The sequence below is a fragment of the Coregonus lavaretus genome (genome assembly GCF_964263955.1).
Source record: "Coregonus lavaretus genome assembly, chromosome: 16".
Lineage (NCBI taxonomy): Eukaryota > Metazoa > Chordata > Actinopteri > Salmoniformes > Salmonidae > Coregonus > Coregonus lavaretus.
In genome coordinates, this window is record NC_140003.1 from 32,902,036 (window position 1) to 33,012,326 (window position 110,291).

The 110,291-nt window shown below is 43.3% G+C and overlaps 4 protein-coding genes across 6 annotated transcripts in view; 1 reads left to right on the forward strand and 3 right to left on the reverse strand.

The window, feature by feature from the left end:
- Positions 1-28,857: 28,857 nt before the first annotated feature.
- LOC311143652 (uncharacterized protein) lies at positions 28,858-39,194 on the reverse strand. 2 transcript variants are annotated; one of them, XR_014614429.1, is made up of 13 exons: positions 39,051-39,194; positions 36,847-36,954; positions 36,416-36,513; positions 34,886-35,017; positions 34,438-34,494; positions 33,953-34,147; positions 33,686-33,789; positions 31,255-31,319; positions 30,967-31,025; positions 30,709-30,836; positions 30,416-30,587; positions 29,460-29,553; positions 28,858-29,370 (listed from the first exon to the last, which is right to left on the reverse strand). XR_014614429.1 is itself a non-coding variant. In XM_084179521.1 (6 exons), exons 1-5 carry the CDS (start codon positions 39,069-39,071, stop codon positions 34,485-34,487), a joined length of 339 nt encoding a protein of 112 aa, XP_084035647.1. In that variant the 5' UTR covers positions 39,072-39,139; the 3' UTR covers positions 34,079-34,147; positions 34,438-34,484. The 2 variants fall into 2 exon arrangements, 1 of the variants encoding a protein (XP_084035647.1); XM_084179521.1 differs by lacking the exons at positions 28,858-29,370; positions 29,460-29,553; positions 30,416-30,587; ... (2 more) ...; positions 31,255-31,319; positions 33,686-33,789 and having other exon boundaries at positions 34,079-34,147; positions 34,886-34,987; positions 39,051-39,139.
- Positions 39,195-43,018: 3,824 nt separating this feature from the next.
- Positions 43,019-71,571, forward strand: gdap2 (ganglioside induced differentiation associated protein 2). Its single transcript, XM_084179520.1, has 14 exons — positions 43,019-43,468; positions 44,761-44,979; positions 47,779-47,918; positions 48,331-48,484; positions 48,844-48,932; positions 53,387-53,463; positions 53,904-54,063; positions 56,804-56,954; positions 57,740-57,816; positions 58,337-58,413; positions 58,542-58,681; positions 62,505-62,559; positions 64,368-64,511; positions 70,124-71,571. Exons 2-14 carry the CDS (start codon positions 44,798-44,800, stop codon positions 70,163-70,165), a joined length of 1,488 nt encoding a protein of 495 aa, XP_084035646.1. The 5' UTR covers positions 43,019-43,468; positions 44,761-44,797; the 3' UTR covers positions 70,166-71,571.
- Positions 71,572-86,349: 14,778 nt separating this feature from the next.
- tent5c (terminal nucleotidyltransferase 5C) lies at positions 86,350-92,625 on the reverse strand. 2 transcript variants are annotated; one of them, XM_084179610.1, is made up of 2 exons: positions 92,580-92,625; positions 86,350-91,294 (listed from the first exon to the last, which is right to left on the reverse strand). In XM_084179610.1, the coding sequence occupies exon 2, from the start codon at positions 91,270-91,272 to the stop codon at positions 90,100-90,102; it is 1,173 nt and encodes a 390-aa protein (XP_084035736.1). In that variant the 5' UTR covers positions 91,273-91,294; positions 92,580-92,625; the 3' UTR covers positions 86,350-90,099. The 2 variants fall into 2 exon arrangements, with proteins under 2 accessions (XP_084035736.1, XP_084035735.1); XM_084179609.1 differs by lacking the exon at positions 92,580-92,625 and adding an exon at positions 92,306-92,400.
- A 13,646-nt stretch (positions 92,626-106,271) lies between these two features.
- The window catches only part of LOC311143625 (mannosyl-oligosaccharide 1,2-alpha-mannosidase IB-like), a 108,646-nt gene continuing 104,626 nt past the window's right edge, over positions 106,272-110,291 (reverse strand). The window contains exons 13-14 of the mRNA XM_084179488.1: positions 108,713-108,828; positions 106,272-108,344 (exon numbers count right to left, since the gene is read on the reverse strand). Of these exons, the coding sequence (XP_084035614.1) occupies positions 108,212-108,344; positions 108,713-108,828 (249 nt within the window). The 3' untranslated portion in view covers positions 106,272-108,211. The remainder of the gene's footprint in view (positions 108,345-108,712; positions 108,829-110,291) is intronic.

Consider the following 110,291-nt stretch of genomic DNA (forward strand, 5'->3'; position numbering starts at 1 on the left):
TATACTGAAGTATAATTACAAGCATTCCATAAGTGTCAAAGGCTTTTATTGACAATTACATTAAAGTTTATGCAAAGAGTCAATATTTGCAGTGTTGACCCTTCTTTTTCAAGACCTCTGCAATCTGCCCTGGCATGCTGTCAATTAAATTCTGGGCCACATCCTGACTGATGGCAGCCCATTCTTGCATAATCAATGCTTGGAGTTTGTCAGAATTTGTGGGTTTTTGTTTGTCCACCCGCCTCTTGAGGATCAACCACAAGTTCTCAATGGGATTAAGGTCTGGGGAGTTTCCTGGCCATGGACCCAAAATGTCGATGTTTTGTTCCCCGAGCCACTTAGTTATCACTTTTGCCTTATGGTAAGGTGCTCCATCATGCTGGAAAAGGCATTGGTCATCACCAAACTGTTCTTGGATGGTTGGGAGAAGTTGCTCTCAGAGGATGTTTTGGTACCATTCTTTATTCATGGCTGTGTTCTTAGGCAAAATTGTGAGTGAGCCCACTCCCTTGGCTGAGAAGCAACCCCATACATGAATGGTCTCAGGATGCTTTACTGTTGGCATGACACAGGACTGATGGTAGCGCTCACCTTGTCTTCTCCGGACAAGGTGTTTTCCGGATGCCCCAAACAATCGGAAAGGGGATTCATCAGAGAAAATGACTTTACCCCAGTCCTCAGCAGTCCAATCCCTGTACCTTTTGCAGAATATCAGTCTGTCCCTGATGGTTTTCCTGGAGAGAAGTGGCTTCTTTGCCGCCCTTCTTGACACCAGGCCATCCTCCAAAAGTCTTCGCCTCACTGTGCGTGCAGATGCACTCACACCTGCCTGCTGCCATTCCTGAGCAAGCTCTGCACTGATGGTGCCCCGAACCCGCAGCTGAATCAACTTTAGGAGACGGTCCTGGCGCTTGCTGGACTTTCTTGGGCGCCATGACGCCTTCTTCACAACAGTTGAACCGCTCTCCTTGAAGTTCTTGATGATCCGATAAATGGTTGATTTAGGTGCAATCTTACTAGCAGCAATATCCTTGCCTGTGAAGCCCTTTTTGTCCAAAGCAATGATGACGGCACGTGTTTCCTTGCAGGTAACCATGGTTAACAGAGGAAGAACAATGATTTCAAGCACCACCCTCCTTTTAAAGCTTCCAGTCTGTTATTCTAACTCAATCAGCATGACAGAGTGATCTCCAGCCTTGTCCTCGTCAACACTCTCACCTGTGTTAACAAGAGAATCACTGACATGATGGCAGCTGGTCCTTTTGTAGCAGGGCTGAAATGCAGTGGAAATGTTTTTGGGGGATTAAGTTCATTTTCATGGCAAAGAGGGACTTTGCAATTAATTGCAATTCATCTGATCACTCTTCATGACATTCTGGAGTATATGCAAATTGCCATCATCAAAACTGAGGCAGCAGACTTTGTGAAAATTAGTATTTGTGTCATTCTCAACTTTTGACCACGACTGTACATTACCTACTGTAAGTCTGAATCGGCCCCTATGTGAGGACTCACTCAACTACGCCACTAAACACTATGTGGTCTGGAAAAACTTCTGACCTGAATCCGAACTTGAGCTGCACAGATAAGTCATGAGGCATTTGCCAAAAACATATTTGCATGTACATTTGGTTTGGATTCATCTCTATGTGAACTGAGGAACGTTTACCCTCTACAGATCATGTAGTATCTATGGTGCATAGTTTGGAGGCTGTGTGTCTTGCCTTGCCTGGGTGGTTGTGTGTATTGCCTTGCCTGGGTGGTTGTGTGTATTGCCTTGCCTGGGTGGTTGTGTGTCTTTCCTGGGTGGCTGCTGGGTTGAGAGGGATTGTTATCCCAGCTGTTTGGAGGGAAAGCCCGCTCCGATGTGACCCGTGTTTCTCCAGCTGTTTCTGGATCAGCACCCCTGGCGCCCCCTGCTCCACTCTGCCAGGAGGGCCCACTGGGCCTTGAGGTGTCAGGCTAGCCGAACCGAACGAGTATGCATACTCCCTCAAAAGACCTTCGCTTGAAAAACGAGAAAAAAATGACAATAGTACTGTTTATCCATTTTGAGACGCCATAGTCAGTATACACTTCCTCAAAATAGTTAGAATCAATCGAAGATAACTCAAGAAAAATCTGTCATTCATTTTGACGTTTTTGCCGGAGAGATCTTAGTCGCGCAATTTTACATCTAACTAATATGTTTGGTGCAGTATTTTTCAATGAAAAACTGTGCATGAAAATGAGTCGTCTCTCATTGAATGACAACAAAGACTTTATTGAAGAATCCCTACTGTTGATCAATCACCGACGAAGGGGCGTAGACTTTGACTTGCCTCCAGAAAAAGCCCTCACCATCACAAAATGTCTTTATAATATATGCACAAACTATGCCAAACTGTTTCGGCTGGGAAGCATGCGGACGCCTTTAAACTACACTACACTACTACAACCTGTTGCACTGATCCCACTGAGCCTGGAGCGTGGAGCACCAGGCCAGACTACACTACTACAGCCTGTTATACTGAGCTTGGAGCACCAGGCCAGACTACACTACTACAGCCTGTTATACCGAACCTGGTGGGCCTAAACCTCCAGGCCAGTCCAGACTACACTACTACAGCCTGTTATACCGAACCTGGTGGGCCTAAACCTCCAGGCCAGTCCAGACTACACTACTACAGCCTGTTATACCGAACCTGGCGGGCCTAAACCTCCAGGCCAGTCCAGACTACACTACTACAGCCTGTTATACCGAACCTGGTGGGCCTAAACCTCCAGGCCAGTCCAGACTACACTACTACAGCCTGATTCGCTGAGCTTGGAGCTCACAGCTCACACAGCCAGGTTACCCCTGAGGAGAGCCACGCCATGCCCAGGAAAGGGAAGAGGAACAGGAAGACGAGACAGACTCCAGATTTCAACAGAGAGCGAAATGTGTTTTGACTCCAACCACCAGACGTGGCGATGACACAGGTATTCTCCACACACACCACACATACTGCGGGACAAGCCCCTTACCACCCATGTCCTCTCACATAGACACATTAGTAATGAGGACATCATGTTACAGCACATTGTTACGTTAGATTAATTGATATACGTGCATCATGTGGGAGGGGTTCACTTTGATTTGCCGGAGGCGTGTCCAATTAAAATGGCAAGAGCTCTGAGTGTCAACAGCCAGGTGTCGTGAGTTAAGCGGAATTTAGCGCATGGGCGCGACCGAATTAGACACTCATCTTACAAGGTATGAGACACCAGTCAGACATTCAGCTAAATTCTGGACAAACTGTTTTGTCAGAGGAAATACCCTCCCATGAGTCTCTGTGTGTCCATATGCCAGTAGAAGAGCGTAATTTAAAACGTTATCGGACCAGACAGCCTTACCATATTCAACAATACCGATCCTTCTTTTCTTGCTTTATTTACTGGGGCCCAGGGTCTCTATTTACTTTGAGTGTGTGTTTATAAGGGTGTCTGTGTATGTATGTGAGGGTCCTGTTCTGCTGAGGGATTGAACTCTGTCCCAGCTGGTCCGACTTGTCTGTCAGCAGAGGTATTGCAATCCCCCCTGAAGGGGGAAGGAGGGGGAGAGACATGGGCCTGTGACTTTGAAACCAGCGCTGAACATTATCCTCAAACCCTATCAACCCCCCCCCCCCCCCCCCCCCCCCCCCCCCCCAAGTTTGTGTATGTCTATATAAATTGATTGTCTTATCGAAGACAGCCAGGAGAACATATTTTTCACACAGGTCGCCATTTCAGCCAAAGTAGCACCTTGGCCTGCAGTACATTTAAAAAATCAGTGTGTTGCCGTGGCGATCATTATTGGAGGACAACGTGCTAATGCAACAATGGGACTCTAACGAGCGAGAGTCAGTGTTAATTTCTCTATTTAACAAAGGGTCCCTGTGATCCGCCAGCGTGTCAGCGGTTAGCAGCTAGGGCCTGTGTGCTGTAGCAGGTGTGTTCTCCACACTTCCTCCGTGCTGAGACACATGGCATGTGTCAGTTCAAATACAGCATGGGGGTCCGCGGCTGTGGAGGGGGCCAGGGGGGGACGGGGGGTCAGGGGGCGGGAGGGGTCCTGCTGGGGGTTATTTGGATCGGGCACAGAGTTGACAGCCTGAACGACAGATAATTTACATCTCCCTGCATAACTCTGTGGTCCTGACATCAGAAGCTCCTTATTTTCCCACCAGGCCCCTCTCTGGGCTGAGGCCTGAGGATGATGGTGACCTGTCAAGGGTTTGGCTGAGAAATCCAGTGGAAAGAAGAAGAGAGAAGAGAGAGGGATAGTGAGAAAATAAATTAGAAAGTGAGAAACTGCGAAGGCTCGAAGAAGAGTGAGGAGAACAGGCTTAGAAAGGTGAGGAGTAAAGAAGAAGAGACAGTTGAGAAAAGAAGACGAGGAGAAGAAAGAGAAGACGAGACAGGTCTGACAGCCTCAGGCACTCACACTCCTCCAGTCCCAGGTTTACATTTAAACCCAGGGATTGGGTGTGCACTTGGAGATATGTCACTGGGGGCTCAGCCTGAGCTTGAGAAAGTGATGAGATCCCAGGACTGCTCTACCAGGCTACCGTGGGCTGGGTGGCTGGGTGACTGGGTGACTGGGAGGCTGGGTGGATTGGTAAATGGGAGGCTGGGTGGCTGGGTCCCTCTATCAACATTTTTACCCTGCCCCCACCCCAATGGACATTATCATGCTGAGTAGCCACCACTAGTCAGCTACAGTTCCTGCTCCCCTCCCCCACCCCAATGCTCCCCCTATGACCCCCCCCCCCCCCCCCCCCCCCCTCAACGGACATTTACCCTGCCCCCACCCCAATGGACATTTATTATTGCACAATTGTTAATATGTATATATTATTATTTATATTTTATTATCATAAAAAATATATATACAGTACCAGTCAAAGTTTGGACACACGTACTCATTCAAGGGTTTTTCTTAATTTTTACTATTTTCTACATTGTAGAATAATAGTGAAGATATCAAAACTATGAAATAACACATATGGAATCATGTAGTAACCAAAAAAGTGTTAAACAAATCAAAATAGATTTTAGATTTTAGATTATTCAAAGTAGCCACCCTTTGCCTTGATGACAGTTTTGCACACACTTGGCATTCTCTCAACCAGCTTCATGAGGTAGTCACCTAGAATGCTTTTCCAACAGTCTTGAAGGAGTTCCCACATATGCTGAGCACTTGTTGGCTGCTTTTCCTTCACTCTGCGGTCCAACTCATCCCAAACCATCTCAATTGGGTTGAGGTCGGGTGATTGTGGAGGCCAGGACATCTGATGCAGCACTCCATCACTCTCCTTCTTGGTCAAATAGCCGTTACACAGCCTGGAGGTGTGTTTTGGGTCATTGTCCTGTTGAAAAACAAATGATAGTCCCACTAAGCGCAAACCAGATGGGATGGCATATTGCTGCAGAATTCTGTGGTAGCCATGCTGGTTAAGTGTGCCTTAAATTCTAAATAAGTCACAGACGTTGTCACCAGCAAAGCACCCCATCACCATCACACCTCCTCCTCCATGCTTCACGGTGGGAACCACACATGTGGAGATCATCCGTTCACCTACTCTGCATCTCACAAAGACATGGCGGTTGGAACCAAAAATCTCAAATTTGGACTCATCAGACCAAAGGACAGATTTCCACCGGTCTAATGTCATTTGCTTGTGTTTCTTGGCCCAAGCAAGTCTCTTCTTTTTATTGGTGTCCTTTAGTAGTGGTTTCTTTGCAGCAATTCGACCATGAAGGCCTGATTCATGCAGTCTCCTCTAAACAGTTGATGTTGAGATGTGTCTGTTACAGTTGAAGTCGGAAGTTTACATACACTTAGGTTGGAGTCATTAAAACTAGTTTTTCAACCACTGCACACATTTCTTGTTAACAAACTATAGTTTTGGCAAGTCGGTTAGGACATCTACTTTGTGCATGACACAATTGTTCACAGACAGATTATTTCACTTATAATTCACTGTATCACAATTCCAGTGGGTCAGAAGTTTACATACACTAAGTTGACTGTGCCTTTAAACAGCTTGGAAAATTTCAGAAAATGATGTCATGGCTTTAGAAGCTTCTGATAGGCTAATTGACATAATTTGAGTCAATTGGAGGTGTACCTGTGGATGTATTTCAAGGCCTACCTTCAAACTCAGTGCCTCTTTGCTTGACATCATGGGAAAATCAAAAGAAATCAGCCAAAATTGTAGACCTCCACAAGGCTGGTTCATCCTTGGGAGCAATTTCCAAACGCCTGAAGGTACCACGTTCATCTGTACAAACAATAGTACGCCAGTATAAATACCATGGGACCACACAGCCGTCATACCACTCAGGAAGGAAATGTGTTCTGTCTCCTAGAGATGAATGTACTTTGGTGCGAAAAGTGCAAATCAATCCCAGAACAACAGCTAAGGACCTTGTGAAGATGCTGGAGGAAACAGGTACAAAAGTATCTATATCCACAGTAAAACAAGTCCTATATCGACATAACCTGAAAGGCTGCTCAGCAAAGAAGAAGCCACTGCTCCAAAATCGCCATAAAAAAGCCTGACTACGGTTTGCAACTGCACATGGGGACAAAGATCGTGCTTTTTTGAGAAATGTCCTATGGTCTGATGAAACAAAAATAGAACTGTTTGGCCATAATGACCATCGTTATGTTTGAAGGAAAAAGGGGGTTGCTTGCAAGCCGAGGGAAACACCATCCCAACCGTGAAGCACGGGGGTGGCAGCATCATGCTGTGGGGGTGCTATGCTGCAAGAGGGACTGGTGCACTTCACAAAATAGATGGCATCATGAGGAAGGAAAATTATGTGGATATATTGAAGCAACATCTCAAGACATCAGTCAGGAAGTTAAAGCTTGGTCGCAAATGGGTCTTCCAAATGGACAATGACCCCAAGCATACTTCCAAAGTTGTGGCAAAATGGCTTAAGGACAACAAAGTCAAGGTGTTGGAGTGGCCATCACAAAGCCCTGACCTCAATCCTATAGAAAATGTGTGGGCAGAACTGAAAAAGTGTGCGAGCAAGGAGGCCTACAAACCTGACTCAGTTACACCAGCTCTGTCAGGAGGAATGGGCCTAAATTGACCCAACTTATTGTGGGAAGCTTGTGGAAGGCTACCCGAGACATTTGACCCAAGTTAAACAATTTAAAGGCAATGCTACCAAATACTAATTGAGTGTATGTAAACTTCTGACCTACTGGGAATGTGATGAAATAAATAAAAGCTGAAATAAATCATTCTCTCTACAATTATTCTGGCATTTCACATTCTTAAAATATAGTGGTGATCCTAACTGACCTAAGACAGGGATTTTTTTACAAGGATTAATAATAATAATAATAATAATAATAATAATAATAATATTCCATTTAGCAGACGCTTTTATCCAAAGCGACTTACAGTCATGCGTGCATACATTTTTGTGTATGGGTGGTCCCGGGGATCGAACCCACTACCCTGGCGTTACAAGTGCCATGCTCTACCAGCTGAGCTACAGGAATTGTGAAAAACTGAGTTTAAATGTATTTGGCTAAGGTGTATGTAAACTTCCGACTTCAACTGTACTTGAACTCTGTGAAGCATTTATTTGGGCTGCAATCTGAGTTGCAGTTAATTGCAGATTTCTGAGGCTGGTAACTCTACTGAACTTATCCTCTGCAGCAGAGGTAACTCTGGGTCTTCCTTTCCTGTGGCGGTCCTCATGAGAGCCAGTTTCATCATAGCGCTTGATGGTTTTTGCGACTGCACTTGAAGAAACTTTCAAAGTTCTTGACATTTTCCGGATTGACTGTGTTATGTATGGTACGACGTGCTGTACGTCGTACTGTACGTTGTTATGGTTTACGACAGTGTGCTGCGTTACGGATGAATGGGTTGTCAGAATGTGTGGCACATGTCATTAAACGACAGAGTGATGTACAATGTGAAACTGTGCAGATGTCCGTTCTTCTACAACTAGGCTAGATATAACAGACTGACCTTCATGTCTTAAAGTAAGGATGGACTGTCATTTCTCTTTGCTTATTTGAGCTGTTCTTGCCATAATATGGACTTGGTCTTTTACCAAATAGGGCTATCTTCTGTATACCAACCCTACCTTGTCACAACACAACTGATTGGCTCAAACGCATTAAGAAGGAAAGAAATTCCACAAATTAACTTTTAACTAGGCTCACCTGTTAATTGAAATGCATTCCAGGTGACTACCTCATGAAGCTTGTTGAGAGAATGCCAAGAGTGTGCAAAGCTGTCATCAAGGCAAAGGGTGGCTACTCAAATATAAAACACTTTTTTGGTTACTACATGATTCCCTATGTGTTATTTCATAGTTTTGATGTCTTCATTTTATTCTACAATGTAGAAAATAGTACAAATAAAGAAAAACCCTTGAATGAGTAGGTGTGTCCAAACTTTTGACTGGTACTGTATATTTCACTTTGACCTGCATTATTGGAGCTCGGAGCTCAAGAATTTCACTGTAAGAGATTTAAACATGTGTTACATGTTAATAACCATTTGTTACATGTTATTAGCCATTTGTTGCACGTCATTCACCATCGGTTACATGTTATTTCAATTATGAATTCCAAGTAAGCCCATGCAGAGATACTAATAGCCAGGAGGGGAGGGTAAACCTTTCCAAAGTAGAGAACAGTATGAGCTGATGCAGCAGGCCACTCAAGGTCTCTGGAGGGAATATACTTTGCCAAGGTCAAGTTCTGCTACCTCTGTTTCTCCAATTAGAGCCCCCAGTTGGTTTGGAAGCCCCCTAAAATATCTAACTCAATCGACTTCCTGTAAAGGACAGGAACCATTTGTTACTTACAGTGTCTTCAGAACGTATTCATACCCCTTGACCTATTCCACATTTTGTTGTGTTACAGCCTGAATTCAACATTTATTAAATATATATTTTAGTAACACTTTGCTTGACACCCAGCGTCATAACACGTTATGACATGGTCATAACCATGTCATAATGTCATAACAACTGATATAACTTGTTATAACCTGTCATAATATGGTCATAACACTGTCATGACCCATATATTTACACCTGTTGTGACATATATTACGTTATTTTATGGCTGGTTATGACAACTACATAAGAGTGTCAAAACCCACATTTATTCAAATGTGTTTTTTCCCTGCCAAGAAGTTTCCTTTCAATTGAAAGTTTGTTTCTTAAGTCCTTTGTTGATTTAGGGTGAATGCACCAATTTGTAAGTCGCTCTGGATAAGAGCGTCTGCTAAATGACGTAAATGTGCCCTTGAGCAAGGCACTTAACCCTAATTGCTCCTGTAAGTCGCTCTGGATAAGAGCGTCTGCTAAATGACTAAAATGTAAATGTAAATGTAATATTGTAACGAATTCTTTACAGTCATGTTTTTTCCATCATATTTTAAATAACTTGTCATAAAGCATTTAAATAACTGTCATAAAGCATTAAGACCATCCTGTGTCACTTTTCTTGGACTAAGAAAATGCTCTTTATGACACTGTCAGGAAGCATTATGACCATCCTGTGTCACTTTACTTAGACAAAGAAAATACACTTTATGACACTGTTAAGAAGCATTATGACCATCATAATCATATAAGCCAGATAGGCCTATCACATACATGCCCTTATGTCAGTCATCAGTCAAAAAGAGGGTGTCTTGTCCTACACCTGAAATCTGCTCCTGCATGCATCCCAGTCATCAGAAACAGAGCATTGGGGTAGGTGCATGTCTGACATCAACGTGTGTGCAATTACAATGATAATTTAATATGGTACATTTTAGAAAACGTTATATAACATAAACATACTGTTGACAAGTAGGCTATGGTGTAATGGAATGTTTTGCCTTGTGTGGTAGGTTTTGTGGGTTTTGACACTATTTTGTAGGTGTCATAACCAGTCACAAAATAACACAATATATGTCTAAATATATATATATCATTCCATTGTTATGACCATAGTATGACAGGTTATGACAAGTTATGTCAGCTGCTATGACATATTATGACATGGTTATGACCGTGTCATAACTTGTTATGACGCTGGGTGTCAAGTAAAGTGTTACCAATATTTTTTTCTCACCCATCTACACACAATACCCCATAATGACAAAGTGAAAACACGTTTTTATACATTTCTGCCAATTTATTGAAAATGAAATACAGGAATATCTCATTTACATAAGTATTCACACCCCTGAGTCAATACTTTGTAGATGCACCTTTGGAGGTGAGCTTTGCACACCTGGATTGTCCCCATTATTCTGCCCATTATTCTTTTTTAAATTCTTCAAGCTCTGTGAAGTTGATTGTTGATCATTGCTAGACAGCCATTTTCAAGTCTTGTCATAGATTTTCATGTGGTTTTAAGTCAAAACTCTAACTAGGCCATTAAGGAACATTCAATGTCGCCTTGGTAGGCAACTCCAGTGTAGATTTGGCCTTGTGTTTTAGGTTATTGTCCTGCTGAAAGGTGAATTTGTCTCCCAGTGACTGTTGGAAAGCAGACTGAACCAGGTTTTCCTCTAGGAGTTTGCCTGTGCTTATAGCTGCATCCGTTTCTTTTTATCCTAAAAAACTCCCTAGTCCTTGCCGATGACAAGCATATCCATAACATGATGCAGCCACCACCATACTTGAAAATATGAAGGGTGGTACTCAGTGATATGTTTTGTGTTGGATTTGCCCCAAACAAAGTTCATTTCTTTGCCACATTTTTTGCAGTATTACTTAAGTGCCTTGTTGCAAACAGGATGCATGTTTTGGAATAATTTTATTCTGTACAGGCTTCCTTGTTTTCACTCTGTCATTTAGGTTAGTGTTGTGGAGTAACTACAATGTTGTTGATCCATCCTCAGTTTTCTCATATCACAACCATTAAACTCTGTAACTGTTTTAAAATCACCATTGGCCTCATGGTGAAATCCCATTGTGATGTCATCATTCCTTCCTGCCAAAGGATGGTTGATTTCACAGTGTGATCTGAGGCTAGTTCAGATGGCATACTGTCTTTGGGGCTCTGGCTGGTTGAGCTCTGGACGGTGGCTACCAGGTTGTAAAAGTGGCTCAGTTGGGGATCCAGAGAGGAACATGCCACACCCAGTCTGGTGGCATATGGGTAGTAGAAAACAGCTCTGGAATGATCCCATTTGTGACTCTTTATAGAGTCCAGCGGGCCCCAGTTAGCCAGCCTCTTGATCAAGTCAAAATAAAATACAATTGTATTGGTCGTATTTACATATTTTGCAGATGTTATCGCAGGTGCAGTGAAATGCTTATGTTTGTAGTTCCAACAGTGCAGTAATACTTAACAATACAAAACAATACACACAAATACAAAGAAAGACATTAAGAAGCCCAGCGATGACTACCACATCATATACAGTGGGGAGAACAAGTATTTGATACACTGCCGATTTTGCAGGTTTTCCTACTTAACAAAGCATGTAGAGGTCTGTAATTTTTATCATAGGTACACTTCAACTGTGAGAGACGGAATCTAAAACAAAAATCCAGAAAATCACATTGTATGATTTTTAAGTAATTAATTTGCATTTTATTGCATGACATAAGGTGGGGGAAAAAAGTATTTAGTCAGCCACCAATTGTGCAAGTTCTCCCACTTAAAAAGATGAGAGAGGCCTGTAATTTTCATCATAGGTACACGTCAACTATGACAGACAAAATGAGAAAAAAAATCCAGAAAATCACATTGTAGGATTTTTAATGAATTTATTTGCAAATTATGGTGGAAAATAAGTATTTGGTCAATAACAAAAGTTTCTCAATACTTTTGTTATATACCCTTTGTTGGCAATGACACAGGTCACACTGTTGCTGGTATTTTGGCCCATTCCTCCATGCAGATCTCCTCTAGAGCAGTGATGTTTTGGGGCTGTCGCTGGGCAACACAGACTTTCAACTCCCTCCAAAGATTTTATATGGGGTTGAGATCTGGAGACTGACTAGGCCACTCCAGGACCTTGAAATGCTTCTTACGAAGCCACTCCTTCGTTGCCCGGGCGGTGTGTTTGGGATCATTGTCATGCTGAAAGACCCAGCCACGTTTCATCTTCAATGCCCTTGCTGATGGAAGGAGGTTTTCACTCAAAATCTCACGATACATGGCCCCATTCATTCTTTCCTTTACATGGATCAGTCGTCCTGGTCCCTTTGCAGAAAAACAGCCCCAAAGCATGATGTTTCCACCCCCATGCTTCACAGTAGGTATGGTGTTCTTTGGATGCAACTCAGCATTCTTTGTCCTCCAAACACGACGAGTTGAGTTTTTACCAAAAAGTTCTATTTTGGTTTCATCTGACCATATGACATTCTCCCAATCCTCTTCTGGATCATCCAAATGCACTCTAGCAAACTTCAGACGGGCCTGGACATGTACTGGCTTAAGCAGGGGCACACGTCTGGCACTGCAGGATTTGAGTCCCTGGCGGCGTAGTGTGTTACTGATGGTAGGCTTTGTTACTTTGGTCCCAGCTCTCTGCAGGTCATTCACTAGGTCCCCCCGTGTGGTTCTGGGATTTTTGCTCACTGTTCTTGTGATCATTTTGACCCCACGGGGTGAGATCTTGCGTGGAGCCCCAGATCGAGGGAGATTATCAGTGGTCTTGTATGTCTTCCATTTCCTAATAATTGCTCCCACAGTTGATTTCTTCAAACCAAGCTGCTTACCTATTGCAGATTCAGTCTTCCCAACCTGGTGCAGGTCTACAATTTTGTTTCTGGTGTCCTTTGACAGCTCTTTGGTCTTGGCCATAGTGGAGTTTGGAGTGTGACTGTTTGAGGTTGTGGACAGGTGTCTTTTATACTGATAACAAGTTCAAACAGGTGCCATTAATACAGGTAACGAGTGGAGGACAGAGGAGCCTCTTAAAGAAGAAGTTACAGGTCTGTGAGAGCCAGAAATCTTGCTTGTTTGTAGGTGACAAAATACTTATTTTCCACCATAATTTGCAAATAAATTCATTAAAAATCCTACAATGTGATTTTCTGGATTTTTTTTTCTCAATTTGTCTGTCATAGTTGACGTGTACCTATGATGAAAATTACAGGCCTCTCTCATCTTTTTAAGTGGGAGAACTTGCACAATTGGTGGCTGACTAAATACTTTTTTTCCCCACTGTAAGTATTTGATACATCAGAAAAGCAGAACTTAATATTTGGTACAGAAACCTTTGTTTGCAATTAGAGATCATACGTTTCCTGTAGGTCTTGACCAGGTTTGCACACACTGCAGCAGGGATTTTGGCCCACTCCTCCATACAGACCTTCTCCAGATCCTTCATGTTTCGGGGCTGTCGCTGGGCAATACGGACTTTCAGCTCCCTCCAAAGATGTCCTATTGGGTTCAGGTCTGGAGACTGGCTAGGCCACTCCAGGACCTTGAGATGCTTCTTACGGAGCCACTCCTTAGTTGCCCTGGCTGTGTGTTTTGGGTCGTTGTCATGCTGGAAGACCCAGCCACGATCCATCTTCAATGCTCTTACTGAGGGAAGGAGGTTGTTGGCCAAGATCTCGCGATACATGGCCCCATCCATCCTCCCCTCAATACGGTGCAGTCGTCCTGTCCCCTTTGCAGAAAAGCATCCCCAAAGAATGATGTTTCCACCTCCATGCTTCATGGTTGGGATGGTGTTCTTGGGGTAGTCCTCATCCTTCTTCTTCCTCCAAACACGGCGAGTGGAGTTTAGACCAAAAAGCTCTATTTTTGTCTCATCAGATCACATGACCTTCTCCCATTCCTCCTCTGGATCATCCAGATGGTCATTGGCAAACTTCAGACGGGCCTGGACATGCGCTGGCTCGAGCAGGGGGACCTTGCATGCGCTGCAGGATTTTAATCCATGACGGCGTAGTGTGTTACTAATGGTTTTCTTTGAGACTGTGGTCCCAGCTCTCTTCAGGTCATTGACCAGGTCCTGCCGTGTAGTTCTGGGTTGATCCCTCACCTTCCTCATGATCATTGATGCCCCACGAGGTGAGATCTTGCATGGAGCCCCAGACCGAGGGTGATTGACCGTCATCTTGAACTTCTTCAATTTTCTAATAATTGCGCCAACAGTTGTTGCCTTCTCACCAAGCTGCTTGCCTATTGTCATGTAGCCCATCCCAGCCTTGTGCAGGGCTACAATTTTATCCCTGATGTCCTTACACAGCTCACTGGTCTTGGCCATTGTGGAGAGGTTGGAGTCTGTTTGATTGAGTGTGTGGACAGGTGTCTTTTATACAGGTAACGAGTTCAAACAGGTGCAGTTAATACAGGTAATAAGTGGAGAACAGGTCTGTGAGAGCCGGAATTCTTACTGGTTGGTAGGTGATTAAATACTTACGTCATGCAATAAAATGCAAATCAATTACTTAAAAATCATACAATGTGATTTTCTGGATTTTTGTTTTAGATTTCGTCTCTCACAGTTGAAGTGTACCTATGATAAAAATTACAGACCTCTACATGCTTTGTAAGTAGGAAAACCTGCAAAATCTGCAGTGTATCAAATACTTGTTCTCCCCACTGTAAGTGATAATGTGCTTTGTGCACATCCAAAACACAAACTGGAACAGGAACAGAAACACATCCGCAGTGAACCACCTGAGTTCTACACCACTTCACCCTCCTTTTATACATGCCACAACACCATCCTTTTTAGACCAAAGGTCATATCAAATAAAAGTTTACAGAAATGCACTTGTATCTATTCCAGCGTACTGGTTCTGGGTGTGAAAACGTTCTGTTGTTGTAACACACAAGTTGCGGGAAGGAAATTGATTGAAACGTATCTTAAATGAGTTGGTAAATTTTCACACTGCTATCGGATAGCCAAGTGTGATCTGTACCATGTTACGGCTGGTATGGATTAGAGATTAGTCCGCAGCTGTCCAGTGAACCTTATCGTGCCGAGATCTCCCGGTTTCTCAGAGAACGGGGTAACCTTTCCGTCCCTTGAGGGCAAATGTGACCAGCTGGGACCACCTGACACCGGATCGCCTCTTTGGAATTTGGGGAACGGCGGTGTCTGTTCACAGAACCCACCCCACGAGGGACGTGGCATCCCTGAATTGTGTTTATTTGTTGGCTGCCTGTCATGAAAACCTTCCCATCAACTGCATATTAATCTCTTCAAAACCACTCCACAACATCATAACCTCTTGATGAATTTATGACCCTCTCCTCAGTTCTCCACTCCTCCCTGTCCTCCTCCCTCTCTCAGCCTCCCCTCTTCTCTCCTCCATGCTCCTCTCTCCTGGCCCACTTACTCCTCAGTGTTCCTTTGCACTCGTTACTCACAAACACACACCTTACATACACACACATAAACACGTAGCCCTGTTCTTTGGTGACACGTCGGAAATGGCAGGCAGCGCAGGGCACTAAAAATCTCCAGTGATGAGAACCTCCCAGTCCTGCTGAGAACCCATCTTCTGTTTTTACACCAACGTGAATTTATGGGCTCAGCACTGAGCACTTAGAAGGCTGCCCTTTGTCCCTCAGAGGAATGAAGGGATGAAGAGAGGAAGGAGAGTAGAGAGGAAGGAGAGTAGAGCGGAAGGAGAGTAGATAGAGAGGAGAGTAGAGAGGAAGGAGAGTAGAGAGGGAGAGAGAGAGAGAGTAGAGAGGAAGGAGAGTAGAGAGGAAGGAGAGTAGAGAGGAATGAGAGTAGAGAGGAATGAGAGTAGAGAGGAAGGAGAGTAGAGAGGAAGGAGAGTAGAGAGGGAGAGAGAGAGAGTAGAGAGGAAGGAGAGTAGAGAGGAAGGAGAGTAGAGAGGAATGAGAGTAGAGAGGAAGGAGAGTAGAGAGGAAGGAGAGTAGAGAGGGAGAGAGAGAGTAGAGAGGAAGGAGAGTAGAGAGGAAGGAGAGTAGAGAGGAAGTAGAGTAGAGGGAGGAGAGTATAGAGAGGAAGGAGAGTAGAGAGGAAGGAGAGTAAAAAGGAAGGAGAGTAGAGAGGAAGGAGAGTAGAGAGGGAGGAGAGTAGAGAGGAAGGAGAGTAGAGAGGAAGGAGAGTAGAGAGGAGGGAGAGTCATGGCAGAATGCGGTCTACTTTACTCTTTCTCCCTCTGTGTACCTCTGTCTTGCAGTGGCGGTGGGCCTCGATGTGCATTCCTACACTTTTTCGCTGCTTCCCTCTGAATTATCAGGTGCTTAATATGTGTGTTTTACAGGCTTGGGCCGAACATGTGTGCTGGGAATCGGCTTGCTGGGGTGTAGGAGTTTAGAGGCCTCAGAGAAACTAGCTCTCACAGTCTCACATCAGAATTAGACGTTCATCCACGTTTCTCAAACGTCAAATTGTTTAAGGATACATTTAGGCATTAACTCATAATTGTTAAGGTTAGGGTTAAGTTTAGGCATTAACTCATAATTTTTAAGGTTAGGGTTAAGTTTAGGCATTAACTCCGAAATATTAAGGTTAGGCATTAACTCTGAATGGTTAAGTTAAGGGCTAAGGTTAAGGTTCTGGATAGGCTTAAAACAAAAATTTCAAAAACAACTTTCTGTCACAGATGCATATACCCATTTGCCATCCCAGTCCACAACGCCCTAGCAAAACTGAAACCTACTTGAAGGTAACAGCGCTCACTGGTGCCTCAATGGCTGCTTTCCACTTCATCTCCGGCCGTCCTCAGAAATGGATGGATGTCAAATATTGACTGGACCTGGCTGCTCAGGGACCTATGCACAATGTGAGACCACAGCACAGCCAGCACTGTGGGTCCCGCAGCACCACACATACACATACACACACACACACACACACACACATGCACTCACGCACACACGCGTACACACACACACGCAAACACACACATTTTGCATCACATAGCAACTGCAAAACACTACACTCAGTAAGTACACTGGGAGACTAGACTCACATTGAGGATCTGAACAATAGAGAATAATACCGCAGACAGTAGTCAACAGTAGTCATGGCGTCACTGAGTTTATTTACTTGGGTGAGATCAATATTTCAGTGGAAATTTGGAAGGCTGTCGTGTTCCGAGCCACGTTGACAGGCTGACAACTCATGGAAAATGTTTCTGAAACAAAATGTCTGACACTTGTTTGAGGCTTGTGAATGTGGTTGACAAAAAAAAGTTAAAAAAGACACACAGGCAACTTATCAGTCAAAGCTGAAATGACTGACTATTCAACTCCTCGCGTCAACTGAAATGCAGAAACTCACACCTTGTGACAAGAGCAAGAGTCAGAAGGGTCGTCTGCCACTCAAAGCCCACATGTGAGCCAAAGGCCAGCTGGGGTCATCCGATCTCCTCTCTCCCCCTGTCCTCCCTCACCCCATCTCCTCTCTCCCCCTCTTCTCCCACCCTCACCCCGTCTCCTCTCTCCCCCTCTTCTCCAACCGTCACCCCGTTTCCTCTCTCCCCCTCTTCTCCCACCCTCACCCCGTTTCCTCTCTCCCCCTCTTCTCCCACCCTCACCCCGTTTCCTCTCTCCCCCTCTTCTCCCACCCTCTCCCCGTCTCCTCTCTCCCCCTCTTCTCCCACCCTAACCTGTCTACTCTATCCCCGTGTCCTCCCAACCTCATCCCGTCTCCTCTCTTTCCCTGTCCTCCCAACCTCATCCCGTCTCTTCTCTCCCCCATCTCCTCCCACACTCACCCCATCTCCTCTCTCCCCCCTCTCCTCCCACACTCATCCCGTCCTCCCTTCTTCTCCCACTGTCACCCTTTCTCTCCCCTCCACAGATCTTCCCACTCTCACCCCGTCTTCACTCTCCCCCTTCCATCCACCCTGCCACCCATGGTTCCAGCCGGCCAGCCTTCCAGATTTACCGCCACACTGAAACATGGCGAAAGGGATCCGGGACTTTCGGAGTACTCCATGCGAGAGACGGCTGCATGGGCAGACGAGTGTCAGGGCGGGTTAATGAAAAGAGTTCAGAGGGCAAAAATAACAAAGACAACGATCGTGGTTATAAATTCTGGCGCAGACACATTTAGCTGTCCACGCAGTCCTTACATAGGGTGTCAGGCCATTGGAAGCGAAAACATTAACCCCATCCTGGCTAGAAAGGTCATAACTCACAACCCAGTTATGTCGCTCATTACAGCTGGACAACCTGTCTCCTACTCTCTCTCTCTTTCTCTCTTACTATTTCTCTCTATGTCTCTCTCCCTCCGTCTCTCTCATTGGGGTGACTGGTGGATGGATGTATCCGTTGCTAGAGTCTCCGGGGTGTTAAAACATACTCTTACCCAACGTCAAAGAAATGTGATACAAGTGTGCAGTGAGAGGAAGCGAAAGCAGCGGTGGTGTTACACATACTTTATTTCGGACACACGGCGCTCTCATATGATATGGGTGGTTAATCGCCTCTGGTGTAATTTATATTCTATTCAGGCAGTGTGACAGGCAGCTTCAGAATGAGGCCCCCTACTGCTTAGTGGCACTCTGCCCACTCCACCCTTACCTCGCCAGCACTCTGAAAACCTCACCAGAGAGAGAGCAGTCCTTAACACTCTCAACATCCCAGACCAACACTATTCCAGACCTGTCTTATCTATGATCACCTCGTTTCAAACCTTTGATTTAACCTTTGCTAAATAGAAGGGAAACATAACCTTCAAGGGTGGTTATTTGTTCATAATTCTTCTTACCTTCTGGGCTAAACCCAGATGAAATCCGGACAGCTTAAATCAACATAGACTTTCAATGGACTATAACAGTAGTAGTGCGTGATGAATGAAGGATTTCTATCGTTTTACAGATTGTTTTTGTCACAGTAGTTTGGGTATGAAATAAAAAGTGCTGCCAAAGCGGTGTAATCGAAGCGTGGGAGTCACTGTGTGCTTTAGATAGATTTATGGCTCTTTCGCAAGAGCACTTTCAAATAGATTTCCTTCTCTCCCCTCCATCCCTCCATCTCTTTACAGCCAGCACAAGCCTCTGGAGAGCAGGCCTGACTCTGTTTAGCCGGCCGGCATTAAAAAGGTTATCTGTAATGTATGAACGTGCTAAGCAGAGATCTGTCAGTGTGAGCACGCCTGGGGGCTAGTCAGGGATGGAAGGAGGGATGTAGAGGGAGGTTAGAGAGGAGGAGGAGTGGAAAGAGAGAGGGAGGGAGTGAGCCACTTAATGGTTCTATTGAATGAATCACATGAGTGAGAGATCAGCCATGGCCAGAGGCGACCACATGGCCCTAGCTGTGTAGCTATAGCTTTAGTTCTAGCTGGACGGTGATCCCAGCCCATAGGAATGCCAGCTCAGAGCCATGAAAGAATAGACGACTTCAATTGGGTTATTGGTCTGTGGAGAGACCAGCGCGGCATAGAGAGGAGAGGTCTTTGAACTTAATTAAACACTAATATGAAGCAGTCAGCGACTCTCCCTTTGTTCTGGAGGGGCTTTGGGAAGAGGTGGGCAGAAATCTCCTCCTCTGAATCCTGGTGTCCAGTGTGGGGTGATGGGGGGGGGGGGGGCAGTAGAGGTGTTATTAGTGAGTGAGACGAGGATTAAACAGTATGTTTTGGTGGTATGTGTGGGTGCGTGTGTGTGTGTCCAAGCTGGTGTTGGCTGCCCTGTCCAGCTAAAGGTCTAGCCACTGACAGAGGGATTACCCTGAGCTCAGAGCCCAAGCCTGCCTGCTGACAGATGACTGGGGCCTCAGAGTCAAGACACACCCAGGGGACACACACTCTGCACCCTCATCTGACCTCTGGGTATGAGTTTGTCTGTGTGTGCATTATGTGTGTGTGTTTGTTTGGATCAGTGATCGTAGTGAGCGGGCAATAATCCAACAGGCTTGGCAGCCAGTCTAACTGTACAGGAGGATAAATATTTGCTACTCAACTCTGAAATATGGCAAGAGTGAATATACTAGCTTTATTGTTCCCTCAATGCACAATCTGCCTACATTAACCTTGGCTGACACTAGACCTGCTAGAGCAGGGCTCTCCAACCCTGTTCCTGGAGAGATACCCTCCTGTAGGTTTTCACTCCAACCCTGTTCCTTGAGAGATACCCTCCTGTAGGTTTTCACTCCAACCCCTGTTGTAACTAACCTGATCCAGCTTATCAACCAGCTAATTTATTAGAATCAGGTGTGCTAGATTGGGGTTGGAGCGAAAACCTACAGGACGGTAGTTCTCCAGGAACAGGGTTGGAGAGAGAGTGTGAATCTATAACATAAGACAGATGAAGAACAATTAGGGCCGGGTTTCTCGATTTTATCAGTCTTACGATGGATGAATTGTTACTAAAGTGCTTTAATACAAAGTGGCTCATATGAGTCTCACTAGCTCCTGAAAATATCTCTTAACTTTGCCCCATATTAAACTAATACATCGGTATTCACAGAGAATTACTATATTGTATTTATCAGTGTCAGGATGGTAATAAAAGACAATAGAGAATGTTTATTCCTGGTTGATTGACAGTTTGACCCTCTTTCTGGGTGGTCTGGGGGGGGTTCTTTGACAAGCGGTCCTAACCCTTCTTTCAGACAATTAAAAAAGCTTTAAAGGGAATAGCCGTGCCCACGTCTAGCTTCAATTTCTCATCCCCAAAGGCTATCCTGTCACGTTAGACAGATTCCACATGTTCCTCTTTAAAAGAGACAATCTTCCCCTTTAAAGAGTCAACCCCTTCTCCCTCTTGGGATATTTTGACACATTTTGATATGGTTCATGCTGCACTCATTGCAGACCCAGGGACTGACTTGGGGATCTGAACTTCACAGGCATTTTTGGAAAAGCTTCTGATTTCGCTTAATTATTCAATGTTTCCTCGACTTTGGAGCTAGTTTCGATACCTTGATTCAATGGTAGGTCAAACATAGACATACCCACTACAATAGAGCATCCATGTGGTCTCACTCTTCCCTACAGGATGTTTAGGTTGGACTTCCTCATTGTGTGTTAATTGGTTGTGTGGCTAGGGGTAGACTCAGATAATTGTAAGGGTTGGGGTGAGGTGTGACCCAGGTGCGGTGCAGGATATACAGTAGGCAGTAGGCAGAGATGGTGAAACAAGGATCTTTACAGGTGGTCCCGAAGCCAGAATACAAAATAACGGACTTAACACGATAAAATAAAGGTGGAGCAAATAAGTCTCCATAAACCGTCTGACTGCCAAAATACGAAATACTACCTAAGACTGAAACAAATAACGAAACAGGGAGAACAATTCTCAAGTACCTGTACATAGATCTTCGATCAGACACTGAGTAGTACTGCTGGACATAGAGAAACTAGCAGAGAAAACTGAGCAAGGGAACACAGGGAAGTAAGGGCATAAATACACAGGTGAACCGATAGACACAGGTGACACCAATAGGATGATGATTAGTCCCGACTGTGAGTGAGGAGGTGCCTAAGGTTGTCAGAGGATGACACCTAGTGGGTCGCTCCGGAACTGCGACCCCCTCCTGTAACAAATAATTGGCTGTGTGCTGGTTTTAATTGGCTGGTCTACTGTGTAGACTTGGACCAAACAAAGACATCTCAAAGACTGGAGCACCAATTATCTCTCCAGTCCTCTTATGCTGCTGAAATAAACCAATATGGGTAGATATCTTCTCCTTAGTCCATACAATATGGTCCACACACCTGCAGATAGGCCTTACAATAAATCACTTATAACTTAAATTGTCCAAATTAAGGCAAGGGAAGAACTACATACATGAACTGTATAGAGAAACATTCCACTATTCAGGCTGACTCAATCATTTAGCTCAAAATGAAACTTTTGACCCACCAGGTAAGGTCAGCAGGGTGTACAGTGTGTTTGTGAGTGTGAGTCTGTACAGTACAATATTTATGTTGTGGATAGAGGTGTTTGGTATTATTTGATGTAACTCTATATAAACCTATATGTCATCGTTGCTGTGGATTTAGGTTATGTTCCTGTACGTATTGGTTTCTGTGTTCCTGGCGTGCAGCGTTTATAGATCCATTAAGGCTTTTATAACACAGGAAATTGTCTGTCTGTCTGGGGGATTGTGGGCCATTGGGGTCCGTCCAGCCTCGTATGTCATCACTCCCATGGTGACTGTAGGAACTTCATCACAACGACAGACTCTACACTCCACTCCCCAGCAAAACATCCCTGAATTTGTTGCAGCGATTTTAGAGCTTAGATTGGTTATTTGTGTAAGAGTTGTAATTTCTAGCACAGGAAATGGTTTGCTTTATTTCCTACATAGTTCTATGTAGAAAATACATAGTTTGTTGTGACCATTTACTTTTAAATCAGTATAATTTCTGTGAAATATGTGCCCTCCAAATGTTTGCTCTAATGATGCTCTTTGCAATACATGCTTTGTGTATTTAGGCTACTTCATGGTCTGTAGCATAACACAGTCTACTATGTACATGTATCCAGTTGACTAAGATATTGTGCTAGGTAGCTACTTTGTGAAAGTGTTTGTATTAGTTTCCACAGGTCCTCATTGCTTGTGTGTAATCCAGATTTATGTCACAGTATATTTAGATAATAACAGAGATTAAACCTTCAACAACAAATCTCCCTCCATGTCATTTCGTCCGTCAGTCCTGCTGCTTTCAAACCTACTCCATAAATCCTCAGGCAGAGTGCCGTTGTTCAAGTGTTTTTGGAACAAATCTGACCAGAGCTAGTCTAATAGATTTGTATTTATTTTCAGTGTTTAATTGGACAAATGAATAGCATTCCAGCAGGGACCTATAGTGTCATTATTGTTCTAGAGAATAAACACTGAGAGGTCCTGCATGGACTATAAAACCCTTGGATAAACATGACTTTCAAAGGAAAGTATTGAATGTCTGTTTATGGGTAGTAATATGAAGTGCAGGTCTCTAAAATGACTAATTACATCAGCTATGTGGATTTCTGGGGAAAGCTCTTAAAAGAGGAAAGTAAGCAGTTTGTGTGTTGGTGTGTGTGTGTGTGTGTGTGTGTGTGTGTGTGTGTGTGTGTGTGTGTGTGTGTGTGTGTGTGTGTGTGTGTGTGTGTGTGTGTGTGTGTGTGTGTGTGTGTGTGTGTGTGTTGCTTCATAAGCGCCCAGGGAGGGTTGACCCCAGTACGGGCTAGGGGGGAGAAATGGTTTCCTCTCCCCTGATCTCTCCAGACTCGCGTTATTAAAACATGTTCCTCTCTTCCGCCCAGATGAGTGGAGGCGTGCTGCTGACCCACTCAACATGTGTGACTGACTGACGCTGTGGAGGGAGCACCACCACTTTCAGCTCCTGGGTCTGCAGTTCAACAGCTATGGAACACACTGCTGGAATGGATAATGAGGAAATTAGAATCCTATTATAAAATGTTTTCAGATGTTGAAAGTCGAGATGATAATGGAGGGATAGCCAACAAATAATGAGATTAAAATAAAAATCATGGTTTATCCTCACAACTGCTGTAGCTTTATGAATGTGGTGGGAGGTATAGCAGAAATAATGTAGGGAATACTAACCATATTCACATAAATAATGCCACAGTGAATTTTAAATACAAATATGAAGAAAATGAAAATGAAAGAAAGAAAGAAAGAAAGAAAGAAAGAAAGAAAGAAAGAAAGAAAGAAAGAAAGAAAGAAAGAAAGAAAGAAAGAAAGAAAGAAAGAAAGAAAGAAAGAAAGAAAGAAAGAAAGAAAGAAAGAAAGAAGCAGGTTAGACAGCGTTGAAAGGCAGAGGCAGATAAAGGGAGTGTTCATATGGTAACTACTCCAGAGAGAGGTGGTCAGCTCTGGGCATGACTGAGTGTTCTGCCACCTCATCACTCAGACCCTGACTGGACGACCACCAAACCCTCGCCGTCTCCAGCCCCGTTCCCATAGCAGCCAGGTTAAGACTCAGGGTCTCCTCGGACCAATCCGCAATATCTTACTCAGGTAGTTACAGGCTTATTCAGCTAGAGTGCTGGATGCAGATTTAACCTAACACATGGCCCACTGAAAGAATGACTGGTGGACTCACTCACTGACTGACTAACTAACTGACTGACTCACTGACCAATTGTTAACTTACTGTTTATTTGTCCTTTTGTTTCAATCCGTTCGGAAAGTTGAACACAATCCGTTCGGAAAGTCCTCTAGTTCAGCAGAATGACTTGTGGACCGACTCACTTACTGACTAATTAACTGACTCACTGAATAATTGTTAATTTACTGTTTATTGTCTACTTATAGCAGGTGTTACTCATACCTCATCAGAACAACTTCTCAGACTTATTTGCAGTTGTTTGCGGTTGCGAGGCAAAAGCCTCCCAACGGAGGCCAAAGTAATACCACACTGACACTGTAATACAAAAAGTCATTTAAATCTATGTGAAAGATATGGGTCATGTTCTGTTTGAACTTGGACATTATAGATAATGAATTATTTGGAGTAGGACACCTCCATGCTGTGGTATGGCACTCATGTGATGGCGATGCTGTATTGATGGGCAGTTGGGATCAGCGGTCTGTCCGTGTCGGACGGTTTCCACTAGCTTCCACAGCCACAAAGTCAGATTCCACAGCCACAAAGTAAAATTGGCTACAGAAATTAGCTTTTTGGTCTTAATTGAAAGTTAGGGTTAGGAATAAGGTCAGCAGTGTGGTTAAGGTTAGGGTAAAAAAAAATATGTAAGAAGAGAAATTGTACAAATTGTTTGGTTTATGACTTTGAGTGTGTAGAAGCTAGTGACAACCGTGTTGGATCCAGTCCTAACCTTAACCATTATGAGCTAAACAACAGAACAGGTGCTAGGGCTGTAATCTACTGACAGGCTTGAATAGGGGGCTTTGGATTCACATGGATGTCATATGTGGCTACTGCCAAGAGTTTTGGGAAAGGTAAGACTGCCACCCAGTGTACTGTCTAAGACACTTTTTTCTCTCTCTCTCTTCAATCCATCAGTGGTCCATGGCTGACTATTTTGAAAAACACTAATATTCTCTATACAGACTCTTAAGACTTTTGTACATATAGGAGAGGTCCTCTGCCTGAATGCAGCAAATACAATAGATACATATCTGCTTTCTACCTGACCTGTGTGCTTAACCTACTTCTTGCTAGTCACTAACTGTAAGTCGCTCTGGATAAGAGCGTCTGCTAAATGACTAAAATGTAAAATGTAATTCCATACTCTCGTGCTGCTGATCCAGTTTCTGCAGTTTTGCCTGTGGCTATGAAACCCTGACCTGTTCACCGGACATGCTACCTTGTCCCCTCCCTCTCTACCACACCTGCTGTCTTGACCTCTGAATGCTCGGCTAGAAAAAGCCAACTAACATTTACTCCTGTGGTGCTGTCCAGTTGCACCCTCTACAACCACTGTGATTATTATTTGACCCTGCTGGTCATCTGTGAACATTTGAACATCTTGAAGAACAATCTGGCCTTAATGGTCATGTACTCTTATAATCTCCACCCGGCACAGCCAGAAGAGGACTGGCCACCCCTCAGAGCCTGGTTCCTCTCTAGGTTTCTTCCTAGGTTCCTGCCTTTTCTAGGGAGTTTTTTCTAGCCACCGTGCTTCTACATCTGCATTGCTTGCTGTTTCAGTTTTAGTCTGGGTTTCTGTATAAGCACTTTCTGACATCTGCTGATGTAAAAAGGGCTTTATAAATACATTTGATTGATTGATTTGATTATAATACTGTCTGTATAGTCTTGAAACAGGGCACATGAGATGTCAATGTCAATCCATAGAAGTCTATCCTGTTACACCCACATATGACTTCTACGGGTAAGCGCTTATTCTACATTTCTCTCTGTTTACTCATCTGAAAAGCCAAGAGTCGGTATGAGAAAGCAATGGGTCATTTTTCTGGATCAGTCACAGCTATGGAACCCACCATTGAGTCCCGTTTTTTATCCCAGGTACACTGGCTTGTTGTATGTGAAAAGCCATAAAGCTGAAATTAATAATGAACTTGGGGTCCTTCTGTATCTGTAGCCGTAATTCATATGACTGAGATGAGGGATGAAACTTCAAACATTTCACTCACTCCGTGTGCTATGGCTGTTATGAGTGTTCTGTAACTGCAGAATATGACAGGTTGACAAAAACACCAGGAAAAATCTCTCACTTTTAGATGTTGTTTGGGGCAGAGAAAGAGATTACACATGTAAAACTGGAAAAGTGTGCTATATTGAATAAGGCAACTGCACTTCCTGATTTGGCCTTGTTTTAGATTTGGTTCTTTAAGAAACGCTAGTGGCCATGGCTGAATTCAAACGCGAGTTGGTTTCTGTGTCCTGGTTTGATGTGGGTGTCTTGTGTGTGTTCGCAGGTGGGAAGAGTTAGCCAAATGATTTAGCCAATTAGCTTCAGCTGGCTTGTGTGCGACTGTGGCAAAGTTGGTTTAACTTTGGATAGCCTATCTCAGGGGCTAGTTAGGGACCGTCAATAAATTACACAATGTAAATTAGACAATATTTTCATGTTACACACCTTTTAGTTTTCTCATTTAATTCCCAAAAATTAATTTCTGCAATTTATACTTGGGTTGAGGTTTTTAAGTCATTGAAATTTGGAGTTATTGGAATTGTAACATATTGTCCCATGTACATTGTGTAATTTACCGATGGTCCCTAACTAGCCCCATAGGGATATCCAAAGTTAACAAAAATGCACAACAGGCATTACGATTGGGTCCCATGCAGCTGCGCTCCAAACTGATGATTACTTGTGTACTGCCAGCTGTGGGCAAGATTGAAACAAACTCAACCTTCATTTATGTTGTGATGCAGTCACGACCACAAGTCTCACAAAATGATGCCGTGTAAGCTGTTTTCTAAATGAGAAGTTCGTTTTTAGGGGCAGTTGCTCTTTAAATTGAGGTCATAGTTTTACTGAAAGGTAACTTAAATGTTGGGGGTAATACATTTTACATTTACATTTTAGTCATTTAGCAGACGCTCTTATCCAGAGCGACTTACAGTTAGTGATTTTTTTTTATTTTTTATACTTGCCCCCCGTGGGAATCAAACCCACAACCCTGGCATTGCAAACGCCATGCTCTATCAACTGAGCTACATCCCTGCCGGCCATTCCCTCCCCTACCCTGGACGACGCTGGGCCAATTGTGCGCCGCCCATGAGTCTCCCGGTCGCGGCCGGCTGCGACAGAGCCTGGATTCGAACCAGGATCTCTAGTGGCACAGTTAGCACTGCGATGCAGTGCCTTAGACCACTGCGCCACTCAGGAGTACGTAATATTGAGGTCAAACTTTGTTTGCTACATAGGCTATCTGAAAATGTTTCATACTGTTTTGATAATAAATGATGCATTCTAATGCCATTTCGAGTTGAGATTAGTCTGTAATCCATTGCTGTTGTGTTGTGTGTGTGTGTGTGTGTGTGTGTGTGTCAGGTTTTTTCTGAATAATTTTTAATTTAGTTAGGTGTGACATGAATAGCTTAAAGAGCCAAATTCAGCCTCATAAAGCGTTTCTGGCCCTTTTTACAGCCTTATAAATACAGAGTTAATTTGTTTTTTGTCTGCTGCAAGATTAAAAAGCGAACAGAGGGAAAAGGTGTTTTAAGGTGTCCGTTTCATTCATTCACAGCACCCTGCGGTCAGGATATAAACACACTTGTGGAACATTACGTGTTTGATGTGGGTGAAACATTGCTAACGTTACAGGAATAAAGTTCAGGGTTGGGGGAAAAAATGCAAGCAGCCCATATTTCAGCAAAATATGGCGCTGAAAACTGAGATGGGAGAGATGTGGGTCCTATACTCTACTCTTGGGTGAAATATGTTGTCAACATACACGAGGTATAGCCACCATAAATTCAGCCTGGGTTACAAGAGCAGTAAAGTCAAGCTGAATCTGCCTCCCACTGATGGCAGTATGGAAGAACTGTGGAGAGAAGAGAGGGCAACCTTGTCTCAGAGCATTTCATATTATTCTGAACGTAAATCTGAGACACTCCATTTAGTATATGTTACATTTCTTATGGTATGTATTCATTTGTGAATGTCCATCACCCATTCATTTGACATGTTAGTAATTACAATTCGTATTATATGTTACGAATTTGCAAAACGTAAGATATGTTATGAATTCTAGCTAGGTCGCTAACGTTCGCTAGCTGGTTAAAGGGTTAAGGTTAGCGGAAAGGTCAGCTAAAAGGGTTAAGGTTTGGGGGTTAGCTAACATGCTAAGTAGTTTCAACGTAGCTAAAAAGTAAGTAGTTGAAAAGTTGGTAATTAGCAAAAATGCTAAAGTTGTCTGTGATGAGATTAAAACTCACAACCTTTGGGTTACTAGATGTTTGCGTTAGACGCCCACCCATCCACTCCAACCCACCACTCTACTTTCGTTTGCATTAAGTAACCAACTGTACCAAACAAAAGATATCGGTATAATTAATTTGAGTGTCCTGGATTTACATTTACTATGTTACGTCTTTGAGACCAGGCTGGAGAGGTAGGAGGGGTTCCCCTGTAGCTGACTGAATCTGGTTCTGTATTGTGAGCTCTTTGGGAGCGGTAGTCTTGGTGGTCTGAGAGACTGGTGGTCTGTAACAAATCGGACACCCCTCTCTGTCCCCCTCAAGCCCACTTTGGTCCGGTTTGGCCCTGATCCAGCCCTGAATCACTCCCCTAGGCTGTGATACAGGAAAACCCTGAGAAACAGGCCTAAATCATACCTGTCCAACCCCCATGTGACAGGAAGCTAAGACTGACCAGGGAGAGAAAAGTCCAACATGAATTGTATCTATTTAAGTTGGAATTTTATATGTGTTTTATACGAGCCTGTGGTTGCAGAGGGATCTGCTGTGTATACATACACTACTTCCTTTTGACTTGAGTTAGGGCACAGTGGATTTATTAATTCACAGGCGTTCTGTAAAACCTGAGGAAGCGAGGCTTGACATGAGTAACTCAGACACAGTTTATTTGGGAAATGAAGCATGTCATTGTACAACAGTGTTATGTCCTATCAGGATCCTATAACAGTTCAAATATAAAACTAACAGTGTAAATCTCTCTGCTAAAGGCCTGCAGTAGCCTACTAGTCATGATGTGGGGTAGATATCAGAGGAGGCTGGTGGGAGGAGCTATAGGAGGACGGGCTCATTGTCATGGCTGGAATGGAATAAATGGAACGTATCGAACAGAAACATGGAAACGACATGTTTGACTCCGTTCCATTAATTCCATTCCAGCAATTACAATAGCTCCTCCCACCAGCCTCTAGAGAGCGAGAGCGATAGAGATAGATATAAAGAGTCTGTGATTCCTTTGATTTCTGTGGTGATTCAGGCAATGGTGAGTATAGCTCTCTCTCTCGCTTCTCCTCGAGGCGGCGTTGGCGAAGAATATGACGTCCTCTTTGCTCTCAACCTTCCTCTGGAGGAACTGGAGACCAGTACTGTTGAACCCCAGAACATCCTGGAGCAGAAGGCGAGGAACAGTTTGATATGACTTGTGGATCATCAGCCTTTAGAGTAAATGTTTCTATATTCTTCGATTGGACTCACCCTGAACTCTCGGACTTTAGAGATGGTGTTGGTTCTTAGCTCGTCTATGACGGTCAGCAGCATCTGGTTACTGGAGATCTGGCCAAAGTGGACCCTGGAGAGATAAGGACCAGCACAGTGAGGACAGACCCAGACAGACATGAGGCTCATCTACTCGCAAGTACCACAGAGACACCAGACACACACACCTGTGTGAGGTTATTTGCATACTGTTGTGTATGATATAAACCTCTTATCTCCACAACATAAACTTTTCAGGGAATTGCAAAAATGACCATATTTTCCCATTAACGAACATACAATTCTGAAACTTCAGAAGCTATTGTGAATACATTTTCTTGGTCTTAGATCCATGAAATGTTCAGAGTACATTTTTTATATATATATATAAAAAAATACAAAGTTTTCATCAGACAGAAATTATGTGTGAGAAATACACAAACAACTGACTGACAAACACTTGTGATTAGTGTGAGGTTGTTTGTTAGCATGTCCGTTGTCTCTAGAGGTCATCCTTCCAAATCTAGTCTCATTGACTCGACTAGTGGAAGTCTGGAAAACCATAGTATTGGATCGTGCGTTTCAATGGAAGCGCCGGCTCATTAACACTCGCATTTTATTGGCCGTAAGTAGAAATTTCATTTTCCTTCAGGAGAGACATTTCCTTGTTTTTCCCATTTTGTTTTTCCTTGTTTTGTCCGTGCCTCTTTTCCTACCCTGTCGGACAAAGTTTTAGTAGCTTATGCTACATTATTTTTTGTATCTTATGATAGCTAGCTTGTTGCAAGTCAGACATTTTTTCAGAAACACCACCTCTGTTTGGAATTCCACCCATAAAAAATAGCAACACATCACTAGTTTGAATCTAGACTCCACCCCTTTATATAATCATCCTGAGGAGAACTTCCCCAGGTTATTGCACCACTTGAGAAGCCTGGCATCGGAGGCTAGCATACCTGAGCAGGAAGAAGAGGCAGCGGCACACTAGCTCCACCTCCAGGCTGTACTGGACATAGCGGTTGAAGAGAGAGGCAGGTCTGGGACGTATGGGAACGGCAGGACCAGCAGAGACACCTCCAGCTCACTGGAACAGACCTTCTTTATCATGTCCAAGACCTAGCGAGACGGCTGCAAGGGAGGCAGGAAAGGATGTGGTTACTATGGTTACATGATAGATTAGTGAGGAACATAACTAGTACCATGGGCTATGTATGTATCATGATAATTTCAGGTGGAATTAAAAACTTACAGAAACGTTTCCAAAGGCCACAAGGATAAGATTGGCCTTAGGTGGAGGCAACTGTTTGCCGGCTGACTGGCAGGCTATCTGATGTTCTCTGATCTGTACAGCTCCAGAGCCTCCATGACAAGCTCAGCCTGAAGAGAGAGACAAACACACACACACACACACACACCGGCCATTACAAATTACACACACACCTACCTGAACATGCACACACACAACCTCTCCATCTCTGCAGTCTAGTTACTTGACATGGAGACTCACAGCTTTGACTATCTCTATGGTCTTCTTCACCACTGGTGCTGCCTCTGCGTCTTTGGTCTCTCCAGGAACATGTGAAACACACGAGATGTCAGTGAGATAGAAACAACACAGAGAAAACAAACCTTTAGACTTCCACTGTTTGAAATAAATAAAGTCACTCCGATGGGAAAGAGAGCATTTAGGTCACAAAATTGGTTGCCATTCATCAATATTCAACACATTTTTAATCATGAAACACTAGGCCTCATCGCTATATGGGAAATGTAACAGCATGGGAGTGAATGTCACCTCTAGAGTCTGGATGTGCTCAAACTTGTCTGCATCCCACTGTTCTATCTTCTTGTCCTTCCCCGCTGTGAAGAACAGATGGGTTTTGGGAACAAACAAAATAAATAAGGAGAAAGAAAAGAAAAGCAGATGAGAAATGACAAAACAGCGACATGAAAGAGCAGATGGGGTGATGTCATCTGCTCACACTAATCATAAGTGTTTGTCAGTCAGTTGCTTGTGTATTTCTCACACATAATTTCTGTCTGTTGAAAACTTTGTAACTCCATTTTTGCTAATTTTCCATTTTTGCTAGTTTTCCTATTCTTCTTAAAAATGTACTCTGAACATGTCAGATGGGGTGATGTCAAGGACAATGTTTCTGAAACTGGAGATTAAATTAAATATTTTACTGGAAATGGGGAGAGTGAAGCCAACGTATATTAAATGATATCACTCAAGACCGTTGGTCAAGCGTCCACATTAATCCATTTACACTGACCATATGTCTGACGGCTTAGGACGATGTGTTCTGGGAGTATATTATATATTCATATTATATTAAATCAAATCAAATTGTATTTGCTACATGCGCCGAATACAACAGGTGTAGACCTTACAGTGAAATGCTTACTTACAAGCCCTTAACCAACAATGCAGTTTTAAGAAAAATAAGTGTTAAGTAAAAAATAGATAAGTTAAAAATAACAAATAATTAAAAAGCAGCAGTAAAATAAAATAACAGTAGGGAGGCTATATACAGGGGGTACCGGTACAGAGTCAATGTGCGGGGGCACCGGTTAGTCGAGGTAATTGAGGTAATATGTACATGTGGGTAGAGTTAAAGTGACTATGCATAGATAATAAACAGAGTAGCAGCAAATAGTCCGGGTAGCCATGATTAGCTGTTCAGGAGTCTTATGGCTTGGGGGTAGAAGCTGTTAAGAAGCCTTTTGGACCTAGACTTGGCGCTCCGGTACCGTTTGCCGCGCGGTAGCAGAGAGAACAGTCTATGACTAGGGTGGCTGGAGTCTTTGACAATTTTGAGGGCCTTCCTCTGACACCGCCTGGTATAGAGGTCCTGGATGGCAGGAAGCTTGGCCCCAGTGATGTACTAGGCCGTACGCACTACCCTCTGTAGTGCCTTGCGGTCGGAGGCCGAGCAGTTGCCATACCAGGCGGTGATGCAACCAGTCAGGATGCTCTCGATGGTGCAGCTGTATAACTTTTTGAGGATCTGAGGACCCATGCCAAATCTTTTCAGTCTCCTGAGGGGGAATAGGCTTTGTCGTGCCCTCTTCACGACTGTCTTGGTGTGTTTGTACCATGAGTTTGTTGGTGATGTGGACACCAAGGAACATGAAGCTCTCAACCTGTTCCACTACAGCCCCGTCGATGAGAATGGGGGTGTGCTCAGTCTTCTTTTTTTTCCTATAGTCCACAATCATCTCCTTTGTCTTGATCACGTTGAGGGAGAGGTTGTTATCCTGGCACCACACGACCAGGTCTCTGACCTCTTCCCTATAGGCTGTCTCATCGTTGTCGGTGATCAGGCCTACCACTGTTGTGTCGTCTGCAAACTTAATGATCGTGTTGGAGTCATGCCTGGCCATGCAGTCATGGGTGAACAGGGAGTACAGGAGGGGACTGAGCGCGCACCCCTGAGGGGCCCCCGTGTTGAGGATCAGCGTGGCAGATGTGTTGTTACCTACCCTTACCACCTGGGGGCGGCCCGTCAGGATGTCCAGGATCCAGTTGCAGAGGGAGGTGTTTAGTCCCAGGGTCCTTAGCTTAGTGATGAGCTTTGAGGGCACTATGGTGTTGAACGCTGAGCTGTAGTCAATGCATAGCATTCTCACGTAGGTGTTCCTCTTGTCCAGGTGGGAAAAGGCAGTGTGGAGTGCAATCGAGATTGCATCATCTGTGGATCTGTTGGGGCGGTATGCAAATTGGAGTGGGTCTAGGGTTTCTGGGATAATGGTGTTGATGTGAGCCATGACCAGCCTTTCAAAGCACTTCATGGCTACAGATGTGAGTGCTACAGGTCGGTAGTCATTTAGGCAGGTTTTCTTGGTGTTCTTCGGCACAGGGACTATGGTGGTCTGCTTGAAACATGTTGGTATTACAGACTCAGTCAGGGACATGTTGAAAATGTCAGTGAAGACACTTGCCAGTTGGTCAGCGCATGCTCGGAGTACATGTCCTGGTAATCCGTCTGGCCCTGCGGCCTTGTGAATGTTGACCTGCTTAACAGTCTTACCCACATCAGCTAAGGAGAGCGTGATCACATAGTCATCCGGAACAGCTGATGCTCTCATGCATGCTTCAGTGTTGCTTGCCTCGAATCGAGCATAGAAGTGATTTAGCTTGTCTGGTAGGCTCGTGTCACTGGGTAGCTCGCGACTGTGCTTCCCTTTGTAGTCTGTAATATTAGGTTATACATTTTCTGTACCTGTCATCGTGGGCAAACATAGATCGGTGACCGCAATGTCCAGACCCCAGATCTTGATGTTTCTGTCTGCAGAGCCGGTTGCTATCAAGGCACTGTCCTAAGCGCTGGAGAAGAAGCAACATTCAGAGTCAAGACAGACTAGACACACATAACACACATCAACTTTAACCAACACACTCAAGTATGCACATTCTATATTCGTCTACCGTCACACATTACATTAGTTTTTAGTTTAGATTGGTTGCCAGGTTGAGTACTGGTACTCACATGAGAGATGTCCAGGCAGGGCACAGGGAGCTTGTGTCCACACAGAGAGAAGAACTTGAGTGTGTCTGTGTAGAAGACCTTGACGGTGCAGTCCAGCAAGGAGACAGCCAACAGTCTCTGGTCAGGAGAATATTTCACAAACACAACACATCCTCATCCAGCTGCAGTGTACTCATGTGTTTCACAGTCAGCCTCCTGCAACACACACACACACACACACACACACACACACACACACACACACACACACACACACACACACACACACACACACACACACACACACACACACACACAAACAATTAGATCAGAGTCAACACAAACTCCAATCAAGTGCTCACTCGATAGAAGCACACTTGAATAACAGCATGCAGCCTGAGATCACTAGTACCTGCCTGGGCACATAACTAGTTGCCTCTAGTATAAAACAGCATTCTAAGTGTTCCTGACAGTATGTGAAACAGAAGGAATAAAGCTTGGCTTACTTCTATGCAGCCTCTCCGTCCTTAATAAGCTGAAACTCCACCCGTCACTATCCCCCTCTGAGGAAATAACATAATTACAGTCAAATAAACAGTCATTCTGTTACCAAACTTTGCATCTGCACACTGTTCTTCAAGTAAATGTGCTTTTGTAAAATGTTTAGTGAAAATTGTTCAAAGTAATCATTGTGCATAGAGTTGTTTGGTTTGTTTAACTTTTAAATAATGGTTTTTTGTTTGACATACTGTACATTTTAAAGTGAGAAATCTGAGTCTCAGCATCCCTCTGTAAACGTGGAATTGTCCATGGGCTTTTGTCTACAGATAAGGACACCTTTGGAGTTGTAATGGAGATTGGCACTTTAGAAAATGAGACCCATGAAAGCGCTACGTTTTGTGGATGATGTTGAACATGGACAGGAAGAGGCAGATCCTGACAGACAGACAGTACCTGATCAGGAGACAGACAGAGGGACCACAGAGCTCCGTTATGGGCGTCAACAGTGTCCAGGAGGGTTCCTGATGACAAGTCCAAGATCTGAATCTTACCACTCTGACAGGAGAGGAGAGAGACAGACTATGTCTGGACACACACAAAATAGTCAAAATTGGTGGAGTGAAAAATAACTTGTTTCAAAAGATTCTACAAAATAAATAACGGAAAATTGATGCGTGCATATGTATTCTCCCCCTTTGCTATGAAGCACCTAAATAAGATCTGGTGCAACCAATTACCTTCAGAAGTCACATAATTAGTTAAATAAAGTCCACCTGTGTGCAATCTAAGTGTCACATGTTCTGTCACATGATCTCAGTATATATACACACCTGTTCTGAAAGGCCCCAGAGTCTGCAACACCACTAAGCAAGGGGCACCACCAAGCAAGCGGCACCATGAAGACCAAGGAGCTCTCCAAACAGGTCAGGGACAAAGTTGTGGAAAAGAATATGGAAGAAGGGACTCTGGTCAGATGAGACTAAAATTGAGCTTCTTGGCCATCAAGGAAAACGCTATGTCTGGCGCAAACCCAACACCTCTCATCACCCCAAGAACACCATCCCCACAGTGAAGCATGGTGGTGGCAGCATCATGCTGTGGGGATGTTTTTCATCGGCAGGGCCTGGGAAACTGGTCAGAATTGAAGGAATGATGGATGGTGCTAAATACAGGGAAATTATTGAGGGAAACCTGTTTCAGTCTTCCAGAGATTTGAGACTGGGACGGAGGTTCACTTTCCAGCAGGACAATGACCCTAAGCATACTGCTAAAGCAACACTTGAGTGGTTTAAGGGGAAACATTTAAATGTCTTGGAATGGCCTAGTCAAAGCCCAGACCTCAATCCAATTGAGAATCTGTGGTATTTACATTTACATTTTAGTCATTTAGCAGATGTTCTTATCCAGAGCGACTTACAGTTAGTGAGTGCATAAATTTGTTCATACTGGTCCCCCGTGGGAATCGAACCCACAACCCTGGGGTTGCAAGCGCCATACTCTACCAACTGAGCTACACGGGACTACGGTATGACTTAAAGATTGCTGTACACCAGCTGAACCCATCCAACTTGAAGGAGCTGTAGCAGTTTTGCATTGAAGAATGGGCAAAAATCCCAGTGGCTAGATGTGCCAAGCTTATAGAGACATACCCCAAGAGACTTGCAGCTGTAATTGTTGCAAAAGGTGACTCTACAAAGTATTGACTGGGGGGTGAATAGTTATGCACGCTCAAGTTCTGTTTTTTTGTCTTATTTCTTGTTTGTTTCACAATAAAAAATATTTTGCATCTTCAAAGTGGTAGGCATGTTGTGTAAATCAAATGATACAACCCAAAAAAAATATATTTTAATTCCAGGTTATAAGGCAACAAAATAGGAAAAATGCCAAGGGGGGTGAATACTTTCGCAAGCCACTGTACATCCGCAGACTGGTCCCTGCCGTGGCTGTAGTGACAGTGTGATCTCTACTCTGTCTGCAACTTACCTGGCCTTCTTCTTGGCTCTCTTCAGCTTCTTTGCCATCACCCTCTCGACCTCATCCTCCGGCAGCACACTGAACACCTCCAGCACCGCATCTGAGCCCTGATGAAAGAGAGGGATGGGGAAAAGGAGAAGGGAAGAATACACGTGATATTAGTGATCTGAGAAATGTATGACAATAAATCAACATGACTGGAGGGTGAGACTGTACCAATGTTAAAAGGTCAAAGGGCAATTCTTACATGGCAAGCTAGGACCTTGGCCTTAGCATCGAGACCACCCTGTCCCTAGCCTCAGATACACATGCTATTAGACAGTAATTACTACATTCATTACTAGCTACTCTACTTCTTCAGAGTTATTTTCTAGATTAAATAGTTCTGTAGGTAACTGATTGTGGTGTTTTGCCCTGCAGAGGATCATGGTCTATCGTACTTTCTCAGGTCTCATCCACACCATCCTCCAGGTCTCGTCCACACCATCCTCCTCATTCTCAAGTAGGCTTTTCCACTTCTTCTCCTTGGGTTCACCAGCCTCTTTACCCTGACCGACACGCAAACCAAGAGAGAGAGAGTGAAGGACTCAACACCATCCAATGTCAACAATTGTGCAAGTTCTCCCACTTAAAAAGATGAGAGAGGCCTGTAATTTTCATCATAGGTACACGTCAACTATGACAGACAAATTGAGAAACTAAAATCAAGAAAATCACATTGTAGGATTTTTAATGAATTTATTTGCAAATTATGGTGGAAAATAAGTATTTGGTCACCTACAAACAAGCAAGATTTCTGCCTGTAACTTCTTCTTTAAGAGGCTCCTCTGTCCTCCACTCGTTACCTGTATTAATGGCACCTGTTTGAACTTGTTATCAGTATAAAAGACACCTGTCCACAACCTCAAACAGTCACACTCCAAACTCCACTATGGCCAAGACCAAAGAGCTGTGAAAGGACACCAGAAACAAAATTGTAGACCTGCAACAGGCTGGGAAGACTGAATCTGCAATAGGTAAGCAGCTTGGTTTGAAGAAATCAACTGTGGGAGCAATTATTAGGAAATGGAAGACATACAAGTGTCATAGTTGAGTGTAGAAGTGGTGTGGAATCAAGCGCAGGACACACAGAGGCTTCGTACTGACGTCTTTAGTGAAGACAAAAAAGAACAAGCCAAACACGGCTACATACAACCTGGCAGGCAAGCGAACTTTACGCACACCGGTAAAGTACATACAAAGGCACAAAAGTGCAGAGCTCTCTACTACACCGAACAGAGAGACAAAAACGAACTAGCTTCCCACAGTGACAACAAACAATTACACACAACACATGACAAAACTCAAGAGAACTTATAGGACGCATAATTAACACTAACAAGGAACAGGTGTAACAAAAACAGACAAAACCAATCAAACATCGAAACATAGAACGGTGGCAGCTAGTACTCCGGAGACGACGACCGCCGAAGCCTGCCCGAACAAGGAGAAGGAGCAGCCTCGGCCGAAACCGTGACAACAAGACCACTGATAATCTCCCTCGATCTGGGGCTCCACGCAAGATCTCACCCCGTGGGGTCAAAATGATCACAAGAACGGTGGCAAAAATCCCAGAACCACACGGGGGGACCTAGTGAATGACCTGCAGAGAGCTGGGACCAAAGTAACAAAGCCTACCATCAGTAACACACTACGCCGCCAGGGACTCAAATCCTGCAGTGCCAGACGTGTCCCCCTGCTTAAGCCAGTACATGTCCAGGCCCGTCTGAAGTTTGCTAGAGTGCATTTGGATGATCCAGAAGAGGATTGGGAGAATGTCATATGGTCAGATGAAACCAAATAGAACTTTTTGGTAAAAACTCAACTCGTTTGGAGGACAAAGAATGCTGAGTTGCATCCAAAGAACACCATACCTACTGTGAAGCATGGGGGAGGAAACATCATGCTTTGGGGCTGTTTTTCTGCAAAGGGACCAGGACGACTGATCCGTGTTAAGGAAAGAATGAATGGGGCCATGTATCGTGAGATTTTGAGTGAAAACCTCCTTCCATCAGCAAGGGCATTGAAGATGAAACGTGGCTGGGTCTTTCAGCATGACAATGATCCCAAACACACCGCCCGGGCAACGAAGGAGTGGCTTCGTAAGAAGCATTTCAAGGTCCTGGAGTGGCCTAGCCAGTCTCCAGATCTCAACCCCATAGAAAATCTTTGGAGGGAGTTGAAAGTCTGTGTTGCCCAGCGACAGCCCCAAAACATCACTGCTCTAGAGGAGATCTGCATGGAGGAATGGGCCAAAATACCAGCAACAGTGTGTGAAAACCTTGTGAAGACTTACAGAAAACGTTTGACCTGTGTCATTGCCAACAAAGGGTATATAACAAAGTATTGAGAAACTTTTGTTATTGACCAAATACTTATTTTCCACCATAATTTGCAAATAAATTCATTAAAAATCCTACAATGTGATTTTCTGGAAAAAAAAGTCTCATTTTGTCTGTCATAGTTGACGTGTACCTATGATGAAAATTACAGGCCTCTCTCATCTTTTTAAGTGGGAGAACTTGCACAATTGGTGGCTGACTAAATACTTTTTTTCCCCACTGTATGATATAATCAAATGTTCAGCTAGGCAGGAACGTCTCACCTCACTGTGATGTCCCACCATGGTCTTAAAGCAGTCCTTTGGCCAAAAAGATAATCAAGGACAACTACCACCCGAGCCACTGCCTGTTCACCCCGCTATCATCCAGTTGGCGAGTACAGGTGCATCAAAGCTGGGACAGAGAGACTGAAAAACAGCTTCTATCTCAAGGCCATCAGACTGTTAAACAGACATTACTAGCACAGAGAGGCTGCTGTCTACATACAGACTTGAAAATCACTGGCCACTTTAATAAATGGAACACTAGTCACTTTAATAATGCCACTTTAATGTTTACATATCTTGCATTACCCATCTCATATGTGTATACTGTATTCTATACTATCTATTGCATCTTAGACTATACCACTCTGATAATGATAATGACATTGCTTATCCATATATTTATACACTACCGGTCAAAAGTTTTAGAACACCTACACATTCAAGGGTTTTTCTTAATTTTTACTATTTTCTACATTGAAGAATAATAGTGAAGACATCAAAACTATGAAATAACACATATGGAATCATGTAGTAACCACAAAAGTGTTAAACAAATCAAAATATATTTTATATTTGAGATTAATAGCCACCCTTTACCTTGATGACAGCTTTGCACACTCTTGGCATTCATGAGGTAGTCACCTGGAATGCATTTCAATTAACAGGTGTGCCTTCTTAAAAGTTAATCTGTGGAATTTCTTTCCTTCTTAATGCATTTGAACAATCAGCTGTGTTGTGACAAGGTAGGGTGGTATACAGAAGACAAACTCCATATTATGGCAAGAACAGCTCAAATAAGCAAAGAGAAACGACAGTCCATCATTACTTTAAGACATGAAGGTCAGTCAAAAATTTCAAGAACTATGATGAAACTGACTCTCATGAGGACTGCCACAGGAATGGAAGACCCAGAGTTACCTCTGCTGCAGAGGATAAGTTCATTAGAGTTACCAGCCTCAGAAATTGTAGCCCAAATAAATGTTTCACAGAGTTTAAGTAACAGACACATCTCAACATCAACTGTTCAGAGGAGACTGTGTGAATCAGGCCTTCATGGTCGAATTGCTGCAAAGAATTCACTACTAAAGGACACCAATAATAAGAAGAGACTTGCTTGGGCCAAGAAACACAAGCAATGGACATCAGACCGGTGGAAATGTGTCCTTTGGTCTGGAGTCCCAATTGGAGATTTTTGGTTCCAACCGCCATGTCTTTGTGAGACACGGTGTGGGTGAACGGAATTCTCTGCATGTGTATTTCCCACCGTAAAGCATGGAGGAGGAGGTGTTATGGTGTGGGGGTGCTTTGCTGGTGACACTGTCTGTGATTTATTTAGAATTCAAGGCACACTTAACCAGCATGGCTACCACAGCATTCTGCAGCGATACGCCATCCCATCTGCTTTGGGCTTAGTGGGTCTATCATTTGTTTTTCAACAGGACAATGACCCAACATACCCCCAGGCTGTGTAAGGGCTATTTTACCAAGAAGGAGAGTGATGGTTTGGGATGAATCGGACCGCAGAGTGAAGGAAAATCAGCCAACAAGTGCTCAGCATATGTGGGAACTCCTTCAATACTGTTGGAAAAGCATTCCAGGTTAAGCTGGTTGAGAGAATGCCAAGAGTGTGCAAAGCTGTCATCAAGGCAAAGGGTGGCTATTTGAAGAATCTCAAATATAAAATAAATGTTGATTTGTTTAACACTTTTTTTGTTACTACATGATTCCATATGTGTTATTTCATAGTTTTGATGTCTTCGCTATTGTTCTACAATGTAGAAATAGTACAAATAAAGGAAAACCCTTGAATGAGTAGGTGTTCTAAAACTTTTGACCGGTTGTGTATATTCTTATTACATTCCTTTACTTAGATTTGTGTGTATTAGGTATTTGTTGTAGAACTGTTAGATATTACTTGCTAGATATTGCTGCGCTGTTGGAACTAGAAGCACAAGCATTTCGCTAGACTCGCAATCTGCTAACCATGTGTATGTGACCAATACATTTGATTTGATATTTGATTTGACCTAATATGTCATCTCTCGCGACTAGGTAATACTGGTGATTTCATAGGGTTACAATTTGGTATCACTGGCCAGGTCATCTTATTTGAGTTATAAGACAGCCATGGGTTAGAACACTTCAGGCCCAGTTATTATGCCGCATTCAAGACAACTCGGAAACTCAGAAATGTCAGACTTGGAAACTCATTGTAGAAAGATGAAGTTCGTTATTCCCACTTGGAAAGTATCCGAATCAACCAATAGGAAGCTCTACGCAACAACAACAAAACATACGCAAATTCTTACTCTGAGGTTCAGAGTTGTCTTCAAAGCACCATAAGAGCACTGTCAGCAATTATGCAGGTACTGCTTGGTAAACCCCATGGTCGCAGCCTCAGGGCGACATCACAGGCTAGGGACATGATGAGACAGTGATGATGAATATCATATGATGATAAGTAGAATTGCACGAAATTAACTCTACAATTTCTCTCTGCTGTCAAGCGGGGGCTGCTAAAATGTTTTGCTTGCAATATGGTGGACAACTGCGACCCCTCATGATGAGTTCAGATTTGCCGATCCTGGGTTAGAGCATCAGCATGGTGTAAACAGTGCAACAAGTGTACAGTGTGCATTATCGCAAGCCTGGGTGCCATTCTGTTTCTGCTCCCTAGCCAACTCCTTATGGAATTGTCATGTTTTGCTCGACAAGGACAGCAAAAGAGTAACGCGCACAAGACAAGAGCACAAAAAGATCTGGGACCATTCCACATTATAGCTACAACATACAAAACAATATAGACAGCCAGTGATGTTTTCTGGGTCGTCACTAGTTACCACTAACGTTGATGTTACGTTTGATACTAGAGCTCCGAGGAATGCGTCGAAATCGCTAGCAGCAACTTCAAAGCAGTGCGCTGATGCGTGTGTCCAAATTGAGTAGAGTATGAAGATAGGCAGAAATTTCTTCCCCAATGGAAAGACGTCATTGGTCTTTAGGAGCGTCTTGCGCCGAACTGAGTGTGCAGCAAATGCGAGATCCCACTGATTTCGTTGTTGTTCTGGTGCTTTCTTCGATTCCAAGCTGTTTCCAAACATCGACCTCTACTGGACACTGTACTCAAAAGATTTTGTAGATATCATTTCACCTCATTGGTAGTTTAGCAGTTAGAATAGGGAACAATGAGGGACGTGAGGGTATGAGGTCAAATACCGTTGAAGGCACACTATTTAAAAAGTTGTTTTATGTGAAACCACACTTTCTGCACTCTTGTTCAAATAAATCGTTTTATTTAGTATAGTATAGCTTATCTTAAGCATCCTAAATAATGCCATAGTAAACTTGAAGTCAAAAAAGGGAAGCATTATGTAAACCTGGTGGTGTTCCAACTGGCCCACGAAAAGTCAACGATTTACCACTGAGGCACGGAGTTTTGATGAAAACAGTAGGGGGAAAAAAGTTACTCTGATAATCACACACTGCTGTTTATTGCTAACCAGCAGATGTCACTAATGTCCACTGTGAACCGATAATGAAGCTCCAAGTAATTAACCGTTTTTCGACACAATTTGGTGAAAGCTCCGAAGCCTTCAGAAAGCTTAACCCTAACCTTGAATCAAGACCAAAAAGCTTATATTTGTTTTCATGAATTTTTACGATATAGCCATATATATTTTTGGGATGTGGTAACTAGTGGAAACCTGTTTAGTTTTTTACTTCTGGGCACACGAGGAAGACCCTACTAATCACAAACAGATGTAGTCGAACACAAACCATAGACAGTAAAAAACAATTTACACAAACACATACGCCCACATTGATGTCCGTCAAGTTTCAAAGAGACAGAAAATCAGTATATTTTAAATATTTTGTTATGATTATTGTACTTATGGTCTTGTTCAATTGCAATTGAACTATCGATCAGTCACATGAACTTGTTTTTGTATCTATTACTTTAGTCTGTATTATGGGCTTGCTTCTTGTGTTGTTGTTTATTTTATTACAGAAAATATATGCTCTATGCCATATATTTGACCATGTATCTAAATGCCTACATTTACCTACAATATAGAAAATTCTCTCGAGGATTTACATACCGGTAGCTGTAATACTAACAGGTCCTCTGAGTGCCGTCCTATGCGTTTTACACAAATGTTGGATTTATTGTACGTCCCTGGGCATTATTCCGGAAGGGATTTTTGTGTGTGTTTGGGTTCTTTGTCGTGAATCAGCTGATCAGGAACTCACCAAACTGTAGTAAACGTGACAGCGCGATGGGAATTGGTTTGATCAAGTCAAGTTTTGCCATGTTTGTGATGATAATAAAATCATGAAGACCCCCTGCATTCGTCGCTTTTTGTAATTCAGTACCGCTCGGAGTAGACAACAGATTCGTGGACGAAGGAAAACGGGTAGGTGTACATTTTTCTTCTGATTACCTAACGTTAGCTAGATAACGTTACATCTTTCATTTCCTTCCCCTTTTCGGCATGCTACTATTTGCTGCCGTGCTAGCAGATTATTGTGAATCAAATTAAAAACGAAAGCAAATGCTGCACTGGTAATGAATGTGATGGTCAGCTGAACTCGAGTTCCATGGTTGGTGATGACGACACATTTTATGTTCTCATATTTAACTGTTGAAATGATAATAACAATATGACTAATGGCACAAGCAAAAACACTGGGAAATGTGGGAGGAATAGTATGTTATTGTACATTGTCAAGTGTTTGACCATGCTTCAGTCAACACACAGACTCGTTTTTCAAATTATGAAAATTAGCTAGCATATCTTTATCTTCATTCTGCATTTCATCAAGTCCTTTAAGTCCATTGAAATTCCCAGTGTGTTTAGGTGCAGTAATGCAACAGTAATGAGTCAGACCTTGCTCGCCATATTCACCCAATTTCCTCTAACTGCCACCTAACCTCCCAAAAATGCAATCAGAATATTCCAAACATAATTAAAATGTCTACTGACAAAATTGGCTTCTGCTATTGAGGTGATAGGCTTTATTTGGCGGGTTGTAGACTAGAGGTTACAGAAGTCCTGAAAAGTGTTTAATTTATTACTGTCTAGAACTACACTGAACAAAAATATAAACGCAACATGTAAAGTGTTCGTCCCATGTTCCATGAGCTGAAATAAAAGATCCAGCAACTTCGCACAGCAATTGAAGAGGAGTGGGACAACATTCCACAGGCCACAATCAACAGCCTGATAAACTCTATGCGAAGGAGATGTGTGGGGCTGCATGAGGCAAATGGTGGTCACACCAGATACTGACTAGTTTTCTGATCCACGCCGCCTACTTTTTTTTAAAGGTATCTGTGACCAACAGATGCATAACTATATTTCCAGTCATGTGAAATTAATAGATTAGGGCCTAATTTATATATTTCAATTGACTGATTTACATGAAAGTGTTGCATGTTGCGTTTATTTTTGTTCAGTGTATTTTGAAGCTGTCAGAACAAAGCCTTTCTTTGATTGTGCTAAAATGCTTTTGCTTTACAAAATGGGTTGTTATTGCTAAGCCTACTGAATGATAAATACTGAAACCGCCAGACCGTTTGTAAACACACATGTAATCACCACTTGTGACTGTCTGCTGGTCCTTGTCATAGCTGCTCCTATTTGGCTCCTGGACAGTGGACACTCTGAAAATACACTTTAATGTCTTTCTCTGGCTTTGTTTGCAGTGTGGAGCATTGAGGTGCAGGCCAGCAAAGTGCAGGAATGGATCCTCTGGGAGCCCGCTCTCAGTTTGTGGAGGTACAGACTCTGTCCACCTGGGAGCGGCAGCCGGACCCTGAGGGAGAGGAGACAGAGAAGGAGTACACTGACAGACTGGTCAGCCAGCAGGCCTTCCCCTCCCCTTTTCCCTACAGAGAGGACATCAACAGGAAGATAGTGCTCTAGTGAGTGACACACCGACTGGACCTCTATCTCTAATACCACTTCTCTATCTTGTGGTCTCTCTTTTGCTCTCTTGCGTTCTCTTTTTTCGCTATCTCGGGGTCTCTCTCATTTTCTCTTACAATCATAATCGTCAAACTCTTATCAAATGCCTTTGTTGATGGCTATAAGGTCTCTCAAGTTGTATCCCTGGCTTCTTGTGCCTTGTGATCCTGTTATTGCTCCATGCATCACTGTGGATCTCTCTCTCTCTCTCTCTCTCTCTCCACGTGGGCATTCTACCCTCTACTTCATAAATCCTCTTTGTGGAGCGAGGCTGAGCACATCACGGGTCCAGAGGTTCCACTAGTAGGAGTCGCTCAGTAAGACCTTTGTACCCAGGTTGCCTCAAGCCCTCCTCACATTCCTGCTGCTGTTAAAGGAACAGACTGGACTAAACTAAGGCCTTTTTACACAGGTCTTAGGAAAATCACTTTTCTGCAAAAACAGTTTGTTTGAAATTTTAGCAACATTTTAGCAAAAGAACAGAAATATCACATTTACATATGTATTCAGACCCTTTACTAAGTACTTTGTTGAAGCACCTTTGGCAGCGATTACAGCCTAGAGTATTCTTGGGTATGACGCTACAAGCTTGCCACACCTGTATTTGGGGAGTTTCTCCCATTCTTCTATGTAGATCCTCTCAAACTCTGTCAGGTTGGAAGGGGAGCGTCACTGCACAGCTATTTTCAGGTCTCTCAAGAGATGTTCCATCTGGTTCAAGTCTGGGTTCTGGCTGGGCCACTCAAGGACATTCAGAGACTTGTCCAGAAGCCACTCCTGCGTTGTCTTGGCTGTGTGCTTAGAGTCGTTGTCCTGTTGGAAGGTGAACCTTCGCCCCAGTCTGAGGTCCTGAGCACTCTGGATCAGGTTTTCATCAAGGATCTCTTTGTACTTTGCTCCGTTCATCTTTCCTTCGATCCTGACTAGTCTCCCAGTCCCTGCCGCTGAAAAACATCCCCACAGCATGATGCTGCCACCACTATCCTTCACCATAGGGATGGTGCCAGGTTTCCTCCAGACGTGACGCTTGGCATTCAGGCCAAAGAGTTCAATCTTGGTTTCATCAGACCAGAGAATCTTGTTTCTCATGGTCTGAGTCCTTTAGGTGCCTTTTGGCAAACTCCAAGCAGGCTGTCATGTGCCTTTTTACTGAGGAGTGGCTTTTGTCTGGTCACTCTACCATAAAGGCCTGATTGGTGGAGTGCTGCAGAGATGGTTGTCCTTCTGGAAGGTTCTCCCATCTCCACATAGGAACTCTGGAGCTCTGTCAGAGTGACCATCGGGTTCTTGGTCACCTCCCTGACCAGGGCCCTTCTCCCCCGATTGCTCAGTTTGGCCGGGCGGCCAGCTCTAGGAAGAGTCTTGGTGGTTCCAAACTTCTCCCATTTGAAGAATGATGGAGGCCACTGTATTCTTGGGGACCTTCAATGCTGCATACATTTTTTGGTACCCTTCCCCAGATCTGTGCCTCAACACAATCTTGTCTCGGAGCGCTACTGAGAATTCCTTCGACCTCATGGCTTGGTTTTTGCTCTGACATGCACTGTCAACTGTGGGACCTTTATATAGACAGGTGTGTGCCTTTCGAAACACAGTCCACCTCCAATCAAGTTGTAGAAACATGTCAAGGATGATCAATGGAAGCACCTGAGCTCAATTTCGAGTCTCATAGCAAAGAGTCTGAATACTTATGTAAGTAAGGTATTTCTGTTTTATTTTAATAAATTAGCAAACATTTCTATAAACCTGTTTTCGCTTTGTCATTATTGGGTGTTGTGTGTAGCATGATTATTTTATTTAATCAATTTTAGAATAAGGCTGTAATGTAACAAAATTTGGAAAAAGTCAAGATGTCTGAATACTTACCGAATGCACTGTATATATATATTTTTTCAATTGAAAAGGACTGGAATTGGTCAAACTCTCAGTTTAATACATGTACAAAATGATCATTTTCCCCTAAAAGCATGATGGTCATGACTTGTTTACATGAAAGGGGAGCATTACTTGTCTCCGCAGACAATCGATCTGAGATTGACTTAAGTTTCAGTCATGGGATTCATTTTTGCTTTAACCCCTGCAAGTGTGTACAACAAGGCCTACAATTCTTAGCTTGTTCACATCCAACCTTTTTGAGGTAGCACTGCTGTGATTATGCCGATATAGTGAGGAAGAAATCATTATGACTTGTTCATTGGCTGTTTGCTAGCTCCAGCATTTTAGTGAAGTGAAACAGACACGGGTCACTGTAAACGTGATCGTGCGTGTTCTTTTGCTATTTCAATAGCTCGGCTGTCTACTGATCTGTACTCCAATGTCAAGGTTGTCATAGTCTTCATAGTCATTGAGAAATAAGCCTTAGGATGTCATATGACTCAGTACCAACGTCACACTGCTTGAGTAGTTCCCTTTTTACAGTTTGACAAAGCAAAGTTGAAAAATGTAAATGCATAGAAAGCAATTTAGGAGCACAATGACAGTTATTTGAGGTATTAAAGCTAGAATCCTTCATTTGTCTAGGCACACTGGTACTCCTAAATACAAATTCCAGGTCGCACAGCAAAATATTTTTTTCCAGGTCGCACAGCCCCGTGGAATAGGATCTTAACTCAGTAAAGACACATGTAGTCCAACTTAAACTGTTGTGTTAATCATCCATAAACGTCAAAGGGAGATACTGTATGAGTTGGAGCTTGAGTATGGCCAATACAGAGTTAAAATATCTGACCCTCTTTCTTTCTGCTGTCTCCTCTCAGTAATGGCGACGTGGCCCTGCTGAACTGCACAGCAATTGTCAACACGAGTAACGAGACTCTGACGGACAAGAACCCCATTTCTGAGAGCATCCTCTTACACGCTGGGCCTGAGCTTCGAGACGAGCTGCTCAAACTGAACGGTAGGGGGCACCACTGAGTCATCAGGTCAAGGACAGCATGCCTGGGTTGCTCTTAGTCAGCACAAAACAAGAACATATTTTTCAATGGATGAGGTACTATATCAACTTGATCAATCAGAATGCTTATTTTTGTTGTCCAACTTCTCCTATTCGTTTGTGTCTACTGAACATGACCTTGTGTTATGCTGTCAAAATGAATGTCATGTGTTAACATCATGTGAGCACTGGAGACAAACACATTAATGTCAGCTTTTTATACCACTTGCTCATTTTCAAACAGGAAAAAAGTGTTGGATTGGGTCTTGTTGCTATGCAAATCCCTTTCAAGGCTATGTTCATGGTGAAGAATGTTCTATTTGTGTGTTCTGTGTGGGATGTATGTGTGTATTCATGTGTATGTGTTTATCCACAGGATGTCGGACAGGCGAGGCGAAAATGACCAAAGGCTTTAACCTGGCGGCACGCTTTATCATCCACACGGTGGGCCCCAAGTACAAAGCCAAGTACAGGACGGCTGCTGAGAGCTCACTGTACAGCTGCTATAGGAACGTAATGCAGCTCGCCAAGTAAGAAATTAACTCATCATTAGTCTACATGAGGTTGACTGTATTGCATAGGTACAACACATTGTTCTATGTGTTCCACCTCGGGTTCATTTGGCTAGCTGCATTCCACTAGGTGTGACTGGGACAGCAGGCCTGTTGATTACATCACAGCTTGTTTACACACGAGTGTTCTCTCCCCACATAACACACATCTGTGTGGAGCGTGAGGTGCTCCCTTACTGCCCATTTAACCTCATGATTTTAGTAAAAAACAATTTACTGTGTTTGTGGTGTTTACTGTACTGTCAATTGAATGGGTTTTGTGGTGTGTACTGTTAGTATGTGGAGCTGTGTGTGAGCTGTTGTTTGTGTCTCTGCAGAGAACAGGCCATGGCGTCTGTGGCCTTCTGTGTGGTAAGCACAACTAAGAGAGGATACGCACTAGAGGACGCCACACACATCGCCTTTAGTAAGAACGCACACACACACAGCACACATTCACTAATAATGATCTCTCATACAGTAGTATAAAGTATACCATGTCACATCATTTTAAGTAGCTCACATGTGGCTGTCAACTATTTTATTTATTTGTTAGAAATTTTGCAGGATGAAATCTCTTGAGATGCATCCTCTCGTTTTCAAGAGTATCCAAATGAAATAAACTCAAACAAACAAACAAACACTACTTAGAAACAAGAATAAGAAGGCAACTACTGTCTAATAATATCAATGAAGTAATAATATTTAAAAACAAAAACTTACATTAACAGCAAATGAAAAGTTGTAATGAAAAGTTGTAACTACTAATAGGCCTACAACTAATAAAAACAACTACTACAACTACCAATACAACTAATATAACTACTGCTACAGCTACTAATATAACTAATAAAACTACTGCTACAACTACTAATACAACCCCCCCACCTTGCGAGCAAAACATTTTAGTGGCCCCCCTCTTGATAGCAGAGAGAAAAGTTTTAGAGTTAATTTCCTGCAATTCTACACATTTTGCCATGGAGTGTAGAGAACATTTTGCAGTTTGAAAGCAAGTTTTCTACAAATCTTCATATTTTGCCATGGGCGGCGTGATTTAGCAATTTTATAACAAATTTCATGCAATTCTACACATTTTGCCATGGGGCGGAAACAGAAGAAAATCATTATAATTTTTTTGTTTTTGGAAATTGGCCGCCAGTTGCCCATCCCTGATATGCATACATACATACTGAACAAAAATATAAATGCAACATGTAAAGTGTTGGTCCCATGTTTCATGAGCTGAAATAAAAGATCACAGAAATGTTCCATACGTACAAAAAGCTTATTTCTCTCAAATTTTGTTCACAAATTTGTTTACATTCCTGTTAATGAGCATTTCTCCTTTGCCAAAATAATCCATCCACCTGACAGGTGTGACATATCAAGAAGCTGATTTAAACAGCATGATCATTACACAGGTGCACCTTGTGCTGGGGACAATAAAAGGGCACTCTAAAATGTGCAGTTTTGTCACAACACAATGCCACAGATGTCTCAAGTTTAGAGGGAGCGTGCAATTGGCATGCTGACTGCAGGAATGTCCACCAGAGCTGGTGCCAGATAATTGATTGCCACCTCCAACGTCGTTTTAAGAGAATTTGGCAGTACGTCCATGATTTTGACTAGTCTCCCAATCCCTGCCGCTGAAAAACATCATTTTTACATTTACATTTTAGTCATTTAGCAGACGCTCTTATCCAGAGCGACTCACAGTTAGTGAGTGCATACATTTTTCATACTGGCCCCCCGTGGGAATCGAACCCACAACCCTGGTGTTGCAAGCGCCATGCTCTACCAACTGAGCTACAGGAGGGCCCACATCCCCACAGCATGATGCTGCCTCCACCATGCTTCACCATAGGGATGGTGCCAGGTTTCCTCCAGACGTGACGCTTGGCATTCAGGCCAAAGAGTTCAATCTTGGTTTCATCAGACCAGAGAATCGTGTTCCTCATGGTCTGAGAGTCTTTAGGTGCCTTTTGGCAAACTCATAGCGGGCTGTCATGTGCGTTGTACTGAGGAGTGGCAACCGTCTGGCCACTCTACCATAAAGGCCTGATTGGTGGAGTGCTGCAGAGATGGTTGCCCCTCTGGAAGGTTCTCCTATCTCCACAGAGGAACTCTAGAGCTCTGTCAGTGACCATCGGGTTCTTGGTCACCTCCCTGACCCAAGACCCTTCTCCCCCGATTGCTCAGTTTGCCGGGCGGCCAGCTCTAGGAAGAGTATTGGTGGTTCCAAACATCTTCCATTTAAGAATGATGGCCACTGTGTTCTTGGGGACCTTCAACGCTGCAGAAATGTTTTGGTACCCTTCCCCAGATCTGTGCCTCGACACAATCCTGTCTCAGAGTTTTTGTTTTTAATACATTTGCAAACATTTCTACAAACCTGTTTTCGCTTTGTCATTATGGGGTATTTTGTGTAGATTGCTGAGGAAATTGTTTTATTTAATCAATTTTAGAATAAGGCTGTAACGTGACAGTGGAAAAAGTTAAGGGAACAAAGTGGAAAAAGTTAAGGGGTCTGAATACTTTCCAAGGCACTGTACATATTTAAAAATATCTCCACATGGTGATGTTTATAATAGTTAAAAACAAACAGTTTGTTCTTAACATTTGAAAAAGGGCTTTCTTATATTCATTTTGTGATTTATTGATGCACTGAATTCTATAGGTAAATGATTCCAGTCAGTTGGCCCTTTGTATCTGAAAGATCCTACTCCAATCTCATTGGAATTTGTAAATGCTGCTGTTGTCGAAAGCAGTAGTGTGAGTCTTGTATAGTTACAGTATCTCACAAAAGTGAGTACACCCCTCACATTTTTGTAAATATTTGAGTATATCTTTTCATGTGACAACACTGAAGAAACGACACTTTGCTACAATGTAAAGTAGTGAGTGTACAGCTTGTATAACAGTGTAAATGTGCTGTCCCCTCAAAATAACACAACACACAGCCATTAATGTCTAAATCGCTGGCAACAAAAGTGAGTACACCCCTAAGTGAAAATGTCCAAATTGGGCCCAAAGTGTCAATATTTTGTGTGGCCACCATCATTTTCCAGCACTGCCTTAACCCTCTTGGGCATGGAGTTCACCAGAGCTTCACAGGTTGCCACTGGAGTCCTCTTCCACTCCTCCATGACGACATCACGGAGCTGGTGGATGTTAGAGACCTTGCACTCCTCCACCTTCCGTTTGAGGATGCCCCACAGATGCTCAATAGGGTTTAGGTCTGGAGACATGCTTGGCCAGTCCATCACCTTTACCCTCAGCTTCTTTAGCAAGGTAGTGGTCGTCTTGGAGGTGTGTTTGAGGTCGTTATCATGTTGGAATACTGCCCTGCGGCCCAGTCTCCGAAGGGAGGGGATCATGCTCTGCTTCAGTATGTCACAGTACATGTTGGCATTCACGGTTCCATCAATGAACTGTAGCTCCACAGTGCCGGCAGCACTCATGCAGCCCCAGGCCATGACACTCCCACCACCATGCTTGACTGTAGGCAAGACACACTTGTCTTTGTACTCCTCACCTGGTTGCCGCCACACACGCTTGACACCATCTGAACCAAATAAGTTTATCTTGCTCTCATCAGACCACAGGACATGGTTCCGGTAATCCATGTCCTTCGTCTGCTTGTCTTCAGCAAACTGTTTGCGGGCTTTCTTGTGCATCATCTTTAGAAGAGGCTTCCTTCTGGGACGACAGCCATGCAGACCAATTTGATGCAGTGTGCGGCGTATGGTCTGAGCACTGACAGGCTGACCCCCCCACCCCTTCAACCTCTGCAGCAATGCTGGCAGCACTCATACGTCTATTTCCCAAAGACAAACTCTGGATATGACGCTGAGCACATGCACTCAACTTCTTTGGTCGACCATGGCGAGGCCTGTTCTGAGTGGAACCTGGCCTGTTAAACCGCTGTATGGTCTTGGCCACCGTGCTGCAGCTCAGTTTCAGGGTCTTGGCAATCTTCTTATAGCCCAGGCCTTCTTTATGTAGAGCAACACTTATTTTTTTCAGATCCTCAGAGAGTTCTTTGCCATGAGGTGCCATGTTGAACTTCCAGTGACCAGTATGAGGGAGTGTGAGAGCGATGACACCAAATTTAACACACCTGCTCCCCATTCACACCTGAGACCTTGTAACACTAACGAGTCACATGACACCGGGGAGGGAAAATGGCTAATTGGGCCCAATTTGGACATTTTCACATAGGGGTGTACTCGCTTTTGTTGCCAGTGGTTTAGACATTAATGGCTGTGTGTTGAGTTATTTTTAGGGGACAGCAAATTTACACTGTTATACAAGCTGTACACTCACTACTTTACATTGTAGCAAAGTGTAATTTCTTCAGTGTTGTCACATGAAAAGATATAATCAAATATTTACAAAAATGTGAGGGGTGTACTCACTTTTGTGAGATACTGTAGGTGTTCCTTAATATATACAGGGACATTTAAGTTGATAGATTTCAAAATAAATTGGTACCAATGCAGTTGTTTTCTGTTTGAATTTAGTGATTCATACATTGTGCAATGATGTGTCTTATAATTGCACCCAATAATGAATTGGCAAAGATTGTTATAAATTACATTTAATTCGCTAAGTAAGGTCTTGGTTGTGTTTTTGTAGAGCTCACCATAGGATGTATTTCTAATGGATATAGTAAAACAATTCATAGATCTGTATAGTAACCCAAACTTATAGTTAACTGTTTTTCTAATATAATCAGAATCAATCCCAGATATTTCAAACAATCAACACATTCAACCCTTGCAACTATTCATACTGGCATGATGTTCCATAACTCATCCATGATCTATGTGAAACATATGACTGTGTGTCTGGAGTGTGTAACTGTGTGTGTGTTTGCAGGAACGGTCCGCAGGTTTCTCGAGAACCATGGAGAGAGCATAGAGATGGTGGTGTTCGCTGTGACGGACATGGAAGAGGTTTGTTCTTATATTCTTCTCTGCACATACCTGTGACGTTTACACATTCCTAGGTTTACATGCACGTAACTGCACTGGCTTATTCTTAGGGCAACCAACTTATTTTCTGGAGTGTAACTGAACTCAGGGTTATGTTTGGAGCTGTGTTTCGAAGTCCATGGTTTATTGTGATTATTCACTAATTTGTAATTCGTAGAGAACGTAAAATATTTCAAAGATGACATGAGTGTTCCAGTATAAGGTGATTATTGATGTCAAAAGAAGGTAAACACAACAGACCAACTATTTTATTGATAAGGAGAATACATTAGGGTTTTTGTGTTAGAATGCATGTGTGAGTGTGTGGCATTATCTTATATATGTATGTGTGTATGTGTGTGTGTGTGTGTGTGTGTGTGTGTGTGTGTGTGTGGTTAACATCGTTTTTGTATGTGTCTTAGCCTACATACAGGAAGCTACTTCCTCTCTACTACCCTCGTTCTGAGGAAGAGGAGCGTGCCAGCCTGCCCCTAATCCCTGCCGACATTGGCAACTCGGAGGGTGAGCCTGTAGTCCCAGAGAGACAGATCCGCATCGCCGAGAAACCAGGCAGTCTGGAAGGTAAGACTACATTTCACATAACCCCCTAGGTGCGACTCATCTCCGAGCTGTAAAGCTGAACATGGTTTCAATATGTTTACCATAGTAACAACTTCCATTCCATGTAGGTGATGCATTGTATGAATACATGGTGATAATAGACCTGCTGCCACCAGCAGTCCTTCGTCTCTGTGCAGCAGCTGTAGACCCTGGAGTCTGAACAGCACATAACTGGCTAGTGCTGCCTAGTTTAGAAGCAGATTATCTGTGTCCATGGAGACACATTCAGTGGACATAGGAGAAGAATGCAGGATGATCTGTCATAGTCCAGTCAGTGGAACATCTCAGTCATACCCTCAGCCAGTGGTGGAACACACACACACAACACACAGACCGAGTGATGGATCTTACATCAGAGTGGAAGGCATTAGGAGCCGTCTAATTGTTAAATTAAACATGTCTTCCTGTTGATTAATATTTTCCACTGAGCACCATGCTGCACTGACAGGTGCACTAACTGCAGAGAGGAGGACATACAGTGCCTTTGGAAAGTATTCAGACTCCTTTATTTTTTCCACATTTTGTTACGTTACAGCCTTCTTCTAAAATGGATGACATACAACATTTTCCTCAGCAATCTACACACAATACCCCATAATGACAAAGCGAAAACAGGTTGTTAGATTCTTGCAAATTTATACAAAATAATAAACAGAAATACCTTATTTACATAAGTATTCAGACCCTTTGCTATGCGACTCGACATTGAGCTCAGGTGCATCCTGTTTCCATTGATCATCCTTGAGATGTTTCTACAACTTGATTGGAGTCCCATGTGGTAAATTAAATTGATTGGACATGATTTGGAAAGGCACACACCTGTCTATATAAGGTCCCACAGTTGACAGTGCATGTCAGAGCAAAAACCAAGCCATGAGGTCGAAGGAATTGTCCGTAGAGCTCCGAGACAGGATTGTGTCGAGGCACAGATCTGGGGAAGGGTAACTAAGCATTTCTGCAGCATTGAAGGTCCCCAAGAACACAGTGGCCTCCATCATTCTTAAATGGAATTAAATTTGAAACCACCAAGACTCTTCCTAGAGCTGGCCGCCCGGCCAAACTGAGCAATCGGGGGAGAAGGGCCTTGGTCAGGGAGGTGACCAAGAACCCGATGGTCACTCTGACAGAGCTCCAGAGTTCCTCTGTGGAGATGGGAGAACCTTCCAGAAGGACAACCATCTCTGCAGCACTCCACCAATCAGGCCTTTATGGTAGAGTGGCCAGATGGAAGCCACTCTTAAGTAAAAGGTACATGACAGTCCGCTTGGAGTTTGCCAAAAGGCACCTAAAGACTCTCAGACCATGAGAAACAAGATTCTCTGGTCTGATGAAACCAAAATGTAACTCTTTGGCCTGAATGCCAAGCGTTACGTCTGGAGGAAACCTGCCACCATCCCTACGGTGAAGCATGGTGGTGGCAGCATCATGCTGTGGGGATTTGGGAGACTAGTCAGGATCGAGGGAAATATGAACGGAGCAAAGTACAGAGAGATCCCTGATAAAAACCTGCTCCAGAGCGCTCAGGACCTCAGACTGGGGGCGAAGGTTCACCTTCCAACAGGACAACGACCCTAAGCACACAGCCAAGACAACGCAGGAGTGGGATCGAGACAAGTCTCAATGTCCCTGAGTGGCCCTGCCAGAGCCCGGACTTGAACCCGATCGAACATCTCTGGAGAGACCTGAAAATAGCTGTGCAGCAACGCTCCCCATCCAACCTGACAGAGCTTGAGAGCATCTGCAGAGAAGAATGGGAGAACTCCCCAAATACAGGTGTGCCAAGCTTGTAGCGTCATACCCAACAAGACTCGATGCTGTAATCGCTGCCAAAGGTACTTCAACAAAGTACTGAGTAAAGGGTCTGAATACTTATGTAAATATGATATTTCAGTTATTTAAATTAAATAAATTAGCAAAAATGTCTAAAACCTTGTTTTTGCTTTCTCACTATGGGGTATTGTGTGTAGATTGATGAGGGGAAAAAACTATTTAATCAATTTTAGAATAAGGCTGTAACGTAACAAAATGTGGAAAAAGTCAAGGGGTCTGAATACTTTCCGAAGGCACTGTATGTCTTCAATAAAGGAATCCAAGATGGCCTCCCTCTTGTATTCAGATGTTTTCTGTGGTGCTGAATATGTTTCTCTTTCAGTAAGAGTGTTTTTAGTTTTGTTTATGTGTTTGTGTACTAAACTAAAGGACTGGACTGGTGTACTTTAGTTACTTGTGTTCATATTAGCCATGTGTATGTTTGTGTTAGTATCAACATTGTGTGTGTACCTCTCTTTGGATGACTGTTGTCCATATGGGGCTCAGCCCTAGATAGAAACTCCAGACCCAGAGGTGTCGATCCAAGACAAACAGGCTGTGTGTGTGTCAGGCCCAATGACAACAAACACTGGAATAAACACACACACACTCCGCCTAATCCAGAGGGGCCATGGGTGAGCTGCTTCTCTTGCCTTGGGCTGTCCACCCAGTCCTGAGCCATCCAGCCCAAGGTCTAGACACACACACCGGAGAAACAGGCCTGGTTTCACAACCAGTGAACATGTGATGTTTCATGCTGTGTTTGTGTGGCTTTTCACACCAATGCTTTGAAAGATTATATTTGTTGATACAACATTGAGGGAGATTGTGTTTTATGTCTTTTAGAGTTGGAAGTAGTTTTCATAGAATGATGTGTGTGTGTACTGGATAGATGACTGTGAGGAGGAGACTCTGGACTCAGACCTGGGCCAGGTGGGGACTCATGCGTTTGCCCGGATGGAGGGAGATGTGGACAAACAGCGCAAACTCATCCTGCAGGGCCAGCTGTCTGATGCAACCATGCACAAACAGCACCAGAGAAAGTGAGTCTAACACAAGTTGTAAACAGAGATGGGCAGTATTTCTGTTACGTGTATTTGAAATACGTATTTGAATTATTTTGTATGTTGTATTACACTGAGCTGAACTACACTCCAATGTATTTTGTAACAAGATACTTTCGAAAGCTGTAATTAGTATTTTCAAAATACAATTCTATACCATTTCTTTATAGTGGTTCACAATTGTATGACCCCCTTTCACCCTACATTGGTATCAAACGTCTGATGGCACTATGGTGTAATAAGAGCGTCTGCTAAATGAACAAAATGTAAATATAAAAATGAACAATTGCCAAGTATTATTCTATTGAGCTCCTCCCCAAAACAAGGCCAATGGCAATACCCAGTGTGCTTTGCAATTGTTCATTTTCACATATACATTTACATTTTGGTCATTTAGCAGACACTCCTATCCAGAGTGACAGTGCATTCAACTAAGGTAGATGAACAACAACATATCACAGTCATAGCAAGTAAGACGTTTCTGTAACCGTTACTGAGAATGTTGTTTCTGTTCAGCCGGCTACTTGCAAATGTATTTTTGTATTTTAAAATACAAAACACATGTATTTTAATGAAATACGATACTTTGCAAAAGTATCTTATTCTATTTTGATACATTGGTCTTTAGGGTATTTTGTAGTTTTATGCCCATCCCTGCTTGTACACTACATTCCTACCATGCATTTATTAACATTCACAGTACACCCTAAGCAGTACAGTACTGAGTGTTGACATAATGTGTTATAACGCTCCTGTTGTCGCAGTTATAACCGCTGGTTATGTCGAGCCAGGGCAGAGGACTTGTCTGACATAGCAGCACTGAAAGCCTTATATCAAACTGGTGAGTCGAGAGAGAGTGTGTTCGTGCGTGCGTGCATCTTTTTTCTTTATGTGTTTGATCTCTGGTGGGTTGGGGACGGAAATCCTTTTTCCAGCTCATTGAACACAGCATCAGGGGGTGAGATAATCCGTTTTCTCATTTTTCGTTCTCAGGATTAAAAATGGCCAGTAATGAAACGGCCTCCGTGGTCATGGCAGGACGTCTTACTCTCATTCTCTCCCTCTTTCTCTTACACTCTGTCTATATCTCTTGCCTCATTCTCTCTGTTCACACTCTTTCATTTGGTTTCATTTAGTTATTTGGTTCATTCATTTGTATTTATTTTTCAGGCGATAGTGATTATGTAGTGGGGCTCATAACACCCTCCTATTTCAGTGAGTGTAATTGTCCCATGTTTCCTCTAGGAGGCAGCGTAGTAACACTGGCAGGCCACTGGGCCAGAATCTGTGATGTGATGTGTGTGTGTGTGTGTGTGTGTGTGTGTGTGTGTGTGTGTGTGTGTGTGTGTGTGTGTCCACAGGTGTTGACATGTGTGGCAGGACGGTGATGGTTCTTGTGGGCAGAAATATTCCTGTCACCCTCATCGACATGGAAAAGGTACCAGGCCTCATTCGGAGGCAACATCATGAACATTACTGTTTTAATGGTTCGATAGAAAACAGATTAATATTGTTGCTCTGTGAGAAAGCCTTAACCGCTCCACCATGTGTGTGTCTCCACTGCAGGCCCTGTTGTACTTCATCCATGTCATGGATCACATCACAGTGAAGGAGTATGCAATGGTTTACTTCCACACTCTGACCGGAGAACACAACCATCTAGACTCTGAATTCCTTAAGAAGCTCTACGAGATTGTAGACGCCAAGTAAGACACATACACCACACGTGTTATTGATATAGTGAGGCGAGAGAGAGCTAGATTAACTGAAGGCAATAGAGACAATTAGACTGTTACCAGATATGACGTGCAAATCAAATCTGAACGTGTAAGATGAAACTGGTCTTCAGCAAGTCCTATCCATGAATGAGGTTTTACCATGAAATCGTTCTGGGCTCCATGATCTGTCAGTTTGTTCTTTAGAGTACAGTTGGCTCATCCTCCAGTAAGACCAGTGCAGGTTTATCACCTTTTTGTATAGCATCCAAACATATTGTTCACACTACCATGAAGCCAAGGAGCTCGGAGACGGTTTCCAAAAAGTGATGCATTGGCAGTGAGGCGCCCCAAATCAGAGACGCTAACATTATGAAAGCATTAGCATTTCTTGCCAGCTCTACAACCTTCACTGAACAAACAGCCTGTTGCAGACAACAATCGGCCATGAATGAACTTCATGTGCAATTAAAGAAAACAGCATCAGGTTCTGTGTGACTTTAAAAAAATCTCCCCTCTTCTGTTTCAAGACTAAGAAAAGCACCATACACTTTAACTTAGCAGTACCAATGTCAACACTATACACCCTAACCTTACGTGCCTCTCTGCTTGCCTCTATTTGAGTCTAAGATGAGGTCAACCACTAAACACTTTTTTTCTGTCTACTCACACCATCACACTGGACTGGAGCTGAAAACCACATACTGCCAATGAAAACCAGAAGCCTTCTCACCCTCAACCCTACAGCCATAGAAAAGGCAGCTCCAGTCACACCCACACTATCTCCTCAGCAGTGGGCAGTTTCACCCAGTCATTCTGAGACATCTAGAGGGAGATATTGACTGTCAATCAGTCTCTGGACATACTACACAACTTCCTCTTTTGTGAAGAATGGAGATTCCAGTCTGAAGCTAGTTTTTATAGTCATTGAAAAATTCTTAATCCGACCGTATCTGTTGGGGTTTTTATCTAGTGTTCCTTTGATATAACAGAAAGTAATCTCACTTATTAGTAGATCAACTGAGTTTCCACCAAATCAAATCTTATTTGTCACATGCGCCGAATACAACAGGAGTAGACCTTACAGTGAAATGCTTACTTACAAGCCCTTAACCAACAATGCAGTTTTAAGAAAAGTAAGTGTTAAGTAAAAAATTGATAAGTAAAAAAAAAAAAAAAAAAAGGAACAAATAATTAAAGAGCAGTAGTAAAATAACAGTAGCGAGGCTATATACAGGGGGTACCGGTACAGAGTCAATGTGCGGGGCCACAGGTTAGTCGAGGTAATATGTACATTTAGCTAGAGGTAAAGTGACTATGCATAGATAATAAATAGTAGCAGCAGCGTAAAAAGAGGGGGGAGGGGGGAGGAGGGGGGGGGGGGACAATGCAAATAGTCTGGGTAGCCATTTGATTAGCTGTTCAGGAGTCTTATGGCTTGGGGGTAGAAGCTGTTAAGAAGCCTTTTGGACCTAGACTTGGCGCTCTGGTACCGCTTGCCGTGCGGTAGCAGAGAGAACAGTCTATGACTAGGGTGGCTGGAGTCTTTGGCAATTTTTAGGGCCTTCCTCTGACACCGCCTGGTATAGAGGTCCTGGATGGCAGGAAGCTTGGCCCCAGTGATGTACTGGGCCATACGCACTACCCTCTGTAGTGCCTTGTGGTCGGAGGCCGAGCAGTTGCCATACCAGGCGGTGATGCAACCAGTCAGGATGCTCTCGATGGTGCAGCTGTATAACTTTTTGAGGATCTGAGGACCCATGCCAAATCTTTTCAGTCTCCTGAGGGGGAATAGGCTTTGTCGTGCCCTCTTCACGACTGTCTTGGTGTGTTAGGACCATGATAGTTTGTTGGTGATGTGTGCACCAAGGAACTTGAAGCTTTCAACCTGCTCCACTACAGCCCCGTTGATGAGAATGGGGGCGTGCTCAATCCTCCTTTTTCTGTAGTCCACAATCATCTCCTTTCCCACAACGTGATCAAGACAGAGGTTGTTGTCCTGGCACCACACGGCCTGGTGTCTGACCTACTCCCTATAGGCTCTCATCGTTGTCGGTGATCGGGCCTACCATTGTTGTGTCGTCGGCAAACTTAATGATGGTGTTGGAGTCATGCTTGGCCATGCAGTCATGGGTGAACAGGGAGTACACGGGGGACTGAGCACGCACCCCTGAGGGGCCCCCGTGTTGAGGATCAGCGTGGCAGATGTGTTGTTACCTACCTTTACCACCTGGGGGCAGCCCGTCAGGAAGTCCAGGATCCAGTTGCAGAGGGAGGTGTTTAGTCCCAGGGTCCTTAGCTTAGTGATGAGCTTTGAGGGCGCTATGGTGTTGAACGCTGAGCTGTAGTCAATTAATAGCATTCTCACGTAGGTGTTCCTTTTGTCCAGGTGGGAAAGGGCAGTGTGGAGTGCAATCGAGATTGCATCATCTGTGGATCTGTTGGAGCAGTATGCAAATTGGATTGGGTCTAGGGTTTCTGGGATAATGGTGTTGATGTGAGCCATGACCAACCTTTCAAAGCACTTCATGCCTACAGATGTGAGTGCTACGGGTCAGTAGTCATTTAGGCAGGTTACCTTAGTGTTCTTGGTCACAGGGACTATGGTGGTCTGCTTGAAACATGTTGGTATTACAGACTCAGACACTTGCCAGTTGGTCAGCGCATGCTCGGAGTACACATCCTGGAAATCCATCTGGCCCTGCGGCCTTGTGAATGTTGACCTGTTTAAAGGTCTTACTCACATCGGCTACGGAGAGTGTGATCACACAGTCGTCCGGAACAGCTGATCCTCTCATACATGCTTCAGTGTTGCTTGCCTCGAAGCGAGCATAGAAGTGATTTAGCTCATCTGGTAGGCTCGTGTCACTGGGCAGCTCGCGGTTGTGCTTCCCTTTGTAGTCCGTAATAGTTTGCAAGCCCTTCCACATCCGACATTCCACATTCCACATCCGACGACCAATAAAAAGGACTGGCGACATTAGGAACTCTGTTTTGGTGAGCTCTTTAGAGTTGGCTTTTGGACTTAGCAGAGATCTGTTTTGGAAATGACTATTCTATCCCTAGGCCTAGACCAAGAAGAGAACCTCAAGAACCTGTCTGGCTGGGGAGATGAGGGAGTGAGAGGCTGTTCCACCATGGAGACAGATGGGTTAGAATTTGGCCCTAAAGGATTGTCCCTGGCCCAAACAAGGCCATATTCTACCTCCCTGTAGTGTCTTCGAGGTCTCTCAGAACACTGATGAAACTGGTTAAATGGTAATTTGCTTGAGGCGGTTTTTGCAAGTGCCCTGTAAGCTTGTACTGGCTATGGGTGGTTACTGTGAACACAATGTACCTCCAAAAGATGATGGGTTTGTTCCACATTATATGAAATGGGACTAAAACCATGTAATTACATGGTAGTTACATAGGCAGGTTTAGTGTATTGATATTGCAAGTACATTGGTAGTCTATGTCGGAGAGGCGTGGGAAAGGGTAGAGGGTTGTGTCTTTGTTTGTGTTTCCGTGTGTGCAGGTTTCCGTGCTCTTGGATGGCCTTGGGTTAATTTTGGGGGGGACAGTACCATGTGCCTTGGTCTGAGGAAATCGCTACATTTGGAGCAGTTTCATGGACATTTGTCCGTTTTGTAAAAATGCACTCTCTTCTTTCTGGACATTTTTTATATATTGCTGTTTTTTTCTTCTTCTCAATAAGCACAAATATAAGTCATCGTTATAATAATAATGACAACTATGTAACATGCTAGCCAATAGTGATGTGTTTGTGAATTAATTCTGTAGTTGATGTTTTTTGCTTTGTTTTATATTCCAGGTTTAAGAAGAACTTGAGGGCTTTCTACTTTGTACACCCCTCGTTTCGCTCCAAGGTAAAGTACAGTACTTCCCTTTTACTGCTTCTCCAAACTCTGTTATATGTATTTATACTACTGTGTCTAAAAGGCATTGCTGTTATATGTATTTACTGTGCATTCGGGAAGTATTCAGACCCCTTGACTTTTTCCACATTTTGTTACGTTACAGGCTTGAAAAATGGATTCAATTGTTTTTTCCCCCTCATCAATCTACACACAATATCCCATAATGACAAAGCATTTTTTTGTGCATTTTTAAATATTTTTTTAAATAACTGAAATATCACATTTACATAAGTATTCAGACCCTTTACTCAGTACTTTGATGAAGCACCTTTGGCAGCGATTACAGACTTGAGGCTTCTTGGGTATGACGCTACAAGCTTGGTATTTGGAGAGTTTCTACCATTCTTCTCTGCAGATCCCCTCAAGCTCTGTCAGGTTAGATAGGGCGAGTCTCTGCACAGCTAAGTCCGGGCTCTGGCTGGGCCACTCAAGGACATTCAAAGACTTGTCCCGAAGCCACTCCTGCGTTGTCTTGGCTGTGTGCTTAGAGTCGTTGTCCTGTTGGAAGATTAACCTTCACCCCAGTCTGAGGTCCTGAGCATCTCTCTGTACTTTGCTCCATTCATCTTTCCCTCGATCCTGACTAGTCTCCCAGTCCCTGCTGCTGAAAAACATCCCCACAGCATGATGCTGCCACCACCATGTTTCATCGTAGGGATGGTGCCAGGTTTCCTCCAGACATGACGCTTGGCATTCAGGCCAAAGAGTTCAATCTTGGTTTCATCAGACCAGAGAATCTTGTTTCTCATGGCCTGAGTGTCTTTAGGTGCCTTTTGGTAAACTCCAAGCGGACTGTCATGTCATTATGGGTTATTGTGTGTAGATTGATGAGGAAAATGTAATCCATTTTAGAATAAGGCTGTAACGTAACAAAGTGGAAAAAGTTAAGAGGTCTGAATACTTTCCGAATGCACTGTATACTACTGTGTCTACAAGGCATTGTTGGGATATGTACATACGCTACGGTTGGGGACAATTCCATTTCAATTCAGGAGGTACACTGAAATTCCAATTCTCTTCAATGATTTTCAATGAGGAAAACTTGGAATTGGAATTTGGTTTACTTTCTGAATTGACTGGAATTTAAATGAAATTGACCCCTACCCCGGTATATACTATATATGTATTCAGTGTATGTACAATGCAACAATCTCTTTGGCTGCTTTGACGCCACTGTGTTTTCAAACCTCTGTCTAGTTCACAACCTTTTCTGACCTAGAACTGCAGGGCTCTACACACACGCGCACAGCCCTTTAGATGGGACAAGGCTCACAGTGTAGCAATGTACTAATTGGTTGATTTTAAAGGATCCATGATCTCAGAGGTAGCCCTGAGGTGTGTATGACTGACGGGGCTAGGCATTGTGGGAAATGGGTTTAAATGGTTTGGAATGAGAAGCAGAGCTACTAAAGAGCAGAGTGGAAGTCTATTGGCGATATTCAATCAAACCTAATAAGTGGATTTTAGGGAGAAGTAAATTAGTTTCAATAGACTACCTCTTAAACACAGAGGAATGCTTCAGCCAAAACGCATCCATGCTTGGTAAACAAACCAGTATTACAATTGAGCATTTAGGCCAGGTTTCCCAATCCGGACACAAGACTAACAAAGAACTTTCAATGGAGAAAGTGGTTCATCTGTGTCCGGGAAACAGGCACTGTTATCCCCCACCTATTTTTGTTGTTGTTGCTATTTCCACTATTACCAGTGTTTTTCGATGTATCTGATCTTATCATGTTAATTTATCTGTGTGTCAGGTGTCCACCTGGTTCTTCACAAGGTTCAGTGTGTCAGGGATGAAGGAGAAGGTCCATCATGTAGAGACCCTCCAGCAGCTCTTCACCTGTATCCTGCCTGAACAGATAGACATCCCCCCCTTCGTCCTGGAGTATGACGCACGGGTGAGGCCCTACACACTACTCTGTCTAGTTTACTAACCTTGTTGACCGACATCTGCAAGGCTCCACGCACTCACACACATTCACTCAAGCATTCAGAATTGTGGGTACAGTGCATTCGGAAAGTATTCAGAGCCGTTCACTTTTTCCACATTTTGTTACGTTACAGCCTTATTCTAAAATGTATTAAATAAATGTTTGGCCTCATCAATCTACACACAATACCCAACGAATGACAAAGTGAAAATAGGTTTTAGAAATATTTGCTAATTTATCAAATTAAATTAAAAAAATACACTACCGGTCAAAAGTTTTAGAACACCTACTCATTCAAGGGTTTTTCTTTTCTTTTTACTATTTTCTACATTGTAGAATAATAGTGAAGACATCAAAACTATGAAATGACACATTTGGAATCATGTAGTAACCAAAAAAGTGTTAAACACATCAAAATACATTTTATATTTGAGATTCTTCAAATAGCCACCCTTTGCCTTGATGACAGCTTTGCACACTCTTGGACCTGAAAATAGCTGTGTAGCGACGCTCCCTATCCAACCTGACAGAGCTTGAGAGGATCTGCAGAGAAGAATGGGAGAAACTCCCCAAATATTTACATTTACATTTTAGTCATTTAGCAGACGCTCTTATCCAGAGCGACTTACAGTTAGTGAGTACATACATTTTTCATACTTTTTTTCAAATACAGGTGTGCCAAGCTTGTAGCTTCATACCCAAGAAGACTCGAGGCTGTAATCGCTGCCAAAGTTGCTTCAACAAAGTACTGAGTAGAAGGTGTGAATACTTATGTAAATGTAATATTTCAGTTTTTTATTTTTTATACATTTGCAAACATTTCTAAAAACCTGTTTTTTGCTTTGTCATTATAGGGTATTGTGTGTAGATTTTATTTTTATTTAAGGCTGTAACGTAACAGAATGTGGAAAAAGTGAACGAGTCTGAATACTTTCCGAATGCACTGTATATTCCCACATTGTATCAGATTCTAAGTGTTGCACTTGTGTGTGTTACGATTTAAAATGTAACATGTACCTTATCTTCTTCTGACTATTTTTGTTGGGTTCAAAGGACCCAATTGTCTGCAAAAAGAAAAATGGCAGTTTGGTCAATTTGTTGTAATGGTTGTGATCCATCACTGGAAATGAAACGGGAATTGTTATGTAGTTGAATACAATTGAGTTATTTATCCTGGGTTATTTCAAGGTCACTGGTCACAGAATCACAAAGATGTCATTAAATGGTTTCTAAATGGAGGTTTGTTTCTTAAAAAAGCAGTGAGGGTGGTTGAAAAGCGATAGGAAGTTACTTTGGGCCTGCTCACTAAAAATAGTCCATCAAAACGTGGGGCGGGAAACACGGCTCTTTGGGAATTACCATGGGGAACACTACAGTAGATTAATTCTACTGCAGGAGCGAGAGGTAGAGAGAAAGAGGTAGACCAACCAACAGTGAGACAATGAAGTACAGCACTATAGCAAATGACCAAAAGGTCATGAATGTATGAGGAGGACCTCTCATATCTTATCTAATGTCAAAGTTCCCTTAAACAGCACATTGCCAAGACTGATGTTGTAGTAGTTTCTGTTGCCTAGGGGCATTCCACTCTGTGTTCTATGGTTATATGCTTGACCTGAATAATATGTATGCAATCCTCTGGGCTGTTTTTACAATATCCTGTAAACTGCATGTCTTTAGAATTAGATCATGTATTGTACTGTATATAACATGGAGCCCTTACAACGACACCAAGTAGCTTGTTTATTTTGTCTTTCTTGCTACGTGGATATTATTGTACCCATTTGTTTTCCAGATGTTTTATTGAGACATAACACCCACTCGGACCCCCCCATGTATCCATATAAGATGGATGTAAACACTTGATATTCCTTTTAGTATATTTACACAGGTCTGTGTGTTTTACTCTAAACTCAATTTGTCATCCAGAGTTATCAATCTTAATCAGATGGAAACCAGAACTGAAAAGAATGAGAGTAACACAATGGCTCTTTAAAATATTTAATTTGATCTTGTGTTGACATAAGTCAGAGAGGGGAAATTATGCAATCACTCCTTTTTTTGTCTTTTTTGGTTGTTGCAATCACTCCTTACTGGCTCTGGGTGACTCATTTGTTAGTTTGTGGCGTTGGTTAATTTGTAAGCTCAAATACTTGATTATGCTGATCTTTCTCTTCTTGTTCTTGTTTTGCCTGGGTCTGTGTTGGTTTAGATTGTCCTTGTTTTGCCTGGGTCTGTGTTGGCTTAGATTGAGTAAGGAATGTCTTTGAAGTGGAGGCTCCATTATGGATTTATGGATCTATCTGACTGTAGATTATTTGAGTTGATGTTGCACAGTGTTGCACTTCTTCTAGCTCTTAATGCTAACTATGGTAACCATCTCAGTCTCTCCCCTCGCTACCCTGGCCTATGAGTGCATCAGCATCTGCGTTCAACTGCAGAGCGGCTGGCGATAGCCCTTCAAATGATCCAAGCGTTGGTCCCATTTGGATTTAGCCACAAGGCTGTGGACAGAGATTATTACTGTGCACCAGCCTGCTTACCACTTTCTAAGGGAGAAAAACTGGAACACTGAGATGTCCACCGTTACAAAAATGTACCAGAAAAACACTGCCATTAAATTATTTTATATCAGTGCAGGCTCCTCAGAGGAGGAAGGGGAGGACCATCCTTCTCAGTAAATTTCATAAAAATTAAAATAGTGCAACATTAGTGATCATTTTTAGATAAAACTATACTAAATACACTGAGTATACAAAACATAAATAACACCTGGTCTTTCCATAACATAGACTGACCCGGTGAATCCAGGTGAAAGTTATGTAAGGGATAATCAACGAGGGGCTATGCGTTCTCTGGAAAATAATGAACAACGTGGAAGCTGTGTTCCACGATGCGCTAGCGGAGTGGAACTGACATTCCACGGAGTTGCATTATTTTCCAGAGAACGCATAGAGCCCCGAGTTGATTATCCCTTTTATACCATGGCTATAATTGAACACATTTGCCACTAGAAATGTGTTCAACATCCACTGAAGTGGAGAGCAAGTTTACTAGATGACTACAGTAGTTGTCGTGGTAACCAAACAGACTTGCTAGTTTAGCTAACCAAACCATCAGTCCTAGCTTGCCATTATGAAAATTGAATTCAACAATGCCAATAATGTTTTCAATTCGACTTTTGCTTTCAAAAAGCAGCTCAAACAGAACGTGTAAGAATGAACTATAGCCATTGAATTCTACCGTGCAAATATACCATGCATTATAGGGAATTATAAACTGCGTGGTTCGAGCCCTGAATGCTGATTGGCTGACAGCCATGGTATATCAGACCGTATACCATTTATTTTTACTGCTCTTATTACATTGGTAACCAGTTTATAATAACAATAAGGCACCTCGGGGGTTTGTTGTATATGGTCAATATACCACAGCTAAGGGCTGTATCCAGGCACTCTGCATTGCATTGTGCATAAGAACAGCTCTTAGCCGTGGTATATTGGCCATATATCACACCCCCTCGGGCCTTATTGCTTAATTATACAACGGGTGGATCTAATCCTGAATGCTGATTTGGTTAAAACCGCATTCCAGCAGGTGTCTATTCCACAAGTTACCACCTATTTACTGTTTTCCAACTGACTGCGCAATCCACTGTCTCATCAGCCCAGCCAGGCAATTTATAAACTTAATCTCCACTATAAAAAGCATCTAGACTTTTTTCTCAGCCAGTCGAAATCATGAATCAGCTGGCATAATTTTATGGATATATACAAAGACATTTCAATAGAAAACGGGTAAAACGAAATGAAATGCAGCTAGTTTGCTGTCTTTCCAGCTTCAGTTCGAAGTGATTGTGTTAGCAGTGTCCTGATGAGAGCATATTTTCAATGCCAGGCGAAGTTGTGCATCATTAGCTCATTGTTATAAATGTACCCAAATAAATAAAGCTAGAAAACAGCTTAAACAAACGCAAATGCAGCTACTTTGCTATTATTCTGTCTGCACTGTTTGACGTGACTGCAAGTTAGCCGTAGAGAATTAATCTAGTACTGAAAGCAAAAGCTACAGCTAGCTAGCACTGCAGTGCATAAAGTGTGGTGTAGTTTACTCCGAGGGAGAAAGGCAATAGTTGAACAGTTTTTAACAATGTACGTTCTTAAAAAATTAAGGAGAAGCAGCAGAGGGAGAGCTAACTATATTTCATTGTATATTTTTTTCTTCTTAGTTTACCTTTCACATACTTAGCTAATGCAGCTAATTTAGCCTACTCAACAACCTGACTCAGAAAGGAATGCTATTTATGTTAGCTAGCTGGCTAAGGCTATCCAACACCGCAACTCTTCCAAGTCAAGGTTCGCTTTCAGTTTTATTCATTTATTGCCACCGGGGCCCGCTGGTGTAACTGCTTGCTGTACACTGTACTGTGTGATTGTACACATGGATTGGATAGTGGGTTTACTAACGTGTTAATTCTAGTTTGTTGACTTTAATGTTAATATGGTGACAACGATGTAGGCTATGTAGTGATTATTATTTAACGTTTATGGTATGAAGGTTTGGCTTGGAGAGGTTTTTGTGCCTGGTTACAGACAGCTGTTGTGTTGTACTGAAGTCCACAAGCAAAGGGAAAAGGTGAGAGGAGGAGAGTGCGTAGATGCGAGAAGGAATTATACAATGAGCGAAGTGATGAATGCTTTATGTGGCTGCAATGAAAGTGAACTGTGGGTGAGCAGGGGTGTATTCATTACGCCGATTCTGTTGCAAAATGTTTCTTAAATGGAAGCAAATGAAACGAGGGACCTACCTGAATTTGTCCAAAATAAACTATTGTTTTGTTTGGACTAATGATTACTAATGATTACACCACAGATCCGCTAGATGCAGGCAAGAGTGTGCAAGGCAGTATTGAATGTGTCACTATCTGTCACCTTGATTACTCCAATTTGTCTCTCAACCTGTGCACCTACATTATAAACTTTAATTTGTAGGCTAGGTTGTAGCAACCTCATGATGGGTATAGGGCAAATTCGAGTATCATGAAGTAACCTTTCAATGTTACTTTGAGCAGGGTGAATAGAATATGAATGACAGTCATTCAATATGCTGTAATAGAAATAAGGCCTTGCTCATTGAAAAAAAATATCCTCCCTAATCTTGAACGGCAACGACCACCACTGTTTTATATAGAAGGGATGTTTATTCAGTAGGCATTCCTATCCAGAGACATTTAGTTGGAAATGCCAGTTTGTATATTTACTCAGGTTTGTGTGTTCTACTCAACTCCATTTGTCACTGGAGTTATCTAACTAAATCAGAGGCAAACCAGGCCTACAAATTAATGAGAGAATTATACAATGTCTCTTTAATATCTTTTATTTGATCTTTCATTACGCTTTCATTGCCTTTTTTGGTAACGTCTCTGGATTTTGCAGTCAAAATGCTCTCGGCTGACTACTGCACACACACACAGTGCTGTGTGTAACCTGATAGAAAAACCTAAAACATCAAGCAATGTCTATAACCTCATTATAATGACAATACCCTGTACTGTATGTGTTTGTCTCTGTGTATTTTAGGTGAATGGTGCTTACCGCCCCTCCCACTCCTCCAGCCTGTGAATGGACCAATCAGAACTCAGACCGAGAGATATCAAAGGCCAAGGACTATTTTAGACTCACTACATCTACAGTCACATAACTGGCTCCACTTCCTGGTTTTGACCAGCAGGAACTCTGTGGTTTAGCTCCTTGACCAGATTATAAGACACCCAGGGCATCAGTGGTCCTAGGTGGATTTTGAGTGGGATTTTGCTCTGCCTGGGAACTCACAAGGACAGTATGACACTCTGAGAAGCCTGGATACTAATGAACCTAGGATTATGTTTTTTATTAGGGGTGTGATACAATCAGATGACAGACAGACAAATGGGTCTCTCTGTGACGGAGCCTGTGGAACTCACCTACCTATCCCAGGACACACCAGTGGCCTGTCTTAATCCTGCCTGTGTGTGTGTGTGCAGGCGAGAGACATCAGTCATGTTTCAAATGTTTAATTTTTGCACAACTTCAACCTTCAACAACTAGGTTGAAGGTTATATGTGTTCACAATCACAAGCTGTTTTTAGGTGTCCCAGAACCTAGTGTCCACACTATCCTTTTCCACCTTCTCTGTTTCTTATTGAATGCACATGGTTGAAATCGTTTATCAAGTTTATGGAAACTAGCATGTGCCTCACATGAAACACAATGATACCATAAACATAATTCTACTACGCTCAAACCTACTGCTTTTTTCAGAATACCAAATGAACTTTGTGTTAGCCATGCAGTCATATTCTTCATACGTACGTTAACTTGATTTCTCCTTTGTTACCTACTCTGTTATATTGTGCTATTATTTCAATGTATGCCAGCCTTGCTCTTCTGTCAATGAACACACATGCTTTCCTGAGACATGTTAGTGAATAAAATACTGTATTGAGAGCCACACATTGTATAGGCTATATAGTAGTTCATGGTTGAGTATCAGCTGAAGTTAGTCTTGTTTTAGTGGTCCATAGAGAAAAGATGTAGTCATCTGAGATTTGAGCTGCATCCTAATACATTCTGTCCCAATACATTCTGTGCCAAGATAGAGACTTTTTAATTTCGAGGTAAATACGTGAAAATAAACAGTCGTACCATTCTGATCTATGCTGTCCTTGTTGCGTGTTTTGAAATTTGATCTGCTGTTGATCCATATTGTGAGGGGTTGTGCGCTTTTGGGAAATACACTCATACATTGTTTTTGTGCACTTTGATTGGACTTTTGTTGAGCCAGTTCCTTCTGATATCAAGCCACGGGTCAGTTATATCCCCTAACCTAACTTCTCATTAATCACAACAAGGAACATTAAAAATACTTTGTCAAGATTCTTGTTCAGTGTAGGATTGTTGGGTCTAGTAATTCAGTTTGAGAACACTTGCATGTATGAACATACTGTACTTAAATATATTAATTACAATTATTAAAGTGCTTAAAAATAGCTTCTGTCAAACTGTGTTATGGAAAACGTCTGTGCTGTGGCCCCACAACCCTGTAAGAACAGGGGATAAAAAGAGGGAGAAGGCGACAGATAAGCAGTGGCGGGATAAACAGCAGGTGTTTCACACAGAATCACTTTTTCCACAGAAAAGAGACATCTCTTCCAGGAAGCTGTGAAGTGGTCTCTCTGATTAAAACTTGTCCTCTCGCCTCTTTTTTACTCTCTTTTCTTCTCCTCCACTCCTCTCACCCTGTCCTTCCACCTGCCCTCTCCCTAACCTTCCATCCATCCTTCACCAATTCCCTCCTTTTATCATTTATCTTTTTTGATCCATTTGTTAATCAAAGCCGAATTATAGCTTTGGATGGAGACAAAGATGGGAGAGCGGGATGGGATGACGAGGCAGCTAGAAGAGAGGGGGTAAATCCATCATCCACACACCTCACTCTGTGATCGAGGGATTAGTTGGGTACAATTGTGTGGCGGACACAGCAACACACACATAAACCTGGCCATCTTTCGCTCTGCTCTCTGGAGTGGAGAGGGGTCAGGAGGATCAACACTGCTACACTAACAGGGATTAAGAGACAAAGTTTCTGATCACAGAAAGTGTGTTCTGTTTATGGCTTTCAGTTTAACTGATTTTGCCCTACTGGAGGATGAAGAAGGCTAAGGCCCAAAGCACGTCCTTTGGAGTGCTGCCCATTCCATTCTCTATGTAGCTGTTGATGACCACTGAGTAAAGGACTTCAGTCCCAATGGGCGCTCTCTTATGTGAATGCAATCAGGGTTGTCAATGATCACCATGTGCCTGAGTCCATTACATCTTACTTTCTTTGATGTTGGATTTATACAGACTCCTCCACTGAATAGAGCAAACGTGACTTCCCAATGTCCATATCAGTAATTACTTACAGTTACACACGCTCAGGAGAATAGCCTTTGAACAGATCACCATCAAACCACAATTCTATAGTACACAGAGTGGATGAGACCTACAAGTGACCTTGGCCTTGATTGTAAAGCATGTAGTCTAAGGCTCACCATTGCACATTTCTGTCCATGAGCGCAGCCAAGAATTACTCCTCTGAAATATCTTCACTCTTTCATGTTGGCAAACACTGACTAATGTTACTTTAATGAACTACCCATTCATCAAATATTGTCTGCTATAGAAAGAGAGAAAGAGGGCCAGAGAGAGAGAGAACACTACCTGGTCCAGAATCAACCCTTTATGTGGCTCCTGGAATTGGCCTCTCTGGGAGCAGCACAGCTAATGCCTACATAATTAATACAATCTCCCCAAATGATTATGGTCTAAGTCGGCAACAGTATTGGTCAAGTCAACCAGTATTTAAGGTCACAGCCATACGTAATTTCTTAACTATGTTTGGATTACCAATAAATCTGTTTACTTGATTAAAACGGTACACCCCCCCCTGTTTATCTACAAATGCTCATAGATTTATCTGTCTTTTATTAAAGGGGTTAGAGGAAGATGGCACTGCAGTGGATAGCTGCTGTCTTACGGGCTCCTGACCAATTATGCAAAATGTTCGTTTTTTTGCTGATCGTAACTTTTCTTTAACATAATATTTCCGCCATCATTTCCTATGACTGAAATCCGCTTCTCGACATCAGAACAGTGACCACTAACCTCGATTTGGATGAAGATTTCTACATCAACAAGTCGGCAGCTGTGGATGTACTGCTCATCCCGGACCAGGCCCTAATACTCGGGACTCGAAAGAGGAAGCGAGCGGGCTCCCTGACGAGACTACGTCGGCAAGTAAATAAACCGCCTCTACCCTCCATTCTATCGCGAACGTACAATCACTAGAGAATAAACTGTGATCAACGGGACCTGAAGAACTGTAATATCCTATGCTTCTCGGAGTCGTGGCTGAACAAGGACATGGTTTTTCTATGCATCGTGAAGACAGAACGGCAGCTTCGGATAAGGTTAAAGGGAGAGGTGTGTGTCTCTTTGTTAACTGCAGCTGATGCACGATCTCTAATGTTAAGGTTTTGGTCACCTGAGTTAGAATACCTCATGATAAACTGAAGACCATACTATTTACCAATTTTTCATAGCTGTCTATTTACCACCACAAACCAATCCTGGCACTAAGACCGCACTCAACAAGCTATATAGGGCCTTAAGCAAACAAGATCATGCACATCCAGAGGCGGCGCTCCTAGTGGCCAGTGATTTTAATGCAGTGAAACTGAAATCCGTTTTACCTAATTTTTACCAGCATGTCACCTGTGCAACTAGAGACGGAAAAACTCTAGATTACCTTTACTCCACACACAAAAACGCATACAAAGCTCTCCCTTGCCCTCCATTTGGCAAATCTGACCATAACTCTATCCTCCTGATTCCTGCTTACAAGCAAAAACTAAAACAGGAAGTACCGGTGACGCGCTCAATAATGAAGTGGTCTGATGAAGCTGATGCTAAGCTACAGGACTGTTTCGCAAGCACAGACTGGAATATGTTCCGGAATTAAACCAATAACATTGAAGAGTTTACAACATCAGTCACCAGCTTCATTAATAAGTGCATCGACGACGTCATCGCCACAGCGACAGTACGTACATATCCCAACCAGAAGCCATGGATTACAGGCAACATCCACACTGAGCTAAAGGCTTCCACTTTCAAGGAGCGGGACACTAATCCGGACGCTTATAAGAAATCCCGCTACGACCTCCAACGAGCCATCAAACAGTCAAAACGTCAATACAGGACTAAGATCTAATCCTACTACGACGGATCTGATGCTCATCGGATGTGGCAGGGCATGTAGACTATCACGTATTATAAAGGGAAACCCAGTCGCAAACTGGCCAGTGACGTGAGCCTACAAGTCGAGCTAAATTCCTTCTATGCTCGCTTCGAGGCAAACAACACTGAACCACGCATGAGAGCACCAGGTGTTCCGGATGACTGTGTGATCTCGCTCTCCGTAGCTGATGTCAGTAAGAGCTTTAAACAGGTTAACATTCACAAGGCCGCAGGGCCAGACGGATTATCAGGACGCGTACTCAGAGCATGCGCTGATCAGCTGGCAAATGTCTTCACTGACATTTTCAACCTCTACCTGACACAGTCTGTAATACCTACATGTTTCAAGCAGACCACCATAGTCCCTGTGCCCAATTACTATAGCCCCGTAGCATTCACATCTGTAGCCATGAAATGCTCACATCATGGCTCACATCAACACCATTATCCCAGACACCCTGAACCCACTCCAATCTGCATACCGCCCCAACAGATCCACAGATGATGCAATCTCGATTGCACTCCACACTGCCCTCTCCCACCTGGACAAGAGGAGAATGCTGTTAATTGACTATAGCTCAGCGTTCAACACCATAGTGCCCTCCAAGCTCATCACTAAGCTCAGGACCCTGCGACTGAACACCTCCCTCTGTAACTGGATCCTGGACTTCCTGACGGGCCTCCCCCAGGTGGTAAGGGGAAGGCAACAACACATACGCCACACTGCCCCTCAACACGGGAGCCCCTCAGGGGTGTGTGCTTAGTCCCCTCCTGTACTCCCTGTTCACCCACGACTGTATGGGCGTACATGACTCCAACACCATCATTAAGTTTGATGAAGACACGACGTAGTTGGCCTGATCACTGACAACGATGAGACAGCCTATAGGGAGAAGGTCAGTGACCTGACAGTGTGTTACCAGGACAACAACCTCTCCCTCAGTGTCAGCAAGACAAGCTGATCGTGAACTACAGGAAATGGAGGGGCGAGCACACCCACATCCAAATCGACAGGGCTGCAGTGGAGCGGGTCAAAAGCTTCAAGTTCCTCGGTATCCATATCACAAAGGAATTATCACACACCAACACAGTCGTGAAGATGGCATGACAAAGCCTCTTCCCCCTCAGGAGGCTGCATCATTCTACAACTGTACCATTGAGAGCATCTTGACTGGCTGCATCACTGCTTGTATGGCAACTGTTTGGCATCCGACCGCAAGGCGCTACAGAGGGTAGTGCATACGGCCAAGTACATCTGCATACCGGGCAGTGTCAAAGGAAGGCCCTAAAAATTAAAGACTCCAGCCAACCAAGTCATAGACTGTTCTCTCTGCTACCGCACGGCAAGCGGTACCGATGCACCAAGTCTGGAACCAACAGGATCCTGAACAGATTTTACCCCCAAGCCATAAGACTGCTAAATGGTTAGTTAGATAGTTAACCAATAGCTACCCGGACTATCTGCATTGACCCTTTTTGCACTAACTCTTTTGACTCATCACATACTCTGCTGCTACTGTTTATTATATATCCTGTTGTCTAGTCACTTTATCCCTACCTATATGTAAATATCTGTCTATGAACAGCGCCGGAGAAGATGGCTGCCGTTTTACAGCCCTCTAACCATTTGTTCTATTATGTGTGTTTTTCCGCGTTATTTGTAATTTATTTTGTACATAATGTTTCTGCCATCGTCTCTTATAACCAAAAAGAGCTTCTGGATATCAGGACAGCGATTACTCACCTCGTATTGGACGAAGATTTTTTCTTCAACGAGGCGGCCGCGAAGGATATCATACAGACACCCGACAAGGCCCAAATCCCCGTCATTCGTGTGAGGAAGAGACGGAGATATCGTGGACGTAGATCGGGGTGCCTTGTAAGGATCCGACGGCGAGCGAGTAAACTGCCTCTTCCATCAATCCTATTAGCCAATCTTCAATCATTGGATAACAAATTGGATGACCTAAGATTACGGTTATCCTACCAACGGGACATTAAAAAACTGTAATATCCTATGTTTCACCGAGTCGTGGCTGAACGACGACAATTATATCATACAGCTAGCGGGCTATATGCTACATCGGCAGGATAGAACGGCTGACTCCGGTAAGACAAGGGGTGGCGGTCTGTGTATATTTGTAAACAACAGCTGGTGCACAAAATCAAATACTAAGGAAGTCTCGAGGTTTTGCTCGCCTGAGGTAGAGTATCTTATGATAAGCTGTAGACCACACTATTTACCAAGAGAGTTTTCATCTATATTTTTCATAGCTGTCTATTTACCACCACAAACAAATGCTGGCATTAAGATTGCACTGAATGAGTTGTACAAGGCCATAAATCAACAGGAAAACGATCATCCAGATGCAGCGCTCCTAGTGGCCGGGGACTTTAATGCAGGGAAACTTAAATCCGTTCTACCTAATTTCTACCAGCATGTTAAATGTGCAACCAGAGGAAAAAAAACTCTAGACCACCTTTACTCCACACACAGAGACGCATACAAAGCTCTCCCTCGCCCTCCATTTGGCAAATCTGACCATAACTCTATCCTCCTGATTCCTGCTTATAAGCAAAAACTAAAGCAGGAAGCACCAGTGACTCGGTTAATAAAAAAGTGGTCAGATGACGCAGATGCTAAGCTACAGGACTGTTTTGCTAGCACAGACTGGAACATGTTCCGGGATTCTTCAGACAGCATTGAGGAGTACACCACATCAGTCACTGGCTTCATCAATAAGTGCATCGATGATGTCGTCCCCACAGTGACCGTACGTACATACCCCAACCAGAAGCCATGGATTACAGGAAACATCCGCACTGAGCTAAAGGGTAGAGCTGCCGCTTTCAAGGAACAGGACTCTAACCCGGACGCTTATAAGAAATCCCGCTATGCCCTCAGACGAACCATCAAACAGGCAAAGAGTCAATACAGGGCTAAGATTGAATCGTACTACACTGGCTCTGACACTCGTCGGATGTGGCAGGGCTTGAAAACTATTACAGACTACAAAGGGAAGCACAGCCGCGAGCTGCCCAGTGACACAAGCCTACCAGACGAGCTAAACCACTTCTATGCTCGCTTCGAGGCAAGCAACACGGAAGCATGCATGAGAGCACCAGCTGTTCCGGATGACCATGTGATCACGCTCTCCGTAGCCGATGTGAGTAAGACTTTTAAGCAGGTCAACATTCACAAGGCCGCAGGGCCAGACGGATTACCAGGACGTGTACTCCGAGCATGTGCTGACCAACTGGCAAGTGTCTTCACTGACATTTTCAACATGTCCCTGACTGAGTCTGTAATACCAACATGTTTCAAGCAGACCACCATAGTCCCCGTGCCCAAGGACTCTAAGATAACCTGCCTAAATGACTACCGACCCGTAGCACTGACGTCTGTAGCCATGAAGTGCTTTGAAAGGCTGGTCATGGCTCACATCAACAGCATTATCCCAGAAACCCTAGACCCACTCCAATTTGCATACCGCCCCAACAGATCCACAGATGATGCAATCTCTATTGCACTCCACACTGCCCTTTCCCACCTGGACAAGAGGAACACCTACGTGAGAATGCTATTCATTGACTACAGCTCAGCATTCAACACCATAGTGCCCTCTAAGCTCATCACTAAGCTAAGGATCCTGGGACTAAACACCTCCCTCTGCAACTGGATCCTGGACTTCCTGACGGGCCGCCCCCAGGTGGTAAGGGTAGGTAACAACACATCTGCCACACTGATCCTCAACACGGGGGCCCCTCAGGGGTGCGTGCTCAGTCCCCTCCTGTACTCTCTGTTCACCCATGACTGCATGGCCAGGCACGACTCCAACACCATCATTAAGTTTGCCGACGACACAACAGTGGTAGGCCTGATCACCGACAACGATGAGACAGCCTATAGGGAGGAGGTCAGAGACCTGGCCGTGTGGTGCCAGGACAACAACCTCTCCTTCAACGTGACCAAGACAAAGGAGATGATTGTGGACTACAGGAAAAAAAAGAGGACTGAGCACGCCCCCATTCTCATCGACGGGGCTGTAGTGGAACAGGTTGAGAGCTTCAAGTTCCTTGGTGTCCACATCACCAACGAACTATCATGGTCCAAACACACCAAGACAGTCGTGAAGAGGGCACGACAAAGCCTATTCCCCCTCAGGAGACTGAAAAGATTTGGCATGGGTCCTCAGATCCTCAAAAAATTATACAGCTGCACCATCGAGAGCATCCTGACTGGTTGCATCATCGCCTGGTATGGCAACTGCTTGGCCTCCGACCGCAAGGCACTACAGAGCGTAGTGCGTATGGCCCAGTACATCACTGGGGCCAAGCTTCCTGCCATCCAGGACCTCTATACCAGGCGGTGTCAGAGGAAGGCCCTCAAAATTGTCAAAGACTCCAGCCACCCTAGTCATAGACTGTTCTCCCTGCTACCGCACGGCAAGCGGTACCGGAGTGCCAAGTCTAGGTCCAAAATACTTCTCAACAGCTTCTACCCCCAAGCCATAAGACTCCTGAACAGCTAATCATGGCTACCCGGACTATTTGCACTGCCCCCCCACTCCATCCTTTTTACGCTGCTGCTACTCTGTTAATTATTTATGCATAGTCACTTTAACTCTACCCACATGTACATATTACTTCAACTATCTCAACTAGCCGGTGCCCCCGCACATTGACTCTGCACCGGTACCCCCTGTATGTATAGCCTCCCTACTGTTATTTTATTTTACTTCTGCTCTTTTTTTCTCAACACTTTTTTTGTTGTTGTTTTATTTTTACTGTTGGTTAAGGGCTGTAAGTAAGCATTTCACTGTAATGTCTGCACCTGTTGTATTCGGCGCATGTAACCAATAAAATTTGATTTGATTTGATTTGATATCTACCTCAATTACCTCGTACCCTTGCACATCGACTCGGTACTGGTACCACGTGTATATAGCCAAGTTATCGTTACTCATTGTGTATTTATTCCTCGTGTTATTATTTATATATTTTTCTCTCTGCATTGTTGGGAAGGGCCCGTAAGTAAGCATTTCACTGTTAGTCTACAACTGTAGTCATACCATGGATCATTTAGCTATTTGATTTTGAAGGTACTGTATAAAAAAATATGTAAAAATTATTTGATAAAATATTGAATTTGGCCTTTACTACTATAGCCCATAGAAACGCATGGAATTACACATTCATAAATTGGAAAACAGACAGTCAAAAATTAAATAATAAAAAATAAGGTTTTGAAGTGTCTGTCCTATATCTAGTAGATATACAGTTGAAGTCGGAAGTTTACATACACTTAGGTTGGAGTCATTAAAACTTGTTTTTCAACCACTCCACAAATTCCTTGTTAACAAACTATAGTTTTGGCAAGTCGGTTAGGACATCTACTTTGTGCATGACACAAGTAATTTTTCCAACAATTGTTTACAGACAGATTATTTCACTTATAATTCACTGTATCACAATTCCAGTGGGTCAGAAGTTTACATACACTAAATTGACTGTGCCGTTAAACAGCTTGGAAAATTCCAGAAAATGATGTCATGGCTTTAGAAGCTTCTGATAGGCTAATTGACAGAATTTGAGTCAATTGGAGGTGTACCTGTGGATGTATTTCAAGGCCTACCTTCAAACTCACTGCCTCTTTGCTTGACATCATGGGAAAATCTAAAGAAATCAGCCAAGACCTCAGAAAAGAAAATGTAGACCTCCACAAGTCTGGTTCATCCTTGGGAGCAATTTCCAAATACCTGAAGGTACCACGTTCATCTGTACAAACAATAGTACGCAAGTATAAACACCATGGGACCACGCAGCCGTCATACCGCTCAGGAAGGAGACACGTTCTGTCTCCTAGAGATGAACGTACTTTGGTGTGAAAAGTGCAAATCAATCTCAGAACAACAGCAAAGGACCTTGTGAAGATGCTGGAGGAAACAGGTACAAAAGTATCTATATCCACAGTAAAACGAGTCCTATATCGACATAACCTAAAAGGCCGTTCAGCAAGGAAGAAGCCAATGCTCAAAAACCGCCATAAAAAAGCCAGACTAAGGTTTGCAACTGCACATGGGGACAAAGATCGTACTTTTTGGAGAAATGTCCTCCGGTCTGATGAAACAAAAATAGAACTGTTTGGCCGTAATGACCATTGTTATGTTTGGAGGAAAAAGGGGGACGCTTGTGTAGTGTCGAGATAACGATGCTGTGATGACAAGAAGTCCGCTGACACTGTCCTTGATTATAATAGTTTATTACATCTTCACTTTCAGCGTCAATTTACAGATTTCTGCAGAAAATCCGGAGAACAACCGACCTAATCTCTAATATGTTGTTCCTCCCCGTCCTTTGTTTCAACCATGGTATTTATAATCTGTAACATGATATGGGTGGTTTTCCCATCCACCAATCCCAGGACGCCACATAACAGACTTCCTCTGTTTTAGGGGGCCCCTATAGTAATGCTTTCCAGATGCTTCCGCAAGCTGAGTCAACTTCCTCTAACACACCATTTGCAAACATCAGCAAAGTCATAAACTGTTTATACACTACACTTGCAAGCTGAAGAACACCATCCCAACCGTGAAGCACAGGGGTGGCAGCATCATGCTGTGGGGGTGCTTTGCTGCAGGAGGGACTGGTGCACTTCACAAAATAGATGGCATCGTGAGGAAGGAAAATTATGTGGATATATTGAAGCAACATCTCAAGACATCAGTCAGTGTTACGTGTGACATGTTTTTCTTTCTCCCAATCTTCCTTTGTAGTGTGTGAGTGTGGTTCAGAGTGGTTGTTCTGTTTGTGTGTTCTGGTCATTACAGGTGTGCTGAGTTGCGGCTGACGATGGTGGGCGTGGCTTCGGTCTGGAGTCCTGGCAGCTGTGGCTGATTGACTAGAGTATAAACTGTTTGCCGTGTGAGCTCGAGAGAGGAGGGGGCACTTTTTGTTTGGCTGAGGATTTGGTTATTGGTTGTTTTGATTTATCTTTGTTTGTGTTCCAGCCTGTCCTCCTGCTGTATTCCACCCTACCTGGGTCCTGGAGAAGGGAAAGGTAGTTCTGCCCATGGGTGTACATTCACACGTAGATAACCCACTGTTTTACACACTAGGTTAGCCGGGCGGGTGTCACCCCTGTATTTGTGGTAACAGGTAGGAAAGCTGGTTAATGCTTAGAGTGTGATATGAAGGATTAGGTGTGTAGAAGAGGGACCTTTTGTTTATTTTCATTACTTAGACCCCGTTCCCAAACATTCCCTTCTCTTACCTTCCCTGGTTTGTTTGATTGGTCTTTGTTTTATTACGGTTTCTTTATGGGTGTTGTATGTTATTTTGTTTAGTAACTTGCTAAACATCCCCCGAGGGCTAACATTGAGTTCTGGTTGTTGTGTCTGATTATTTTAGTTAGTTACACCCCACATTTATTCCCCATCCATCTAGTTTACCTTGTGTGCGCAGGCACAGGCATTTACGTCTCCTCCTCAGACGAACTACACCCGAGGGGAGAATGTAACAGTCAGGAAGTTAAACCTTGGTCGCAAATGGGTCTTCCAAATGGACAATGACCCTAAGCATACTTCCAAAGTTGTGGCAAAATGGCTTAAGGACAACAAAGTCAAGGTATTGGAGTGGCCATCACAAAGCCCTGACCTCAATCCTATAGAAAATGTATGGGCAGAACTGAAAAAGCGTGTGCGAGCAAGCAGGCGTACAAACCTGACTCAGTTACACCAGCTCTGTCAGAAGGAATGGGCCAAAATTCACCCAACGTCTTGTGGGAAGCTTGTGGAAGGCTACCCAAAGCATTTGACCCAAGTTCAACAATTTAAAGGCAATGCTACCAAATACTAATTGAGTGTATGTAAACTTCTGACCCAATGGGAATGTGATGAAATAAATAAAAGCTGAAATAAATCACTCTACTATTATTCTGACATTTCACATTCTTAAAATAAAGTGGTGATCCTAACTGACCTAAAACAGGGACTTTTTACTAGGATTAAATGTCAGGAATTGTGAAAAACTGAGTTTAAATGTATTTGGCTAAGGTGTATGTAAACTTCCGACTTCAACTGTAAGAAAGCTCAGGAAATATTTTTGTTGGCACAAAAGAAAACTTCCTCCATACTTTTTAAAGTAGTGCCATGTTACTTTCAGAAGAGGGGGTAACTTTGTCGTAGAGCAAAACGGAGAACACCTTAGTTAGAAGGCCAAACCATTCGGATGCTACTGACATGTTTGTGAGAAGACCGATTTCCGGGATGTCCCCTGGTCTGACAAACAGCGATGCCACTTTGCAACGCAGATGCAAAAGGCCAACATAGGCGGATGCAGTGTATTGAGACACAGCTCATGCAGAAAACCCAGAAAAAAAGCAGATATGTCTAGCTTAAACTGATGAATTTTGATGGGTATTTTATTATTATGTTACGGGTGCGTCAATACTCTTAAGGATTTAACACACACACACACACTCACAGTCAGTACAGGGTAAAGGACAGAAGAATATGAGGGTTGTCACAGTACCAAGAATGAAGCCTGCATTATCTCACATCCATCCATTAGGCCTATTCTTTAATCTAGCATCACTCCGTGGCTCTGGGTTGACGCTGGAGAAATATGTTTGTCTGAGGCAGGGAAAGAGAGAAAGCACATATTTCTTATTTGCCTGGAAGAGCATCAAACGCGTTGATAGGAGCCTGTTTCAAACTCCTATCCAAGAGGTAATGGGAACAGGATGTTGGGCCATGCTAATATCCAACATCACATGCCCTCACAGAGGCAGATGGATATAGATAGACACACAAACACACATGCTTAAAAGCTTTAAGACATATGTAAAAGTCACTGGTAGGAATACACACATCATATTCATTTCTATACTCACATACACTGAGTGTACAAATATTAGGAACACCTGCTCTTTCCATGACAGATTTACCAGGTGAATCCAAGTGAAAGCTATGATCCCTTATTGATGTCACTTGTTAAATCCACTTCAATCAGTGTAGATGAAGGGGAGGAGACAGGTTAAAGAAGGATTTTTAAGACATTTGAGACATGCATGTGTGCCATTCAGAGGGTGAATGGGCAAGACGAAAAATTTAAGTGCCTTTGAACAGGTTATGGTAGTAGGTGCCAGGCACACCAGTTTCAGTGTGTCAAGAACTGCAACGGTGCTGGGTTTTTCACTCTCAACAGTTTTCCGTGTGTATCAAGAATGGTCCACCACCCAAAGGACATCCAGCCAATTTGACACAACTGTGAGAATCATTGGAGTCAACATGGGCCAGCATCCCTGTGGAACACTTTCAACACCTTGTAGAGTCCATGCCCCGACGAATTGAGGCTGTTCTGAGGGCAAAAGGTGGTGAAACGCACTATTAGGAAGGTGTTCCTAATGTTTTGTACACTCAGTGTACATCTGGAAGTGGGGCTAGGGGAGGGGGTCATACGGTGAAATAAGAATAGGAGTGCTTCTGAGAAATTATTCCACCGGAAACATGCAGAGGTCATGCAATCCACTCCCCCTTTTTTCTCACTTGCTCTCTCTGTTTCGACCACAGTGGCATCTGTCTCCAGCAACCCCCCCTCCACCCATCACTTGTTTCTCAGCACCTTGAGTATGTCTCCTCTTATAAATGGCACTGCTTGCTTCAGGGCTGTTGTTGCTGGAGGGAAATGGGTGATGTTTGCGCAGCTTGTCCATTTCCTGAACGGGAGGGACAGTTTGCTCAAGCTGCTAAAGTTCTCAGAAGTGAGTGCCACAAGCCACGACTCAGGCAGATGCTTTAGGGTGTTGTACAGTCACGCTGACTCAGGACGATAACAAAAGTGGTAACACTTTTATTCTTCCCCCTTTCACACACACAGGTTCCGTTTTTTACGCTGTTCCATGCAGAGCAGAATTACATTGCTCCCAGCTCTGCTTGTGGAGCTGAGGCTGTGTTAACCTGAATCTCTTCCCTCTTCTCTGAACTTGTCCTGACTTTGAGCCTACTACGTGGACAGGCCCAGGAGTGGAGTGTTCGCTAACATGTGGTCCCAGTCTGCATCAAGCACAACAAACACACAATCCATCATGAAACAGATGTGATAGGTGATAAATGGGTTTGTATCCAAGGTCTCTGGGCCACAGGTAACTAATTAGCTCTGTGGCTGATTAAAGTTGATGTTACTCACATACTGTATACACCCTATTAATACTGACAGTTTGATGATCAAGGATGATGAGTTGGGGAGATACTGTAGCTTTTAGGATAAATTACATTGTGTGTATGTGGTGTGTGTAGATGTGTGTGTGTGTGTAAGAGAGAATGACTATAGCAGATGACACTCAGGTTCATTGTGGCCCCCTTCCTCACCCTCTAAGCATTCTGCTGCGTGCTGCCTTTTCATTGTCTCTCCCTGCATATTTCGATCTGCAGTATTCCAGAAATCATGCAGTGTTTGGCCTGGCCATACACTGGTCTGTTTATTTTTTGTGTGTTTCTGATGGTGATTGTCCATTGGGCTGCCCAGGGACCTGGGAGGGACGCATTGTGTGCCTGAATGTCCACCCTCCCCCTCCCCCTCCCCCTCCAATCCCCTGGCAACCTATCACCTCTCTATCTACGTGGCCACTGACGTACACAGGAAACGAGAGACTTAACACCTTGTCGAGGAAGCCTTTAGAGCACGACAGGCATGCTTTTATACTGAGGACACCACCAGAGTAAAGCGTACTTTAGAATTCAGTGATGATACAGTACAGGCAATTTAAAGATATTACAGATTGAGCCAGTCCCCCACAGGGCTTAGAAGTCTATTTGGTCATATTTAGATAGCACAGCAGGGATGTCACAATGCCGTCAGTATGTTTTTAAGTATTCATCATATGCAAGTGGAGTCTGATTTACACTTGAACGACTTATGGGAGATGGTTATTTGATGAATTCAATAGTCAGCGAGGAAGAGAGTTTAATTTATACAGTACGACAGCGTGAGTGCCTCGGTTTACGGCAATGACTGTGCGCTGACGGAGGTGGAAAAAGTGGTTAAGAGATTGTGCGGGGGACACATAGCTGCGTCACTTAGGTTACACCATGAGTAATTCCCAGGAGATAAATCACCTTTTTCTGAATGGCAGCGCAGTGTGATTCAGTGTCTATGCTTGAGGTTTCCAGCTAGAGTGGAAAATGAGTGAAGGTCTGTGTGAACAGCATTACGTACAGATGGATAGTTTGAACACACACACACACACTCTTTAGCCAGTTCTACAACTCCAACCTAAAAAAAAGGTAAGTGTGTGATTGATCAGGTTCACACTTCAGGGTATGAAAGTACTAGAATACCATTGCAGTTGAAACACTAGAGATTTTCTACTGACCTGCTCTCTGTTGAGTGAATACTGAGGTCTAGTTAGTTTGTTTTGGCCCAGATGCTTTGAAGTAATCGAATACAGCATGTTGGGAAAACAATGTTCCACCAATTAGAAAACTCGACAGGGTCAATATTTTCAATACAAGTTGGGAGTTGGGAATAAGGCCTAATCCTGTATGTAGCTGAACTGAGTTTGTAACCATTTCCTTGGGTCGTCAACACAGACGTTTTATTCATACTGACAGGGAGAATGCAGGAGTAGTGCAGAAAGTGTAAACAAAGCTAAGGGGACTGTCACAGTGGAAGTAGTGGTGACAAGTGGGAGGCCAAAATAATGAAGCTTGAGGTTATTGACCAAGTAGCTTTAGTCCGATAATGATAAGACTTATTCAACAAATTGAATTACTACCATGTTAAGTCGAGAAACAAACTAATCTTAGCCATTCCCTTCGTGCGCACTACTACAAAGCCAAAGGCATGCACACAATGTACCCATTGATATCACCTCAAAGTGCAACCAAATGTTTTAAAACCGTAGCACAATACACAATGCATTTAAAATGGTAAGAATTAACAGAACTCAATAGTAACACCATTACTCGGACAACAGATGTGGGGTTCATACTTTATTAATTTCCCCCCCCCCCCCCCCCCCCCCTCAAACATTTCTGATCCAAAAGGAAAAACTAAAGTGAGGTAAAAGTGCTGAGAAATTAGTATGATAAACAACGTCATCACCATTGCAGTCAGTCAGAAAGCTGACATAGGTCTTTTGCATTCTCTCACACACACAGCAAGAATTTAATCTTTCACTTAACCCACACAGGCATCCTCGTACACACACAAAAACAAGTTATCTGCTGCAAATTCCACAACTCAATGCAAAAACAGCAAAGAGAGTCAAAGGCCTGGGTCACTTTCCAAAAAAGATAAGACTTGCTCTTTGGAAAAGGACACAACCCCCCCCCCAAAAAAAACATCTACAGGTGCTTTAGACCCAAATAGAGAAAAGCCAAGAAATTCTGGACAATGAAGGAGGGGACCATAACACCGACACACATCACATGGAATTACAGCAGACAAAAGGGGGCCAAAAATAGAAAAAATAAAAAGGGGGAAAAATATCACTTACACCATCTATGAAACACACAGACCCTAGATATGGGCAGTGATATAATATCATAAAGCCAAGCCCCGTCACATCCAGCCTTATCTAAGGGAACATGCATAACACTCGTCTCAGTTTACCATTCATAAATAGGCACATACATTATGTTCTCCGTTAGGATAGAGACAGAGACCACAACACATTCAGGCAGGGTAAGGGACAGGTAGTGAAAGACATACACGATTTACACCCATTCAATATTAGTAGGTCTTCAGCCCTGGTTCTGTAGAGCTAATGAGCTGCTGGTTCTGGTTGTGGCTCAAAGCTTGATTGATTCATCACTTTGCATGGTGGTAAACATATCTGGGAATGACTGAGCATCTCTCCACTAGAGATTTGAGTCTCACCTGAATAAAGCGAGACAAGAGGACTTTCCACCTGAATGATGACGTTAATCAATTAAGCGATGCCGTGAAAAAAACAGAATCAAGGTTGAAGACCACCTGCTCCAAATGCCACAAGCTTTCAAAAATGGTCTCAGTGCTGAGAGAGATAAAAGACAGACAGAGACAAGAACTTCTCTAATATACACCAGAGAGGGAGACAAATACCAAGTATAGGAATCTGGTGGCCAAGTAGGAGCACAATACAAAAACGGTCCAAGGTTCAAAAAGTTTGCACCCCACCCCCCAAAACGTCTAGAAACAGCCCTTCAACACACTGTACCTCCCTGAGAACCAGCTCACCTCCCACATTCAGCTTCCTCCAGAGCTTATGTTCATCTACACTCTCCGCTGGCTGGGTTTGGAGTAAGCCAAGGTCTCTAAAGTGCTTCCATAGAGTGGGGTGTACACTTATCATGCACTAGCTGTCAGTGTTGCTTTAGTTTGGATAAATTGAAGGGGGTAAGGGGGCTAATTGAAAAAAGAAATGCATACAGAGCATGACAAATAGTACTGGAATGACTAGACAGCTAAGTTTCATGGAAAGGATGTTTTGGGATTAGGAAGAAAAATAAACTTCACATGATACAAAAAAGGCTATATCTGTAATTCAATGCTAGTGTCTAAACACATAAATGACAATTTCTAACCAAACCCTTTTTAGCAAAAAAAAAAAGCACAAAATAAAACATTGCAAACTGAGCCAATTCCCTCTTCTCTTCCGCCCTTCTTGCATCCTCCCAAAAACAAATCCCACCCAATGTGAAGGCACTTCAGTTGCTGGTTCAGACTTTGGTCCACACTGAATGTGCCCACGTGGTGGCTAAGCTAAATCTAAGCTAAGGCTAACCTAGGTTAAAAGCAGTTTCCACGTTTTGTTTTGGGCTGCTGAGCCAGCTCAACGTGCCCTGAGCCAGGGGTGTGACCAGCTCCAGAGAAGACTATGCTGACCCACTCCCCCACCCCAAAAAAAATTAACCACGTCCTACCCCTTATCTGGATGTGCACATTAGGTTTGCAGAAGTTATTCCCTAGGTTTGGTTGGACAGAAGTACTTAAAAAGGAGAACAGTTGGCTTACTGGACTGGAAATTAAAATGGACAGGTCAGTCGAAAGGAAGATGGTAGGGGTGGGGATCAATTTCTAAATGGGGTTTAAAGTTTGATGGGGGACTGGGATGCCTGTCGTAGATCTGAGTACAAATCAAAAAGCGTGAGAGGTCTAAAATTGGAACGGAATTCCAGACACTTTTACATTTCGTTGAATGTGCCAGGCAGGCAGCCATGTTCCCCTGTCCTCCAATGACCAGAAAAGGGTTCACGCCTGCCCCCAGCAAACCCTTAGAGGGTGGTGGAGAGTGGCAGTGACTAACACTGGCACAACCCCACCACCCTCTTCCTTACCCTCCCACAATAATTATAGACTGCCGTTACTGCTATTGGCTGGCCTGCACCAGACTGGGATCCCATTTCAGCCATTGTGAAGCCTGCAAGGGGCTCCAGACCTCACCAAGGGGGCTCCTTTTAAGGGAAGGGACAGTCTTTCCCTGCCTCTCAGATTAGACTTGAGAGAGAGAGAGGCCCTGTCCTGCCCTCTGAATGAGCCTACAGTACAGACCCCACCACGTGGACCATAAACACGGACATCCAACAGGTCACTACTGCACTGACGGTTTGGAAGAGGTTTAAAAGAATAGCAACTCCCCACAACATACATTAGCCCAGATTGGTGGGCGAATAAAGGCCCAAACTGTCACTGTATGGGGTGCTTGTCAATACTCATTCATGGCGTCCTCTCCTAGTCTCCTTTCAAGCATTAACACAAATAGGCGAAAGGTTTGGATAGGCTTTCTACAGTTCTATTTGACCTGTTGCATGGAGGAGAGGACACAAGGAGAGGAAGCCACTTTACACCCTACACAGTATACACTCAAATCCAGTCTTAACGGAAAAAAAAAAAAAAGAGGAGGCTGTCACCAACATTCACAGTGGAAAATACAATTTACACATTCTTCTCCACAAAGTCTACATGGCACAGGCACTCTTGCTGCAAGAGAACACTGCTGTGCTGGTGATATGACTTTCCCAATTTACACCTTCTTTGATTTAAAACAAAATTAGCAGTTCCTCTGCCTCCCTTTTACCTTGGATGCCTTCTAAAGGAGATGAAGACAGTCATCTCATCGCACTAATAGAAAAGTCCTCAAACACTGATGAGCAAACCCCTACTACTCATCAGGAAACTAAACATCCATCTCAGCTCAGGAATCATTTTACACCTTGTGCCTCACATCTCTTTTTTTAAACATATATCTTATACTTGTTTTTGTCACTACACAATTAACATTCTGCTCCCCCCCAGTCTTTTCACATTTCTTAAATACACACAACTACTCTATTTTTTCCCCCCTTTCTATTAAGATGGACCAAATATACTTAACATATCAGGGGGAGAAAGACTATGGCACCAAGGACAACTCATTCTTGAATCAGGACGTTAATTTGAAACTCAGATTAGGGAAAAAAGGGGGACCAAACAAAAACATTGCAATCTGAGAAAAGGCACAAAAAAAAGACTCCAAAATAACACTTAACAAATATCACTTTGGATCAAATTATCTTGACACCTCTGTAGATAAGGAATGAGAAAGGAGAAGGGAGTCCAAAAACAAACGAAACACTTGTCCATTTAAATATATCCTTTATGCCCACAGAGGGAAAGACCAGTTATGGCCTAATTTATATTTTTTTGGGGGGGGCGTATTGATCTCCTTTTCTTTTTTCTCAAAGCAGCAGTCTTCTCTTGTGTGCGTGTGTCTCTCAGTTACATGGCAGCCATGTTGGAATGTTCTGGTTACACGAGGCCACATAGTAGTTGCTAAAGTTGTGGTCTCGGACGTAGGGCGCCGGCTGGTAGTAGCAGGTGACGCTGGAGGCGTCGGGGATGGCGTTCTGCTCAGCCAGCACCCTGAAGGCTGTCAGTGAGATGAGGTTGAGGGTCTGCCGCCTCTCATGGCCCATGAGACACACCGTGCTCTCGTTGACCACGCGCCGCAGGATCATGAGGTAGTCATACTTGCTCTTCTCCTCGCCCACAAAGTGACTCTGCAGGTAGGCCTCCAGCTTGCGCTGCTGCTCGCCAATGTCGGGGAAGTCGATGAAGAAGCGGGAGCACATGTAGCGCTCCAGACCCTTGAACTCCTCCTCCGAGGTGGGCCGGAAGTCTCTTACCAGGAGGTTGCAGTACTTGAGCAGGCCCCCGCCACGTATCTCCTCCGGTCGCTTGGTGGCAATCAGCTTGTTTGTGAGGTGGTCCAGAGACACGCCAAAGTCCCCGTACACGCTCTCGCCCACCACGGTAGGGTGGAAGTGGCGAGACATGGGGTTCTCCGGCGAAAAGTCGTAGTAGGTGAGCAGCGAGTCCAGCACGATCTGGAATGAGTCCACGCTGAACTCAAACTGCCGGCGGATAGAGTCCACAAACTTGAGCTCCACGTTGCGTCCGTTGTTGTTGGAGAGGGAGATGAGGCTCCAGCGGTCCTGCTCAGTGTACACCTTGACCAGCTTCTGAACGTAGGCCTCCTTCAGAGTCATGGGGGTGATCTTCTCCTTGTTCACCCCCTCAGGGAGGAAGTCCAGCAGGGTGCCCAGCACCACGTCTTTAACTAGCTGGAACCCTGACTCCTGGGGCAGGTCCACTCTGAAGATGACGTCCAGGTCCTTGTAGCTCCATCCAATGTCCTGCACCAGCACGTGGCTGGCCGTAGAGCCGTTCAGACGGACGTCTTTCACTTTAATCCCCCTTAGCTCCAGCCGGGTGCGAACCATCTGCACAATGTCCTTCAGCCGCACCTCCAGAGTGGGGAAGTTCCCTCGGCCATGGACCGGCACCACCTCTGTCAGGACCTCATTAAGACGGCTCACCTGGTCCCAGCTCAGCACACTGTGGGACACACTCTCACTAGTGGTAGTGGACTCTGCCTTGTTAGCCATCTTCTAAGTGTATTTAAATTAACTAGGTCAGAAAAGGTGAAGAAAAAGCACAATTAGTTTGAGATACCAAAAATTACAGTAGTTTCTGACCCCACAGAACACATATGTCTGGAAGGAGATGCCCAAATGAATGCACTGTAATTCCTGCCTTTGTGAGATGACTTGATGTAGAGGCATTACATATCACTGTGATGTAGGCTACCTATAATAATGAAAATAATTACATTTACTTCTAACCAAACAGATGGTGTGCCCCAATTATGGCATGAGGGCCATTCATGACACACTTGATTACAAATAGCAGTATTGAAATGCAGAATGACCACCATTTTTTTTTTTTACACCTATTCTACAAAATAATGCCTCCCTGAGCTTCTAGAACAGTCAGACAACATGCTTTCATTCGAGAACTAGCTAGTTAAGTAGCAGAGGAAAATAAAAAAAGGTGCTCCCGAGAGTAATAATTTGGATCTCGCAAACAGCAACAAAAAAAAAGCTAGCAATGAAATACTTAAAGTTAAATGTTAAGACTAACGTAACAATTTCCATTTAATTTCGGGGGTGGGGGAATTGTTTCGAATACTTCTGACAAGTATTTCAATTCGGGAAAATAATTAATCCATGACTAACAGCAACAATTCAATATTACAAATTGACTGCCTGGCTTATTTGTTTTACAGCACGCGCCAGTGTAGTTGAATCTGGAAATCGACAGAGCTAGCTCGTGCAACATACGAGCCAGCCAGATACTATTCCTGGCAGACAAGTAACTAACAGTAAAATTATCTAGTAAAAAGCACTTCTAGCAACAACAAACTATGTAAAAGAGTTACATACACAAGATAGGCAACTACAGCGTGTAAAATGTATAAACTAAACAGGTAAGAAGTTAACTACTAGCGAGCCTAAATTGCATATCTCACAAACGGGCACGTCAAACAATTTGGTTTGAAAGGATATAGATGACCAAGGATTTTGCTGGCAAAAGTGAGCAAACAAACACATAATTAGCTGATATGAAAAATATACATACGGTTATAAATATATCCTCCCAAGTCAATCAAATTGCACAAGAAGAAGATGTTAACTGAGCATTCGTGCAGACACTTCAATAAATCCCCTCGTGTGTCAAACTAAAATTTCAGCGCTTGTAGCTACGCATTAACTAAAGAAACGCCTTCTTATAAACCGAAGAGCAACTGGCTGAACAGCCCTCGACAATGTCGCACTACAACGTACCTTATCTATTCACATAAACCTAGTTAGCTATAGATGAATCAATACAAATTAGAATACAAAATATTTACCAATAACCGTGCTTCAAATACCACATCATTGGCAGCCTTGGATTTTTAAAACATCTAACTAGCTAGGCTTTCTATTTGACGATATTAATGCGCTGAGCGAAGCTCTTGATTGGCCAGGAAGGTTTTTGTGTTGCCAGGTTACCATTAGCGTCTCTTGCGTTCATTCAAACGATGGATGATTTCTTGGTTGACAAACTTTACATATTGATTTACCAAATTTAACAGACATTTTATAACTACATTTGCTGCACTCCAATCTCCTAAACAAAACTCAGTTCTTCCTTTTTGAACTGTTATGTTATTTAGGGAAATGGTTAGCAGGGCATGGATTTGCAATTTTTGAAAACCCTCAAACCTGGTTGCTTTGGTAATCTAGCTATTTGAAAAGTAGTGTTTTTTTTTTTTTTCGTGTTAAATATCAATAGAAAGGAAACATGCCCTGGAAATAATGACACATTGACACTGGCCATCCAGCCATTCATAACATGCAGACACTTCCTTTATGTATAGATTATCAAATGCACCTTAGATATTCAGCTACAAAACATGTTGTGCATGAAACTTCTTCAAGATAATTGTAGAGTCATTTTGAGAACATTTTCTACAAAAAAAGAATGCAATGGATGTGTTTGCATCTGCCTACATCATGCATGTGTATACATTTTACATTTTAGTCATTTAGCAGACGCTCTTATCCAGAGCGACTTACAGTTAGTGAGTGCATACATTTTTCATACTGGCCCCCCGTTGGGAATCGAACCCACAACCCTGGCGTCGCAAACTCCATGCTCTACCAACTGAGCTACACAGGGCCTACTTAATGTCTACAGCTACTTACTTCAGATTCTTCTTACACATGATGAGTTATGTAGGTGATGCCCTTTGCTAAATGTATATGTCCTATTGACTATTAAGTGACTATTAGAATGCAGTGGTAAAGGTGTGGCATGTATGGGCTTTCAAAGATTGCTTGCAGCCTACTGTATATTCTACCCGCGAATGCTATAGGTCACCTAAACACACACAGATACTGTATCTTTCACAACTCAAATGGACTGTTTCATAACTGAGACAAACTACATACATCTGTACAATATCTGTATTTGAACACAGCATATATCTTTTTTTGAACAACTGCATCCTTTAATTTTTCATGGAAGAGTTGGATTTGTGCGAAATGGCAGACTCAACTTTAAGCCACAAAGAACAGCCTGTTGTGTTTCGCAGGAAACGTGACCTCAAGCTGTAGCTAGATAGCTATCGGCCCTTCTGGGTCAATAGAAAGACCTCTGAGAAAAGTTGTGTGATGGAGCCTGCTTCAGGGGACATTCCAACTCAACATACTCTTCTCATTATGCACTTTCCATAGAACTTTTCATTTTGATATATCATGATGTGTGACAGGGAAGGGGAAATTAAAAGAAAGGAAACAAAGTATGTGGTATGGTTTGCTGTCGTGTAACCCTTGGAAGTGGGAAACACAGTAGTACATTAGTAAATGGAGCAGAACCTTCCCATCAGGTGAATCAGCAGACTCACGGCCAACAGTCCAGTCAGAAGGAGAACTGATGGGCCATGAGATATGAAACCTGTTACACTTACTCTCTCTCTCGCAATCTAATTCTATTTTTTTTTCTCTCTCTCTCTCTCTCTCTCTCTCTCTCTCTCTCTCTCTCTCTCTCTCTCCTCTCTCTCTCTCTCTCTCTCTCTCTCTCTCTCTCTCTCTCTCTCTCTCTCTCTCTCTCTCTCTCTCTCTCTCTCTCTCTCTCTCTCTCTCTCTCTCTCTCTCTCTCTCTCTCTCTCTCTCTCTCTCCCTTTCTCCCTCCCTCTCTCTCTCCTCATCTCACCTCTCTCTCTGTCTGCAAACCTCAGTTGTTTACTGTCCAGTACCCTTCCAATGTGCAGTCAGAATTCATCTCTACAGATCACAAGGAGTTTCAGTGGATACTGAGAGGGAGTGACGGAAACAGAAAGAGAGACACTACCAAGGAAAGCAACTGAGACGACTATGTGCTGAAGAAGACAGCCAAGGGCTCACAGCCATGCTGCATATTATACTCAAATCTGTCTGACACAATAGGGGAGTGACTCATGACAGAGCAGAACAAAATAAAGCTATTACACACAGTCAAACGTGGCACAGCAGCTGAACAAGAAAATGCAAGTTTAAAAAAAGACTCAACTGAGAAAATAGAATTTACACGATCATTTCACTTCCTTTTTTTGCCTTAGCCCCAACACTTGCCACAATAACCATTCTTCTCCAGGCCACCAACCTGGAAGAAACTCTGATAGAAGTGTCACCAGTTTCAGTTGAACTAGCGGTGATCCATTTTTTACCTTTTACCCTCTTTATATGACCCCAAATAACCTATGCAATGTGCTAACCAGGGATGGTAGGTCATTTAATGTTCCTCATGTCCTGTGTGGGAGGGATGTACTAACGTCTACGGTATGACTACAGTACATTTCAATAATGCATGGGACCTAATTGCTGCTGTTAGTTGCTCTGGATAAGAGCGTCTGCTAAATGACTAAAAATGTAAAAATGTAAAATACACAGCCACAGACGCCCTGGAAAAAGTGGCAACACAAAGTAACTAATAACATGCTACTGTCTCTTCCTCTGTTTTTCTCTCTTGTCTTCTTACCCTTTGATTTGATTTGTTACCCACAATTAAAATGTATTCTACTCTACAGTAGGCCTACATCCACATATTTTTCTGTGAAGGTGCTGGCAGTGCTAAGTGGTTTATTAAAGTGGAGTGTGCATTTTCACATCGTGTAGCAGCTTGAGGGTGAGGTAAGTAAGTGTGTGTGTTGTTCCCCACAGCTTAAGGAGGTTTGTGTTGCGTTTCTCTCTGGAGTTTCACAGCAATTTTGCACCTGGTTCTTTCGCTCTCTCTTGGGACTACACACACATGCACACGCACACACACACGCAATCACACACACACGCACACACACACTAGTCCTCTAGTGACTCATAAGTGACAGAATTGCGTTTAAACTGACTCTCCAGCCTCTTCTGGCATCACATCAACTGTGGAAATACAATGCCTCACTGTATATGCCGGTAAGAGGGTGAGAAGTAAGAAGACCAATCAGTCATTAATGTACCTCCTTCAGTCCTTTTGTCCTGATTTAGCCTATGTATATAATCAGATGTTAGACATATTTACTCTTTAACCATGATCATTATGGAAAAAAACACTCAATAAATCAGACTAACAAAAGCCTTCCTTTTAACCACTTCAGTCAATCATAGGTTGACCTGTCTTTGGCCTCAGTAGAACAGGAACAATGCATTTGTGTGGAGTGAGTGGGTGGGCAAGCGTGGTAGGAGTGTGTGTGTAGCAGGATGATTGTGTGTGTTGTCTAAGTGTGTTTATGGCATGAGGAGTGTGTGTAGCAGTGTGTAGCGAGAGGATTGTGTGCATAGCAAGAGGTGTGTGTGTGGGGCAGGAGTAAGTGTACTGTATGTGTGTGTTTTGCAGAGGGTTGCTGTTCATCCTGTAGAACTTACTGTGTGGAGAGGTAGAAGCAGTGCCAGGTGCTGCTGTTGGGCCCTGTGCCAAGTGGATGTGACTCACTGTCCATACCACGGATGGGTAGGTAGGGTCCATTAACACATTAACCACATACATACACGCACGCACACACATGGACAGACACGCACAGCAGCCATTAAACTCGCACACACACTCTTCTGCACAGTACACACACTTGTTATTACGGTGGGAATCAAACCAGTAGGTACACACACACACACACACACACACACACACACACACACACACACACACACACACACACACACACACACACACACACACACACACACACACACACACACACACACACACACACACACACACACAGACCATTAACACATTAAACACTCCAGTACGTCCATCCAAATCTCATCTCACTCTACAGCGTGACTCATGCAGTGTCATATTATAACCCAGCACATCATCAGCAGCCCCCAGGGCTTATTGATTTTCAGTGGTAGTAAACAATTAAATACAAAAAATCTTCAGGCAGCCCTCTGGAGAGGATCCTACCACAGACACACAGGCGTGACGCAGGGAGCCACTTCCTCAGGACTCCAATCTGCATAATGGAGAAAGCCCTGGGCAGCGTTCCAGATCTAAAGAAGTGCCTGGTGGTTAGGGGCTAAGGATTCAGAACGGGTCTAAGTTGGAGAGGGCAGGACATTTTGCTTTCATCTTCTCCAAGTCCAGTGCATTGAGACAAAGTGCTTTAAAAATAAAACGACCTGAGAGGAAATCCGGTACTCACTAATTCTATGTGTTAAGTAACAGCTTTGGCTCTAATTGAGGCACTGAGCTGAGTATAGGCTATAAGGCTTCCCCCTGAACTGAATGGGGTGTTGAATGAAAGTGAGAGGGCTCTTATCCAGAGCGACTAGGGTTAAGTGCCTTGCTCAAGGGCACATGAACAGATTTTTCACCTAGTCGGCTCAGGGATTAGAACCAGCGACCTTTTGGTTACTGGCACAACGCTCTTAACCACTAAGCTACCTGCCGCCCAGGGGACTGAGCTGAACGAGGTGCATTGGTCTGTTATGAAGGGGCTGAGTTGAAAGAGGTGCGTTCTTTTGGGTGAGAATGTTGTCTTTTATTGGAATTATCCTCTTGTTGTCACTAGTGTCAAAAGTCACCTTGTCTAACTCAAGCCTCAATGTTAATTTTCCAGCGATGACAGCGATTTTCAATCCCCCTTGCATTGGGAGGGACCCACCTAAATATTTTGAAGTAATTTTTCTGATCAATGAGGTAAACAAAATTAGTCTTTCTAGCAAAAACCCCGTTTTAACTGAGCTTAAATTAAGCCGCAACCCAAAAGGGATCAGTCCCCAGTTCCGACCTTTCATTTGGGAGAGCAGAGGTTGACACTTTCTAAATGATAATATTAGTCCCATAAACTGTTGCCTTATGGGGACTCCGTTTAAGTGTTGCCAGCTTTATGGGGACTCCGTTTGAGAGTTGCCAGCTTTATGGGGACTCCGTTTGAGAGTTGCCAGCTTTATAGGGACTCTGTTTGAGTGTTGCCAGCTTTATGGGGATGCGGTCTGTGTTTTACCAGACCTGTTGCATTAATTCATATACACAGTCACTTTTTCCAGTAACCTCACTCCAAGCTGTCTAAGAACGAGAAAGAGAGAGAGAGGGGTCAGTTTTTCCTCACGAGAGAAAGATTCTCCATCCTCTCGCTTGATCTTTATCCCTGCCCTTTCTTTCTCCCTGCCCCTATACCCTTTGACTATCTGTCCCTCTCTCTTCCTTCCCTCTTCTCCCTGCTCTTTCTCTCTCCCTCCATTCCCTCACCAATTTGTTGATCCCTCCCTCTCCTAACATACGGAGCCCATTGTAGGAGACTGAAGTCAGATAAAACACTAGGATGACTAATAACATAAACACAGCAAGAACCACAAGCCCAATCCACCAGAGAGGATGTCTCCCAAATATATCCCACACACACTACAGTTTTTGTCAATTGTGTACAAACAATTTTTGGATCTGTATTGAAACATATCTATAGCAGAACAGCAATGATCAAATACATTTACAGAACTTCTGATCATTTTCTTGCCTTAGTACCCGACTTGCATATCTTAGACCACATTTAGCAAAACTTTAAATGCAAATGAAATCAGTGAATGCAAAATTCATTAAATGTTTTGTTGACAGAATATGAACACATTGTTTTTATCAGAAGAGAAACGTGTGCAATTGTGTTCACTGTTTCCATCAATCACCCCACCAATAACCCCATCAGTGTCATACCATGTACAATACTGTATATGGAAAGACCTAGGCAATGGAGACTAATTGTTATGATTTTTTACGATATTGCGGACATGCAGAGGTGCAGAGAAGGAAGTTAGGTTACTTCTAAGTAACTTTTGGTTACTCCTCAGTCATTATCTCCAACATTGTGACCTTACATCATAGAGCTTTGCTTTGGTGTGGATTGAGGCCTATACATGTACAGTCCTATCAGTTGTGTTCCTCCATTGTATTCATCTTTCCTTATTTCTATTGTGGATTGGTTTTCTGTGCACCAATAGAAAGTAAACAAAAATATGAGGAAACCAGCCTTTGTATTGAATACATGGAATTGGATTGTGATGATACCGATGAATGAATCCAGCACACAATGTGAACATTTTTGTAATATATATATTTTTAAATCAGAAATAATATTTGATTTGATGTGAATGCCATTTTCTGGTGGAATATGCATAAAAGGAGAGTAATTGCCCATAATTCTGCACTTTTGGATAGTTGTACTTCCATTTGATCATGATTTAGTGACTGAAAGAAAATCTATTGATCTGCTGAGATTTTTAAAAGACAGACTAACTTAGTTTTTTTCTGCTTGGACTCAAGCGATAAGTATGATTGCATTAATCTTTTTGCAGGCAGTCATGTTCTTTTGATGAATGTATTTGCAATTTTGACAGTATAATATAGTTTTGATGAACGGATTTATGGGTCATTGTCACGCCCTGGCTCTGGGGACACTTGTATGTTGAGCCAGGGTGTGCATTTCATTTGTTTAGCTAGTATGTGTATTTCTATGTTGGCCTGAGTGGCTCCCAATCAGAGGCAACGAGTGTCAGCTGTCGTTGGTTGTCTCTGATTGGGAGCCATATTTAAACTGTCTGTTTCCCATTTGTGTTTGTGGGATCTTGTTTCAAGTCTGTTTATGTTAGACCGTGAACTGTCACGTATCATTTGTTATTTTGATCGTGTCTCTAATTAAAGAGTATGTTTGCCTGCAACGCTGCGCCTTGGTCCTCATCTTTGGTAGACGAACGTGACAGTCATTCCACAAAAAAGAGTGCCTTTTGCGTCCCTTTTATATTTTAAGTAGGAATTGTGCACCAATATTGCATTTTAAAAGCCTGCTATATTAAATGAAGTGCCCTTTGACATAGACCACATGGAAAAATGAATAAATATGAATAAAGTCTTGCTAAAGTGCCATAATGTAGCATTTTGACATGTCCCTTGTTCACCATCATTTTAAAGCCCTAGTTATTTTCTTGCTTTGACAAAGTCATTTCTGAGGATAATTATTTATTTTAAATCACATGAAATGTCTTTCCTTTATTTTCAGGTCAACCCTGTTACGTGAACTGTAGCTTTAATATGGTGAAAATATTCATTTTTAAATATTTTATTCTGAAGAAACATTGAACATCTAATAGTCAAATCATTGTGTAAAAGCAGGTAGGAGCTGGTCCTACTCTTTTTGGCCATATTCTGGTGGAAAACTGAACGGGTCCAGCATAACTCGTCAACCCTGTTACTCCTAGATAAGACAGGCTAGAAATGTTAATGCAAATATACAGTACATTTGGAAAGTGTTCAGACCCCTTCCCCTTTTCCACATTTTGTTAAGTTACAGCCTTATTCTAAAATTGATTAAATATTTTTTTCCCCTTATCAATCTACACACAATACCCCCCGAATGCACTGTATTCCCTGTTGCACACAACAAGCTTCCATTCCCCCTGTCACGAAGGGATTTATGGCTGCTTTAAGATGAAATTGTCAACCCTGTTCTGGTCAACCCTGTTACTTTATTTGGCACTTACAGTTCCTCTCGATTGCTTGAGCACATTTGTCCAAACAGAATTCACTTTTTCAAAACAATTAACTCAGCCCTAAACTAAAACGCATTGGCCAAAATGACACATTTAATTTGCAAAATGCATTAAAACTCTCAAAACATTAAATACATGACACAAAATCAACTACCTCCATCAAAACATAGAACTTGTTATGTAATGAAACGTTTTCAATCAACCTTTACACAATGGCCCAATAAATACTAACTACAACTATCAATATACCCTAACATGGTTAACCCTTTTTAATACAGTGCTGTGAAAAAGTATTTGCCCCCTTTGTAATTGTCTCTACTTTTGCATATGTTTGATACTGAATGGGAACCTGAGTGAACAAATAACAACAATTACATTCTTACTTAATTTATTTCATAAAAAGGTTATGCAACACCCAATGCCCCTGTGTAAAAAGTAATTGCCCCCTTACGCTCAATCCCCCCCCCCAAAATTGTAAAGTGGTTATCCCACTGGCTATAGGGTGAACGCACCAATTGGTGAGTCGCTCTGGATAAGAGCGTCTGCTAAATGACGTAAATGTGCCCTTGAGCAAGGCACTTAACCCCAATTGCTCCTGTAAGTCGCTCTGGATAAGAGCGTCTGCTAAATGACTAAAATGTAAATGTAAATGTAACTGGCTGTGCCACCTTTAGCTGCAATGACTCCAGCCAAACGCTTCCTGTAGTTGTTGATCAGTCTCTCATGTTGCTGTGGAGGAATTTTGGCCCACTCTTCCATGAAGAACTGCTTTAACTCAGCGACATTGGTGGGTTTTCAAGCATGAACTGCTCATTTCAAGTCCTGCCACAACATCTCAATTGGGATTAGGTCTGGACTCTGACTAGGCCATTCCAGAACTTCAAATGTTTTGCTTTTTAGCCATTTTCTTGTAGACTTGACTGTGTGTTTTGGATCATTGTTTTGCTGCATGACCCAGCTGCGCTTCAGCTTCAGCTCACAGACGGATGGCCTGATGTTCTCTTGTAGGATTCTCTGATACAGAGCAGAATTCATGGTTCCTTCTATTAAGGTAAGTCTTCCAGGTCCTGAGGCAGCAAAGCATCCCCAAACCATCACAGTACAACCACCATGCTTGACCGTTGGTATAAGGTTCTTACTGTGGAATGCAGTGTTTGGTTTGCAGCAGGCATAATGGGACCCATGTCTTCCAAGAAGTTATACTTTTGACTCATCTGTCCATAGAACATTCTTCCAAGAGTCTTGATGATCATCCAGGTGCTTCCTGGTGGTTATTTGGCAAACTTCAGTGAACTTTTTGGACCAGATGAGTGCCATTATGTCTGGCGAAAACCAAACACTGCATTCCACAGTAAGAACCTCATACCAACGATCAAGCATGGTGTTGGTAGTGTGATGGTTAAAATTAGGTGAAATAAATCATTTGTTTTGACGAAATTACACTACCCAAAAGGTACTCATTTCGTGGAACGACCTTTATGTTTTGAAAATTCATTTATTGTTTTGCAAAAGGCCAATGAATTCTGTGTCATGTGGACTCCAAAAGAATGCTTGTACGTGATTGAGGAAAACTGTAATAACCTAAATATGTTTCAGCCCACATGTTAGGGGTAGAAGACATTACCAGGCATTCATAATATTAACTGTAAACATGTCTATACAGTAATGGCGCAGCAGAAGAGAAAATCCTTACTGAACTTTTGATACTACGTGGCCCTTGCAGACCAGAGCCAAGACCTGGTATTGACGAATCAGCTTGGTATTTGTCCAACATATAGCACGATAGCGTGCTTTCATTCAGTGGTATTGCAACAAAGAGAGTAGCACTATGCTCCCTCCTCTGACCAAGCTGGGGCATTGCATTGAGTGAAACAGGTGATAGTCAATGTGACCTTCATAAATATGAACAAGTCTTTCTCAAGACCTAAGAAGGGAAGACTGTATGTGGAGGAAATGTATGTGGGTGATTTTGCAACTACCGGCACTTTTGGCATTAAAATAAATATATATCTTACGTTTCTTGAAAAAAAATTGAACAAATGGCTGGTAGTTGCAAAATGGAACAAATGGCTTATGCCCATTAAATATTTATACAATTTCCATTTATTTAATTCTTTTTCTAAACAGGAGCACTAAATATTTTCAAATGATCAACATATTTTTTAAATATAATAAAAAACAGTGAAATCCAGACATTACATGCTTTAGAAATTAAACAAAGAAACAAAATTGAAAGCTGAAAAAAAGCTTACGGTTATTTTACTGTGTACTTTATATACAGTACCAGTCAAAAGTTTGGACACACCAACTCATTCCAGGGTTTTTCTTAATCTTTACTATTTTCTACATTGTAGAATAATAGTGAAGACATCAAAACTATGAAATAACACATACGGAATCATGTAGTAACATAAAAAGTGTTAAACAAATCAAAATATATTTTAGATTCTTCAAATTAGCCACCCTTTGCCTTGATGACAGCTTTGCACACTCTTGGCATTCTCTCAACCAGCTTCATGAGGTAGTCACCTGGAATGCATTTCAATTAACAGGTGTGCATTTTGTGGAATTTCTTTCCTTCTTAATGCATTTGAGCCAAACAGTTGTGTTGTGACAAGGTAGGGGTGGTATACAGAAGATAGCCCTATTTGGTCAAAGACCAAGTCCATATTATGGCAAGAACAGCTCAACTTAGCAAAGAGAAACGACAGTCTATCATTACTTTAAGACATGAAGGTCAGTCAATCCGGAAAATTGAAAACAACTTGAACTTTGAAAGTTTCTCCAAGTGCAGTCGCAAAAACCATTAAGCGCTATGATGAAACTGGCTCTCATGAGGACCGCCACAGGAAAGGAAGACCCAGAGTTACCTCTGCTGCAGAGGATAAGTTAATTAGAGTTAACAGTACCTCAGAAATTGGAGCCCAAATAAATGCTTCACAGAGTTCAAGTAACAGACACATCTTAACATCAGCTGTTCAGAGGAGACTGCGTGAATCAGGCCTTCATGGTGGAAATCTGTCCTTTGGTCTGATGAGTCCAAATTTGAGATTTTTGGTTTGAACCGCCGTGTCTTTGTGAGACGCAGAGTAGGTGAACGGATGATCTCTGCATGTGTGGTTCCCACCGTGAAGCATGGAAGAGGAGGTGTGATGGTGTGGGTGTGCTTTGCTGGTGACACTGTCTGTGATTTATTTAGAATTCAAGGCACACTTAACCAGCATGGCTACCACAGCATTCTGCAGTGATACGCCATCCCATCTGGTTTGCGCTTAGTGGGACTATCATTTGTTTTTCAACAGGACAATGACCCAACACACCTCCAGGCTGTGTAAGGGCTATTTGACCAAGAAGGAGAGTGATGGAGTGCTGCATCAGATGACCTGGCCTCCACAATCCCCCGACCTCAACCCAATTGAGATGGTTTGGGATGAGTTGGACCACAGAGTGAAGGAAAAGCAGCCAACAAGTGCTCAGCATATGTGGGAACTGCTTCAAGACGGTTGGAAAAGCATTCCAGGTGGAGCTGGTTGAGAGAATGCCAAGAGTGTGCAAAGCTGTCTTCAAGGCAAAGGGCTACTTTGAAGATTCTAAAATCTAAAATCTATTTTGATTTGTTTAACACTTTTTTGGTTACTACATAATTCCATATGTTTTATTTCATAGTGTTGATGTCTTCACTATTATTCTACAATGTAGAAAATAGTAATAATAAAGAAAACCCTGGAATGAGTAGGTGTGTCCAAACTTTTGGCTGGTACTGTATGTAAAATAAAAAATAAAAACAAATCTATAGCCTCGTATCCGTGTAGGGAAACAGAATGTAAGCTCACGAGATCAGCATGATCGTATGAGGCAAAACAAATCTACACCTGAAACACAAAAAAGCCAGCAGTTGCAAAATCTTATGTGTGTGAAAATGAGGGGATGGGGTGAACTACTGTGTAATGTATGCATGATGTGAAGAGTGAAAGAGAGTTGTTTGTTTGGGACAAGTCCGTATTTACCCATTCAGATCACTGTAACCTTGGCAGAGTCCCATTCTCGACACACCTGTCCTGTTCCTCTACACACAAACTCACCTCTGTTCCACTCCAGGGTGTGTGCAGATGAAGCAGCCTACAGGAGCAGGACACGCTGCCGGTTCATGGACAACACAAATATTTGCAATAAACCAATAATGACATTTTGTGGAACAGTCAATGGGCAAATAATCAGCAATAGAAATCAATGTCCAAATATTTTCACAAGCTCTTTTATTACCCACATCCGACTACTCCCTTCTTCAGGAGCACATCTGTCCAACAGATCCTTATAACATAATGGAAAGGCTTTCGAGGAACAAAGACGAGGTGTATAGTTGATTTACTAATGTGTTTTGCTATGCTGTATTATTGCCAGTCCTCTTTCTGGCCATTTGTATATGCAGTGACGGTACCGGTATGTCAGTAGTGGGTGCATCTCAATAGTCTTAAGTGGCTTTGTTTCTTCTACTGGACAGATGGAAGCAAAGCACCAGTTTATAACGCCATAGTGCTTTCACCTATCCTTCCAGATCAGCGCAGAGGAAGAAGAGAGGAAGCCATTTTAGACTACTGAGATGCAGCCTGTGTGTCTGAAGATCCTCATTTGGAAACCGCATGACATAAGGGTTCTCCTCAGGTCAGATAGATGTCAGGCCCTGCTCTCTGCCTATCCACCCTGACCTATCAGCCTGTTACTCAAACTGATGACAGACTGAGAAATGAGGGGTGGATGCGAGCAGGAGAGTCCGACATCCCGATCTGGACAGAGGATGAACAAAATCATGGGAGGAAACGTTACTGAACTGCTAAAATCACTAAACTGAACAGAAACAAAAATCTAAATTGGGAAAAAATCTCTGCACTGACTTTTTATGACTAAATGATATAATACAATCACTCGTCTTTCATCGACACCAGTTGTCATGACATCAGTCATGTCATGATATACTTAATCTAGGCTTTGGACAACAGGGGTGGTTGAGTGTAGTGGCGCCAAGCAGACATCTGTCAGAAAGTGGGAGGAAGAGAGCGGTCAGTGTGACATGCTGTGGCGTTGTGGGCAGAGGCTGCATGCCAGGACTGTGACCTACCTATCCCTGTAACTGTAGGTCTTCATACTAAGACAACGTGGAGACCGGGGCAAAAAGGTCCCAGAACCCAACGTCATCAGACAATACACTAAACGTCTAGAGATGATGAGTGCAGGAGTTCTCTTATAAATAATTAAACTGTGGATCTCTAAAATAGGATTTTAAAATCAGTGAAATCAATGAAACGTTTTTGTTAAGCCTTACTAGCTGTTGAATTGATGTTATGTATTTTGGATATTTTGTTAACCAAGACTGCTCCCTCAGGACAGGAGCTGAAAGAGAAGACTTGACCTTCTATAAAACGGAACAATAAAAGGTGCTGAACACTGCAAGCCAACACCTGCATGTAAAAGTCATTAGATAGCGGAACAGAATGAACAGGGAACAAACATCACCAAGACACCGTTTAAGTTATTCTGTTCACTTTTCATAACATCTTTATTGAATTTGTGTCTCATTTTAAACATATTTACATGTCTTTTTTTGTTCAGTAAAAATACAAATACAGAACACTTTTTTTTCAAAATCAACATCCTCACGGTGACTGACAGCGCCAAAGAACGCCTCGGCTTCCTCCCTAGACAGAAAGCAGTGATGGTGTCAGAGAGTAAAGGTGGGGGTAGGGGGGACAAACAGTGATGAACATACTTCATAACTTTCTACACCAGTAGGCTGCTGCTACTGCCACCACCACAAGAGGGAGGCAGGGGGGAGACACTGAGCTGCCGACAGATGGGGACAGGGGGAGGGATAGCAGGGGAGAAAGAAAGGAATAGAAAATTGTAGGGATATGAAGGAGTAGAAAGAGAGTGACAGAGTAAAAAAAAAAAAAGAGGCTGAGGAAAAAGTAATGGTGAGATGGTGGGACAGGTGTTGTATAGGTGCAGCACATGAGAAATGAGTGACAGAAACCAACCAATTAGCTAAACAGAGACACAAATATAGTATGGCTTTATTGATTGGCAAGGTGAGTGGTTCTGTAATCAGTCCAACCCCAACAGTATCATCATCACTATTCCATCATCATCATCATCATCATCATGATGGGTCTGCTAGAGGGACAGCAGGGTGGCTCATAGAAAAGTAACTGGTGTATGAGCCTGTGTATGAATAACATTTTCTAAAAATGTACAAATGAAAAAGCACAGTATTGGCCAAAGGCATCACATAGCAACACTTGATAAGGCTTTAAATTAATTTATAGGTCCAACAAAAATGTTATTTATTTCAGGGTACCCTTCTATTTCCTAGTGTTACCTTCAACCCCCTAAACCTAAAGTATCCCCCTCCCAATCAACGCACCAATCACAGATTCATCACTGAACACAGCAGAGTTCCTTGCGTTCCATCTACTGTTGCAGAAACAAGATTCATACGAAACACAACAGATCCATTTAGAACACACAAGTCCATAGAGAATGAATGCCATAACATTCAACATACACTCATTGCACAGGTGACTGAGCCCAAGTCCTAATTTGTGAGTGGTGATTAGAATAAGAACAAGAAACAGTTTAGGTAGAATCCGATCAGTAGGGTGAGGAGTTAAGAACACCAGGCCCTACCAATCGGTGGCAGCGCAACACTATCCATGTCAGTCATTTTAAAAGGAGTCAAAGACACAGAGATTATAAATGGAGGGCTTTGTGTCTTCAGCTCCGACAGTGCTGTAACTCTTTTCCCTCTTAGTAATACGAACAACAAAGTGCATAACAATGTATCTATTGGGGCTATTTTATCAGCAGACAGGAAACACTGCCAAAACATGCCTTGTCCCAATCTGCCTGTGGAGTGGTAGTGATTTATGGAAAAGACAGGAACGGAAGTTTACCAGGCTAGAGAGGCGCGATTGGAGAAGTGAAGAAATATGACAAGAAAGAGAAGATTAAGGAGGGAGTTGGAATGGTGTGATAAGACAAGGTAGAGGGGAGAGAGATGCAGAATGGTGTGATAAGACAAGGTAGAGAGGAGAGAGATGCAGAATGGTGTGATAAGACAAGATAGAGAGGAGAGAGATGCAGAATCGGTGTGATAAGACAAGGTAGAGAGGAGAGAGATGCAGAATCGGTGGAATAGCAGCAACAAAATGATGAGGTCAGGCTAAGCTATGTAACCTGCTAATCATAAGAGATGGAGGGAGATACAGAGCGAGAGAGAGAGTGTGACAGAGAAAGAGACAAAAGAGCAGAGAGAGAGGAGAAAGTGTACAGAAATGGCAGAATGTAGCATAGAGAATGCAAGGGATATCAGTTCCATATGACCGGTCCACTTTTGAAAGGTTCCAGAATGGGAGGCATTAAGCCGTTGCTCCCGTCCACAAAGTGACACAGATACAGTTCCAGGTCAAAGTTCAGAGTAAGACAGTAAACAGGAAATGGCAGACGGACTAGGAGGGTCGCAGTCTGTCGTGTCCCTGCCAATCAGCGTCCAGGACACAGAATGACAAAAGAAATCAACAAACCCCATAGATCCCATAGTCTTCAGTTTGACTGTCAGTCTGTCTAGTCTGTCTGAAACATACACATCCCTTCAGAGAAGGGTCCATCTGTTTGTTTGTTCATACACACTCTCTTGCTCCTGTGTGCGTCCGTTATGAGACAGAGTTTGGCTAAAACAAATCAAGCTTCCTGATTGGGGCCCGGTGTTTCAACAGAAAAGTAGCCAATCACAAACGTGGAACGCACCCTCCGTCCTTATGATAAGCAGAGAGAGCTATAGGGAATGAAAGAAGAGCGAGCGAGAGAGGCTATTGTTTCAGTCCCCTCCACTCTGCAGTGGTCTGAGCTCTCTCCTTCTGCAGTCTGTAGCAGTGAGAGGGAGAGATGGAGACAGGGCTGCTGTGGCCCCCTCGAGGTCTGGAGGCCCCCCTGGTCTCTACCGCTGGGCCTGGCTCCCTGGTAGGGTGAGGTTGGCCAGGTGCAGCACCGGCAGGGGGTGGGCCTCCGTGTTGAACACCCAGCTCTCCAAAGGCATCAGGTCATCACTGGAGAACAACAAGTACAGATACCTGGACAAGAGAGAGGGAGGGAGAAAGAGGAGAGAGAGCAGACAATATTCAGCTGCTATATTCTGTTCATCAGTGCTGTAGTAGTATTTGTATGAGACAATGTGAACAGCAACAAGCAGAGCGACCAGCAGGGGGGAGCAGAGCACACAGTTCCAGTGCATTCTGGGGGCTGCCAGGACATCCCCATCTCATACCAACTGGATGTGAATGAACAGGACACGGGGGAGCTGCCCCATCCACTCCACCTCACCTCAGATCAGTCTAAAACAACAACCAGTGTAATATCACCCTAGTACAGGGGCTGGCCAACCTTCCTCCTGGAGAGCTATTGGGTGTGCAGTCTTGATCCAAAATGGCGGAAGACTTACTTGAGCGTCTCTGCCAAGAAGAAGCTCTGCTGGACATCGTCGTAGGTTGGGTTGGAGGAGTAGACGTCCTTGACCCCAGAGAACCCACCGCTGACCCTGCAGTACTTTTCTATGGCCTGGAGGGGGAGACCGAGAGCAGCACTGTTAATTACCACTCATTTACAATGTAGTCAGGCGATGGGTAGACTCTTATTCCATTAAACATTTTGTTTAAGGGAGGGTTGGAGGAGACATTCTCTATCCATCACCACTCTAGTCTAAACTGGTTATGTGATGAATAACATTTGATTTAAAATCGCTTTGTTTTAATTGAGATTTGAAGCTAATGTCTCCGTCTGTGACCTCAGTCCAAGCATTAAAACGCTGTGATCTTTTTAAGATCTCTTCTTCACTCCTCTGCACCGCATCAGGTGTAATTCAAGGGAGGGTAAAAGTTGGTGGATCGTTAATTGACACAGAGTAAGATGAGTTTGCTTAATAAAATCATGCTTTCCTCTCTTCTTCTCTCCCTCCTCTCTCTCTCTCTCTCTCTCGCTCTTTCTCTGAATCGGTCCTTGTCTCGTTCTCTCTTAATGTACCTCTAATAGTCAGTAGTTGTCAGCAGAATCTCACTCAAGGAGTTGGAACTATTTTCTATTTTTCATGGACCACTGCATTTGATGTGTGTGTGTGCGTGCATTTGTCCTTCTGAGCATGCATGCACGCACACATACATACACACACACAGCAGCGTCCTAGACAGCCATCTGTACTTCGAGCCTGGGCACAACCACATACACACATCAAAACTATCCAGCCACATGCACACACACACCTGAACTAGAATGCAGTCCTAATACCATCTGGGTTAATAAAGTGTTGTGTGAGTCTGTTCCTCTTCTATCTGGAGGAGAAGGGTGTGTTTTGTGTGTGTGTGTGTACACAGCTGCACTCTGCTGGTCTCATTTCACAGGGCCGTGCACTACAACAGCTGGGCCTAACTAACCTCAAAACACATGACTCACACACACTTAGACGAAGTAGGATGAAGTTGCCCCTAGACACTGATCTTAGATGTTATCTCACTAATTGTCAAGCTTAGGACTTAGGAAGGTAAGCTGCCTACTACCCAGAGCCTCAGGTAAAATAGTATGAGTGAGAGTGTGTGTGTGTCTGTGATCAAACGTGAGCTGATGTGATGGTGCAGGAGCACTACAGACAGGTAGGCAGATCAACTGTGTAGAACTGTCCAGAGAGAAAGGAGAGGGAGGCAGGGAGAGGTAGAGAGGGGGGCAGGGAGCGGTAGAGAGGGGGGCAGGGAGCGGTAGAGAGGGGGGCAGGGAGAGGTAGAGAGGGAGAGAGGGGGGCAGGGAAAGGGAGAGAGGGAGAGAGGGGGGCAGGGAGAGGTAGAGAGGGGGGCAGGGAGCGGTAGAGAGGGGGGCAGGGAGCGGTAGAGAGGGGGGCAGGGAGAGGTAGAGAGGGAGAGAGGGGGGCAGGGAAAGGGAGAGAGGGGGGCAGGGAGCGGTAGAGAGGGGGGCAGGGAGCGGTAGAGAGGGGGGGCAGGGAGCGGTAGAGAGGGAGAGAGAGGGGCACGGAGAGG

Bases quoted from the DNA above. Each gene is read 5' to 3' on its own strand.
- LOC311143652 (XM_084179521.1), bottom strand. From the start codon at position 39,071: ATGGTGGGACATCACAGTGAG. The intron at 36,955-39,050 runs GTGAGACGTTCC...CGTGTCGGTCAG, and splicing joins TGGTGGGACATCACAGTGAG to GGTAAAGAGGCTGGTGAACC. The intron at 34,988-36,415 runs GTAAGTTGCAGA...CTCTCCTGTCAG, and splicing joins AGAGCCAAGAAGAAGGCCAG to AGTGGTAAGATTCAGATCTT.
- gdap2 (XM_084179520.1), top strand. From the start codon at position 44,798: ATGGATCCTCTGGGAGCCCGCTCTCAGTTTGTGGAGGTACAGACTCTG. The intron at 53,464-53,903 runs GTTTGTTCTTAT...TATGTGTCTTAG, and splicing joins CTGTGACGGACATGGAAGAG to CCTACATACAGGAAGCTACT. The intron at 54,064-56,803 runs GTAAGACTACAT...TGTACTGGATAG, and splicing joins GAAACCAGGCAGTCTGGAAG to ATGACTGTGAGGAGGAGACT.
- tent5c (XM_084179610.1), bottom strand. From the start codon at position 91,272: ATGGCTAACAAGGCAGAGTCCACTACCACTAGTGAGAGTGTGTCCCAC.